Raw genomic sequence first — 144,179 nt, forward strand, 5'->3', positions numbered from 1 at the left:
GGTTCTAAACCCATCCATACCCTATCCAAAACTATAAAACATATTGGCTTTAGATGCACTTTAACGTATAGAAGGATATACTAAAAGAATAGATAATGTAAGAAATAAAAAAAAAGGATACATACAGGAATATGGTAGATGGAATGGATGTGCATTAAATACGACAGGGAGTCATATACTGTATCTTGTATAGAAACAGGTTCACTTACCTCCATCTAGGTTGTAAACACAGGACTTTTTACATTCTTCTTCTGTATCGAAGCGATTACCATTACCACTGCAGCCTCCATACCAGAACTGGGCACAGGAATTGGCTTGTTTGTCATAATACCATTTTATTATGTATGTCCTGCAAGGACCCTGATCTAATGGCAGCTTGCACCGTGCATCCTGGATGTACTCTGAAAAAAGAGGAACACAAGGGTGTGAGCAATGATGTACTAAAGCTACAGAAACAAGGACTTTTGGGTTATAGAGCCCTCTGGGATGCAGAAACTGGCGCTGATGTGATAATGAACGAAGAACGCCATGGTGACGCTCCCTCAGGGGTGGGGCCATGACACTCATTTATTCATAGTATGTTCCCAGTCTTCCAGGAGACTGAGGGCATCTTGTGGCAGAATAGAAGTATTTTGGTGAACATCTCTGATTACAGGTGTTTATTGCAGCCTGAGTTGCTTTTATATTTTTTACCCTGCCTGGAGTGCTAGTTTAATTAAAAGAATACAATTAGAACCATAGAAACATAGAAAAGTGGCAGCAGAAAAAAGACCAAGTAGTCTATCGAGCCTGACTGATTTTTTGGGGGTTTTTTTTATAGATCTGTATAGATCTATGTTTGTTCCAAGCATGTTTGAAGCCACTTACTGTTGTCTAACTCACTACCTCTGCTGGAAGTCTATCCCAAGCATCAACTATTCTTTCAGTAATATAATACTTTAATAAATGAGTTTTGAACTTTACTCCAGTTAGTTTGAAGTCAAATTCCTGTGTTCTTTCATATTGAAAATCCTGCCCTCTTGTACCTTATTCACCCCCTTGATGTATTTAAAGGTTTCAATCATGTCTCCCCTTTCCCTTCCTTCCTCCAGAATGTACATGTACATGTTCCTGAAGTCTCTCCTGATATGTTTTATTCCTGAGACCTTTCACCATTTTTATTACAATTGCCCTGGCTTTACCACATAGAAATACTAATGCCTATATTCACCTATGTGTGGTTTAAACAGTAAAAGCTAGGGTCCATGCTTACCTATTGATGGTTGTATCGGCCCATTTCTTTCAGCTGAACTTGATGGAGATAATATTATGGTGGAAGATGAGGTCTTTGATGATGAAGATGATGTTTTCTCTTTAGATGAACTTCCACCTGGTGACAAAACCACTATGGGACAGAACAAGCAAAAAAAATATATATTTTTAGTAAAGTAAATGAATTGATCTGGTGCATTTATACTTCATTGTATTGTTTCCTAAAGTGTATGTATAGCCAAAAGTTTTTAGTTTTGGTGAGGGTAGGGAAGAGTTAAAACCACTTACACTTTATTTTTTTTCTGACTGTGTCTCATTGGGGAGATTAAATATTACTTCCTGTTCTGCGCTTGCAAGGAAAGTGAGGGTAAATCAACTCTTAAACAGTTTTCACATAAACATTCGACCCCTTTGGAAGGTTTACTGTCACCTCTTCTTCTGGTGGAAACCATAACATTTTGCATGTCTCAGCACTTTCTGTCTAGGGCAGGGGTGTCAAACTCATTTTAATTGCTGGCCACCTTAGCAGTATGGTTGCCCCCAAAGCGTCGGTTGTAGCTGGAGTTCACTACATACATAGTGCAGGGTTCAGGGGTGTGCTACGTACAAAATGCAGTTCCAGGGGTGCCCTATCCACAGAGTGCAGAGTTCAGGGTTGTACTATGTACAGAGTGCAGGGTTCAGGGGTGTGCTACGTACAAAATGCAGTTCCAGGGGTGCCCTATCCACAGAGTGCAGAGTTCAGGGTTGTACTATGTACAGAGTGCAGGGTTTAGGGGTGCGTTACGTACAGAGTGCGGAGTTCAGGAGTACGCTTGTCAGGGATGGGCTCAGCCCTTCTTTCTCAGAGCTGGTCGCTCAGCTGTCGGCTAATTGCCAGCTCCTATCTCTCCACAGTTACTCAGCTGTTGATGATATCCTGCTTGTTAGCCCTGCCTACTTAAGTTGTTCAGCCCAGTGGATCTCTGCCTTCGCCTTGGTCAACATCACAGAAATCTCCTGTGATCCTGTTCAAGCTTGCTTTGCTGACATCCCTTCTGGCTCCAGATCCTGCTTGCTGTTCCACTACATTGATCCCTGACTTCTGGCTTGGCTGACTATCTGTTCCGGTTACAGAACTTTGGCTATGTTTTGACTACATTTGTTCTTTTTATTTTTATTATTAAACAAGTGTGATTTAACTGTACTTCTGTACCGGCCTGATTTCATGGTTTCTGACAACGCTATATTAAAAAAATGCAGTGTTTGGAGTGCGCTATGTACAGAGTGCAACCCGATCTCCTCTGCTATGGTCTGTCTGCAAAATGGGGTTGCCACCTGTCTGGTTTTGACCCGGACAGTTCGGGTTTTGACACATGCGCCTGGGTTTCAGTCTGCCTGAAACCCGGACACACATACCTCCAGTCCCACCTCTAGTCCAACTGATCTAATAGGGTCTCTATGGGGAGCCCCAGTATTATGGTGGGGGTGACACTGACCCCTGTATTACAAAAGGGGTGGCACTGACCCCTGTACTTTGAAGAAGAGGGGTGAGACTATGCTCTGTATTATGAGGGGGAGGGGTGACACTGACCTCTGTATTATGAAGAAGGGGGTGACACTGACCTCTGTATTATGAGGGGGAGGGGGTGACACCTAGGGTTGCCACCTGACCTGGATTCACCTGGACAGTCCAGGTTTTGAGTCACATGTCCAGGTTTTAGTCTGCCTGAAACCCACACACCTTATTCGGACCAGACTGTGGCTCCTGAAGTGACCGAGATAGACACACACATCTGATGCCATCTGTTACAGCAATTTGGGCTCACCCACTGTTCGCCGCATTACTCCTCTCCATGGTGCACCCAAAAGGTGTCCCAGGTCTGTTACAATGCTACTACAACAATAATGTTGCCATGCACCGCTAAAGTATTTGGGTTTGGCTTGAAGAAAAGGTGGCAACCCTACTGCAAAACTGTGTGTGAGGGCCATATGACAAGTGAACCGGATTTGGCCCATGGGCCTTGTGTTTGCCATATGTGGTCTAAGGGATAATGACAAGTAGAGGGGTGAATCTACCCAGAAGGGACACAGACTGCAAAAAAAAACTGACAGGGCTTCTAATTATTTCCTGCTCTATCTAAGCAGGGAGGAATTTTGTGCACTTCTTTTCCCTACAGTTTTTTTTGGGGGGTGGTTTAAGGTATTTTTTTGCTAAATGCACAGGTCTTGCTTCAGGTGTAAGGTATTCTTAAAGTAGGCCATGTGTATCCCATTTGGGAGATTTCTATTCACTTCCTGTTCCATAGCCAAACAGGCAGTGATGGTAAATCCCACCAAAGTAAGGGGATCCCTTGTTGTCACCAGGGTCACCAGATACTCTCTGCACAGGAAGATTTCTCCTCTATTCCTGTTCTGGGGGTAAACCCCAAATTTGGGATTTTTTTAACTTGGGGATAGCAGTAAGCATGACAAATAGAGAGGGTGAATCTTCCTAACAGGAGCACAGACATCAATAAAAACCTGACAAGTGTTCTAACCCCTCTCCACTCTATCTAAAACTAAAAAAAAAATGTTTTCTTTTAGTTATACTTTGAAGGAAATCCTAAAATGAAGCACATCATTTACCTCTAGTATTAGTCGGAAGTGTCTCTATTTCTTCATCATCGTCATCATAGTCCCCGTCTTCATCTTCTCCCTCATCTACACTTGGTACGATAACTACTTCTTTTCTCTGTAACAGCAATAGATAAGTGAATGACAGAATCCTGCATTTAGACTCATTTGTGAGCACAGGATAAGGATCTCCAATCAGAGATCCTACTCCTTGCTAGCTGTCATGCCTTTCATAACCATACAGGTACCTCAGGCAAGACATATATTATACAGCTTTATCCTCCGCATTCTCTCTTCATACCAATGTATTTTTCAGAATCTGGCGGTTACCAAAAAATTGTAATGAATGATTCAAATGTACTGCAAATAACAGTCTGATGGGGTAAGATCATCAGTCAGAAAATATTAGTGGTGGACATGTGAAAGTAAGCAATTATCAATTGTTGGACAATTTATGATTTCATTTGAGTGCTCAGTATAAAATAAGGTTACATTCTTGCTATATTATATATTAAAGGATGACTAAACCCACGAATGCGTTGGGTGTGTGTGTATGGCACCAAAATGCAGCATGGGAAGAAAGCAAGTCGGCAGAAGCAGTAAGATGTTTTGGGCAATGTTCTGCTGGGAAAAATTGGATCCTGCCATTCATGTGGATGTTACACTGCTAAAATGGTTCAAGAATGGTTTGAGGAACACCACAATGAATTCTAGGTATTGACTTGGCATCCAAATTCTCCACATCTCAATCTATCGAGTATTAGTGCAATGTGCTGGAAAAAAAAGTCCAATCCATGCAGACCCCACCTCGCAACTTATAGGGCTTGAAGGATCTGCTACTGACAACTTGGTGCCAGATACCACAGCGTACCTTCAGAAGTTTATTGGCATCTATGCCGCAACAGGTCATAGGCACCCTGACCGGTCTGAAGCTATGCAGCTCTATACACAACAACTGCAATGCCCATTTTTTTCTGTTTAGAGCTGTTTTACCCACTAAAGGATTTGTATTTCTATCCATCCAGTAGTGAGATTTACAAAGCCCTGTTAGGGCCTGAACACACTGGTTAATTTGCTAAAGGCAAAAAGACTGTGCAATTTGCAAAGTGCAGTTGCACTCTGCAAGTGCAGTTGCTCCAGAGCTTAGTAAATGAGCAGAAGCTCTGCTGACTTCCATCATCCAATCATATGCAAGCAAAAATTATGTGTTATATTTTTTCCTTGCAGGTGATTGGGTACTCTTTGCAAAGTGAAGCCTTACCTCATTTACTAAGCTCTGGAGTAACTGCACTTGCAGAGGGCACAGTCTATTTGCCTAGTCTATTTGCCTTTAGTAAATCAACCCCTATATGTGTTCAGCTACTCGTGGTGGCCTTGGCCAATGCAATCCCGATGCACAGAAAAGGCAACTTGCCTTCAGTCCTATGAGTTCATTTCACATTGCGTTGCATTGCAACCTGATGCAAAGAATAAAGATGATTGAAATAAAATGTTGTCATATCTTAAGAAAGCTGAATGTTACTTTTCAATTGGGTGTTGGGTGTTTCAAGCTTATTTTGAATAGCACTGACTTATGTCAGTGCCCACTGTGTCTAAATATAAAGGCACCAAGCATCTACAATATATATTCACACACACACACAGTTTATAAAATATTTGTCACTGTTCACAGTCAACATGTTACAGTTGCCATACCGGGACTTGTGTCTGTCGGAGTTTTTCTTCAGCTACCCTTCGTCTTTCTTCTTCCTGTCGAATTCTCTCTTCTTCTTTACGAATTTGTTCTTGACGGATTCTTTCTTCTTCTTTACGAATCTGTTCTTGTCGAATTCTCTCTTCTTCCAATCTGAGTCTTTCTTCCAATTTACGCTTTTCTTCTAATCTTAATGTCTCTTCTGTGTTCACTCTGTTCACTTCAGCTCCAGGATAAGTGATTGTAGAAGAGCCTTTGATCGGGAACATTGGGTTGATTTTGCTTCCTACTCGATTGAAGATGAGAGCACCATTTTCATCTTCACAGAACTGGTTCACCAGTTTAGACTCCAAAGCTGTTTAGAGATAATACAACTAATAAGACATAAAAAGTAATTATTCTTAAAACCGTAATAAAGTACAGGCAAAGCCCGAACAATGGACCCTCCCCCCTCCTAACACCTATACTAACCTGTGTAAAAAAGATGTATATACTTACCTATTTTCATTCTGGTCTGGTCATGTGATCCCCTGTGTCAGCCAGCAGCAGCTGCAGGGGAATGCAGAGATAACCTGACAACTGCTGTGAAAGCCAGGAGCAGTAATGTCACCCATAGGCTCCCATGGTGCAGCCATTGTTGGCGGTCCCCACTCTCCCCTGCAGTCTCCACTGGCTGACAGAGGGGAGCCGGATCACGTGACTGGACCAGAGTGGGCTAAAAATAGGTAAGTACAGTAAAGTTTTTACACAGGTTAGTTAGTATTAGTTAGTATAGGTGCTAGAATGGGGGGGGGGCATGTTTAACACTAGTTAGGCTTCAGCTACAATTCTATTTTTCAAGGTAAATGTTTTTTTCTAAAACAGATAGTAATAATACAACTTACATGCATTTGCTGTTTGTTCAATAAATTTCCTCCGATCTTTTTGTTTTCTTTTCTAATTTTTTTTAAGCCACTGAAAAAAACTAGGTAAAAGAAGAGCAACACGCATAGTCGAGCATTTTTCAGGCACTCCCATTAAAGTCTATTGGGGACAAAAAATGCTTGAAGTTTGCAGCTTGTAGCTAAAAAGAAACTCAAATACTTTTTGAGCTGCAAGCTTTAAGCGACACTATGCTCAGGTGTGAACAGGCACAATTGAAAACATTGAGATTTTGGATGTTGAGTGTTTGTAGAACCTCAAACTTAGAGCTGCGTAATGCTCAGGTGTAGATTAGCCTTTACAAAGCAGATATAATAATGTTTGGTAGTTCTGAAGTTGGCCTCCAGGCAAGCAGCTAAATATACAAGTGAAGTACATTTAAGGGGTTTTACCTGACAAAGAAATTGTACTGTATTTCTGTCCATCCAGTTCTAAGAATTACAAAGTTCAACCACACAGCAAAACCCTGTCTGTCAGGGCAGGTGATCTGAATTTTCTCTGCTGCAGGCAATATTTACAAATGTTTTCCCTCCCCAGCCTGTGACTGGACAGTGAAAGGAGAAGCAGACTCAAGAGCTCATCTCTCTATCACTCTGCTCCCTCTTTTTATCAGCATGTCCCTTATTAGTACAATATAAAAAGTAAACAAATATGTACAGATACACAAGCTGTTACTTCAAATAACTACATTGTGCATTTTTGTTCTTTTATTACCTGGAAGAGTGTTGAAGTCATCAATGAGATACATATGCTCAGCATCTGGTTCGGAAGCTATTAGATTTAGTTCCCTTATGAATTCTTGTTGAGTTGTATCTGTAGCATTTACAATTCCAATGGCATACATTTGAATATTAGCGGCCTGAGCTTCCCGCACAGCTATGTCTAATTTCACAGCTTCTCTCTTGTCCGTCTGACCATCTGTGAGAACAATGGCCACTTTCCTGACTCCTGACCGTGCACCAAAAAATCCTTCCTGGGTGGCCTTTCGAATTGCAGTTCCTGTATAGGTGCCCTCTCCCATATACATCATCTTTCTGATGGCTTGCTTCACATCTTGTTGAGTGGTGAATCTGTTCAGACCAAACTCTAGACGCACCTCTAAACTGTAGAGCACAAGTCCTATTCGGGTGGCATTTCGGCCTACAGTCACTCTATCCACAAGAGCAGTCACAAAGTCTTTGATGATTTCAAAGTTCTCTGGCCCAACACTCTCAGAACTGTCTATCACAAAGACAAGCTCCATAGGTATTTCCTTACATTTAACACCACAACCTACAAAAAAAAAAAAAAAAAGAACAGGCGTGTTTACTGGTAAATTTACATGATATAGGCTAGATTTATAAAGCTGCTTTCCTTTTTCTCAACTGTTATTTTCTTGCCACTGTTTCTTACATAACTAATACTTTTAATGGGTGAGTTCACAAAGAGGCTTAACGGGCTCTTTTTTTAAGTAGTGCTGTGTCACTACTGTATATCCATGGCTGTTATTATAAAACCGATGTAGAAGCAATTATCAAAGAATACAGCATATGTTCTTACTCCTCAAAATAACAAGAGCTTTAGGATCAGCATGGAATTAAACATCTACTGTTGCCTTAATGAAAGAAGAGACAAGTATTCTTATATAATTAAAAGCGTTGGAACCCCCAATGCCATTGGCCTAGAATCAAATGCCTCCTCTGCTAATTTGTTACTAAACTCTGGAACCATAGTAAAGTCTTCCACCATTAACTTTCATTTTTCTAAATTCCTAGAACATAATAATATAGACTATTATGCACCAAAGAAAAAAAAGAAGTGCCCTTCCCAAATTTTTGGTCTGATAAAACACAATCGTTGGCCGAGTAAACCTAATAAACCTTTGCAATACTGCACTGTGCATGGCAAGCTCCATAAGAAATAGGAGATATGAAGCTCCACAGATAGTTTGGGCGTAAAAATGTGATAACTAAAGACAGATAATCCAGACTACCGTAGGAGGCAAGATGTAAGCTGACCCAAGTGAAACAAAGGTTGAGATTGAAGTAAAAGAATAACGCGGTAGAAGAGAATAGGCATTTGGAGTTTAAATGAGTCTAAATGAGTCATAAATTTGCATAAAAGGCAAGTGAATTCTAGAGTTGCATCAACTTTATTATCTATAATACAAATAACTATGCTTTCCACTGTAAGTCCCCTTCCACACGGGGCAGGCTCCATTGCAGTCCACCTGCTCAGCTGGGAATCTGTTTGCTGATCCCCACTGAGCAGGAAGATGACAGGTCTGTGTTCTCTCCGTTTATGCAGAGCGGACACAGACACCGCCCGCTCTCCTCTATGGGCGGTCGGATGTAAACAAGCCATCTGTCCATTTACACTTGACTGCTATCCGATCCACCATCCTTTTTTAGCAGACAGGATTGGTGTGGATGTCGGCAAGTGTTAACAGACACATGTTCATTGATACCCGCAGCTCCATAGAGGAGACTGGAGGGTCCGATCGGGTCCACCTACAAAAACTGACCCTAAGATGTAAGAAAGAAAATTCTCCTAATTATGTTACTAATGCCTATTTTATTGTGGTGTAACATATGGTGTTAACATAACTATTTTTACTTACCACAGATTTCCTTTATCATTTTAATTATATCTTCTCTCTGTGTAATAAAAAAAACAAGCTCCTTAACATACTATATTTAGATGACCACATGCAACATACTGTATCTAAAGTACATTCCATTAACACTAACTGACATCAGTTCTTTTGGGCTCATTTAATAAGGCAGTACAAAGTGTAATGGCTCTACAAAGTGCATGAAATCCAGTCAAATTGCAGTCTACGGTGGGTTAGTCAAAAAAAGATTGTTACTGGTTGCTTTAGATTAGTGCACTTTTCATTCAATTGTACTCATTCATTGTACTTTCCACTTAAGGTCCATTTGCCAGCTTGGCCAGTCAGTTTTAATCTAAGATATACTTACCGTTAATCCAGCTTCTCCTTTAGTGCCTTGTCTGCCCTGTAAAAAGCAAATATTGTATTGTTGTTGATTTAGGTAGCTGTTGTGAGCATACAGCAATGTTAAAGATAAAGTATGAAGCCATATTTCTTAGATACACTAAGGCAGTGGTCTCCAAACTAGGTGTGACCCTTTGTTTACTTTTATTCGGTCCTTGGGACACTATTTCATCCACTAATACCAACAACGGGGCATTATCCCCCCCCCCAAGCTAGGACTAGTAAAAGGGCACAATTCCTCCCCTCTGACCTCCACGATGGGGCACAATTCCTCCCAATGATACCAACAATTGGGCCCAATGGCGCCAACAATGGGGCACACATCATCCAAATGACATCAACGATGGGGCACAAGTCATCCCTATGATACCAACAATTGGACCTGAGTCCAGCCCCCCTAAAGTCTGAAGGACAGTAAACTGTTTAGAAAATGTGGAGACCCCTAAGACTAGAGAGTGAAAAATCTGATGCAGCTGTGAATAGAAACCAATCTGCTTCCAGATTTTGTTGTCAAAGCTTAATTGAAAATGCTGAAGTTAGAAGCTGATTAGCCACCATGCACAGTTGCACCAGATTTTGCACTCTCCAGTCTTAGTAAATCAACCCCTAAACCTGTTGCCTGGAGGTACGTTGTAGACAAGCCCATCTCCATTCTGGCTCTGGTATTGATCTGCAGATTTATATCTCAAGGACATAAATTATTTTATTGTACAAAATATCAAAAATTGTACAACAGAGTCACCTTGACACATTTCAACAGAATGGCTTAATGATGAATTCAGTCTATGACAAAGCCATTCTGGTGATATGCATGACTATGACTATATTATACCATTTTTATTATTTTGTAAAAAAACAGATCCAAATCCAGATTATCTGTATTATCTGTATAATATTATTGATCTGCAGTCTACAGCAGTATTCAAATTATATTTAGTTGAGGCTAATTTAATGCAAAACACATTTCCTAGTTTGGAGAAACTTGTTTGTCTAAACAGCTGGAATGCTCCTTATAACTGTCTTTCTGTATTGAACTAGGTTTCTGAAAGAAGATGTGCCACCACCTCTTGTCCCACCTAGGCTGATTGCATCCCTTATGCACAATACTACTGGGTCTATGTGAGTGCATCACTGTGATTATTATCCTTCTCTGCTTTTCGTTTGTTCATTGCACAATGATACTGTTTGTTTATTTGCATGATTCATCTGGTTGCATGTTGTATAATCAATGAACTGTTGGGTTAAACATTAGTATTTGTGTTAGAAGATTATTTTACTTTATATATATTATTTGTAGTATTTCTCCTATTTGTCCTAATATGAATTGTTCATTGAATTATTAGCTCATGAGCGCCAACACTTGTAAACATACATTTTACACATATTGTTTTTGGTTAAGTGTATTTTTATCACGTGTGTTTTTATCACATGCAATTTCATGTAAATTTATGCATGTATATTTTTGATGGCTTTATTTATTGAATCCGTTCACGCATTTTTATACACATACCACTAATGTGTTTATCACATGCAATTTTTATGCAATTTTTATGCATTTTTATGCATGATTATGGTTTGTTGGTTATACCCATTGAACCAACTCAATTTACAGGCATACCCCACTTTTAAGTACGCAATGGAGTTTATTTACTAAAGCTAGAAAGTGCAAAATTGGGCTCACTTCTGCATAGAAATCAATGAGATTCTAACCCCAGCTTGTTCAATTAAGCTTTGGTAATAAAACCCGGAAGCTCATTGGTTTCTATGCAGAAGTGAGCCTGATTTTCCATTTTCTAGCTTTAGTAAATAAACCCTATTGTGTACTTAAAAGTGGGGTATGCCTGTATTTACTTGAGGTGAGCTGTGCACTGATTGTTATTCTAGTAGAGCGCATTAATAATTTATTTTCTTTAACTACTTAAAAGCACTGCTACTCTCGGGCACAGCGCTGGATCAAGATCGGGCTTAGGTAAGTATTTAGGATGGGCTGGAGGGGAGCTGAACATTAAAGTATTTTTACCTTAATGAAAAGAATGCATTAAGATTAAAAAAAACTTTAGCCTTTGGATTAGAACCACTTTAATGGGACAATCCCCAACATTTGTACAGGCAACTATATTTGAATGGTTTAGGTTAGATTTGGAGTGTGTATTGCCAGACTGATGCAGAGCAAACATTTTCTGATCACTCATTGCAAAATGCTGATAGATATACATGAAAAGCAAGAGAAATGGAGTTGTCCAAAGAAATAACTTCCTAAGATGTGTGCTAGGCAAATATCAAGTATGCTTCATTTTATCACTTCTCAGGCATAATAAATGTTTAACATCAAAGTTTACTACTGTTGCATGCTTCTTCTATGGTCTATGAGACAGAGTATATCTTACTGTTTCTCCTGGGGATCCAGGGTCTCCACCATCACCTTTATCTCCCTTTCTTCCTCTTTCACCAAAAGAGCCACGGTCACCCTGAAAAATAATACGTTTATCTTTCACTGTAAGCTTTTATTTAGGACGTTTAGAATTATTATATGCATCAAGCTATGCCCTGACCTTTGGTCCCAGAAGTCCTTCTCCTGGAGGTCCACGAGGTCCTGGTACACCTTGAACTCCTTGTTCTCCCTAAAAAGTTAATTAGAGTTGTTAACATTAATATATTTTATTTTTTTCTTGCAGAGAACCATTGATGTAACTATGTTTCTATGAACCCTATGCCATTCCTCCTCTTTCTTTCTCTTAATGATCACATAGATCTATAACAGTGGTCTCCAAACTGTGGCCCGAGGGCTGGATGCGGCTCTTTGCTAGCCTTTATCTGGCCCTTGGGGCAGTATTCCTCCCAGTGACACCAACAGTGGGACTTTATTCCTGCCACAGACAAAAATGATAGGGCACTATTCCTCCCACTAATATCAATGATGGGGCACTAATCCTTCCACTGATACCAATGATGGGGCACTATTCCTCCTCCTATTGACCACAGGTGCTATGTAACTGACCACCAACCCTGAAGCAATGTTTTTTCTTGCAAATGTGGGCCCGGGACATTTTCTACACCCACTGGCCACAATCCAGCCCCCCTAAAGTCTGAAGGACAGTAAACTGGCCCTTTGTTTGAGAAGTTTGGAGACTCCTGATCTATAACACAGAAGATAATAATGATCTAAGCATCAGATCAGGCCTATCAGTAACTTCACAAATCTGCATATTTTTTAAGGAAATGTAAAGCGTCGTGCACAAATTTTCTTTATTTATTCATAATAAAATTTGAGTTTTTTTTTAAGTTAGGTATATAAAATAATATTTAATATTTGCATTTTGAGCCAGCAGGGAGAACTTTAGGTTCGGTTTTCTTCTGTCTTTGCACCCCTGTTGAAAAAACTCAATAGCTCAAGCAGAATTTCAGACTCACTAGTGCCTGAAAAAGAGGAGTGACTTATCCCTTGCTGGACAGCTGCATATAATGTTTCAATAAGAAGCATCAAGCCTCAAAGCACTCAGCATTTGTTGTGCTGTTTTCTGAGCTAATTCACAGTGCTTTGGGAATCCTTTGCCATGTATGGAATATATTTAACCTAACACGGAAATCATCTCTGAGTCAGTGTCGGATATGAACACCTTTGCAACACCAATCCTACCAAAGTCACTCAATCTCAGCACACCAGCCAATGTAACTGACTTTGTTCCACAGGCAGCTGTGCATCCACAGTCCAAAAACACAGACATGTCATAGTTCACTAAATACATGCTTCACAGAGAGCTCGCCAAGACAGGTCTCACTAAGTTTGATGACAAACCTGAAAACCACAAAGGCTGGAAATTGACCTTCAAAGACACTATTACTGAACTAGATGTCACAACTACAGAAGAACTAGAACTGCTTATCAGGTGGCTAAGTCTTCAATCTGCTGAACATATCAAAAGACTCAAAGCTGTTCACATTGACAACCCAGCCATAGATCTTAACGCTGCTTAAGACAGACATGAGCATATCTTCAGCAGCCCAGAAGCCATTGAGGATGCTTTATTTAAAACATTGCAAACCTTCCCAAAGATATATGGCAGAGATATTCTAAAGTTGCAAGAGCTCAATTACCTTCTCTTGGAGCTTGAACACACCAAAGCTGATATCTGCTTATGTGGCTTCAATCACCTAGATACTGCTTGTGCGGTTAACTCAATTTTCTCCAAGTTACCTTATAGTATACAGAAAAAATGGGCATCACTTGGATGGAGGTATATGGAAGAAAATAACGTTTCCTTTCCTCCCTTTTCTTACATCTGTGAGTTAATTAGGAGAATTGCAGATATTAAGAATGATCAACGTTTTCCTGTTGGGAAGTCCAACCCTCTCAGTCCACCTGCAATCCCATGCATTTCACACAGAGACCGCACAGGTTCAGGGTCTCTGAAAAGGACTTATATTCCACCTGAACCTACACCTGTCCCTGAAAAGACTGTTCAGAACAATAAAATAGAGAACCCAAATCGCCAATGTATCGCCAATCGCCATAACTAACCACACCTGCTTAGAAAGTGTGTCGGCTTCAGAAAGAAACCCTTACAAGATCACAAAGAACTTTTAAAGAAATTCAGGGTTTGCTTCAAATGCTGTGTTTCCACAGAACACCATATTAAAAACTGTAAAGCTTCTTTTAAGTGCATAAATGTGGCAGTGATGATCACATGCAAGCTCTTCATCTGTTTCAAGACAGTCCCACATTGTCTACAAGTAATCCTCCCAAGACAAAGCCTTCATCAAACGATGCCTCATACTCCAGTTTTTTCAACATGCACAGATGTCTGTGGAGAAGGACTCTGTGACAAATCCTGTGCCAAAATATGCATAGTTTTTGTACACTCCAAGGGTCAACCTGAAAAAGCTGTAAGACTGTATACTATTCTAGATGATCATAATAACAGGTCTCCTGATAGATCAAAGCTTTTTGACCTGTTAAACATAACAGGAGATGCCTTACCATATACTCTGGGTACCTGTAATGCCATCACAGAAGTTTTAGGCAGGAGAGCCACTAGTCTTGAAATAGCTCCCATGAATGGCAGTGTAGAAATACCATTGCCCACCCTCACCGAGTGCAACCAGATTCCAACCAACAGGAGAGGAGATCCCTACTTCTGTAGCTGCCTCTTTCCACTCTCACTTGAGGGACATAGTTGATAACATACCAGAAATGCTTATTTCTCCTGTTTCTCAGCAGAGTCATCCCAAGGGTACACAAGGCACAAATCAGTAGGTCACATAATGCACTATATGCCCAATGCCTGGACCTAGGCTGGGTCATCATAGGCAATGTCTGTCTGGGTAATGTCAGTAGGTCTTTCACAATCTCTCCTTTCATGACACGTGTCCTACCAAATGGTTGCATTACTTATTTCAAACAGTGTCCACATCACTACCATGTCAAAGAAAAACTTTGTGGTAAAGGCATACAACAGTTCTCTACACAAAGCAATATTAACAAGGCCCTTCATTTCTGGGATGATAATGTCGTCGCCACAGTTTTTGGTGTAACAACTAAACATAATAAGCTGAAAGCCACCATGGAAGACAAAGAGTTCCTAAAAAACTATGAGTAAAGAGTTATATCAAGCACAATTTCAACAGCTGGGTGGCACACTACTACCATTCCATGCCTCAAGAAAGAAACTACCAAATAATGTTCAGCATGCAGAAGCACAATTCTACTTTACAACACATCCTGAGCAGAAAACCTGAGATGAAAAACACTTTGCTGACTTTATGCAGAAAAGTTTGAGAGCGATCATGCTGAGCCTGAATCTCCTCACAAGAAAGGAGAGGAATGTTGGTACATCCCATGATTTGGCATTTACCATCCTCACAAGCCAAATCAGATCAGAGTGGTCTTTGACTCAACTGCTCAATATGAAGGTGTTTTCCTCAGTGATGTACTTCTCAGCAGGCCTAATAGGAGTTTTTTCCAACTTCAGAGAAGCACCAGTTGCTGTTATGGCCGACATTCAGCAACTGTTCCACTGTTTCATCATTCGAGAAGACAACAGAAACTTCCTCAGGTTCCGATGGTATTGCAAAAGTGATGAACCCATCACAATTCACACTAGTTCTACATTTGAACTGATTAATCCTGAGTATGATAAAGAAATTAGAGCTAATATCGTTACACTAAACACTTCTGTTAGCGCAAAGACAAGGCTGAGTTCACACAATTTTAAACGTCTTTCAAAGTGGTCTTCTGTTGTACAAGCTATTGCACAACTTATCAAGGTTGCTCATCAATTTAGAACCAGTACTGATGACAATAAAGAGTGTTGCGGATGGCACGTCTTCAACGGACCTCCCACCATCTAGGAAAACTTACAAGAAGAAAAAGTAATCGCTCGATGTGTTCAACAAGAAGTGTATTTACAAGAGATTGAGAACATATTAAAGGGACTCAACCTTCCTAAGGATAGCCCATGATTGATCACGACAAGTTACTTTCAGTTGGAGATTGCATAGGGAAGTCCAGTTTGTTCAGGGAGAAACAGAATCCCCTTATTGTTCCACGTCAACATCACATCACTGCTGGTTTGACATCACCACAATCAAGTTCAGCACCATGCCAATGTCTTCTGGAGTCATTAAAGAAGGAGTATTTTTGCAACCTTCAAAGTCATGGCAGATCGTAAACTAGCAAACCCAACCTACAAGTGGGAGTAATAGTACTCTTGAAAGAAAAGGAACCGCAGCCATTGGCCTATGGGTCTCATTACAAAGAGTGTGCCAAGTAATAATGCAAAGGTAAAAGTCAAGGTAATTTAGGAAGAATCAGCACAACTCTACTTCAGGCCAATCGACTAACTAGTACTTTTTTTCCCAAAGGAAGCGAATTTGTCTTCTAAACCAATGATTTGATCCAAAGGGAGGTAAGATAAGATGTACTAATTCATGTTGCTGCTTCCCCCTCTGAAGATAGACTCATGGACTATCTTCTGTGAGATCTTACAGACACAAATAGTGACTTTCAAGTTTTATAGTATATTTATGCTTACATTATTATTCTCTTGTTTTTCCCCTTTTTCTCTTCCAGATGTTCCTAGAAAAGAGTCTTCACTTGGCTCCTAATTGTTTAATATTTGAAACCATAGATTTCGACGTGGAGTATTATGTTACACATGCATTGTTGTTTGCTTGCCTTTAAATCATTTTGTCCTTTTCTCACTCTGTAGCCAGGGCATGCTGTATATTGTTAGTCCCACCTTTTTCTTCTTCTTCATGCTTTAGTCTCCATTCATCACTGTGTGCTGTATTCAATGCATTCATGTGCTGTATTCTGCTGGAGCTAGACACACTATGATTTTTTTTGACCTATTTGATGTTCATCTGGTATGATCTTCACATATTTTTGGATTAAATCTTTCTATGATCTGCAGGTTGTCTTTTTGATCGAGCCACTGCCTGCCAAGTAGGGATGAGCTTCGTGTTCGAGTCGAACCCATGTTCGACTCGAACATCGGCTGTTCGATCGTTCGCCGAATTGCGAACGTTATGGGCCGTTCGCGCTAAATTCGTGTGGCGCGTCACGGCCCATAATTCACTGCGGCATCGCAGTGCATTGCTGGCTGATGATTGGCCAAGCATGCACTATGACCCGCATGCTTGGCCAATCACAGCGCCGTCAGTAGAGAGAGCTGTAATTGGCCAAAGCCAGGGTGGCTTTGGCCAATTATGGCTCAGGGGATTTAGTACACACCCCACACTATATAAGGCCGCCTGCACGGCGGCCCTGTGTAGTGTGTGTTCCGGTGTGCTGAGAGATAGAGAGAGAGAGAGACAGTGTCATTTGATTTGAGTTAGATAGATTAGGCAGAACAGTCAGTCAGTTAGCTGCACTTACAGTGTATTGTGTATATATATGCATCCCAGGTGTTGCATATATATATATACACTGTATTCAGTTTAGCTAGATCCGTTCCTGTTATCTTCTATCTAGACTATTTACATTTAATGCAGTGCGTCCTGCTCACAGTGTTCAGCTAGATCCGTTCCTGCTATTTACATTTAGTGCAGTGCGTCCTGCTCACAGTGTTCAGCTAGATCCGTTCCTGTTACCTTCTAGACTATTTACATTTAGTGCAGTGCGTCCTGCTCACAGTGTTCAGCTAGATCCGTTCCTGCAATTTACATTTAGTGCAGTGCGTCCTGCTCACAGTGTTCAGCTAGATCCGTTCCTGCTATTTACATTTAGTGCAGTGCGTCCTGCTCACAGTGTTCAGCTAGATCCGTTCCTGCTATTTACATTTAGTGCAGTGCGTCCTGCTCACAGTGTTCAGCTAGATCCGTTCCTGCTATTTACATTTAGTGCAGTGCGTCCTGCTCACAGTGTTCAGCTAGATCCGTTCCTGTTATCTTCTAGACTATTTACATTTAGTGCAGTGCGTCCTGCTCACAGTGTTCAGCTAGATCCGTTCCTGCAATTTACATTTAGTGCAGTGCGTCCTGCTCACAGTGTTCAGCTAGATCCGTTCCTGCTATTTACATTTAGTGCAGTGCGTCCTGCTCACAGTGTTCAGCTAGATCCGTTCCTGCTATTTACATTTAGTGCAGTGCGTCCTGCTCACAGTGTTCAGCTAGATCCGTTCCTGCTATTTACATTTAGTGCAGTGCGTCCTGCTCACAGTGTTCAGCTAGATCCGTTCCTGCTATTTACATTTAGTGCAGTGCGTCCTGCTCACAGTGTTCAGCTAGATCCGTTCCTGCTATTTACATTTAGTGCAGTGCGTCCTGCTCACAGTGTTCAGCTAGATCCGTTCCTGTTAAATTCCTACTGACCGGCAGGCTTGTCTGGTTACAGTATATAAAGCTACCTGAAGAAAATTACAGGTGTTCTATTTGATCCTATTAGTACCACGGTCAGGCAGCTAGACTATTTACATTTAGTACAGTGCGTCCTGCTCACAGTGTTCAGCTAGATCCGTTCCTGTTATCTTCCTACTGACAGGCAGGCTTGTCTGGTTACAGTATATAAAGCTACCTGAAGAAAATTACAGGTGTTCTATTTGATCCTATTAGTACCACGGTCAGGCAGCTAGACTATTTACATTTAGTACAGTGCGTCCTGCTCACAGTGTACAGCTAGATCCGTTCCTGTTATCTTCCTACTGACAGGCAGGCTTGTCTGGTTACAGTATATAAAGCTACCTGAAGAAAATTACAGGTGTTCTATTTGATCCTATTAGTACCACGGTCAGGCAGCTAGACTATTTACATTTAGTACAGTGCGTCCTGCTCACAGTGTTCAGCTAGATCCGTTCCTGTTATCTTCCTACTGACAGGCAGGCTTGTCTGGTTACAGTATATAAAGCTACTTGAAGAAAATTACAGGTGTTCTATCCCAGCTTAGTGCAGCTACAGGCCATTAGTATGTCTGGAAGGCCAAGAAGGAGAGGCAGACAGTCACAAGCCAATAAGAGAGGGCAAGCAGGCTCTGTGTCTAGTGCTGGTCGTGGAGACGGTGCATCCTCATCAGCACGTGGCCATGGGACACGCTTGGCCTTTTTTTCGGCAGCTGGCCATGTTGAGCCGCAACATGCGGAAGACTTGGTCGAGTGGATGACCAAGCCGTCCTCATCCTCCTCATCCTCTCTCACCCATGCCCAGGGTGCTTTGTCTGGCAAAGCAGCGGCCTCTTCCCTCAGCTCAATGTCATCAGTGACTCCTTCCCTAGCTCCACCATGTCCTCATGAGGATTCCCTCGAACTGTTTGACCACAGTGTTGGGTACATGCTCCAGGAGGATGCCCAGCGTTTGGAAGGCTCTGATGACGATACTGAGCTCGATGAAGGCAGTAACATGAGCGCGGACAGAGGGGGTGCCCAAGAAGGACAGCAATCTGGCAGTCATGCTCCCCCTGCTGCAGCATACTGCCAGGTTTGCTCCAGTGATGAGGAGGGAGGGGATGATGAGGTCACTGACTCAACGTGGGTGCCTGATAGGAGAGAGGAGGAGGAGGAGGAGGAGGAGGAGGAGGCGGCAGCACATCACCAACGAGGCAGGATGCCCTCCAGGGGCCAGCCTAAGGGCAGCACATTGACTGCATCACACCCCAAAGCTCCACATGTGCAGGGCGCTGCAGTCTCTGCGCGTTATTCAAAAAGTTCTTTGGTGTGGGCCTTTTTTGAGACGAGTGCATCAGATCGCACCGCTGCTATTTGCAACATATGTCTCAAGCGTATCTCGCGTGGCCAAAATATCTCCCGCTTGGGTACCACATGCTTGACCAGACATATGTTGACCTGCCATGCAGTTCGTTGGCAAGCGTATCTAAAAGACCCACACCAAAGAACAAAGAGGATCTCTCCTTGCTCCTCATCAGCTGAGATTTCCAACCCCACTAGACCTTCAGTCCTCTCTGAGACCTGCAGTGAGAGGAATGAAGGTGTAGAATTAGGTGTGTCACAGCCAAGTACTTGTGGGCAATCTGCTTTTGGTACACCGACGTCAGATTGTACCAGGCAAATTTCCCTGCCCCAGCTGCTGCACCGCCGAAAGAAGTTTGCTCCCAGCCATCCACATGCCCAGCGGTTGAATGCTAGCTTGGCAAAATTGCTAGCACTTCAACTGCTGCCTTTTCAGTTGGTAGACTCTGCCCCCTTCCGTGAGTTTGTGGAATGTGCGGTTCCTCAGTGGCAGGTACCCAAACGCCACTTTTTCTCACGGAAGGCGATTCCGGCTCTCTACCGGCATGTGGAAGGCAATGTCCATGCCTCGCTGGACAGGGCGGTCAGCGGTAAGGTGCATATTACCGCTGACTCATGGTCCAGCAGGCATGGACAGGGACGTTACCTAAGTTTCACGGCGCATTGGGTGACTCTGCTGGCAGCTGGGAAGGATGCAGGACAAGGTGCAGTAGTGTTGGAGGTTGTTCCGCCACCACGCCTCCAAAATGCTGATTGTGACACACCTCTCTCCTCCACCCCCTCCTCTTCTTCTTCCTCCATGGCCTCTTCCTCGGAACCAGCGGTGCTCCGTAGGCGTTCAAGGGGCTACGCAAGTACGCAGGCCAAAAGATGCCATGCGGTGCTTGAGCTGGTGTGCTTGGGGGACAGGAGCCACACTGGGGCAGAGGTTCTGTCAGCTCTGCAGGGGCAGGTTCAGAGGTGGTTGACGCCACGCCAACTTAAGGCAGGAATGGTGGTTTGCGACAATGGCACCAACCTCCTCTCTGCCCTCCGACAGGGACAAATGACCCATGTGCCCTGTTTGGCTCACGTCCTTAACTTGGTGGTGCAGCGGTTCTTGGGCAGGTACCCGGGCTTACAGGATGTCCTGAGGCAGGCCAGGAAAGTCTGTGTGCATTTCCGCCGGTCATATAATGCCAGTGCTCGGCTGACGGACCTCCAAAAGGAGTTTAACCTGCCCAAGAACCGCCTAATCTGTGACATGCCCACCAGGTGGAACTCAACGTTGGCCATGCTGCAGCGGCTGCACACGCAGCAGAGGGCCATCAATGAGTACCTGTGCGACTATGGCACCAGGACAGGGTCAGGGGAGCTTGGTTTTTTTTCCCCACGCCAGTGGGCCATGATCAGGGATGCATGCACTGTCCTGTCACCATTCGAGGAGGCCACGAGGATGGTGAGCAGTGACAGTGCATGCATCAGTGACACTGTCCCCCTTGTCCACCTGTTGGAGCACACGCTGCGTGGAATAATGGACAGGGCACTTGAGGCAGAACAGAGGCAGGAAGAGGAGGACTTCCTTAGCTCTCAAGGCCCCCTTTATCCAGACAGTGTTCCTGCGTGCCCGCCGATCACACAGGAAGAGGACGAGGAGGAAGAGGAGGAGGTGGAAGATTGTGTCAGTATGGAGGTGGAGCCTGGCACTCAGCATCAGCAGCAGTCTTTAAGGGATCAGTCCCAAGAAACACATGGACTTGTACGTGGCTGGGAGGAGGTGGCTGCGGACCATGTCGTTCTTAGTGACCCAGAGGACTCCGGACCGAATGCCTCAGCAAACCTACGCTGCATGGCCTCCCTGATCCTGCAAAGCCTGCGTAAGGATCCTCGTATTCGTGGTATCAAGGAGAAGGACCAATACTGGCTGGCAACCCTCCTTGATCCACGTTACAAGGGTAAGGTTGCGGACCTTATCTTGCCATCGCAGAGGGAGCAGAGGATGAAACATCTTCGGGAGGCCTTGCAGAAAGGTCTGTGCAACGCGTTCCCAGAGACTGGGAGGTTACAAACTCCTGTTTCTGGACAACGTGTTGCTGAGGCTTCGGTCAGTCAAAGAAGGAGCGGTGGAGAAGGTGGCCGTCTGACCGATGCGTTCAGACAATTTTTTGGTCCGCAGCCCCAAGGTATGATCGGTTCCAGCAACCATCGCCAGCGTCTGTTTTACATGGTGCAGGAATACCTAGGGGCAAGATCAGACTTGGACACCTTTCCCACCGAAAATCCTCTGGGTTACTGGGTCTTGAGGATGGATCACTGGCCAGAGCTTGCACAGTATGCAATTGAGCTACTGGCCTGTCCTGCATCCAGCGTTCTTTCGGAACGCACATTCAGTGCTGCTGGAGGCGTGGTAACCGATCACAGGGTGCGTCTGTCCACCGACTCGGTCGATCGGCTGACCTTCATAAAAATGAATGAGTCTTGGATCACCACCAGCTACCAAGCACCTGATGCTGATGTAACCGAATAATTTTTTTTGAAATCTCAGATCCCTTCAAAGACTGCCTATGCTGATGCTGAGTGACTATCCCTGAGTAATTATCCTCTTCCTCCTCAATCATCACGCTGATAGCTTGTAAGAACATTTTTGGTTCTGGGCGCCACCACCAGTGCCTAAGGCACAATTTTTCAGCCCCTGTTTAACAGGGGCGTGTAATTACAATTTTTGATGTAATACTTTGCAGCAGGGCTCGTTCCTGCATTCCAACTAGAGTGTCTGTGAGGGGTTGCAGTGTTGTGGCACCAGCACCAGTGCCTAGGGCCCAATTTTTCTGCCCCTGTCTAACAGGGGCGTGTAATTACAATTTTTGATGCAATACTTTGCAGCAGGGCTCGTTCCTGCGTTCCAACTAGAGTGTCTGTGAGGGGTTGCAGTGTTGTGGCACCAGCACCAGTGCCTAAGGCCCAATTTTTCTGCCCCTGTCTAACAGGGGCGTGTAATTACAATTTTTGAAGCAATAATTTGCAGCAGGGCTCGTTCCTGCGTTCCAACTAGAGTGTCTGTGAGGGGTTGCAGTGTTGTGGCACCAGCACCAGTGCCTAAGGCCTAATTTTTCAGCTCCTGTTCAACAGGGGCATGTAATTACAATTCTTGATCTAATATTTCACAGCAGGGCCCTGTGAGGGCTTACAGTGTTGTGGCCACAGCAACACCTAAGGCCCAAATTTCTGCTGAGTATATAGGGCAGGACCCTACTTTCAAACATCTAACTTACAAACGACTCCTACTTGCAAACGGAAGGAGACAACAGGAAGTGAGATGAAATCTACCCCTAGGAAGGGAAATTCTCTCCTGTAAGAGTTAATATGGGAAAACAATTTCTCCTTTCCACTGATGCTTTCCAATCCTTGTTCCACAAAAAAACCCAAATTTTCAAAAAACATTTTTCATTGGGACAAAAAAGTGAGGTGAAATCTTCTGAAGAGGAGGAAAGACAGCAAAACAAATGTCACAGGGGTGATAACCCTTCCCTATGTTTTCCAAAAAGCTTAGAAAAGATTTTTTGGCTGGAGCTAAACACGTTAAAAATGTTCAAAATTACAAACAGATTCTACTTAACAACAAACCTACAGTCCCTGTCTTGTTTGCACCGCCTGTATACTGCTGTTCAGAGTATATAGGGCCTGGTGGCCCCACACCTTTCCTTATTTTAATTTGGGTGCGGGGTTCCCCTTAATATCCATACAAGACCCAAAGGGCCTGGTAATGGACTGGGGGGTACCCATGCCGTTTGTCTCACTGATTTTCATCCATATTGCCATGACCCGACATGACATTAAACCCGCAAGCAGTTTTAAATGAGATTTTTTCCTTTAAAAATGACATTTGGTGCAGGGACTGTTCTAAACATGGGAAACACGCGTCACTTTACAGGCATACTATAGACACCCCCCAGGTACGATATTTAAAGGAATATTTCACTTTTTTTTTTTTACTTTAAGCATCATTAAAATCACTGCTCCCGAAAAAACGGCCGTTTTTAAAAGTTTTTTTTGCATTGATACATGTCCCCTGGGGTAGGACCCGGGTCCCCAAACCCTTTTTAGGACAATACCATGCAAATTAGCCTTTAAAATGAGCACTTTTGATTTCGAACGTTCGAGTCCCATAGACGTCAATGGGGTTCTAACGTTCGTGCGAACTTTCGGTCCGTTCGCGGGTTCTGGTGCGAACCGAACCGGGGGGTGTTCGGCTCATCCCTACTGCCAAGCTACTGAGACTGTAAAGCTAACTCACCACAGCTGGATCAGTTATCAGACTTTCAGTGATTAGATGGCAGAAACAGAATGCATCAGCTTTCAGCATCCTTGCTATATTAGACACAACTGCACAGGTATCAGGATTTAGACAACTGTTATCATTGGATAGGCATCTTAGTGCAGGAAGTAAAGTAAGATGCTTCTGTTGGTACACTAATGATATGTAATGAAGCACTTTTAACTCTGGGTCAGGGCTAACCCTCAGATTGATGTTTCAGAGCAGCTAATAAGCATGCAGATATATTGTTGATCACTGCTCTTGAAACATCTCACTATTCACAAACAAAAATATTTAGTAGAAAGTTCCATCTTACCTTTGGTCCCTGAATGCCTTCGCCTGGGGGACCCTGAGGGCCAGGTAAACCAGATTTTCCTATATTTCCCTTTAGAACAACAAACATTATTAGATTAGTTTTCTATTTTGGAGGAAAACAATTAAAATACCTGTTTCGCTTGTGCTAAATCAAAGTATACAATATAAGACTAAAGGCTAAAATAATTAATAGCAAGTAATATGACATCACATATTTATAGTCAAATGATATAATGAAATATGTAAACTCATACGGGTGTAGAATGTCGAATTGCTGAAATCTATATGTGCAGGTGATGCCATATTTCCTAATGCTGAATTTTAAAAGGAGACTTACTTTTGGTCCTGGTAATCCTTCACCTGGAGGACCCGGTAGACCAATAGGACCTCTGAAACCTGGATCACCCTAAGGATGGTATTAAGGCTCATTTACTTGATGTGCTCATAGGAAAATGAGAATGAGTAGTTACTCACATGCATTTTTTAAACAGTACCTTTGGTCCTGGTAATCCAACCCCTTCTTGACCTGGTTCACCAGTTAGTCCTGGAAGCCCTGGCATTCCCTAATTTAAAAGGCAATTTATAAGAGAAATAATTATGGTGAACATGTAATCAGAGCTGTAAAGGAAAAGAATAAAAGCCACTACCTTGGGATTAGACAACACTGGCTGGAGTGGGTGTGGACTTCACAATAAAGCAGCTATGGTGGTTAAGTGGTTGGCTATTAAGGCACACAAACATCATGAACCCAGTGTAAAGAGTACAATTACACCGAGAGATACCAGGGTATTGGTAAACACTTTTTTAAGTAGTGTACAGATTTTTATTTTTACAAAATACATTAAGGGGTTTTGACTTTCTTACTGCTTGGCAGATTGTGCATACCAGCGGTTCTAAACCCCAGGTATGCATACTCTTAGGTGGTATTATGACCTTTGTCAAGGGGTACTTAATGGGCTGTTTCCAATACAATGGGTTGTCAAACCACTGGCCAGGTTGCAATGTCAGTGAACTAGTGCAAGGGTTATAGGGTGATAGGTGGACACTGCTTGCCACAATACAATATATTATGGACATAATTTGAATACAGAACTTGCTCTGCCCATGAAGTGTTTAACTGTCCCAGGACTGATTAAACAAGCAGTGTGTGTGGGACTCTTACTGGGTGGAACTTAGTTACAGGGGAGCTGACTGACAGATACCGGTACATTGAACATTTTTTGTGAGTCACAGGAAAGTAATGTTGTAATTTCAGTGCTGGAAGTAAGTTTTGTAAAGATAGATGAATGCAGCAGACAGATTTAGTTTGTCAGGATTTTCTAATAACTTGTGATGGTGTGAAGGGGAGTAGAGCACAAAGAGGAGAAAATTTAGGGGATAAAAGGAAAAACAAAAAACGAAAAATGCAATTTAGCAACTTTTTTTAAAATAGCTTTGATAAGCTGGAAAGTCCTATTTCCATTTTTCTGGAAAAATATACAGTGTATTTCAGTACATCTGTAGGTCTGACATCAGATGAATAAAAGGCAATTTGAATTACATCATTGTTTTTTTTAGCTTACTAAGTCTTAATGATACTCGAGGTACAGTATAACCATTTGAGAACCACCGGTGTAAACCTTTTAAATTGCTATTCTATATATTTCTGTTCCTGATCAAAATCTCAGGAAGAAATAAACCATTTTCATTTTCAGTGAGGTTATCCCTCCTGTTCTATGGAACTTTGGTACTGTTGTCAAATACATTTTGAAGTAAATTTAATAAAACTGCTGTACACAGAATCTGGAGCAGCTGTGCATAGTAATCAATCCACTTCTAACTTCAGCTTGTTTAAGTAAGCTTTGATAAAACAATAAATAAAAAAATAAGTTGATTGGTTAATATGCACCGCACCTGATTCTTTGTGCACCAATTTTAGCAAATCATCCTCTTTGTATTCTTTTTGTCCTAATTCATCTCACTGGTGTAACACTGGCAAACAGATTCAGAGGAGTTTATTTACTAAAGGCAAATAGACTGTGCAAATGCAGTTGCTCCAGAACTTAGTAAATGGGATGGGGCTTTGCTGACTTCCATCATCCAATCACGTGCAAGCAATAATTATGGGTTTTTTTCGATCTTCCTTGCATGTGATTGGGTATTCTTTGCAAAGTGAAGCTTCCCTCATTTGCTATGCTCTGGGGGAACTGCACCTGCAAAGTACACAGTCTATTGTAACATTGACATCTAATTTTTTTTAATATCATGCATATCAAAGCTCATGTAATTTTTAATTCATGTTCCACATATATTTGTATGCAATAAAGAGAATTTGTTATATATATATTTGATATAGTTTAATTTTTTTTCAGCTGCCTATAGGCCCTTCGGAGCATTTTTTCAATTTTAGTACACAGTCTATTTGCCTTTAGTAAATTAACCCAGCTGTTTCATTCATGGTGGTTGCAGACTAGACTTGATTCTGTTGCTAATTCTTCCAAACCCAAAACTATATATTGTACTCACGGGTGGTCCTGCAAATCCATCACCCTTTGGTCCGTATGGTCCGGGTGGTCCTGGACCTCCTCTATCACCCTACAGAAGATAGGATATTCAGATTTAGGAACAGAAGCACAATTTAAAAAAATTGAATTTTCGTAATTTAACAAATCTCCATAAATACATTTCTCACATTACAATATACATACAGGTATGGAATAATTTTGAAAAAAGCTAATTCATCATTAAAAAGCAGTAGTTAAGCTCCAGTCAAGTGACTTTGGCTGAAATGATTCAATCAGTTGGCTGTAGACATGAGAAAGCATTTTCCTTATGCTGGCCATACAGTATTCAAAAAATCGGCCGAACCCATTTTCGAAAAACAAACATTCGGCAGTGAGAGCAAACGATAGTGCCATCATGTAATTATCAATAAATCGTTCCGTGGACATAAATTAATCAATTTTTTGTTTTTTTTACATATACCTAGTGCAAACAGTTCGGACGGGAAACACAATAACTTTTCAATTTATCGTTCGTTCAGCAGAAAATTTCTAAACTTGTGCTTCATTTTTTCGGCTCAAAAACGTCCCAACGATTATCAATTATGTACCCATTAACTGACCGAAAAACGAACAAACTGTCTAAATGACCGAATATCGGCAGATTTTTCGTATAGTGTATGGCCAGCATTAGCCCTCTCTCCCACAGTGTTCAGACTGCAACATTGTAACTTGGTAGCAAGTCATAATGTGAGAGGCTGCAGCAGGTGATGATCTATGTCAAGCAGAACACAGCCCAGAACAGCAGAGGCACAAAGAATTACATGATTGTGTCATCTCTGAATCAGCAGCTCAGTCCAGGAAGCTATGCTGACCCTGGATGATGGCTAAACAAAGATGGTTCTGTCCTTCTGGAATGAAAAGCAGTCATTGCTAGGTATAGTAATAAATACCTGTAAATGTTACACTTACACATTATAGTGTGCATGCACTTGACATGGAAAAACATAACTGATACTAGGTTTGCTCTAAAAATACTTGATTACATAAACAGCAAATAACACTGGCTATTTGGAGTTTTATCAGAAATCACTTGTAATTTGGTTACTAGCAGTTCAATTATGTAAGTTGATTTTCTTTAAATACTTACAAAACATAAAAAAATTAAATTTGAGAAACATCAGAAAATGAAACTTAAAGTGATTGTTACCCCCCCCCAAAAAAAATCATGCTCCTGTCCCTCTAAGGTACAAGAGGTAGCATAGTTCTTTTGCCTTTTCAATTGCCCCTTTCTATCTTCTACAGTACCTGGTTGGTCCTGTCTGGTCCTGACTTCCCTTCTGTGAGCTGACCACATTTATCATGGCTGCTGAGCCATGAAAGCATGTGCCTCCATCATAACAGCTCTCCCCTGTGCGTCTCTGCATCTCCCTACTCCCCCTCCCTCTCTCTTTCAGTTGCATAGTCAACAGTGAGAACAAAATCTCCTCCACTCCCTGCCTCTCCCCTCTCCACTCCGTGACTCCCCTCTCCTCCCCACCTCTCCCCTCTACTCCCCACCTCTCCCCTCTACTCCCCTCTCCACCCCTCCCCTTTCCTCTCCTCTTCTTCCCACCACTTCCCTCTCCTCCCCACCCCTCCCCATCCTCTCCTCCCCGCCCCTCCCCTTTCCTCCCCGCCCTTCCCCTTTCCTCTCCTCTCCTCCCTGCCCCTCCCCTCCTATTTTGCCTGTAAAAAGTTGCTGCCAATTCCTGCCAGCCCCTCTGCAATAAGAATATGTACTAGACAGTGTGTGTGTGTGTGTTTTTTTTTTAATTCCACAGCTAAATGCCTTTGTTCACATCACCTATGTGCAGTCAAGTGACCTCACGGCTGATGTCAGAATGGAAACTCAGCCCCTCCCACTGTAGTCCATACATCGTGGAGGGAGAGCAGCAGGTGGCACATTGGCGAAATAGGTATTTAGCTGCTGAAAAAAAACCCCAAAACTGTATAGTATATCTTATTGCAGAGGGGAATTAACCTCCCTGGCGGTATGATTATTTCAGATTTTAGGTGCTGAAAGGGGTACCATTATTTTGCACAGAAATTTGGCGTTTTATATTGTAGGCCTGTAATTCTTAGGAATAATTCTGTCCAAACCATAGTCTAGTAGATATCCCGTGTATTGATAAATTTTGAAAAACGAAATAAAAAATTATAATATAATAAATAACTATAAATAATTATAACAAATAATAATATAATAATAATAAAAAATATTCAATAATGTAATCAAATCAAAAACACTGAAATTTGCTCAGTTGCAGAATTGTCACTTTCGTTACTTTTAGTGTTTGGTGATGGATTTTCCCACAAATCACTATCACTCAATTCTGCGAGTGATTCTAATTTATTATCGCTGTTTTCTAGCTGCTCTAAAGCCACTTTTGATGTAAAGGGACAGTTTTGGTTGCTATGGACAATCTCCAGTTTCCAAGCAGAAAGAACAGTATTTATAATATAAAACTGCATGCAGGACACTGGACAGACCACTAGGGACAAAGGGGATGTGTAATTATTTGATACAGTACTGTAATCTGTAAGATTACAGTATACTGTATCTATACTGTGTGTTTCACTTTTTGAATTTGCCGCCGAACTCCGTCCCCGTGCATCGCAACGCTCGCAGGGAACGGAGCTCGGCACTGTGAATCGAGCGAGACACAGTGGCTCGCAGATCACAGCAGGGAGACATCGCAGGAACCAGGGGACAAGGTAAGTAAACTCTTCCTGGATCCTGCGATGCGATCCCGAGTCTGGCTCGGGGATACCGCTTTTGGTATTGAAAATCCACCCCGAGCCAGACTCGGGAATACCGCTAGGGGGGTTAATATCGGCCTCAACAACCCCTTTAAAGCAGAACTTCACCCAAAAAGGGAATTTCCTCCTCCTCCCCACCTCATCCCCCTTTTTTTGGGGGGGGGGGTGGAGGTGGTTTTGACATGTCTCACTTTCATTCTGATCACCTAAGCGATCTGAGCAGACGTTCCCCACAACCCCCACGCCCCCCCCCCCCCCCCAGTCTTCTGGAACACATTACAGGTCCCAGGAGCCTGAGGGCCATTCAAAAAGTGGCCTCAGGGACCGAAGTCTGGTGGAAAAAACTGGCTCTGGTGGGCACAACACTGGATTCTGGGACAGGTGAGTGTCTGTTTATTAAAAGTCAGCAGCTACAGTTTATGTAGCTGCTGACTTTTAATTTTCAGATATATGACTGGAGCTTCTCTTTAAAATATAAGTGACACTAAACCCACATACTAAAAAAAAATCAATAAATGCTGTATTACATGCTTTTCATACTCACTCATTTACTATGAGGTTCATTTTCTGTAATCTGCAAAAAAACCTGGTTGATCCTACTGTTCTCTATCTCCACCTTCTGTCCAAGTCTCTAATTCAGCCAAGAATTTTGCAGAGTAGTGTTGGCAGCTCTGCACATGCTCAGTTTTCAGAGAGTTTCTATGCTGAGCATTTCCTCCCTATCACATCTGAGTGGCCCATGTGACTAAAGAGTCACACGTGTGGGCATATACGCAGTGGTAAATAACAGCCCACTCCCTCCCCCCTCCTCCATGCCCACTAACCAGCTAAACACAATGGGGGCGGGGTATTACATGTAGATTGATGGAGGCTTCACCTCCCTATTATTCTAATACACAGGCTGGAGGGGCGTGATTCCACCCACACCACGTTATTGCCAAAAAAATAATAAAGATTTGATTTCAAATATATATTTTATGACAATTTAAAACCAGCAGCAGAGGACTATATTGATTAGGAAAAAAGTACTTAGATGTTTTTTTTTAATTAAAATAATCACAGTGCCATCATCCATATACAGAAGTGGAAGGGACAATGTAAATTAAACAGTGTGTGTTTCGTTTCACTGTAAGTTAGTATTTGTCTATTCATGCATTGTGGCCTGTTTTAAACCATCATTTCTACTAAAGGTCTAACAAAACTATATCATACTGTATAGATCCATAGATTCAGGGAGCCTTCAAATGTCATTGAATCTATGGTCCTATATCTTATATTAGAACTGAGAAGTAGTATCTTGAATTGCTAATCTGGGGACAATTCATAAATAAGGTACAAAACTACTCAAGAAGTAAAATCAAACATGGTGTACACCTCAATAAATGTAAAAGTACATATAACTAACTGGATCAACATTACATAATAGTGCACAGTATGTAAAAACGTAATCCTGGGGTATATTAGGATTGTTACTTATTGGGATGTTTGGAATATTTATTGTCACTTTACCTTTGGACCAGCAATGCCAATTCCTGGTTCTCCAATCAATCCTTGTGGACCAGGTAGTCCAATGTCTCCCTTGAATATTGAAAAAAGATTTAGTGAGTCACAGTTTGCCATTACAAAGGTTGTCTAATACTGATTTTACCTTTTGTAGGCACTAGAAGCAAATATTTACAGATTCTCCTGAAATATCTACATGCTATTCAGTGATTGTTTTTTTTACAATTTATTAGCCCAATTGGGAGCTACAGATGAATCTTTGTGTATTAATATGTCTGAAAGATTGTAAAAACCACACAATAAATAGTATGTGGATAAGTAAGCTGAGGTTCATGTGGATATTTACAAATGTTATGAGTGCTACCAATCCTGATTATAAAATATTTGCAATATGCAGAATTTAAAGTAATGCATTTTTTATAATTACAGGTACTTATATAGCACTATATATGTACAATATATATTGTACATTCACATCAGTCCCTGCCCTCAACTAATCTCAATTAATTAAGAGCAATTACTACCTTCGGGCCCACAATCGCTCGACCAGGAGGACCTGGCAATCCAAGACGTCCTACAGCTCCAGGTTCACCCTAAAAATATGACACAAAGATAAACATTTTTTTTATATGATATTAGAAATATTCAGTTCATTGATTTCTAAAATGGAGTGTTGGGTCATATTATTTGGGGATACAAAACACTGATTTCAGATACAAGTTTTGGCATACCAATCTTGCCTGTACCTACAAAATAAGTGCTATTAATATGGGTCACTTTGTTTTCAGTGAGATGAATATCAGTGGAAACAACAATGAATACTCACTTTTGGTCCAGATGGTCCTGCAGGTCCTGGTGGTCCTGTTAATCCGCGAATTCCACGCTGCCCTTGGTCACCCTAACAGAACAATGATTGTTAGCAAAAACAAAATAACTTTTCAAAATTACTTTAATTAAGTATCCCACTACTCTATGTAACAATATCTAATAAGTATTGAATATAAATCTGATAATATAAAAATAGCCTACAGTAGTATGGATATTAGCCAAATACAGTTAAGTATTTACAGGCATACCCCACTTTTAAGTACACAATGGAGTTTATTTACTAAAGCTGGAAAGTGCAACATCAGGCTCCCTTCTGCATAGAAATCAATGAGCTTTTAACCCCAGATTGTTCAATTAAGCTTTGGTAATAAGACCTGGAAGCTCATTGGTTTTTTGCAGAAGTGAGCCTGATTTTGCACTTTTCAGCTTTAGTAAATAAACCTTATTGCGTACTTAAAAGTGGGGTATGCCTGTATAACACTGCTTATCATAAATATTATGGTGACTCCATCCAGATTTTTAATTTTTTATCTTTAAAATTTACTGCAAAGAAAAAGGATGCTTAATATTAAACTTTCACTTGGATGCTGACTCAGATCTTCGCTGGGCATCCAACAATTTTGGGTGTGTCAGATACCTGCCTTCCCTGCTGTGCTCTGCAGTTCTATCTGCCAGCCCCTATTTCACTACTATGTCCAGTGCACAGCGGGGAACCAGGCATCCAGCAAATTTAGTAATATGCTGGATGCTGTAAATTTTGAGCTGCTAGAGCTCTCAGGCTGCATTCACACCTGATCGTTTTCAGCTCATAAACGCTCGTAAAACGCCCGAAAAAACGCCTGAAAAAATGCCCAACAAGCAAAATCCCATTCATTTCAATGGCACCTGTTCACATCTGAGCGTTTTGTCACCTGAAGCAAAACACCTGAAAAATGCTTTAGACCACTTTCATACTGAGCTGCGGGAATGAAGCCGTGTGAGTTCAGCTGAACTCGCACAATTTCACTCCCGCATGTCAGTCCCCATTTTGGCCGCAATTTCAGAGGCATCTGTGCAGGTTTCTGCACAGATGTCAATGTAAATCGCAGCCCGAAATCACAAAAAGTATTACAGGAACTACTTTTTGAAATTGGTGCGGCGCTACATGTCAAATCGTATGTCAAATCGTACCAATGTGAACCAGGGCTTAAGCTCAAAAAAGAACATGAGCTTCTTTGGGGCAGATTACAGGTGTTTTTCTGCTTTTTACATTGGTGACCTGTACAAAATTGCTGCAAAATCACAGTAAAAACACCAGACTTTGAAACGCTCAGGTGTGAATGCAGCCTTAAAGTCAGTGAAGGTCTGGACCAGCACATTGCAGAGAGGTAAGTATTAAGAATTTTCTTTTGCAGGAAAGTTTATTTATTTCTGGATAGTTATATAGTCAAATCTAAAAGAAGATATGCATGCATACTTAAAAACGCTATACACAAAAAGGAGATAAGTTTGGACTTTGAAAGTGCTGAAAACCTCCCTTTGAAATAACTAGTCGTACACCATATAATAATAAAACATTATTTTAATAGATTGGTTAAAAATGTGTCTCATAAGACATAAGACACTACACTAAAAAAATAATGTACCAGCATCATACTACTATCCCCTCTAATAACTGATCAGATATAGCATAGATAACAGGAAATACATCAGTCGAGGGAAATTGAGGCCAAGGAGACAACCACAACCCAATGAGTTTCGCCTTGTCGGCTTCTTCAGGGGGTTTTAATGGAGGGCCGATGGGTAAGAGATGCTGTAAGCCAAATAAACATACATAATATACATTCATAAATAAATCCAAATATACACGTTAATTTATTAGTGATACTGGTACATGTATGACTTAAACACTTACATTCAATATATACTGATTCTGGGGGACCCAATAAGAGCATAAACACACTTCCACCAAAGCACATAAACGTGAATCAGGTGTCTATCCAACATCAAACGGGTTCATGTTGGATACACACCTGATTCATATTTAAGTGCTTTGGTTGAAGTGTGTTTTTGCCCTTATTAGGTCCCCCCCAATCAGTATATATTGAATGCAAGTGTTTAATTCATACATATACCAATATCACTAATAAATGAATGTGTACATTTGGATTTATTTATGAATGTATATTATGTATGTTTATTTGTCTTACAGCATCTCTACTTACCCATCTGCCCTCCATTAAAACCCCTGAAGAAGCCAACAAAGCTAAACTCATTGGGTTGTGGTTGTCTCCTTGGCCTCAATTTCCCTCGACTGATGTATTTCCTGATATCTATGCTATATCTGATCAGTTATTAGAGGGGATATTACCTATTGGAGACAAAGTAGAATGTATGGGGTCTAGTAGTATGATGCTGGTACATTATGTTTTTAGTGTAGTATCTTATGTCTTATGACACATATTTTTAACCAATCTATTAAAATAATGTTTTTTTATTATGTGGTGTATGACTAGTTATTCCAAAGGGATGTTTTTAGCACTTTCAAAGTCCCAACTTTTCTCCTTTTTGTGTATACTTCTACCCCGGGATGCGGTGCTGATCTTCAACTGAATACATTTCTATTCAGAAAATTATATTTAAAATAGCTGTAAAAAATAAAACTTTGTAGACTTCAATTTTATTGATAATCTATACTTTGTTCAGCAGCCATAAATGCTATATGTTTTGGTTTTAGGTTTCAGGAAAAGGGCATTTATTAAAAAAAAATTTAAAAAGTTTCAGTAAGTGGTACAGGATGTGCTTTTAATTGCTTGGCACTCACCTTTTCACCTTGTATGCCAACACCAGGAGATCCATCAGGACCCCTGAGACCTGGAAGACCTGGTTCACCCTACATTACAAAGAAAAATAATAGCTAGGTTTATATTTTATTTCTTTAGAATCCACGTATATCTTAAACAATAGAAAACAGATTAGATATAGATTTATAATCTACCCCCATTAGCGATATTTAAAATGCAAGATATGAATTGATGTAATTCTTTTATGAACAATTCGTCTCCACCAAACTTACTAATACGAACATCATGAATGTCATCATAATCATTGATATCATCATCACAGTCAGAAAAAATATTTATCCCAATTGTCATTTTTAAAATCATTATATCATCACTTTTCATTGTCTTTAATCATCACCAGCAGAATCAACATCATTTTATTTATATCATTATCACCATCATTTATCTCTTCATTGACATCTTCCCTTTAAATTTTAAAATCCTTGATTATCCCCTGTTGCTGTTTTCTCTTTCATTCTTTCTCATCAACTCTTTGTCACCTTGTTCATCATCTTCTTTTTCATGTTTTTCCTCATCATAATCATCATTATCAAAGACTTTTTGTTCATCATCCTTCCTCCTCATCATCGCTGCCATGTCAATTTGTTAAGGTGCCCCCTGGCAAGTAATGCAGGCTCATTCGAAGCGGCAGATAGTCTTCATCAGAGCTCCAGATGGTGGAGACTCTAGTGGTTCCAGTTTATTTTGTTGCAAAGTGACACAAGATCATGGCCCTTAGGATCACCCTGCCAGGGGGGTGGCTGGAACGCAGAGGCTATGGTGCAGAGGCTGTTCCCAAGGCTGCAGTTAAGAGACAAGTCAGATCACCCTGGGCTGGGTGGGAAAGCAACTGCTAACTAGAAGGCATATAGGCATATATTATAGCTTTTTTAGAGCATAGGTAACTGGCAATAAGGCCCAGCACTGACCAAGTGAAAGCCTGCAGCCTAAATACCCTTCTGTTCAGAAGTCCAGTGTTATTACTGGGAACTCTGGAAGTCCTGGCAGGTATTCTGTGAGTACCATTGGGATTGTGGCAGGGATTTTGTGGGTACCATTTGAATTCCTGTCAGGGATTCTATAAGTACCACTGAAAGTCCTGGCAGGGATTCTGAAGGTACCATCATACAATCTATTTCATGGATGACTGTCATAATTTTCATCTTTTTAATCATCATCATCATTCTTCATCCATGTCTCTTCTTTAAATAAATGTTAAGCATTCATGGTCATTATAATCTTCAGTGTCATCTTTCATTGCAATCATTATCTTTATCTTCTCTTTTGACATCATGCTTTACTGTCATCATCATCTCTGTCACCATTATAATTAAAAAATGATCATTTACTGTACAGTGGGTATAGAAAAGAATCACCCTGAATGCAGACTGAAATGAAGGTAGACACAGTTTTTTGTTTTATCCAGCTGCATTTACTGAGTGCAACTTATAACATCCAAGTGAAAGATATAACACCATGTCAGGAAAAAAAATTCAATTTAGAATCACTGGGGTTGATTTACTAAAGACAAATTGACTGTGCACTTTGCAAAGTGCAGTTGCACTCTGCAAGAGCAGTTGCTCCAGAGCTTAGTAAATGAAGTAAACTTTCACGTTGCAAAGAATACCCAATCACATGCAAGGAAAATTAAAAAAACAGCATTTTTGCTTGCACGTGATTGGATGATGGAAGTCAGCTGAGCTTCTGCTCATTTACTAAGCTCTGGAGCAACTGCTCTTGCAGAGTGCAACTGCACTTTGCAAAGTGCACAGTCAATTTGACTTTAGTAAATCAACCCTACTGAGTTGGAAAAAGAATCATCCCCCTGTGTCAGTATTTTGTTGAACCACCTTTTGCTTATTAACAGCCTTTAGTCTGTTGGGATATGTCTCTACTAACTTTGCACATCTAGACTTTGCAATATTTGCCCACTCTTCTTTACAGAACTGCTCAACCTCATTTAAAACTGATGGGGACCGACCATTAGTGGATTGCAGTCTTCAAGTCATTCCACAGGTTTTTAATGGGGTTTAAGTCTGGGCTTTCACTAGGTCATACTAAGACATTCACCTTTTTCTCCTTCAACCACTGTGTGGTCATTTTTGCTGTGTGCTTTGGGTCATTGTCATGTTGGAAGGTAAACCTTCTTCCCATTGACAACTTTCTGGCAGAGTGCAGCAGATTTTCCTCAAGACTTTGATGATATTTTGCCCCATCCATTTTCCTTCGATCCTGACAAGTGCTCCAGTCCTTGCTGCAGAGAAACCTCCATGCTTTACTGTAGGAATGGTGTTATTTGGATGGTGAGCTGTATTATATTTCCACCAGACATATAATTTGGTGTTGAGGACAAATAATTACATTTTAGTTTCATCTGACCATAATACCTTTTTCCATGTGGCCTCAGAATCTTCAAGGTGCATTTTGGTAAAGCTCAGTCATGACTACATGTGGCCTTTCTTGAGGAGTGGCTTTTTTTCTTGCAACCCCCCCCATACAAGTCACATTTGTGGAGAATGTGTGATATTGTTGTCACATGCACACAATGACCACTCTTTGTCATGAATTCCTGCAACTGCCTCAGAGTTGCTGTAGGCCTTTTGGTAGCCTCTCTGATCAGTTTCCTCCTGGCTCTTTCATCCAGAGCGACGTCCTGATGCAGGGAGGGTCTGTGTTGTACCAAATACCTTCTACTTCCTAATAATAGACTTCACTGTGCTCCTAGGCATCGATAATGCCATATCTTTAATCATTGACAACTCTATCAATAAACATCAATATTCCCACCAACCCCATAACTATCAATAGTCTCAATTCACAAAGCTATTTTCCTTTTGTTTTTGCTGTTACTTCCTCATGCCTTATTTACTTCATAACTCTCAGACCTCAATCACACGAACATGCATACCAAGCTTTATTAAGTCAGAAATTTTACCACTACCTGTGTTCCTGTGTTATTAAATCACTGTTTATTTTTTTGTCAGCTCTTATGAAATTACACAATATAAAATTACATTCACAAAAAGACTACCACATAGGTTATGCCAATTAAAATAACACCAGCTTCAGGGTGGTGATAACTGGGAATTTTAATAGCTGTCTATGAAGGAGAGAAGGAAACCACCTGAGGTGGTGATTAAATTATCTTAAATAATAAAATAATAATAAATAAAATAAAGATAATAATAAGATAAAATAAAGCATTAGAAGAAAATAGGGATTATTTTTTTTATTCTTTATTTAAGGGTATGCAACAGGGCACAGTAGTATGGCATGACAGCACAGTCCTGACAAAGAATGTTAGCAGTGACCAGATGGAAGTGGACATAACATTAGTTGTCATTAATCAAACTATATACGTTATGTCAATTTTGTGATAAATTGTGTCTAACAAGTCAGGGTCATATTCAATACTAAGTAAGGCATAACCAAGTGTAGGTAAATAGTTGTAGGAACATGGCTCCCATGTACATACTGAGAGCATCAGATCACCTATGGGCACTCATCAGTTGTAAAGTAACGGCAAGCGATGACCCTCTTAAAAAAAAATAAATAAATAAACAGCGTACCCGTGTGATTGGTGCATACCGAAAGGCATTTTCGGGTGTTTTTTTTTTTTTAAAAGAAGTAAGGTGGACACATTAAGCGTCTAAAGAGGGAGGAAGAAAGAAGAGAAGGAAAAATGAGTAAAGGAGGCAGGGAAGAAGAAAAAAGAAAAATAGATAAATAAATAAAAGGGGGGAGGTAAGGGAACTTCTGTGAGGTTGACAGCAAAAGGAACAGAGCTTCCAGAACTGAATACCTTCAGAGAGTTAAGAAAATGCTAAATATTCATCAGAAAAATGAAACATGTCCCAATACAGCCAGCGCGTATTGTGTTCCTCTGTCTTATCCCTGAGGATCGCATTGAGGTGTTCTATCTGTTGAATATCGTTCAACCTGGCAAACCACTGTGTTATAAGGGGTGGGGTTTGTTGTTTCCACATACTGGGAATACATGCCCTAGCTGCATTCAAAAGATGCTTCAGCAAGGATTTACGGTATCTCTTACTTGACATAGGAGTCAAATTAAGAAGCACTACAGCAGGGTTGTCAAAGAGAGAGTACTGTGCGGTTCTGGGTGCCACATCTCCAACATAATGGGCTGTGTCCAGGGAAAAGGGACACCAATACAGCAGGGGTCCGGTACCAGTGCATCAAGATTTTGTAAGAGGTCTTCTGATATTTGCTACAGAGGGAAGATTTGGGAGCAAAAAATAATATTCAGTTCTTTTGATCTTCTGAAAATGTGAAGTTTAGGTCTCTTTTCCATATGAGCAAATATGGTGGGTCTTGGTGAGAAATGACTGCGAGTAAAATACAGTATGAAATGGAGAGAGATTTCCGAATAGGCCCTTCTCCCAAACAAAGGTCTTCAAATGAAGTAGGTTGCCTTCAAAACCTGGAATGATTGGAAAGGGATCGAAGGAAGTAGGTTAGTTGTAACATTTTCCACTTGCCCAGAGCTGAACAGTTGAAAGAACCAAACAGTTACGATGGGCGGATCCAACCAAATGGGCCAAGGAAGGATGAAGCTCTGATTAGGTTCAGATCATGTTGGAGTTGAAAGGCTCTATCAGTCAGGCCCAGAGCGAAGTCTGGGTGACCAATGATGGGAGTCACTGGCGAGGGGAAGCTGGAAGTTGCTGCCAGTTTGTAATATCTAGAAAGTTCTATCAAGGAAGATTCAATCAATGGGGAGGCGCTACTCAACGTGGTGGACTCCTGTCCAAGGAAGTCATCGATTCTTGTTCCAAAGACACCCAAAGTTTGTAAGAGGCGTGTCTACACCAATCGACCACTCTGGTCATATGGACCGCCATACAGAATAAAGGCTGGGTTTGGGAGTCTGACACCACCCCTGAGCTTAGATCTTTGCAAGAGTGCCCGCTTGAGACGGGAAGGTTTACCTTGCCAAACATATTGGATGACGGCTGCTCGGATCTTTCGAAAAAACTCTTCTGGCAGTTTGATCGGCAAAGCTTACAGGAGATATTAGAGACGTAGCATGACGTTCATTTTTATAACATTACATCTGCCAAACCAAGAGACTGCCAAGGATTTCCATTTTTATAAATCTGCAGAGAGGGTAGCCAATAAAGGTTGTAAATTATATTGGAAAATAAATTGAAGATTGGAAGGGATTCTAGTGCTCAGGTACTGGATGGCTTGTGGGGCCCATTGAAAAGGGAAATTACCACTGAAGTGAGAAATGGATTGAGGTGGGAGGTTAACTTTGAGAGCCTCTGATTTTTGTAGATTAACTTAAAAGTCTGATAATTCTCCATACGTACGGATTTCAGATAAGAGAACTGGTAAGGATACAAGTGGATTTGATAAATAGAACAACAAGTCATCCGCATAAGCAGCGACTTTGTGATGGTACATACTAGTTTCAAGACGACTACTGTCTGGGTTATTCCGAATGTGCTGCAACAGAGGTTCCAATGAGAGAATGAATAGGAGTGGAGAGAAGGGACAGCCCTGTCTTGTTCCATTACCAATCTTAAAGGATTTGGAGGCTACTCCGTTCACTTTGACTGTGGCTTTGGGCATCGAGTACAGGGCAGAAATCCAAGATAGGACCGAGATCGGCATCCCAATGTGTCGTAAGGTGGCCTGGAGAAAGGTCCAGTTCTCCCTGTCAAATGCTTTTTCAGAGTCAGTTGAAAGTAGAATGAATGGTGTGTTAAGATGCTTGGCTCTCTCTATAACATTAATAGTTCTAATCGTGTTGTCTAATGTGTCTCTGTTGCGGCTAAAACCGACCTGATCAATGGGGATGATATGCTGGAGAACAGAACCTCTCTCTGCCAAAATTTTTGTGAACAATTTTAGGTCGCAATTAAAAAGGAGATGGGCCTATAGTTGGCACAGAGGAGTGGAATTTTGTCTGGCTTTGGGATGACCGAGATGCTTGCCCTTAGGAGGTCTGGAGGCATGGCGTGGCCCTCTAAGATGGCGTTAAAAGCCTTGGAAAAATGGGGTGCCAATTGTACAGAGAAGACTTTGTAGTATGGGGTTGTGAAACCATCTCGCCCCGGCGCTTTTCCTGCTGTCGATCCAGCTATTGTGTCCGAGAATTCCTCTGCAGAGGTAGGTGCCGATAGCAGCTCAACCTCCTCATCAGTGAGTGAGGGCAGTTTCACAGCCTGGATGTATGCATCAATTGCCGCAGACTTCTACAGGATACAAGCCGTGGCGGGAGATGAATGTAAGTTATAAAGAGAAGAGTAAAAATCATGTAATGTCTCAGCCATCTCTGGAGATAAATGAATTTTGGTACCCGAAGAAGTAGATATAGCTGCAATGTAGGATGAATTGCGTCGGGTTCGTATAGTGTTCGCCAGAGACCTGCTACACTTTTCTCCAAATTTGTAGAATGTTCTACGTGCCTTCAAAAGCCTATTTTTGGCCTGGAATAACGAGAGGTCTCTGATTTGTTCCCAAAGCCAATTGAGCTCTGCTTCTGCAAGATGATCAGGACGAGATTTATGGTGTTTTTCAAGGTCATGTAATTGGATAATAAACTGGTTAATGTTTTCACCTTGTCTTGTTTAACTCTGTGACCATGTTTAATGAGAACTCCTTGTATATAGCACTTTTGCGTGCCGACCAAAGGAGAAGAGGGCTAGATACTGAGTCTTGGTCTCGAAGAAGAGTTGCAATTCTCTCAGGACATCTGTTTTAATGTCAGGGTCCTGTAGAAGGGTTTCATTAAGACGCCAGGTGGTGTAGCTGGGCATGCGGTGTTGTAAAGCTAATTCCAATGAGATCGGGGCATGATCTGACAGTGCAATATTGCCAATGTGGGCACTGGAAACTATTGGAATCGTGGCATGGGAGACAAGGAAAAAGTCTATCCTTGAATATGATCCATGGGGTTTGGAGAAAAAGGTGCAATCCTTTTCTTGCGGGTGGAGAATACGCCAAATATCAACCAATTGATAGGAATGTAGAAGTTCTTTAAGTCTAGTTCTGGATTTTTGAGATAGGACCGAAGAACCCATTGATGAATCCTTATGTGGGTCGAGAGTAATATTGAAATCTCCACCTAATATGAGAGTACCCTCAGTAAGGAAGTCCAAAGAGGAAAGACACAACTCAAGCACTGCGAGTTGGTTTATGTTTGGTAGAAAAACATTTAAGAAAATAGGGATTTTAACAGTTCAAAGTTCATTTCACCTAAAGAAATAAAGATTACACTTCTTGCTGGCATTTATGTTTTAGGAGAAAAAAAAATCACAAGATAAAATAAGTAGTGATGCTATAATAACTTATACATATTAGTGAATTTAGCCTATTATCAATACTAACATCATTATCCTGATTTTCTCTATCCTCAAAACAATAAACGCCACAAGTATTGGCATGTTTAAGCTTACTGTGATCAAATGTAACTCTGTACACATTCATTCATGTCATGCCTGTCACCCAAAGAAGATGCTGTATTTCTTTTGGGTGACGGGCGTCCCACGATTGTGTTTGTGCATTTTTACCGTGATTGTTGCCTGACGAATCATGGGAAAATCACGCCACACTTGGGGTGCTATTAAAACCAATGGGCAATGCACCGGGAACGCACAGGCATCCCGCGATTTGCTGCTATTGCGAATCGTGGGCGGAATTATGCTGACTCCGCAAGTAATTCGCAAAGCGGAGTTGTGAACGGAGCCTTAACAATTTACAAGCCCCACAGTACCCGATTGCTTATTCACAAAACTGCTTTAACACAGTAGATGCAAACACTGCAGAATTGGCCTCTTTGCTTCCTCTTTCTCCCGTCAATTGGAGGCCCTTTGGGTAAGACATTGGTCAATCCTTCACTCATCCCAGCTTTAGATATTTTTAATATAGATAGTCTATATTGTCCATTTATAGTGTTGTTTTTTATTCTGAAATAGGTGCTAGTAATTTATTTATTTAATTGTATGTTGTTTATTCTGTAGTATTGTGACCATTTTAAACGTACCTCTATTTACCCATCACGTTTAAAATGGTCACAATACTACAGAAAAAACAACATAAAATTAAATAAATACATTACTAGCACCTATTTCAGAATAAAAAGCAACACTATAAATGGACAAATAAGGCTTTATGATCCTTGTGACTTCAGTTTGTATTTACCAACTAAAACTGAAACCTTACCATGAAAAAAGATACATATAAATAAAATTTATCGCTAAAGAAATTGGTTGGGTTCCCAATCACATGACCTAAAGTGCAACTTCACTCCTGTTTCTAAAAGTAAAAAATCTAGCAGCTATAAATACTGCAGCTGCTGACTTATAACAAGTGGGTACTTACCAGCCTGTGGAGTCCATAGTTGTCTTCTCCAGAGCCAATTCTTTGCGGGGTTTCAGGTCCTCGGTGTCACCATGACTTCCTGATACTCATAGCCTGCTCCCTTCTGTGAATGTGGAGGTCGTGCAGTGCTATACACTCATGCACACTGGATGTTATAAAAACACCAGTAGCATTAGCTGTAGAAAGCTGTAGCTGTAGAAGTTTTGCAGCATTTTTGCAGTAGCGTTTTTCAATGTTTTTTAGCTGTAGCGTTTTTAGCAAAACTATACTCCCACAAAAGCTTATGGCTTAAAAACGCTGATAAATGTGTTTTTCAGCATTTTTTAACTTCTGTCAGAATTAGAACGTTTTTATAGCTCTAAAAACTCCTCTTAATAACCACTAGTTCTGGGGTTTTTTTCCAGCCAGAAAACACCCTGCCGAAAAACACTGATATCAGCCTATGTGTGCATGGACACATAGGATAACATGCTGGGAAATTTACTGGCTGCAGAGAAAACCGCCTGAAGCCAAAAACAGGAGCTGTAAAAACGTGTGCATGGTGCATGAGGTCCTGCAGTCTCCTGGGACAAGTGGCATCTTCCAGGAGGCTGTGGGTGGGAGAAGGGAGGGCTAAACTGACATCATACTCATCTAGGTGAGGATAGAGGAAGTAGCAGATACCCTTCGAAAAAGTACACACTCTTAAATTAAAAAAAACCCACAGCAAATCTGTTGAAGAAGGGGGAGGAGAAGGATGAGTAGCAGTTTTACTTTTGAGTAAAGGTCTGCTTTAACTAAGCTGAAGCCTGCAATGTTTGAGTATACTGTATTACAGAAGTTTTGCGAAGGACAAACAAGGTATTGTGTGTTTTATTTTATATTGTATATTAGCAGGTATGCAAGTGGAGGTAAATTGTTATAAATTACAAGCTTTATTAATTCATTGGGGTTGATTTACTAAAACCGGAGAGTGCAAAATCTGGTGCAGTGCTGCATATAAACCAATCAGCTTCCAGGTTTTCTTGTCAAAGCTTAATTGAATAAGCTGAAGGTAGAAGCTGATTGGCTACCATGCACAGCTGCACCGGATTTTGCACTCTCCAGTTTTAGTAAACCAACCTCACTGTCTTATGCTGCAGGGGACCACACAGACTGACACTCTAGGAGTTTTGATTTCCTAGACTTTAAGGGAACAGTTCTGATAAGAGTAACATTTAGCCGTGTAGGTGGCAAAAGAGAAGAATTCAGTCTCTTCTTTATATGTATGACCTTATTTAAAAAAAAAAACATGGTGTATGTGACAGGGTTGCTTTAATAAGTTTCAAAATGAATGGCACAATTGAAATAAAGAGGGCATTGGTGACAATATAACTATAACAAGGTGCAGTATATTTATTACCTTTTGTCCTGGTGCACCGTCTTCACCTGGTAAACCAGGCAAACCAGCCAATCCTGAAGATCCTGGCTCACCCTGAAATTCACAGAATAATTTTAGGGTGTTTAGAGTAAATCTTTTGCATGGCATACAGTATGTTTTTATCTTTTCCCAAATTGTGCATACAACATTATTGCAGTTAATAATATTTCTGAATTAAGTTGCAAAAAATTTTTAATTTTTTAAGAGCCTGTAAATTAACTAATTATTGCATCTAAAGCTGTTCACAGACATAAGATTAAAGATCTCAACTACCTATAGGTTGACTTCTCTCAGGGCAGTGTCGCATGGATAGGTCTTGAGCTTTTTTGGTCCCTAAAGCTCACCATACATGTTATTATCTGAACATACAATCTCTGTACAACTAGGTTTAGATCTACCAAACCTATGTAATATGAGGGCCCATCTAATCTATCCAATTAATCTGTATCCAGTCATGGCTGATAGATCTAGAGTAGAATGTGCAATCAGATTGTAATGTGTGGTGAGCTTGTTCACATGTGAGGTTTGGGGGGTAGTAAAACTCAGTGGTTGAGCCATGGTTTTACAGCCCACTAAAACACTATCCCCTTTTGCTGCAGAGGCAGTGGCCAGTAGTGTACACATGTTATGGGTGCAATGCTCCTCTTTGTGGCCGTGGTCGGAATTATCCTCCCTGTCACTTTTAGTGTCTAAGGGATTAAAGCAAACAGTGAGGAGGTGAGACAATGCCTTCTGACTGCCTGTCAAATGCTCTCTGAAGAGCAATCTGAAAACGGATCACTCTTTAGAGACCAATGCACATGTGAATGAACACTTAGACTGTCTGTATCTGTTGAATAACTATGAATGACCATCTATTCTTAGTGTTCATATTGTGGAACCCTCTGATGCAACAGGTGCAGCAGGACAGTTGGATTGCACTTGAGCAATCAACAACCTTGCTATGTGATTGGACACCTACAATCAAAAATGTACCTTATAAGAAAAGTGGGTTGATTTACTAAAGGCAAATAGACTGTGCACTTTTGCAAGTGCAGTTGAACTCTGCAAGTGCAGCTATTTGCCTTTAGTAAATCAACCCCAAAGGCCTAAGCAAAGTAATAGGATTGCTTGGTAGAAGATTTTACAAACCTGACCTGCTGCTTCAGCCCCCAAAATGTGTAAAATTCAAAACTTTCTTGGGGCTATGCATCTCCTGATCCCCCCAGCCCTTAGGCATGGCAACTGTCCACCCACACAATCTGTAAAGGAGGAAGGAGTGCCACATGCTTCTTCTATACTAAGACAGGTCATAAAAGGTGCACAGTTCTAACACGATACCCCCATCAACACAGACAGTGCTAACAGGGTAATTCCTCCTGCCAAGCAATTGTGGGAAGCCATCTGCGCGGGGAGAAAATAGTGATTATAGCAGCCGCTAGCGATAATCGGAAGTGAATCCGGCAGGCTGGTTGTACCCAAGATGATCGACCAAGTCGGTACATGCAGCCTGCCCACACAGGGTTTGAACCGTCTATGGCCGGCCTAAGAAGGATCAAGTTTTTACCAAGGCCCAGAAATAATATGTGAGTATAGGGAAGGTTCATATACATTTCTTGTGGGCCTGCCCTCTAGCAAACCTGTTACTTTGCCTAATCACTCCTCTTTTGTCTTCCTTCTAAAGCATTGATGCAGTTTTTTTTTTTTTTTTACTTGTCTCATCAGTTGACAAACATAATAATAAACTTTATGGTAAACAAACCTCAAGTTGTTATTTCACCTTTGCGTAGGTATATATAATCAGACTAGTATAGACTTTAAATTTAAAGTACCTTTGCCCCAGTTTCTCCAACGCCTCTCTCTCCAGGTACTCCAGATTCTCCTGGTAAACCTTGATCTCCCTAAAAAAAAATAAAGAGCGACTTGTGGGACAAATATTCAGAGCTTCTCCCACCAGGGTGAACTTACAGTGCATATATAGAGCTTTTCCAATTATTGTATATGTGTCCTAGCCCCTCCAACCTTGACCAAAGTAGTATTTCTGGCCTCATCCCAAGAGTGCCAAAATATATACTGTTGGGATTATTTACTAAAGCTGGAGAGGGCAAAATCAGACTCACTTCTGCATAGAAACCAATCAGCTTCCAAGTTTTATTACCAAAGCTTAACTCAACAAGCTGAGGTTAGAAGCTGATTGGTTTCTATGCAGAAGTAAGCCATATTTTGCACTCCCCACTATGTTCGAGCTCTCCTCACCAGGGCCTAAGTACATGTGTTTGAGATTTTCCACCCCCTCCACCAGGGTCACAATACATACTGTATGTCTAAGATCCTCCCACCATTGCCAGATACATGTTTCCCAACACGACTAAAGATCTTCCAAATACAACTAAAGAACATATGTTTGAATCCCCTACAGTGCCATAATGCAAATGTCTGAGCTTTTCCCACAAGGGCCAAAGAACATATGCCTGAGATCGTGCCACCATATTTAAATTCCAAATGTTTGAGATTCTCCATCGAGGGCTAAAGTACACATTTTTGAGATCCTCCCACCTGGGTAAAAGTACACATAACCTGTTTATTTATGAGCCCTGAATACATCAGTCAGACAGTGTTTTTACTGTTTCTCTTACCTTGGGTCCCATGGGTACATATGTCTGAAATCTTCCAAGTATGACAAAAGAACATACGTTTGAACCCCTCCCACCCATGTCAAAGTAACGAGTCTGAGCTCCCCCACCCAGTCAAAGTATATGTGTCTGAGATGGCCCTACAGTGCCATAATGCAAATGTCTGAGCTTCTCCCACAAGGGCCAAAGAACATATGCCTGAGATCCTACCATCATATTTAAATTCCAATTGTTTCTCTTACCTTGGGTCCCATAAGTCCTTCTCCTGGTGCACCTCTCAGTCCTGGTGGCCCCACAGGACCCTGAACACCCTGAAAGACAACATGGGCATATTTACTTGAGTAGGCTTTCTGCATCTTATTTTAGGTATGTAATAGAGTTATAACTTATCCTTGGTGTATGTCAGATGCTGTCAAAGATTAGGGAAAAAAATTCTGCATCCAGAACTTGCATGCCCTGCTTTGACCATGGATCTTTAAAGCTGTAATGGAGCAGCCGTTACTGGGCAGAACTAAAATTTAGTTCATTGAGACTAGAGTTCCTGAAGCTAGATACTATACATATACCTATAATATACCTATAGCTAGGTACTTATCAGTACAGTTTCTATACATTTGTTTTTTTAACTCCAGGAAGAAACAATTTTATGTACTCTAAACTTTTAAATGTATATTTGATTGTAACTAGTTTACAAAAAATTAAGAAAAAAATCTTTAAAAAAAAGAAATATTTAAAAATATCTTTTAATATAGTTTTTTTTCTTAGTTTTTTTTTTTTTTTTTTTTTTTTAAAAAAGCTTTTTTTTAAGCATCCTAAGGGATCTCTGCGTATATTTCTGGCGTTGGGTTTCCCCTTCTGCTTCCTTGGAGGGTTTGGGTGAAATGCACTGACTATCCTTGGTTGTAATATGCATCTACAAGCCGTATTATCTTTGAATGTAATTTACAGGTTTTATACAATACAGTGTAAGTAGTCTGCTTAGACCCTGTACCAATGTGTTAGAATGTTTATGGTTGGTATATCTTATCTTTTCTTTGCCAATAATATTAGGGTCCATTTGATTTCCCCTGAAGAAGAGTAATGCCCTGTACACACGATCAGACATTGATCGGACATTCCGACGACAAAATCCATGGATTTTTTCCGACGGATGTTGGCTCAAACTTGTCTTGCATACACACGGTCGCCAAAGTTGTTGGAAAATCGAATCGTTCTGAACACGGTTACGTAAAACGCGTATGACGGGATTATAAACGGGGCAGTAGCCAATAGCTTTCATCTCTTAATTTATTCTGAGCATGCGTGGCACTTTGTGCGTCGGATTTGTGTACACATGATCGGAATTTAACCAATCGGATTTTGTTGGCGGAAAATGTTATAGCCTGCTCTCAAATTTTGTGTGCCGGAAATTCTGACGGAAAAAGTCTGATGGAGCCTACACACGATCGTACTTTCCGGCAACACAATCCAATCGCACTTTTTCCGTCGGAAAATCCGACCGTGTGTACAGGGCATAAGTCTCAAAATGCATCAGATTTGGGCAGAGGTTTTTTTATTTATTTTTTTGTCATACATTTATCATGTAATTCTTCCTATATTAAGGAAATGGGAAACAAATCAATATACTGTGTATAGTATATATGGTATCATCAAAGCTTGTGGCTGTTATTGTGGATTTTTGGCTGGAAAAAATATGTTTTGTATTTAATTTTAAATGAGAATTTTTTATGATTTTTTAAAATCCCCACCACCCACTTCTTGAATTTTATGCTTTAATTCATCTATTGATGGGCATAGAGACAGTCTCCAAACACACCCTATTTCATATTGTCGTTATTAGTCTGCTGCTGCTCCTTCAATGTACAAGTGGTGGGCTGGGGATGTGTTCTTTACAAAGTTGTGCTTCTGCAGTAGTATAGGTCTAGACTTCGGCTGTCTACTGACAGAACAGAAATTATGATTTTCTATATTTGAAGAATAAAAAATATATATTACCTTTTCTCCTTGTATTCCAACTCCAGGTAAACCAATTGGACCTGGGAAACCAGGAGGTCCAAAATCTCCCTAGGAGGAAAATGAATAATTTACAGATTGTTCAAAATGTGATTTTATATATTGTAGAAGGAAAGACATCCTGAAATTGATTGTGTGAAGGTAACTAGTTAAAAATCGGTTACTGTGAAAAAAAAAATGTATATAATTTGAATGGAGGTCCTCTTTATTTTGAATTTTCTAGAGAACACCTCACCATAATTCAGTTCTTATAAATGTGTTACCACCTCTTATTAAGAGCTTACAGCATTGACCTAATATTAGCAGTTGTAATAGTGGGTCATTTTACATATAATCAGCTGAAAGCTGTAGGGTCCATTAGCCTGGAGGTACAGCGCGATAATAAATGTCTAGTTTATTCCATTTATAACACTGACCTTATCACCCTTAATACCAGCACCTGTCATCCCACGAGGTCCTCTTTGTCCTTCAAACCCACGGTCACCCTACAAGAGAAATAGTACATCATGTTTAATATAGAATAGTCCTTTTAACCCTCTTGTATTGTATTGTAACTGTACTGTCTCCCTTCATATTGTGAAGTGCTGTACAAACTGTTGGCGCTATATAAATCCTGTATAATAATAATAATGGCAGCAACTAATGTCCAAGGATCCCATCAGGGATGCTTTGACCGAAATACCTGGAAAACCTTTTTTTTGCTCTTATGGGGTATTGTAGAAAAATAGTAAGATACTTTACTTCAGGTGTAGTTAGATAAATTACATCTGGAGAAGGTGCAAGAAAATATATGGATGGTGTACACATTCTGTAAGTAAGGAGTAAGCAAGTCAGGGAGTCCTACTGGGCTCAGAGCCACCCAATGTTTTTCCTAGTTTCACATGCTAGCGTAAAAATCGCTTTACAACATTGTGGTCACAGGATAGCTGTTGTAAAATTGCCATGTCATAAAACTTCTACCAGAGTTCTCAACAGACTCAATTCTGATTGTAACTGGCCATTTTAAGGCCATTTAGGAGAAATACCCATTTGTGGATGGCTGTACTTGACCTGACCCTGACCTTTTCATACAACCCACATCTCCAAATCTGTCCAAATGTCCTGAAATATGTCTACATCCAATGTACATGTTTGATCTGTTTTCAAATGGTCATTTATTTAGATTCATTAACATGTTGACTGCTAAACTATAAAACACAATCTTATGGAAATACTGTTATAGTTAGAAAAACAACATTGGATGTCAAATAAAGTATAATCAAACACTTTAGCACGCCCCCCCCCCCCCCCCCCCCCCACACACACACACACACACACACACACACACACTTGGCAGTTCTCAATTTTGCATCAAAACCATGCCAGATATCTAAGTGTCAGTCATGAGAGCCGATGACCCTAATATTATGAGATTATTTGCTTTACTAGGCCAGGCAAACTTTCTTAAATTAGAACTTGTTTTCTTCACACTTTGGATAGAGTAAGGGAGGATTATAACCCCTGTAAGTTTATTTTTGCCATCTGTGTCCCATTGGGGAGATTTCCCTTTACTTCTTGTCCCATAGCCAAAACAGAATGTGAGTGGAAATCCCTGCACATTAAGAGAATCCCGTGAGTCCCCAATTCAGCTACAGATTTTGCAGCTGTGGTGGCAACTCTGCACATGCTCAGTTTTCAGTGAGTTTCTACGCTGAGCTTTTACTCCCTATCACATCTGAGCAGCCCATGTGACTATAGAGTCACACATGTGGGTGTTTACAAAGTGGTAAATAACAGCTCACCCCCTTCCTCCTCCTCCATGGCCACTAACCAGCTAAGCACAATGGGGGGGATATTACATGTAGATTACCATGTTATTGCCAAAAAAAATTATAAAGATTTGATTTCAAATATATATTTGGATGACAATTTAAAACAGTTTATTGATATTAATTATTTATTTTTACTCTGCTTCTGTATTTTTTGTTATTTTGAACATGTGACCAGCAGCAGAGGTCTAGAAGCTCCCCCTGCTTATCTTTCCCTGCCGACAGGCTGGGAAAGATCTGGGTCATGTGACAGCTGCATATCCATTAGGAAAAAGGTACTTGTTTTTTTTTTATTAAAATAATTACAGTGCCATTATCCATATACAGAAGCAAGAGGGACAATGTAAATTAAACAGTGTGTGTTTAGTATCACTTTTTAAGTAGTTTTTTCATATTCAATTCAGTTTATTTTGCTGTTGCTCTTCATCTATTTTGTAGAATCTTTTTCTCATAATATTTTCTTGCCATTTTTTTCTTTTCTTTTATTTAAATGGTATTTAAAAAATCATTAAGCTGATGTTTCCAAATGATCTAAACAATACATTAGAAGAATCTTTGTCTCTTTGAAGAGTGCTGCCATATTTTAAACTCTGTTACATTCTTATCTGCATGGTAGTGAGTGTCATCTCTTAAAGGTCTGACTTTTTTTACAGCAGAGATGGTGAACATTGCATGTTTACACCCATTTAAAAGTCAACAGCTACAAAAAGTGTGGCTGCTGACTTTTAATAATCAGACACCTACCTGTCCCATGGTCCAGTGATGCAGGCACATGAAGCCCCGCTCCACTCCCCCTCCTCTCTGCAGCACCGGCATTCTAACTGTGAATGCCCGGCTGTGGCTTTACAGACGGGCGCGCACTGCGCATGCACGAGCCATGCTGCACGCTGTGAATGGCCAGGCAAGCTTCTGGGACCTGTGACGTGTCCCAAAAGATTGCAGGGAGGGAGCACTTAAATTGTTGTCTCATGAGCTGGAAAGGCAGGCTGAGAATGCTATTGTCACAGGAGTGTGTGCCGAATATGCATATCTCCACGCAGGTTCTTGCGAAAGTTGCACTCGGTGCTTTGAAAGGACTAGTTCTACTCTGGAGATGTTAGGATGATCAAATAATACGGGTGTATCTGGTAAAAAACTGAGCTGTGAGGTAGCAGAAATGACTTTAGGTGGGTATAGTCCCCAATGAAATTGAAATGTAAAAATAACAGAATAGGATTCATTCTTTTTTGATAGGATATTTATAGGAAAACATCAATAATGCTTTACATGAGAAATATTCACGTCTTTAGAAGAACAGCTTTAGCACAGACTTAAAGTGTTACTAAACTTACATCAGTAAAACCAGTCTGTTTATGCCGTAAAGCATGCTTGTTATACTCAATGTGGAACTGAAGGGGTTAATCCTGTGCATCCCGTGTAAAAAAGCTGTTTGATCCTGTCTTCTCTGATCCTCTCCTTCTTTTACTGTCCCCAATCCACCTGCTGATAGCACATAGCCCTAGGAGGCACTCTGCACATGCTCAGTGAGGTGTGTATTGCTAGAGATGTTTTTTTTTTTGGGAGAGTGCATGTGACTAACACAGGGCCCATCAGCACTGTCCACACAGAGGGTCAGGGGTCATGCAGCCTCATAGGACAGAGAGTAGAATACAAATTCCTCCTACAAGTTTTAACCAGTACTCGACCGGACACTAATAGTAGTCACAAGATTGCTATATACTGCTGATGAGAAAAGTTATTTAGCAGTTTATATTTTTTCTAAAATATTTGCATGTCCATGTTCTGTGTACTGTGGGAGACCAGATATTGTGAATGCAGGGACCTGGGTTTAGTAACACTTTAATGCACAGATCAGTCAACAAGCACTCAGCAGTGACAAAATATGTACTTCGTCATCACTTAATGCCTGCTAACCAGCTGTGTGTTAAGTTTGTGCTATACCTGTTATCTGAAGAAATTACCATTTGTCATGAAACACATTATTGGTGTTTTACAATAAATATCCTATTAAAAAAGACAACACTCTATCAGATCTGTTATTTCTATATTCCTAAACCAAAACCAAAGCAAGGTGTTGAACATTAGCCAAAAAACCAAAACTTCCAGTTTTTTATTGATGTTACTTCGGTCCGCAGCTTCCGGGGTCTGGAACGCACGCCAAATATGGTGAGAGCAGAGCGGAGATGTTCTATGGTATGCAAACCCAGGCTGTTTATATTGGTGCCCTGTGTATGGCGCATTGAAATGTGAGTGCATTTTATATGGCTTTTATGGAACACATTGAATTTTAATAAATACTAAACTATATTAGCTCTTGGTGATATATTTTTTTACCTCTGAGGGGGAGGAAGATCCCAGAGACCATCCAGGACATTCTGAAGGGCAGTAAACCTATGCCAATGGAGATGTTCTTGAGGGTATAGGCCCCCAGAGTGTTTTGACCTTCCAGTAAAAAGGAGTCGAGGACATCTGGTGAGTTTGCACTCTCACATATGTGGTGACTGGTGGCATCTTCTTATCTGTATTCACTGTGATTTTATTAATTAAGAACGTTTTTTCTTGGTGCAGTGGGAACACAATGGCCTTATCCTAATATGGACTAATGTATTTGTGCATAAATGTTTTTTTTGTTTTGTTTTTTTGGCTAATGTACATGTACTTTTTATTTTGCTTTTGGCTAGAGACACCCTTATGGAGCAGCTAGACTTTTGATTTTGTTTCCCCGTAGCTATTACCTTTTGTACCACCACCAACTCCTCCCTTTAGATTGTAAGCTCCATGAGCAGGGCGCTCCTATTTCTTCTGTATTGAACTGTATTGTAATCATACTGTCCCTCTTTACATTGTAAAGTGCTGCGTCAACTGTTGTTGCTATATAAATCCTGAATAGTAATAATAAAGGATTGCATAGAGTGCGTTAATTGGGCTAATTAACTTCTTTGTATTTTTGTGTTTGGTTTGACTACACAGACTAATTTGTATCACTGGAGTACACAGTACAATTTATTTTTATTTGCAAGCGCCTTCTTCCTATTCTGTCACAATTTCTACATTCCTGTTTCCTTGGTGACTACACCCACTTACAGGCACCTCTGCTTGCTCACTGGCTTTTTTAATGTACTTACACTTACTTGCCCCTAGGTTGCAGCCTTGCACCTATTCTTATCATGTATAAAAATGTAATTAGTTCATCTTGTTCATTGATCATCGTAAACTATTCAGTAGGAATTCAATTACGGAAGAATGTTCTTGACCTTTTAGTGAAATAAGACAAGCTGGGCAGCACCACTCCAAGTCTCAATTGCACAACCTCTCAGCTCAGCTTCCAAATAAGGTTTCAGTCCCAGAAAAGAGCACATCCCTCTTCACGCTAATACTGAAGTACAAAACTCAAGGCCGCACTCTGATGACATCAACCATTCAGTTTATTTAAAACCACTGGTGTCGGCACAGTCCCTGCCCATTGCCAAACCCTACTGATGTGTTTCACCCAGACTGGGCTTTTCTGACTATTTTACTAAAAGTACACAAATCAAAACCACACTTTGGTGACGTCAACCATTCAGTGTATGGTAAAGCACTGGCTTCTGCTCAGTCCCTGCCTTTAACTATGACCCTCTAATTCATTTCACCCAGGTTGGGCTTAATCGATGAAATGCATCAAAGGAGCATGGCGAAGGGAAGGGACTGTGCAGAAGCAAGTGATTTAGAATAAACTGAGTGGTTGACGTCATCAGAAGGCAGCCTTGAGTTATGTACTTCTAGTGTAAAGTCAGAAGAGCTTAATCAGGGTGAAACATGCCAGAGGGGAGTGGACAAGAGTGAAGACTGTGCGGAAAGTGATGGTTAACAATGTGAATAGTAGACGTCATTAGAATGCAGCCTTGAGTTTTGTACTTCTAGTGAATTAGTCAGAAAAGTCCTCTTAAAAGTCCATTCAAAAGTAATATTAGGTGGGCCCCCACCACGTTGTAAAATTGTTATTGTGCGGCCTCTTGGGAAACCTGAGGGTTTCAAATCCTGTGGGAATGCACTTGTGCACTGTGTTAGCAGGTTTCCCTAAAGGCTGCATCACGAGCCTCTGACATTTTCCCCAAATGCCCATATCTAACAAAACTGATCATATCTGTGGATGGCCAAATCTGCTGTGAATGATGATGCCCACAAAGTCCTGGACAAGCCAATCTGCCAACCATTGGGTATCTGAAGATAATTCCATCTCAAGATACTTGGTAAATTGGCAATTACTTTTTAAAATGTGTAAGAAATAGATAGATAAGGAGCTTACCTTTGGTCCTGGCAGACCCTCTCCTATAGCTCCTCTTTCTCCGGGAAGCCCCTGAGATCCTTGAGGGCCCTATTAGAATGAAATCATTACAACATATCAAAATGTTATAAATACAATCCACTGAACTGACACATAACACAAACACGCTTTCTTTGTAGTCTGTCTAGTTGTAACTTGCTTGAAAATAATGTACTGTAGCCTTATAACTTCAAAGATTGCATCTCATATAGTTGGAAGCGCACATTGTATTCTGTCTTGATGAGATTATGGGCAGAATTAAATCTAGTACAACAGACACATATGCCTTTTTAACCAAAGAGAACATTCTTGATTTCATGTGATTTTCTTACATAAGATCTTTCAATATCAGCTAAAATTCATAGTAAGTATTTTTTTCCCCAATTTTAAGGTAAAATAACAGCAGACGGATTTGGTTAATATTTGTCAGACTGAAGATAAACCACTGTAAACTTGTCCCAACATGATCTGGGTTCAGGTAATTGTATGTCTGTCAGAAGTGTTATAGCTTAAAAGCAGGCCTGATTGCAGGTATTAAGAGAAAATGTGTTTTCCGATAATTTATAATGTTGTACTGTAGGTCTATACAATACTGGTTGTGTAAACTTTAAGATTCCTAAGAACTAAATTGACTAAGACTAAATAGTTTTGGAAGTACATAGAAATACTACTTGAAAAATAAATAAAATCAATTTGCTATTATTGCTTGTATTTACCTGTTTCAGTATTTTTATTGACAGGATATAACAATGAATAAGGAATTTTGCACTGTACAATACAACAAGCTTCCAAGCATAGTATTGCTGTTTCATCCATAATGGCAAATCCAGTATGGGAGTGAGGCCACAAGTGTAATGGGTCCAGCAAGGTACTGGAGCAAAGAAATATACATTTTGGGTGTTGTTAACCCGTTAACTAAACCAGTCAACAATGGGCATCTGTAATAATATCCACAGCCACCCTTGAATTGGAGTAATTATGCTGCCTTCCTTTCATGGATTCAGAGGCATATGCAGGGTATGACACATATGGCATGTAGCCTGGGTGACACTCAGTAGCAGGGATGGTCAGCACCTCCCAAGCAGCAAGATTTTTTTGGGGAGGGAGCAGAAGTTGGAGGGAGGTCCTGTCAGGAAAAACGTATGGAGCCCAATGATTGGCCTGGGGATGTCCTGGGGTTCACTGACTGAAGAGACAGGGGAGAGCGATGCTGTGATGCTCACAGCAACTCAGCTTGAGTATTGCTAAGGCAGCCCCAGAGCCTGGAGCAAGATCCTCCATGAATCAAGAACAACATACTCTAATGCTGCGTACACACGATCGGGATTTTGGTCGGAAAAAGATATGATGGCTGGGATTCCGCTCAAGCTTGACTTGCATACACACGGTCACACAAATGTTCGCTGAACTTTCGACCGTCAAGAACGCGGTGACGTACAACACTACGACGAGCCGAGAAAATGAAGTTCAAAGCTTCCGAGCATGCGTCGAATTGTTTCCGAGTATGCGTAGGAATTTTGCACGTCGGACATGCTACAAACGATTGCATTTTCGGATAGGAACTTTTTCTGACCGAAAAATTGAGAACATGCTCTCAATCTTTTGCTGGCTGGAATTCGGCCAGCAAAAGTTCGATGGAGCATACACACGGTCGCATTTTCCGAACCAAAAGCTCTCATCTGTGTTTTGCTGCCCGACTTTCCGATAGTGTGTACGTGGCAAAAGAGGCGCTGGAAACTTTTAGGCTTGCAAGTGTAGTCAGGTAAAGTAAAACTTCCAAAAAGCTCAATAGCTCTGGAGAGGCAGCTCCTACACAGCAAGGATTTCCTCCATGGGCACACAACAGTAGCTTAAACAATAGAAATACAGAAAGGAGCAGACCAAAACTGGATAAAAGTGTCCAATGCAACTTTAATTGTTTATAAAAAAGCAATATCAAAACAGTCAAAGCATTTCATGGGCAAAACAACTCCTTCTTCACCAGGGTTCAACACAGTACACACAATAAAACTTGGATAGACTCAGTACTGCAGCTCCATTGCTGCTCAGCAGCTGCTGTCAAGTTGTTTCTCCATGTGGAGAATTCAATGCTGGTTCAGTACTGAAGTTATTGTTCCCTCTGATTCCATCCAAGTTGTATCCTGTTTTGAGCCCTAATGAAGGAGTGTTGCCCTCAAACTGTATGATGCTTTTTATATGACCTTTTTATCCACAATTAAAATGATCTTGGACCCTATTGGTTTCTCTGTCATAAACCTCTCTCTTTGTCTGTTAGCATTTATGTACACTAAGACGTGCACGTGCAGTGCAGTGTACAATAACAACACCTCTTTTTGCCATGATGCTCATGTGCTGGAGTGACATAATTATGGCCCAACCAACCAAGCGGCCAAAGATTCAGAACCTGGAAGGAAGACTGAGTGAAAAAGGCAGGAGCGCTGACAGCACAACAGGTAAGTGCCACCTATTGGTGGGTACTGAATCCCATGAAAGGAAAAAAAATCAGAACAATGAATTAAAAGGCATACACACAATAGAATACATACACACTATCAGGGGCATTTCTAGGGTTCTAACAGACCATGGACACCTCTGGGCACACAGATTAAAATGTTGAAGGGCTGGCTTGATACCATCATAACTACGTTGGAACAAATCTTTCAATTATGCCTTGGATGGGGGAGCAACATACTCATGATATTGTAAAATTAAGCAGGATACAAATAGATTGGGAAACTATTGGCAGGGATTTTTGTTGCCTAGTTATTGTTTTGTCTTCATCCATGTAGCTGTAAATGTGATTTTGTGAGAGCCATCTTGAGACATCTTTGCCTAGGTAGTATGCTGTAAGTCTTTGAAAGATTTTGTCAAACATTGGGGGGGTTTTACGAAAGGCAAATCCACTTTGCACTACAAGTGCAAACTACAAGTGCAAAGTGCACTTGAAATTGCACTGTAAGTGCACTTGGAAGTGCAGTCGCTGTAAATCTGAGGGGTAGATCTGAAATGAGGGGAAGCTCTGCTGATTTTATTATCCAGTCATGTGCAAGCTAAAATGCTGTTTTTTATTGCCCTTGCATGTCCCTCTCGGATTTACAGTGACTGCACTTCCAAGTGCACTTTCAGTGCAATTTCAAGTGTACTTTGCGCTTGTAGTATACGCTTGTAGTGCAAAGTGGATTTGCCTTTAGTAAATAACCCCCATTGTATCTCATATTTTCCTAACTTTTAGCTTTCATAAAAGAACTGATTAGGCATGTTGAATATTTAGAAAAATGCAATTTCTAAACCTAATGCAGATACTTTAACAAACAAACATTAAAATACCCACCGGTGGTCCAGGCTCTCCAATTCCCGGAGGACCACTTGGACCTGGTCTTCCTTGTACTCCAATGTCTCCCTAAATACATAAAGACAGCAAATAATAACAAAAATGTTATAACACATAGCCATATCCAAATGTAATCACTGTTGCAATTTTAAAGATATAACATCGAACATAATTTTCTCCCCATGTATGTAGCCTATAATATATGATATGAAATAATTCTTGTTATTTTAGAAAAGTAAGGTCGACATGCATTGCTGTAGTGTTGTGATACAGGCTGTAAATTGAATTAAGAAATATGTATAATTGTCCTTAAGTGAAACACTGGGTAACTTTTGGTGAAGGGGTTTGAATTCAAGTGCCTTTTTTAAGGTTTTAGATAAACAATTATATGTTACATCTACGATAACAGAAAGTAAAGTGTAAAAGGTTACTCAGTCGGGGAAATGCAAGACATTGTTTTTTTTTTATTATTATTATCATCCGGGATCAAGAAAACTAGATACCTGTTCGGTATTCCATTCTCCATAAATTGATCTTCAGTATCTTTCTTTTTTCTTTTTTTGTGCTTTTTGGACAATTTGGACAATAAGGTTGCTTGTGCACTAAGAAAAACTACAGGAAAGAAAAAGGACCAAAGCCCAGTGCACAGGAATGGCATAACTAAGCCTAGTGTCTGATTATTGGTTTTATTGGTATACCATCATAATAATCCATGACTTTAATATATAACAAAACAATTGATGTGAAGAAGAAGCCATGTAATGTCTATGTATGTAATACCCCCACTCATTGGTACTCAGGGGATCTAGTATATTGTCCAAATTAGATTGCTTCCCTGCAATAAAGTGAACTCCAGTGGTAACCATATAATGCATTAATAATGCATAGAAATTCACACTATACACACATCTATTAAATGTAGAGTGTTTCTACATGTCCAACAATAGTCTTGTGTCTAGGAGGATCAGAAGACAAATGGTTCAGTTATTTGTTACCTTCGAGCCTGGCAGTCCTATCCCTGTTTCTCCTTGAAATCCAGGCGGCCCAGGGAGACCTCTATCACCCTATGCAAAAATATAAACAGTCAATATATATACAGTATGTACTAATTACAATGTTCTTTATAATAGTAGTAGGTGACATGGTGTTGACATTTTTACTTTTGCTTTACTATCTTTGTTTGTTTTTTGCTTTTGCTATCTGTGTCTCAGTTGAGGAGATTTCTACTCAAAGCCTGCCCTGGACACAAGAAGGGAACTCTCCTAATTACGGCATACTACTGGTGACACCTATGAAAGGTCGGCTTTCCTTTTAATTTAGGAAGATTTCTTCTCACTTTTTCCCTGTCTTCAATCAGGCGATTCGGGGGGTAACTGCTTATTGGGTATACAGGCAGTAATAACAATCTTACCGAAGCTCTAAAACTTGCACTCACGAAGTTTGGCTGGCTCAACAGGGCCCGTCCCCATTTCAATCAGTATGTGGCTATTCCCACTCAACAGAAGCCAATCGTTTGATTGTCTTCTGTCAAAAGGACATGTTGGAAAATTTGCCTTGATTAGGGTGCTGCTGTCAGAATATATTGTCCTGGCAGGTTTAGAATTCCTCCATTCACCTCTTTTGTGTGGCTAGAGGAATCTGTTAGATTTTTCCATTCCGCCCTCTGGCTGAAAGGAAAAAAAATGCCTGTGTATGGTCAGCTTAACTCTAACCCTTTCCTATCCTGCCAGTAACACACTTCCTGTCCTAGCATGGCAATGCTCACTTGCCGTTATCACCTTAGGATTACAGACCACCCTCTCCTTATTTCCATAACATAGAGGGAGGTGGGTAGGGGTTCACAGTGTTGTCTGGCAAGAGCTGATAACATTGTTTGATATGGTAGTTGCACAGTAAGCTACAAGAACAATGGATTTCTGAAAGGATCAACAGGTATCTTTCTATATGTTTTGTCCTAACACAATAACACACTCCCAGTCCTAGGTGACGTTGCTGCTCCTCCATGGATACAGTATAACACAGTAATTGAGCATTGTCACCCTAGAACAGGAAGAGTGTTACTGGCAGGATCAAGTGAAAATAAAGGAATAAAATCCCCCAAAAAACAAACGCAGCCTCCACAAGGGCTGGAAAGCTGAAAAATATTATTATTTAGTTCTTTGGTTTAGATATATTTTAACTTCCAAGCCCAGTAACGATATACAGAATAGAAGCTTTCACAAAGCGTTTCAACTGTCTAATGAAATTACTTTCCTGAAAGTAAGTTTGGTTTTCAGGGGACTTATTTAAAGCCAATAAAAGGATCCTGCTCTGTTAAAATAATAAATAGTAAGAGAGACTGAATGTTGGCCCCCAAGTCCCTTTAGCAGAGACCACATAACTTGTAGCTGGAAGGAACATCCTGTTGGGTTAATATTAGGTAAATATTTCATGGCCTCTTTTGCAATTTGTTAGTTCATTGTAGCAGGACTGTCAATGATAGTTGAGGATTTTAATTTACGTATAGTTCTACTATAAGCACTGCAATATTTTCTCTGCCATCAAAGAACTAGGCAATTTTATGTGACTCAAATGCATGAATTTGTCTCACAAGTGTTTTTTTTCATAAAACTGTCATTGCTTTAAGCCCAGTATATATGTTCACACTTATAATGTTTCCTTACCTTTTGTCCTTGCAGTCCTTCAAAACCTTGATCTCCTGGGGGTCCTTGAATACCCTAGATGGCATTAAAATGAACAAAAGTGTTAGTTCTAAGTTATATGAGTGATCCATACCACTTACTGTACTTCCTCAGCTAAAACATGTATTCTATATACAGTGTACATATAGTTTGTGAGGGAAGCTGGTTTAAATGGTGGTGGTAGTGGCAGTGGCAAACCAAGGAGGAGACAACTAACAAAGAACAAGCTAAATTGAAGTCAATTCCTTACTAACAGGGTGCCCTCCAATGGTTTCCACAAACAATCAGAAAGCACTTGTATGTAGACAGGTGAAGTTAGTCACGTGACCTGACAAAGGAGTTGATCCCTGAAACATGTAGTCTGTCCTGACCAAGCTCTGGCAACTCTTCTATTTTAACCCCATTGCCCTGCTGCTGCATGTATTGACCACAGACCATTTGTCTCTCCCTCGTTGGTTGCCCACACAGTATTGTCTACATAGCGGAGCACTTCCGCCCACTCCTGGCATTTTTCCCAGCCAGTGGCAACGAGCCCTGACCGCAGCTGTCAACTCCGGGTGCAGTGGCGTATCTAAGGTATGACAGCCATGGCAAGTACCATGGGCGCCATGGGAGGGGGGGCGGCAAAAAAGCCGCCCCACGCATGAAAAAAATCCCACCCGTCCTCCCGCAAGCGCCTCTCAGCTCTGGCGGCCGCCTCCTGCACTAATATAGCCCCCGGAGTCGCGGCTGGCCTGCTGGAGCGCAGCGCTGACACTGCACTTGGTAATAGTTACTTGGCCTGGGGAGGGGAGCAACAGGCGCCCCCATGACGGCTGATGACTGGCCAGACCAGGTCCACGTAACTGGCAGAGGCAGAGTCTAATGCTCCGCCTACCTTCCTCTGCACGGCATCATCTTCTCCTCAGAGCGGGGGGGGGGGAGGGGGTCTGTGACGTGAGGAGGAGAAGAGACTCAGGCGAGAGAAGGAATGGATGACAGGGAACCCCCAGACAGCTGCATGGATTCGCAGCCTAGCAGGTACTTTTATAATATAATAATTGTGCTCTAAATACTTAACTGTGAAGTTTGGTAATGAAGCAGTCATGCTTTACTCTACACAAACTGTTTCATCTAATTTGCATTTGATGTATTCACATGCTATTTAAAATAAATGAAACTTGTAGCCATAGATTTCAGAGGAATACTGTAAAATAGTATTTATTGCTCATATAGATACTTACACATACATGGAGGATGAGTTGCACTATAGTTGTTCTCTAGCAACTGCACTTGTTTATGTGGCATAAAATAGAATACCTGCAGTAGCAGATTGGCATAATGGTGTGTGGCAGTAAAAGGCAAACCTTGCTGCTCAGCATGGTATAAAAAAAATGTTATTCTCTCAGCAGCTCACTGCACTCCACTGCACTGTCAACTGCAAGCACTGCGTGCGTTCTTGCACAAACAAGTACTGAGTACTACTTAAAAGTAGTACTTGCTGTTGCACAAATCACTTTAGTGCACTTTATGTATGATATTTATGGCTATGCATATTTATTTAATCCATATTGAGCACTATATTTGATTGGCTGCTTGCTTCTGCTTGGCCTGGCACACATGCACAATCGCACATGCTGATGATTTAAAAGTTTTAAGTCATCATCATGTGCGATTGTGCGTGTGTGCCAAGCAGAAGCAGCCAATTAAATATAGTGCTTAATATGGATTAAATAAATAGGTGCAACAAGCTCATTTAACAGTCCACATTCAGTGAAAGTTCATGTACTGCAAACTTTGCAGTACATGAACTTTCACTGAATGTGCACTGTCTAATGAGCAGGGGCGAACTGACCCATTGGGCACTCGGGCATTGCCCGAGGGCCTGGAGCCATTAGGGGGCCCCATAAGAGGCTCTGCAAGACTGCAACACATACAGTCTAGCACAGGCAGCAGGGCCCTTCTTCCCTCCTATTCACTCCACATGCTTGTACATGACATCACCTGGGATGGACAAGAAGAGAGGAGGGGCCGGCAGGGAGCAGCACGCCGTGAGAGGTCTTATTATTACAGGCATTTGGGTTTTTTTTGTTTGTTAAGGTTGTCTGAAAGATGGGTTTCAAATGTTTTGACAGGGGCGCAGTTTCAGTCCTTGCCATAGGCGTCATTTTCACCAGATACGCCATCCATCGGTCCCGCATCTATGGGGCTTAGCACCCACTTCCAGTGTTAGAGGCAGCTGTTCATTCCACCAGCCTCAGCAGAGTCAACTACGGAACCCATGAGTCACAGTACCCCACTGGCACACTTCCATCTCCCTGCATGGGCTTGTGATCCATTTATCTCATGTCATCAGTCTGTTCAGTTTTACAATAAAGTAATTGCTGCTTTGAACTTTTAATCTGTCTCTACCTACTTATTGAAACAGTGCTCCCTCTGCTGAATTTTCTGAAGTTAGCTTGCCTGCCACTCGATGGCTCTGTTACCATTATGGTATAGTAAGGGGAAAGTTGTAATCAGGTGTTAGCTCCCCTTTTAGAGAAATCCCTCCTATTGTGATATAATGGGTGGAGTTAGCATTCCTGTAAATTCCAGTGTGGGCAAGGCCCCGTAGAGTTGCAATGTATTTTATGCACTGTTTTGATTATGGTATTAAACATGTAAAATGCTGATAAAGTCTAATTATTTTCCAAATAGCATTCTTCTATCCCATATGGGATGTGGCACCCCCTTATTGTGTCATTACATGAGCCTCTACTTCTTCCACACTGTAGAGACCATCCCCGATTATTCTCTGTTAAAAGCGTGTTTTTGTATTGCATGTTACTATTGGGGAGGGCTCCTGACTTTTTTTTGCTAGCAAATTACTCTGAACCACAAAACATTATATATATATATATATATATATATATATATATATATATATATATAAATATATATATATAGTTTTAGCATACACCCTAGGGAATAAAATGGCAGTCATTGCAAACTTTTATGTCACACAGTATTTGCGCAGCACGCTTTTTTTTTTAAGAGAAACTGTTTCATGAATAATAATAATTAAAAAAAAAACAATAATGTTAGCCTGATTTTTTTGTAGATGATGTTATGCCAAGTAAATAGATACCTAACCTGCCACGCTTTAAAAGTGCACACACTTATGGAATGGCGCCAAACTTCAGTACTTAAAAATCTCCTTAGACAACGCTTTACATTTTTTTACAGGTTACCAGTTTAGAGTTACAGAGGAGGTCTAGTGCTAGAATTATTGTTCTCGCTCTAACGTTCGCAGCATATGTAACCTGTGTGTATCTGGCTCTGATACTAGCCAGTACCTCACCAGCCACTGACCTCACCACACGTCCCTATTACATACATAGCTTTTAGATAATTTAAAAAACCCATCGAATTGGTTTCTGGCAAATCAGCTTACTAAATTCTTATAAAACCGCCATATGGTGGGGAAGTCAATTTTAGAAAAATTACCATATTTCAATGTGACCAGTTATTCCAGTATAATTCTACAAAACATCAGAAAAACATGGTTGTGCTGCATTTTGGGTTTAGATCACCTAAAATGAGTTCTTACCTGCACACCTCTTAATCCTCTGGGACCAGTAGGACCTTCAGGACCCTAAAAGATAAAATAAAAAATGTTACTATGAATTAATTCAGAATGGTACACACTGAGATAATTCTTCCTGGACTTTCACCTTTTCTGAAGAGGAAATTAACCCCAGGTTCACACTGAGCTGCGGGAATGAAGCCGTGCGAGTTCAGCTGAACTCGTACGATTTCACTCCCGCATGTCACTTCCATTGCCGGCAATTGACATGTCAAATCGCATGTCAAATCGTAGCAATGTGAACCAGGGCTAAAAGAAGTAAAATTATAAGGCAACACATAGCAATGAAAAATTGCTGTAACCCACAAGAACCAGAAATCACATGTCGACGGACTCCAATAAATCTGATTGGTTGATTAAGGTTAATACTTAAAATATCGCTGTTGTCAATTGCACGGTCCATAGAGTAAAAATAAAAAAGTCCAAATGTAACCCAATTTAGTCTTCTGAAAACACCGGGGCATTCTCTGACTAGTCCATTTGAAGGCAGGGGTTGGCTCCCCTTTAATTTTAGCTCCTCCTTAGAGGCTGAGTTGTGATGTCATGGGTTTCCATTTTAAAAGGTTGGAGGAGTGAGGGCAGGAGAGACAACCTGGAGCCGCAGAGGAGAGTACATCTGGGAGATAGTTTGTGTGCTTGCTCCTTTGGGGAAGGGCTGGGAATGACTACAGCACTTAGGCCCGTGAACAGGAACTAGAAAAATTGACTTTTGGTATGTCAATGAGTACTGCAATGCTCCCCCTCCTTTCTAACATTGCTCAGTGATGTGACTGTTTAAAATTATCTTTGTTGCCATTATCTGTAAAAAGGTTTATTGCCATTGGAATGGCACATTTTTTTATACTCATACAAGAAAGGAAGTTACCTTTGCAACCATGCAGCCTCTGTGTGGTGATCTACTGGAGTAATGTGTTAAGTACAGCTATTGCCTGGGGAGAAGAATTATGTGCACTGACTGGTGCAAGCCTGGTTGGCCCACAAATGGTTGGTGATGGAGTAAAAGCAGTCCCCCACCTGACAGTGAGAAAAAACTCTCATATATGATGCATCAGCTGGCCCGGGCCCCCATGTCACATGGGTATGGGGTGGTCGGTTGGATCTCTGGAGCTTCTATCTGGATCATGGAAACATAGGCCTATGTAAGAGTACTGCGGGCATTAAGGAGTTAAAGTGTACAGTGACCAGGGGATGTGGTGAAAAGGTTTAGGACCTGCATCTGTGCATGTGTACAATGTGTAGGTTTGGGCGGAGTGCAAGCATGATGCCCTGAATACCCTCTATCTACAGTAGGTGGGGCCCAGCTGCATTTGATGGCCACATAGAAAGAAGCTGGATATCTTGCCTGAATAGAGATACTCCTGAATAGAGAAGGCTGCAGAACTGTACCAAATCAGTGAGGTATACAGGACACAATAGAGACGTGGGGGTCAGAAGATGAACTGTTGAGCGATATAGAGTCTTATAGAGCCTACAGGGTTGGAGTGGAGGCAAGATAGGAGACACAGGCCACCAAACATGACAGTTAGGATGGGATTTTTTTACAGACTTACAGGGTCTGTTTAAATTGGGTCTGTAACTCTGTTCAGCTTGGGGCAAGGTGAAGAAATGCATGTTGTGCGAAAGAGAGGTATAAGGCACTGCATGTAGTAGATAAATAAGACACTGGAGGTTATTTATGAAAGGCAACTCCACTTTGCACTACAAGTGCAAAGTGCACTTGAAATTGCACTGAAAGTGCACTTGGAAGTGCAGTGGCTGTAGATCTAAGGGGGACATGCAAGGAAAATAAAATACAACATTTTAGCTTGCACATGATTGGATGATAAAATCAGCAGAGCTTCCCCTCATTTCATATCTACCTCTCAGATTTACAGAGACTGCACTTCCAAGTGCACTTTCAGTGCAATTTCAAGTGCATTTTGCACTTGTAGTTTGCACTTGTAGTGCAAAGTGGATTTGCCATTTGTAAATAATCCCCACTGTGTTTAATTTAAAGATATGTCTCAATGCTTGTAGTCAAGCATTGTAAGGCACTGCATGCATGAGATATCAGGGTAGATTTACTAAAAACTAATGAGAATGAGAGAATTTTCCTTTAGCTTAGTGAATGAATAAATTTACTTTTCAAAGAATACCTAATCATGTGCAAGAAAAATTGTACAAAATTAAAGTTATTCTTCAGTACGAAAAAACAGACAGAGGCGGAAATATTACACCCAAACTGTGGGTATTATTTTGGGATTAGCAAAGTGTCTCAATGACCTAAAAAAAAAAAAAAAAAAGATTGGTCGACGGACTCCCACTTTAAGCAAGTTTTAATAAACAAAATTTTTTTTAAAACGAGATTACGCTATGGAGAATTACCTTCTTTCTTCCTCCTAATAATCTGTTGTCCAACGCGGGAGAGAGACTGACGGGAGGACACGTTTGAGTCAGCAGAGTGGAGAGTGGATCTTCCCAAATATATCACACTGCGCAATTGCTGGTTTATAATTTGACCAGCCACAGCCTCTTTTGAGTCACTTTAGGACGTTTTTGATGAAGGTGCACATCGGATATTTGAACATATGAATTGTTGGATCACACTTTCTATTTTTTTTTAATCTGTATTTTTTTGGGGATTAAAATCTGGATTTTGGATTTTTTTGCACGCATGCACTTGGGGAATACAAAATAATTTTTTTGATTGAATAATTGACTGGACACTTTTCACTTATTTATGAAATATATGTTCTTTTAGATTGAGAATATATTCATACATGCACTTTTTCAGGATGTTTTTTATATGTATTTTTGATATGTAGATGTCACTACAAACAGTCTTTTTGTGATAATTAGATGTCACTACGCATCAACAGTTTTTTGTGCAAAGAAACCTGTGAATTGATTGAATTATATATGTACAGTGGGGACGGAAAGTATTCAGACCCCCTTAAATTTTTCACTCTTTGTTCTATTGCTTGGTTCTATTTGCTAAAATCATTTAAGTTCATTTTTTTTCACATTAATGTACACACAGCACCCCATATTGACAGAAAAACACAGAATTGTTGACATTTTTGCAGATTTATTAAAAAAGAAAAACTGAAATATCACATGGTCCTAAGTTTTTAGACCCTTTGCTGTGACACTCATAACTCAGGTGCTGTCCATTTCTTCGGATCATCCTTGAGATGGTTCTACACCTTCATTTGAGTCCAGCTGTGTTTGTTTATACTGATTGGACTTGATTAGGAAAGCCACACACCTGTCTCTATAAGACCTTACAGCTCTCAGTGCACGTCAGAGCAAATGAGAATCATGAGGTCAAAGGAACTGCCTGAAAAGCTCAGAGACAGAATTGTGGCAAGGCACAGATCTGGCCAAGTTTACACAAAAATGTCTGCTGCACGTAAGGTTCCTAAGAGCACAGTGGCCTCCATAATCCTTAAATGGAAGTCGTTTGGGACGACCAGAACCCTTCCTAGAGCTGGCCATCTGGCCAAACTGAGCTATCGGGGGAGAAGAGCCTTGGTGAGAGAGGTAAAGAAGAACCCAAAGATCACTTTGGCTGAGTTCCAGAGATGCAGTCGGGAGATGGGAGAAAGTTGTAGAAAGTCAACCATCACTGCAGCCCTCCACCAGTCAGGGCTTTATGGCAGAGTGACCCGACGGAAGCCTCTCCTCAATGCAAGACACATGAAAGCCCGCATGGAGTTTGCTAAAAAATGCCTGAAGGACTCCAAGATGGTGAGAAATAAGATTCTCTGGTCTGATGAGACTGAGATAAAACTTTTTGGCCTTAATTCTAAACGGTATGTGTGGAAAAAAAACAGGCACTGCACATCACCTGTCCAATACAGTTCCAACAGTGAAGCATGGTGGTGGCAGCATCATGCTGTGGGGGTGTTTTTCAGCTGCAGGGACAGGACGACTGGTTGCAAGCGAGGGAAAGATGAATGTGGTCAAGTACAGGGATATCCTGGACGAAAACCTCCAGAGTGTTCAGGACCTCAGACTGGGCCGAAGGTTTACCTTCCAACAAGACAATGACCCTAAGCACACAGCTAAAATAACAATGGAGTGGTTTTACAACAACTCCGTGACTGTTCTTGAATGGCCCAGTCAGAGCCCTCACTTAAACACAATTGAGCATCTCTGGAGAGACCTAACAATGGCTGTCCACCAACGTTTACCATCCAACCTGACAGAATTGGAGAGGATCTGCAAGAAGGAATGTCTGAAGATCCCCAAATCCAGGTGTGAAAAACTTGTTGCATCTTTCCCAAAAATTCTCATGGCTGTATTAGATTAAAAGGGTGCTTCTACTAAATACTGAGCAAAGGGTCTGAATACTTAGGACCATGTGATATTTCAGTTTTTCTTTTTTAATAAATCTGCAAAAATGTCAACAATTCTGTGTTTTTCTGTCAATATGGGGTGCTGTGTGTACATTAATGAGGAAAAAAATGAACTTAAATGATTTTAGCAAATGGCTGCAATATAACAAAGAGTGAAATATTTAAGGAGGTCTGAATACTTTCCGTCCTCACTGTATATTGGATTTGCACTTGCACTTTATTTTCTATATAGAACACATGTACAGTATATTGTAGGTTAATTAGATATATGAAGTAGTGGTATAGTATTGGTAGGGAGGTGTTGGTATATGTAATAATTATAAGGAGTCTATCATCATTCAATTTCAGAGATTCTTATGTGATTTTGGAATTTCTATAGATTTCTATAGACTTTTACTTTTGTCTACTACCTGTAAGTGCAGCACAAACAGCTGCTGATTTTAACACTTCGGAACTTTCTGACAAAAGCAAAGCAAAAAAATTTTAATTACAGTTAACTACTGTAGGATCACTGCCAACTTCATTTTACAGCAGTTGGAACAACTGTCATAATGATGTTTACTTACGTACCCGATCACCCTTGATGCCAGGAATTCCACACTCGCCTCTCTCACCCTAAGAGGAAAAAGAAGTAATATGCCAAATGAAACCTTTATTCTCAAAAGAGAGCATGTTTTTACTACTCCAGTGCATTTTAGTTAGTCCTTCCAGTGATTATTTCAGCTTTAATGAACAATTACAAATAGCACAATGTGCATTCAGAATGAACTCCAGATGGATTATTTTAGTGGAGGACACTGAACATTAAGGCCTCATGCATACAGCACATTTTGCAAACTCTCCTAGAAGCTTTTCCTCCTGGCAGCATTGTTTTGGCAGAAAAAGTGCATGGCGCATGTAAAAGTGTCCTACGCTTTTACAAGCGTTTAGGCAAGTTTAGAGGCCTCAAGCGCTTGGGCGTTAATTAATTTCATTGGCCATTCATTTAATTCTGGCCATTGAAATGAATTAATGCTCACGTACTGAACGTGCCTAGTGTTATCATGCATTTACATGTGTTTACAAGCGTCAAACATTTTTACAGCTCAAACTCCGCTGCTCCTGGACGCACACTGGCAGTGGGGTTTTTTCTGCCTTTAAAAGCCCCTGCCACTAAATGCTGCTAAAAGCCCATGTGTACATGGACACATAGGCTCACATGGAGGGAAGTTTAATGGCAGACACCCCTAGAAGCCAGACGCTCCTAGGGACAGCTGCACAAATGTCCAATGTGCATGAGGACTTAATATTTATACTTGAGCATTTCCTCAACAGCATTTACTTTGAACCCACGCCATGTACATTTTCCCCCTGCATTTACTATATGTAATAAATAAATGAAATACATTACCGGCTCTCCTTTATACCCAGGTTTGCCCTGAAAAGGAAAAAACAAAAAGGTCAGAAACATACCGGTAATTCTAATGAGTAAAGTAGTCATATTGTTTTCATTGCAATTGTTAGAAGTGTTGTATTCTTCTTTATACTTTCAGAAGGCTAGTTGCTAGAAATTTGGGAATTTTTGGATTGAAGGATACTATCAAATCCCAGAATGCACACATGACTAGGCAGTCCCAGGTTAGGTGCCAAAACACACATCGGGTCACTGATACTTGAGCAAAGAAAAATATAGTCCTTGTGGTGTAATTGATATAGTGTAATAAATGCTATGAAAAAATAAATAAAAAATCATGGTAACACCCTCAAGGTTTTTTCCATGGCTAATTCCCAGTACTTTAATTTATGCTCAGAATATAGATTATCCATTAATGGCATAACCTGGGGGGGGGGGGCAAGATTCAAGTAGTGCCAGTATGGGGTGGAGACAAAGCCTTTTATGTTTTCGGTACATCAATGGTGAGTGGTTCAGATAATATCTGTACTCCGCCAAGTGCTGAAACATGTAACAGTTTGGTAAATGTTAAGGTTTTGTAGTAATGAAAATGAGTGCAATGCCTCTCTCATGATTAGGTGGTCAACTGAAACATTCTGCATCTGTTTTTGGAACTCTGTTCTGGTCCACCTGGGAATTGTGGGTGTTCTTGTCTACCTTTGTGTGTTCCAACTTTTCCTGCTGCATTCTCCATTAAATAAATATAAAATCAATTCAACCATGTCTGATCTATGTTGGAGATGTTGTAAATCAAGAGGCACATTATTACACTTATGGTGGTCTTGCGAGAATATAAAATAATTTTGGCTGGATATATTTAAATTAAGTCATTTGATCACTGTCAAGAACTGACAGCAGACCCCAGCGATTCTCTCTCTGATTCCAGGATCAACTGAATCAATTAAAAAGGGATTATTCAGATTTGTCCTAATGGCAGGAAGAGCTTTAATTCCAAGACATTGGAAATCAACAATAACACCAACAATACAGGAATGGGTACTAGAGATGAATTACATAATGAGGATGGAAGAGCTAGTAGCTAAAGCAAACAATAATGACCGAAAGTTTAGGAAAGTCTGGGCCCCGTGGAGTTTGCGGAATCCCCTCACCTGCTATCTTGTGATTGTCGTGACTCTCTCCGCTGGATGCTATAATTATTATTTTGGGGTGCCTTTGTGTTATACAATATATATATATATATATATATATATATATATATATATATATATATATATATATATATATATTTGTATATTTGTTCTGTTTTGTCCTGTGTTGTTTTGTTTTGTCTTGTCTTGTTTTGTTCTGTTTATTATTATTATTATGATTATATAAAAATTGGCATTGATTACGAATACTCTATCATGTCTCCATTTGTGCTTTTATTTATTTTTTATTTTTTCTATTTCTCAGTTGGTTGCAACATAAATGGAGAATGTTGAAATATATTTACTTGGTTGGCCTATGTTTATTTAGGTCACAGTCAAAAAGCGTTGCTCTCTCTCTTTTTTCTGTACAATGCCATCCTTTTAAATAAATATATATTAAACCAAAAAAAAAAAGAAAAAAAAAAGAAGAAAAAATAAATCAACAAATGAATATAAGGTTAACGTAATGCTCACTGCGGGTGTGCAAAACCACAGATCAGATAGTTTAGAATATTTTTTTAAATAGTAAAGCCTCACACGGTACAATTGTTGGCTAACTGAGCATCTGATTTTTGTCAAAAGGCCGTGTGCCAGGATCTTGTCTTGCATACTAACATTACACAATTGTCGTGCCACAAACATGAACATAGTGACGTACTACAAGGAATTTCAGCTCTTGAGCACCACCCTTTGGGCCCCTGCTGCTAATTTCGTGTTTGGTGAGCATTGATTCCGAGCTTGAGTGTTTGTACTTTCGACTTTTGTGTGACGGATTTATTTGTCCGCCGAAAATTTACTAGCCTGCCATCCAACATTTGTTGGACAAAAGTTGGACAAAATTTGTCAAAAGGAGCATACTAACAGTAAGATTTTAGGACAACAGTCTGTCAACAGACAATCCCCTGCCAACAATCGTACCGTGTGTACGAGGCTTTAGTGTCTGTTTTTGTTTAGTGGATCCTTTAGAAGCATTATGTAATTTACTGTAATTTACTGTATGGTAATTTATAACCCATCCATATTATGTTAAATTTGTACAGTTACCTCTAGTCCATCTCGTCCAGGAATGCCATTAAGTCCAGATTCTCCCTGTAACAACACCATATTGTCATTTTAGAGATAATTACAAAAATAGTCTGCCTTAAAATCCCTATTATCATTAATCAACTAAGTAATGTACAAACATTACAGAAATCAGAGATTTTTAATCTGAGGCTCAGTTTTAGATTCCATCACATGCTGCACACTGCTGATCCATATCTTTTGTGTTACTGCAATGGTAATGTATGAGCAAACAAACAAATATAGAAAAAAAATGAATACTTTATAATAATAATAATAATAATATATGAATGAATAATTATCATTCACTGTAAGGTACAAAATTGTTATGACAAAGGATGTATAATGCAAAAAAATATATATTTTTTTGTTTTAATAAATGGTATTGTTCCATAAAGTATGTTAGGGCAAAAGGAAATACATTTATTTGAGACTTTGGAGGTACCAAGACTAAAACAGAAAAAAACTTTCATATTATTTATGCTTTTATTTACCAAAATGTAAACTGTAAACATTTTGTATCATCTCATTATGGTCATCTAGACTAAGTGCTGTCTGTTTGTTTTGCCTAATAAGTAATCGTTATATACAGTATTTTTTTGATCCCCTAGATTGGCCTATGTTATTTGAATGTTTTTTTTTTGTAAACCTCAGATCATTTTGGTGTTCCCTGGCTCCCCCCCCCCTTTGGGGGAGCTTTTGCTAGTGTGATTGCCTGTGTTCCGACCTGTCGGGCCTTGAGGTGGGTGCATAATGGTAGATCAACATCATTGCATTTTGGTGACCTCTCCATCTTGTTTTTAAGCATAGTGGCATACAAATTGATGTAACTTATCAAATTGGGTCAGTTAAGCAGTATGTTTATCTATGTACTCTTAATATGTATTGTTATATTTTTGTGTATTTATGTCTGTATTTACCTTCCAGACAAACGTTTTGTAATTTCGTATCAATGGCACTATGAAGAAGATTAAATGGAAAGCGTTAGCTGCCCTGTGTTGTATACATTTTTGCACCTCATTCACATATATATGATGTTTTGTATGCCTGTCAATTTTATCTTTTTTTGTATTAATAAAATTATATTTTTTATATAAACACGCTAGATGTCTACTTAGTGCCCACATAGTCCCACCCCTAGATGGTTACCTTTGTATTGCTATTGGGGATGATGGCACTCTATCCACTGTGAACCAGAGCTATCCTCCATTATGTTGTAGACAGAGGATATCCTCAGGTTTCTCCCACTGCGGTTCCTTGTTGACCCTATAGGGAAAGTGGGTTGCCTTCTGGTTGAGGTTTTCGGCACCTTCTGGTTTTCCAGTATAACATATACAGCACGCAAGTCCATGTAGATGGGATTACTGCTTTGTTTATTATTGGTAAATGTGATGTAACTGTTACACATCCACTTGAAGACCAGGCCTATTCTGACATTTTTTGTTTACAAGCAAAAGTCTGTATATTTTTGCTAAAAAGTTACTTAGAAACCCTAAACATTAGATACATACATATATATATATATATATATATATATATATATGTTTTTTTTTTAACAAAGGACCTACAGAATGAAATGGTGGTCATTACAATTTTTTATGTCATGCAGTGGTAGTCAAAAGGGGAAAAAATTTGTTTCAATAATCATGACGTTGCGGTCTGTAATGTTAATTATACCTATTCAAATTTATGTCAAAAACAGTTTTATTGAGAAAATTCTCTATTATATATTATTTTATGGTATTCTTGCTATAATTTTGGCACCTCAAAAGTCCCAAATACATGCAATTCCTTTTGTCGGGGATTAGGGATATGGTGCCAGCTGATCACCCAATCCTTTCTATATATAGGGCAACATAAAAAAAAAATATGCAGAACATCTTTGCTACACATGCAGATGTCCCATTGTTTTATCCCCTTGTAAGACCCTGCAAATGCAGAAAAATACCTGTTGATCTTCCAGAAATGAATGCACACAGCATTTTTGTAGACTTAATGGCGTCAGCCTTGCCCATTTGTCTTTTGCTAAACCACCCAAAGCCAACCCTATTCTATTTCCCCCAACATTATTGTACAGTCCCCAGATAACAACTAGGAGGGCTAGTTAAACTCACTGAGATAGCACAGGAAGTGTGCGCAAGGCACAAGGCAGCTCTAAATTTGTGCCACAATCAACAGGTATTTTCTCTCTCATAGATATAACAAAACATTTTGCTGCATTACAGTATCACTGAAAGAGAAGTTCATTACAAGTTCCTTTTCACAGGGGGCTGACTGAGGTTACAATCCGCTTTCTCAGCAGGGGATCTCTCCGCTGATCTTACGGATGGCTCAGCAGGGGATCTCTCCGCTGAGCAGGTTCGTGTCCGCTCCACTTATGCAGAGCAGGCACAGACACAGCCTGCTCTCCTCTATGGGCAGCCAGATGTACATGGACCCCTGTCTGTTTACACTCGACTGCCATCCGAACAAATCCATTGGACTGAAGAGGAACGGATCCCCCACTTGTCTTCTTTTGGCAGATCGGATTGGATGTCAGCAGGTGTCAATGAACACATTGACACCTGCTGACATCTGTTTACACCCGCCGCTCCTTAGAGAAGAATGGAGGTTTCCTATTGGGGTCCACAAACTGACAGGCGGGAACATTTGTGTGAATGGGGCCTCAGGGTTTACACACACTTTACCCTATTAAAGTGATCCTGACCCTGTCTGAAATGCATCTATGGTAACAACAATTGCCTTAAAGAGGTTGTTCAGTCTGTAGAAAAAAAATAAAACGTCTGCAGCTACAAATGCTGTATTTGCTGAGTTTTTAATATAAGGACATTTATCTGTCCAGGGATCCAGCGCCGTCCCCACCTGAGCTGGGTCTTTGGGACCTTGGCACCAGCATGTCTAGTGTGGGAAGCTGGCTGTGACTCCTTACGGCATCACAGCCGGCTTCCAATTGCGCATGCTCCAGTCTCGCTGCATCTTGTGAATGGTCCTTCAGAGGGGAGGGGGGACAACTTCTGGTGGATTCGCCCAAGTAATTCCAGTGGAAGTGGGAGCGGGTACCTGCTAAAACTAGGTACCCACCCCCACCCCGCCACCCGAAAAAATTAACCTCCAAAATTGTTAGAGGGGGGAATTCTTGAAAGCGAAACTTCACTTTTAGGGTGAAGTTCCGCTTTAAGAAGTTCAGTCATTTAATAGTGGATTGAGGGCCAGGCTTAATCTCAGCAGGAGCCAGGGTCTGGGTATAGCTGGGCCTAAGATTAAAGGGCACTATGCAGAGACGCAGGGATTCGTCTGAAAACCAACACATGTACATGCAGAAACCACAGAATACCTTTACTTCAGTATTGTTGTTAACTTAAAATATTTTAAGCCAAGTCAAATTTACTGCAAATATCATGCAAATTATGTATTTAAAGACAAACATTTTTTTCAAAATAATTTAAAGGTCCAACTCCAACTAGATTCCCCTAGGTTTGGTTCCATCTACCAACCCCTATGCCCCTACAGAACAGTAGTATTAGGGCTGGCAAATGAGACCACAGTGAACAGACATCCAACAATCTCTGTTAGATCTATAGCCCCTAAACAGGATGAGGGTCTGAGAAATTGGTGATGGGATGGCTAAGTATAAAATTACTTTTGCAGGTTTTTTTTTATCAACCTTTACATTGGCTCACCATCACCTTGAGTGCTGGTTCACACTGTAAACTGCATCCCTGTTCAAATTACATGCAATTTTTCAGCAGTACGAGTTGAGCCATTATTCTGTTTGGCTCAAATCTCACCGAATCCGCACCAAAATCCTGCAGGACCCTTTTTTTGGCCGCACCAGAATCTGATGGCATGGGTGTTCACACCCATGCCATCTGATTCTGCAAATCACAGTGCGTATGGCGAACCGATTATGGGGTGGTGTTAACTTGACATACACTCCCTCAGTGGTTCGCATGAAAGATTTGGATGCGGTACGGAAACCCGCACAGAATTTGCAGCGTACAAGTGTAAACCAGCACTAAGTCTGCTGTAAACACATACATAAACTTGAAAACACGTGGTCTTTATCCAGAACTCCATGGGGGAGATTTACTAAAACTGGAGAGGGCAAAATCTGGTGCAGCTCTGCATAGAAACCAATCAGCTTCTAAGTTTTTTGTCAAAGTTTAATTGAATAAGCTGAAGTTAGAAGCTGATTGGCTACCATGCTCAGCTGCACCAGACTGCACCCGTTTTACTAAATCTCCCCTATTGTTTAATAAAAAAGCATCATCCAGCATTACCTGTTGTTTTTTAAATTCTAGACAGAAATAAAGTATCGTACCTTACCACCTTTTAGACCAGGAGCACCATCATCACCTGGTCGTCCCTTTTTACCCTATAAAAAAGAAAAATAGGTTTTACTATTTTACTTTCACAATTTTGCCATGTTTATTTACTATTTATTTTATTCCTACTTTTACTATATGTATTGCTTTGGATAACTTCTCAGCCTAGCAAATATTAAAGTTAAAGATTGTTTTTTAATGATATTATGTGTACTCACAGCAGATCCAGGAAGTCCTCTTTCCCCTTTTTCACAAGTGCAGATAGGTGACTGGCGGCACTGGAAGAACATATAAAATATAAACCTTCACAATTGTATGTTAAATTACTAATGATGCTAAGAAATAGGGGAAGTGACAAATGATGAAATTGGGTCAAATTGGGTCAAGGTCAGAATAAGTCACAATGCTAATAAATCTTAAACCTGGGTTAATGGGTTAATCCTATTTTGCATCTTATAAACTTTATTTTTTTAAATTCACTAATAAAGCTCCCTTCACTTCTGAATAAGCCAATATAGATTCTTAATAAAAGTGGACCTAAGTAATTAAAAATAATATTGCTAATTTTACTATTTCTCATAATTGTGCAAAGATTTACCAAAACATTCATTTAAATAAAAATACACACCCATTGTATGATTTGTGAACAAACACAATATAATTATACAATTAAAACTGTGTTTGATTAATAAACATGTGTATTGCAGAATCACTTGCAAAACAGTACCAATCTAACCTGGCAATACATTACAGGCGGCCCCCAGGTTACAAGCATCTGACTTACAAACAAGTCCTATTTATAAACGGAGGGAGACAACAGGAGAAAGAGTTCGAGCAAATCTACCCCTAGGAGGGGAAATTCATTCCAGTAAGAATTATCATGGGAACAAGGTGTCTCATCTGAAGCTTTATACCCAATCTTTGTTTCCACAACAACCCAATGTTTTCAAAATCCAATTGACAGAAAGTGAGGTGAAATCTTCTGAACAGGGATACTGACAGCAAAACAAATTTTACAGGGGTGTTAACCCTTCCCTATGCTATCCAAAAAAATAAAAATTATCCTGTTCCAACTTGCATCCAAGTTCAACTTAAGAACAAACCTACAGAACCAAGATCAGTCACAGTCTGGTCTTGTTTGTAACCCGGGGACTGCCTGTATTTAGATTTTCAAACAAACATGGCTGAATGGACAGAATGAGTTGACGAATGCTATTCGGAAGTACTTCAAAATGTTCTTTGCTTTGAACATTGTTTTTTGAAATGAAAGGAATTTTCTGAACGAAAACCACATATACTCTTAGAAATTAATTTTGTTTGAGAAAAGTTTTCCATGCTGCTCTTTCAAATTTTCCTGTTACTGTGGTAACAGTAAAAACATCAACTTGATCCTGCTAACAATTATAAAATCTAAAAAAAATTCTGATACAAAAAAAATCTGAACTAAATTCTACTAATGTTTTACTAGCTTAAAAGGGAACTTAAATTTAGTTAAACAACCCAGTTTAAACTGAAATGCTGACCCATTAACAAAAGCACCAAAACTATATGGTAGCACCGTAATAAATAGAAAAAGTAAAAGAAATATCAAAACGTTTGCAATTATTCTTCCAAGTGACAATGTATCTTTAAAACACTTACCCCTTCTTCAGCAAGCTCTTTCTGTAAAACAAAAACAAAAAAAAACGAGTGAAAATAACTGCCCAGCAAATTGTTTTAAAAGGTAATGTGAATTAATTAAGCAGCACAAACCACTTTGATAACATTCTCTTATGGCATTGAAAACAGCCATCGACAATACATAAGAAAAATAAGAGGTTGCGCTAATACTAATAAAGCATAATGAATAATTTACAATGAAGAAAAATTCATATGGTGATCATAAATAAATCAATGTGCAAAACTTAGTGATAAAAAAGAAAAGTCCATAAAATGAAACATCAATTAAGTATTATGAAAAGTCCATAAGATAAAACATCAGTAAAGTGTTATGAAACGTCCAAATCACCAACAATAGGTAAAAAAATCCAAGTGATAAAAAATGGAGATCTGTGACAACAGGGAAAGGTCCACCACCAGATATGGAAGAGGTTGCTCCTTACCAGTAGGCCATGACCCCCCACTACAGAGGATCACAGCAAACAGAGATCTTTAAAGCCAAAATGGGAATTATCAGCAGTGTCCACCAGATGTCATCTCGTCAGCAGCCACTCCAACGACCCGGGGCATAGATACTTTTTGTTATGCAGAGCTGACTGCGCAGATCAACCTGTGTGGACTCTTTCAAGTACTGGGGATGTCCTCAGACTCTGCTGTCTTGCTGTTTGGCATGGAGCGGCTCACAGTCAGTTCAGAGCAACATTCAGTGTGTAGTCACAGCACACCATTCTCAGAGAATGGTGTGCTGTGACTACACACTGAATGTTGCTCTGAACTGACTGTGAGCCGCTCCATGCCAAACAGCAAGACAGCAGAGTCTGAGGACATCCCCAGTACTTGAAAGAGTCCACACAGGTTGTAGCGCAGTCAGCTCTGCATAACAAAAAGTATCTATGCCCCGGGTCGTTGGAGTGGCTGCTGACGAGATGACCTCTGGTGGACACTGCTGATAATTCCCATTTTGGCTTTAAAGATCTCTGTTTGCTGTGATCCTCTGTAGTGGGGGGTCATGGCCTTCTGGTAAGGAGCAACCTCTTCCATATCTGGTGGTGGACCTTTCCCTGTTGTCACAGATCTCCATTTTTTATCACTTGGATTTTTTTTACCTATTGTTGGTGATTTGGACGTTTCATAACACTTTACTGATGTTTTATCTTATGGACTTTTCATAATACTTAATTGATGTTTCATTTTATGGACTTTTCTTTTTTATCACTAAGTTTTGCACATTGATTTATTTATGATCACCATATGAATTTTTCTTCATTGTAAATTATTCATTATGCTTTATTAGTATTAGCGCAACCTCTTATTTTTCTTATGCTTGTTTACAATTGATGTTTTTGTGAGGATTGCTGCTTTTCACAGCATTTAATTTACATTGGGTTTTTAGCGCAGTTTCTTTCACCATTTTTCTACATCGACAATACATACAGCTGCTTATGAGACACACTGGGGTTGATTTACCAAAACTGGAGAGTGCAAAATCAGTGCAACTCTGCATAGAAACCAATCAGATTCCAGTGTTTTTTTTTTTGCTTAGTTGAATCTGCTCTTAAGGAATACCTAATGCATAATACATAACTCCACCCCTGACATATCCCCACTTACCCTATGGGAGGCGCATAAACCAGTTGTTTGTGGGATTTGTTTTAGACAAGCTCCACTGTTTAATAGAGAGTGCAAAACACTGTGTAGTAAATTAGAAGCAGATTTTATGCTAGTTATATGGCTTTTCAAAATAACCCCTCTCCAAAATAAAGCTTAAATTGGACAAGGCCAAACTGGAGTTTGATTTATTTCTTACAGAAACAGCTGAAATAATTAAAAGATCCCACCATAACTATTACATTAAGGCTTATAAACCTGACACCCTTTTGGCCCGTACATTTAAATCTTACCAAAAACCCTCTAAACCAATACACCTGAAAATTTGCAGAGATATATATTCTAATGACCCTGTGAAAATACTACAAAAGTTTATATCAAACTTAGCGACATTATATTCACCCGAAAAGGAGCTGGATACCTCTAAGGCAGATGATGTTTTCTCCCATATCTCTCTCCCCTCATTATCACAAATACAAGCAGACTTGCTAGAAGATCAGATTTTGGCTAATAAAGTGCTCAATGCTATAAAAACATTAAAACTTAATAAGAGACCTGGACCTGGTGGGTTCTCTTCTCTATATTTCCTTTCTTTCACAGAAATTTTATCTCCTGTTTTAGCCAACTGAAGATATGGTAAAACCTTTGGGAGGTGAGTTGTTAGGCCACTTGTAGTTCCTGGAATGTCTTTAAGACATCCTGAGAACACAATTGACAGAAAAACTGCAATCCTCTGTGGTACCAAGCATCAAAGCCTATTAAGTTACCCAATACTGTATAAGAGGCATTATCCCACAGTGGAATATGTAAGAAATATCCCTAATTTTTCACAATTTTCTTCATTTCCACCCAAACTTTTAACATGAGAAAGAGGGTCCGGTAAGGGGGGGGGGGGGGTAAGAAAAGAACCTGCTTCCAACAGAGCTATTAGATGTTATCTATCCATAAGATATAAGAGAGCCTGAATTAGATCCTTTCTCCTAATGGTCCCCCAACCAACAAACTGCTGTAGCTAGGCTACAAGAAGATAAAGTTTGGAACCGCAGGCCCCCCTATCCGTAGACAATTGACAGTTACAGGTTATTCATAAGTCACTATATACATTATAAAAGAGAAACTCCCAATTCCAGAATCAGTACCTTTATAGATCATATCCAAGTGTCCAAACTGTTGAAAGCAACATGAGGATTTGAAGCACATCTTTGTCTGGTTGATATCAAGTACAATCCTGAGAGGACCAAGTAGTTTGCCACCATCAAAAACAGGCTCAATATACCCTTATAAATTCTGTCTATTTTGCCCAGAAAGTCATCGGCGTCCCTCTTGTATCTTGTCCTAATTGGTAATGTTGAATTTTCCCATGTGTAAAACACTGGTATGACATTATATTCTACTAGTAAGGAATTTCTTAGTGTATTTTAATGTGAGAGGATATCAGTGAAAATTTTTCCCATAGGTCCTATCAAAGCTGCCATCTACTTGCAACCCTGCAGAATGATGGCCTATCTATTAGGGACTATGATGGAAAGCCACACTTTTGCAGTACACTGAAGCTGGTGGACGAATGAAGAGGACAGCAGAACCACCAGAGTTGACGTAGGCCATAGGGTATGAAAGCCGTTGCTGGCTGATCTCAGGTAAGTTGGGTGAGGTATAGGATAAAGAGGATGAGGGAGAAAGTTGAACCCAAGTTATTTAAAATGTTATCTGATGTTATGAGATAAGGTATCATTTTAAGAGTAATGATGGCCATACATGTATAGATTTTCATTAAAAAATTTTTGTTTTAAGAACGTTTGTTCGATTTTCCGATCGTTAGTGGGGTCAAATCAAAGTTTATTTTCAACCAAAGTGATGGGAAAATTCGGAGGAGCGGAAACAAATTTTCGGACAGTGTATGTGGATTTCGTACAGAAATTATATTTTAATATTGAATTTTAAAAGCAAGTGGAATTTTTGAACAACATTCATGGAATGTACAAAGAATTATTGTACAAATATTCATGTCCGAAAATCTATACGTGGTATGGCCAGCATACGTGGTATGGCCCAAGCTGGGTACACATGAAAATTGGCTGAAAACAGTTGGTCCTGTGTGTACAGCTTCTGTTACCAGAAAAACCAGCATCCAATCAGCGCTTGCAGCCAACAGCTGCTAGCATTGATCACTGTGTTCTGGCAGGTTTTGGCAGTCCCCCTCCTGTCAGAACACAACAGCTCAGTGGGGAGATTGCAGCACTAACATCAGATGTGTTTGTACAGCGAGCTATAATTTTTGTTTTTCGATCAGCCCGCTAGGTTAAATGGAAAAAAAATTAAGGTGATTAAGGGGATATTTGAGGACATCTTTATTGTGTGAAACAAAAACAAAGAAAAATTCCCAGCTCAAATTACCAGCCAGCCTGCAGCAAACCGAATTGTCCTCTCTGACAGTTCACATTAAGAACAAAAGGGTTTCAGTTTGCACACGTTTGCAAATGTAAGCTGCAGAGGCCACGACAAGGCACCCCAGTATTATCTGCAGCTCACTCCTCCTTACAGGCACAGGGGATCACTGGCCACCCAGCAAATAGCACAATCACAACAAAGGTGTCCAGTGTGCCCCCTGACCAAATAACCAATGGTACAGACCAACAGCAACTGGCCCAACCTATAACTGGCCTTAACAGCAAGGAGCACATAGGAGGGCAACTTTATTGTGTGGACTTGGTGGTGTTGCTGAGACTGGGAGGAATTAACCCTTTACACTTTTGTTGGCCATTTATTGCATATGGCAATGGGGATCCGGTAAGAGTTTTGAGCATTCACTGGGGAGAGCACTTTGGTGGTGTTTTTTTGGTGTTTTTTTCAGGCGTTGATGACAAGTGAAGAACCAAACACTGCAGCACTTTATACTTGATACTTATGGAGACTATTTAAGGTCTGGTTTATGCCCAAACAATCACTGCTCCCTTGATTGCAGAAGGAGACAAAAACTAAATTTACCTAGCATCCTACACTAGGAAGGTGATATGCATCTCTCAGATTTTTCTATTTACAAGAGAAGTTTGGGAAATAAAAATTAACAAACATACATACTCACTTACATGGCTGCAGCATCTGTCAAATGCTGCAGCTATCCCCCACTGGCTCTAAACCTGAGAACTGAGCAATCAGGTGACATCTGCTCGCTCAAGTCCTAGGTCCTCTCTATTAATCACCAATCTGTGCTCTGACCCTCCAGTGCTTACTGAAGTGCTGGACCGGATAGGGGTGGGAGCCACTGGCCCAGGCTGTCAGCAGCATGCCGAGAGGCTGAGTCAGGTGCCAGTAAGGCATGTGGGTGGATCCCAACATTGTCGGGATCCCTCCAGAGTCTGGAGCAGCTCTGCGGTGTAAGTGCACTCTTGTGACCCTCAGGAGAAGCATGGCCACAAAAGCTTTGGCCATAGTTTTCTTTTAAATTGACACTATCATTCAAATAAGAAAAATAAATGTTTATGTTTATACGTGTTTATATAGTATTACAGCTGCTATCTCATACATGAATGCCAAATTAAATAATTCATCATTTTTAATCACATGGCTCTTAAAGTGGACCTTAAATGCAAATGCAATGTTAACTTTCTTACAGCACTCGTCTCCTAAATACCAATAGCTTAAAAATCTAAAATTTTGCAATTGGTTGGAGGGCATTTGAATACTTTCCTGAGAAGCAGCGCTGAGACACAATGACATCACCTGCACTCACCAAGCTTTTGAAGCCAAGCCAAAGTAACTAGTAACTAGTATACATTTTTTGTAGAACTTTATTTTTTTATATAGGTTTTGTGGGGCACTGTAAATGCAGTGAATCTTATGTCTTTGATAAAAAGTTCACTTTAACAATTTGCAGCTACCGTATTTAGTCTTTGTGTGTCTGTCTGCCTGAGGTGTGACAATCCAATAACTTGGATGTGTAGTCTCTTTACAAAATATATGTGACCTTGTTGTAGTGTCTCGGCACTGTGGGCATAGCCTGAACATCTACAGAGAAGAGAAAAGTAGAAGAAAATTGCAAATCTTTAAATTGTATATATTTTTTATATGGGGCGAAATGCAATTGTTTGAAGAAGAGCTCATTATTTGTTTTCAAAGCTATGTGTCTACCTGAGATAGCAACTTGGGATTTTGGTATTCTAACAAAACCAGATTAGTGTAAACTAACAAGTTGGCCACAAACAGTATGGTTTTTACTCCCCTTCTGCTGCTTACTAAGTGGGTGGATTCAATATGTACAATTTACAGTGAAAACCAGTGATTTCACTCTTTCTACACTTCCTCAACCTAAATAAATATACAGAAACCAATGCTGTGCCAAATACATCAGTGATCACATTCATAGGTTAATGTGAGGTGCCTCTTGAACCAACTACCTAGTTACCAGGAGACTGCCCCCACCTCTAGATATCCAGTAATTTCCAAAAACTATTACTACACATTCATACAGCTGCAAAATGTGTATTTGCACCTAAATGGAAATAGATCCAGGCACCGGCAAAGCTTAACACTCATTGAACATTTAACTGCACAGCTATGCAATAAACCTAATAAACTGGAGCCGATCTGGAGTTCATGAGTCTGTTAAGGAACACAACATAGGCTGCCTATCCCTACATATAAACCTTATAGGCATGTCTTCTTTGAACCCACTTAGTACCACACTGGAAAACCAGTCTGCCGGAGATAATCCCCCACACACAGACCTTACTATTTTTTTCTCCTATGAAAATCTTTTGCGTTACCCACAAAGGATTATACTATCACTAGAATATGAGCGTAGCTGTTAGACAGATAGGCTGCTTATGCTGTATACATAGCAAGATGACTTTAATTTATCTAAGTCACATATATTAAATGCAAGGCCAATGGGCTGAGTCCAGCCCACCAGGCCTTGTCATGTGGCCCCTTACCCAGTTTTGCAGCCATAATGTGGCAGAACTCCACTCCACTCACACTCCCCCCTGTTACTTGTAAACACAGAAGCCTTCTGTGTTTACAAAGGGCAGCTTTGCTCTCAGCGCCTATAAGATCCCTGCATGCACTCATGATGGGGCATGGCAGGGACAGATCTCCATAATCTGGGAGAGAGAGAATGATCTTCCTGCAAGACGAGGCAGATCTGCCTACACAGGGAGGTATTGGAGCTGAGCCAGTTGGAGGAGAGACATGCAAGGAAGCTTTAGGGGGGGTACCCCTAAACACTGCACTCTATACGCAGCACACTCTTAAACTCTGCATTCTGTTCATAACGCACTCCTGAACCCAGCACATTTGAACCCTGCACTCGGTATGTAACGCACCCCTAAACCCTGTTATTTGTATGTAGAGCGCCCATGAACTCTGCACTCTGTACATTGGGGAACACCTAGAACTGCACTCTGTACGTAGTGTAATCCTGAACTCTGTACGTAACACACTTTTGAACCCAGCACTCTGTACCTAGTGCACCCCAGGTACCACCGACCCTTTGAGGGCAACCATACTGCTGATGTGGCCTGTGATGAATTTGAGTTTGGCACCCCTGATCTAATAAAGTAATAGTAGAGGACTATTATTAGGGAACATTGAGTTTATGACTGTAGGATAAAGTCTATTAAATCATTATCATACAGGTTAATTTAAGGTGTGTGTGTTGGGGAAGGGGGGGGGGGCAACACTTTTAATGGGGGCATAGTACACCTTTTGGAAAATGTTATAATTTCACCCCATTGGAATAAAAAAGGAGAAAATAGGGGCAAAAGGGGGCATTGGGACTTTGTATGAAACACAACACTCAGGTAGGATGAATCATTCAATATGGTGAACATGATATTTATTGGAGACAACATTGGGCATAGTACAATAAATGATATGCATATTAAATCAATAAGTATGATACAGAGTAGATAAAACACGATTAATAAATCATATCATAGTAAAATTAAGTAGCATAATAAACATTGTAGCACATGATTAAAAATGATATCAAAAGTATACCCAAAATAAGCACAGACATATTGTATATATTTTAAATTGAATTAATTAATGACTCAACCGAATAAAACCCATGTTATACACATGGTTACTGTGACATGACATCAAATATGAAAGCCCGATGCGTTTCGTGGATTTGTATCCACTCATCAGGAGCAGCTAACTGGGAATGCCTATAATGAATTATAAATAGGTAATTAATGGTAATTTGTTAACACAGATGAAGAAACTTCATCCCCTGGTGCCTCTTATCATCAATATTTTTATCATCTACGTTCTTTTACAATTCTACCATTTACCCACAGGTAAGATTGCTAGGACCATAATAGCTGTTCACTCTCTTCCTGTGTTAACTAATTACCATTAATTACCTATTTATAATTCATTAAAAGGCATTCCCAGTTAGCTTCTCCTGATGAGTGGATACAAATCCACGAAACGCGTTGAGCTTTCATATATGATGTCATGTCACAGTAACCATGTGTATACCATGGGTTTTATTCGGTTGAGTCATTCATTAATTCAATTCAAAATATATACAATATGTCTGTGCTTATTTTGGGTATACTTTTGATATAATTTTTAATCGTGTGCTACATTGTTTATTATGCTACTTAATTTTACTATGATATGATTTATTAATCGTGTTTTATCTACTCTGTATCATACTTATTGATTTAATATGCATATCATTTATTGTACTATGCCCAATGTTGTCTCCAATAAATATCATGTTCACCATATTGAATGATTCATCCGACCTGTTGTGTTTCATACAAAGTCCCAATGCAGCCTTTTGCCCCTATTTTACCCTTTTTTATTCCATTTAATCAGGGATGGAGACCTGTGTACTGGATGGACATGCCTCATACAAAGTCCCAACAACTCTCTCTTTCTAATTCAATTTCAGTGAAACAAATGTGCAAAACACTGCGCTAACCACTTAAGAAAAAAGAGGGAGCAGCTACATACAGTGTGACGAACAACCTATGCAAAAGAGAATAAAAAAATGTAGCGCATACTGAACAAACTAGGAAATTCTGTTAATGATAACAGAATACAATTGAGTCCTTATAAATGAGTCCTTAAAACCTAATAAAGTGTATTCAAGGTGAAAACAAAAGAAACCATGTATAAACACAAATAGCAGAGTGATGAAGTGTCCAACTGTGAATGAATACAGGCACGACCACTCAGGGATGGTGGGTATCCAAGGGCTGGCAAAGGTGAAGCATATAAAAAACGTGATCACAATAAAATCAAGGGCAACGTAAAGAAGGTGTAACGGTCCAACGCGTTTCGACCTAATGGTCTTCCACGTTTTTTATATGCTTGTTTTTTTTAGAAATAAAATTACCTTTTTTTTATCTGCACTATGTGGAAGCATTTCTTTTTTCTCCACATATTGTTTTGATGGGAGATAATGTCCAGCCTTTGCCGCACGTGGTACACTTACCTCCAGGATTTCCATCCTGAGTTCCAGTGGTGACGATCTACCTTGATGATCCCTGGGGGTCCTGTGGAATCTACTTTGAAAGTCTTCAACTGTCTGGATATTCCTTCACCCGCCCTGCTGGGCAGATTGCCTTTAAGACTCCATGTCGCTGACAGGGGAGTCCACCGGATCCGGTAAGGGTATGCAATTATTATTCATCCATTGATGCTGTCTTTTGTGACGTTGTTCTTACCCATGGACCTGCTTCACCTTTGCCAGCCCTTGGATACCCACCATCCCTGAGTGGTCGTGCCTGTATTCATTCACAGTTGGACACTTCATCACTCTGCTATTTGTGTTTATACCTGGTTTCTTTTGTTTTCACCTTGAATACACTTTATTAGGTTTTAAGGACTCATTTATATGGACTCAATTGTATTCTGTTATCATTAACAGAATTTCCTAGTTTGTTCAGTATGCGCTACATTTTTTTATTCTCTAATTCAATTTCACCCCATTGGAGAAATAAAAAAATGTGCACATAAATATTTTGCATTAGAGCCTGCAAAGCATTGCACAATCAGTACAATGCACAGGCTCCTGCAGACTACTTCTTCAACCCAGAGTTTTGGTTATGGGGATGGTAGAAGTAAATGATGGACTACAAGTATGGTGACATCACTGCATTTGTGCTCTATTGAGATCTACAAGTCCATCTGCTAAGGTAGCTGGAGTCACATCCAGGCATGATAAGTTCAAATGAGATCAAGGCACTCCAGAAAGAAGAAACCCATGACTCAGGTAAAGGGGGGGGGGGGGGAGAAGGGGCAAATATAAAATGTCATCAAATATGGGTGTAACATGAAGCATTTTCAGAAAGGTGGAGTATTGTTTAAAAATTTGGGCTTTGTGTAAGCAGATTTTGTCCCCAGGGTTAACAGGAGACATTTTAAAAACAGGCTAGGTTATATGCAAACTTATGTGGTGCTATAAAAACAGACCTACAGTATACTAAAACCACACGTCAAGTTATATTAACTGCCAGGCTGGGAAGGATGAATAAAGAGTAATAGAAGGCCTGAAGTTCTTACCTTCCCTACAGTGCTGGTCAAGTGTGTGAAGGACCAGGCAGGCAACTGGTTTTGTGATCTCTGCTGTACTCTAATCTTGCCTTTCAGCAGAAATCACACGCCTATTTTCATGGACCAGCACTTAAACAGACCATGCCAACAACTTAAAAAAAACTTTCAGGTAAATGCAAAGAATAATCAATATTTGCCCGGAGATGAGAATTAAAGTAAGAGGAAAACAAACAAGAGATAAATAGCTTGGGTTTTATTCCAATGGAACAATGTTCTAATTAAGATGTTTCTGTAGTTATTTAGACTTTAATAGTGTACACTGTGTGGTCCATAACCTGATTATGCCTCATGGCCTATAATAATTCTAAAGAACAACATCAGGCTGCTTTTAAGTGTACCTATACAGTTGGGCTCTCCCCACACTGCATGGGTTATAAAAGCTAATTTGCATAGCGAGGGGGGGGGATGAATACAAATACGTAGCAGCCATAACTCTCCTCCACTGTTGGATGCTCCTTTTTCGGACTGTTGGTCCTGCATTGTACATGATAAGGGATACAACCAGTCGAGCAGCAAAATGAAGCAGCTTCGAGAGACTGGTCACACAAAGAGGAAGAAGCCTGCGGGAGCAAGGAATAAGGTAGGTATTTGTGCTTACCCAAGACTTCATCTCATGCAATATGTGTGTGTGTGTGTGTGTGTGTGTGTGTGTGTGTGTGTGTGTGTGTGTGTGTGGGCAATGAATGGGTACATTTAAAACAGCCTGGAGTTTTAATTTTTTACAGTTGCTGCTGGTCAATCAGAGATTGGCATCAGTGGCGTTGTTGGTATTTGGTATGCTTACATTGTTTCCAACTGTTTTTCATTTAAGGGACTGTCTTTCTGCCCTTCTTTCCATCTCAGTTGTCCCCCTTTGCTAAGTCAGTTTAAAGGTATTGCTGAAAAAACTGTCTGGATTTATTTAATCAATCATTTTTTACATATTAAATACTCATGAAATAACTAGGGGTGGGTGTGTCCTGTATCTTCATACTTTGTAGTAAAAGGTGTCCCTCTTTATCATCTCAGAATGTTGGGAGGCTTGTGCGTATCAGCTGGTCATCCGCTGACATAATGAGAAATAATACACAAAATGTTTCATAATAAAATAGAGCAATATGTACATACCACTTCTTTGAGAATTTTATCCACCATGTCGGCTTCTTGTAAGTGAGACACAAATCTGGTGGACGGCACACTGGCCAACAAGCGAAGCTTGGCAGCATTGGCAGTTTCCCTGGCTACTGATGTCATACCGACTGTGAAGAGCTTAATGTCGTGTTGTTTGGCATTAGTTGTAGCAGCAAAAATATCAGGATTTCTTGGGTGGTCCACTCCATCAGTCAGAAGAATGGCCACCTTTACACTCTTGTGTGTTCCTTCATTCATATATAGTTGAGTTAAGTTTGTAATAGCGTAAGAAGTAAATGTACCATGGCCAATATATGAAATGGGAGCAATGCGATCTTTGAAATTATCTGGCCCTCTCCAGTCTCTGAACGTCTGCTCTATGAGCACGGTGCTACTGTACTGCAGTAAAGCCATTCTCCAGCTAAACGCTCGCCTGGATTCCAATTGTATTCCTTTCAGCTTTTCCACCATTTGTAATACAAACTTCTTTTCCTGATTGTGGTTGTATTCCTTAGCACTCTCTGAGCTGTCCAGAAGGAATGCCATTTCCAAAATGCAGTCTTCATCTGGAAAAAAAAAAAATGGATTATATGATGTATTTAGACATGGATGGCAATAGGGGAGGGCAGGAGTGGGACGGGGAGGCAATAAAAACCCAACAATAAGAATCAGTAAGTTTAAAATTAGAAATTCTAAACCAATAAAGCAACACATAGCTGATCATATTTAAAGTCTTATGTCGCGTACACACAGTCGGATTTTCTGATAGGAAATGTTGGATGTGAGCTTGTTGTTGGAAAGTCCGACCGTGTGTATGCTCCATCGAACATTTGATGACGGACTTTCCGCCAACATATGTTTGATAGCAGGTTCTCAAATTTTCCACCAACAAAACTTTATTGTCAGAATTTCCGATCGTGTGTACACAAGTCAGACGCACAAAAGTTCACGCATGCTCGGAATCAAGCAGAAGGAGCCGCACTGGCTATTGTACTTCCTTTTTCTCGGCTCGTTGTACGTCCTGTACGTCACCACGTTACCACATTCCCACGTTCGTAATTGTTGGCCAACATTCGTGTGACTGTATGTATGCAAGACAAGTTTGAGCCAACATCCTTCTAACAAAAATCCACGGTTTTGTTGACGGAAAGTCCGATCGTGTGTACGGGGCATTACGGGAGTCACTAAATTCATTTACTGTTGTCTAATTAATGCATCAGCGCTGCAACAAATTTTCACCCACTTGCAACTCAATGTGAAGCTAGCAGTTTGCTGAATGCAAATATGTAAGCGCTCAATACACTTCTGCACTCAGTGCTGGGAAGGAAGGGGAGGGGATGGCTTAGAAATTAACATTAAGCTAGACTATGTTTAAAAAACCTATGTTTAGAAGTCCAATTTATATATGTAGCAATAACTCATGGTGGAGCTGCTGATTTAAATCGAGCTGTTACCGTCACCTTTTTACCTGTAGTTTCACCAATACCAGACTTAGAGTCCACGTTGAGATTTTTATCTGACAATGTAGGCACCGGTCACTTTAGTACTTTTTCAATGCTTTAATGGGAGATAACTGGAAGAAATAGCAGGAAAGAGGTAGAAGAAGAGTTGCAGGGAAGTTCAAATACCTTTTCTGTCTTGGATCTTTGAGTACTTGAATATCTTAAGGACGAGTATTCCCTCGTGGTAGGTTAACTTAAGATGCATCCTCCAATTGAGTCACCAGGCCCCTCTCCAGACCAGCGCTCCGCATGATCCTTCCAAGACGGGTCCTCCCCTGGATTCTTCTCAATTATCCGGCTTCTTCCCGCAGGACAGACAGCACAGGACCATCTCTGCAGTAGTTGTAGTAAGCCCCAGACAGACTTCTGGGCCCACCCACACGCCGCAGCAACGCAGTACTCCGGCCCGGAGGACCACGAGGTAGGACTCCTAGCACATACCTGTCGGCCAGGAGGGCCAGCAGGTGGAAAGAAAGAGACCAAGAAATATGGCGTCTGTCCCTTAAATACCCCTTCCCAGAATGCACCGCAGGGGACAACCTCTGCCGAGTTACTTCTGAGAAAGAAGAGCACTCAATACACCACAGTCTATTGCTTTCCAGCTCCGGTCTGTAGTGACACCGACATCTACAGGCGACGGAGTGGAACTGCACGCAACATAACCAAGGCTGGAACAGAAGCTAATTTAGCCATAGATTAAATCTGAACTATGTACAGAACAGATGACCCACTAAATTTACATATAAGTGGTAGTTTAAAAATCTACCAGCGCTACATACTCCCCCCACTACAATAGACGTTGTCCTCAATGTCTGCCAAAATATGACTCTCAAGCCTGAGAGTAGGTATTTGAACGTAAAAAAAACTTGGATAGAAGGAAGAGAAAACAGTAAGAAAAATGTTATAGTCTCAAACATTAATACAACAACATATTCACATTTAGTCATGTCACAAACCCCACTATCTACCTAGCTGAAAGGCCTAACAGCTTGATAGGAGATCTAGTTGTTCCTGAAAGAAACAAAGTTAAACACACACAAAATAAACGTACATTATCAGCACTGAACAATTTAGGAGCAAAGCCTCATTCCCCAGAGAATGACACTTTCTTCCCCACATATTTTCCTTCTAATAAAAATGAACTAAGGTAACTTGAAATGTCCATCCCTATCTCTGGGCAAATTATATCATTTCAGTAAAAGAAAATCCAGCTAGCAAAAAGTCTTTGGATATAGAAGCACTAAGGTGAATAAAGTCTCTTGACCACGGAGTTCTCTAAACCCTGACACTATCTGGCTATATACCTCAAAGTTCTCTTTTCTTTTAGCAGAACAGAAGACAACAGTCTCTTTGCGTAATCCCCAATAAAACCGGGGATCTGGTAATGTCAGTTTCTTCCCTTGTTTATCCATGGTGGTGATAAAATAAACAATGTCATCTTTTCCGGGTCTTCAAATGACCACCTTGTCAGCGTAGATGTGCCGACCATAGTTCCAATGCAGCAAACATCCATTGAAACATTCATCCATAGCAGCAGAATACCCAGCTCTCCGGAAAGGTTTTGGTACAGACAAATAGTCCCAGACAGCTTCAGGTACCACTGTTCCCGGTTGGCCTCAATTTCCTGCATAATTTCCTGGGTAACGTAAGAAAATTCCAGACCATATTCTGTGGCAACTCGTTTGGTGAGCACTCTCGGTAAATGGGCAAGTCTAGGTAAAGCTCTATTTTTCCCCAAACCAGGAGGCACACAAGAATTTGGTGATTTGCGCACCATAGATCTGATGGGCATCAGCTCAAACTCAAGCAAACTGGCAACTTTAGACAATGTCTCTTTGGTAGTACTGTGCGGCTCCACACAAGGTGATGTCTTCCCAGAATCCATGGCTATCCATTCTGAGAAAGTAAGGGCAGAAGCAACATCTTCACCCTGGGCCCACAACAGTTCCTGTGACATTGTCTCGAACAAATCATCATCACCGGAGAGATTTGACATAGAATCTATCTCCGAGTCTCTCAACTCTTCCGCTGGCAAATATTTACAAAGAGTCCCAGATATGTTTCCCTTTGATCTCTCACCCGTTCCTGATGTAAACTTCTCCGGATCCATATATTTCTTCAGCTTCGGTTCAGGTAGTCTCTGGGGCAGGCCTCGACCATGGCCGCAGGAAGCCTTCACATATCCCACCTTCCTTGGGACAGGTGCAGCGGAGATAGGTGTAGTGGAAGTAGAAACAAAAGTGATGTCCCCTGATGAAGCGGTAACAGTGACATCTCCCTCGGGAACATTCCTGTTAGCAGATGAGACCACGGCCTGCTTCTCTCCAGCAGTGATGGCAGTAGTTTCCACTGTGGCGGTCCCTGTAGCCCAGTCCACAAGATAAGCACGGGGCGACATTGTAGGTTGCTCCACTATGAACAAGTATTCTCCGCACTGCAAACATCGGACAAATGGACAGAGATGTATGGCCAGTCCTTCACACTTGTGGCAAAGCATGCCCAGCCCTTCAATATCTCCAACAGTGTATAGTTCGAACCGCCCCTGCGGCTTCAAGCGAATGCCGGTATCCGTCAGCAGGGTTCCAGTTAGCATAGCACCCACAGCGATACTTGTAGGGAACATCTTGGACCCCATAGTTGATGGTATCAATGGAAAAGAAGACATGGCTGCACTCTGATTCTCTCAGTACGATCACGTGGCCTCTCTTCTCCTTTGGCGCCAGACACACACGTGTCTCGCGCAGTAACAAACAGGTGTAGCTCCTCCCACTTGTTCCTCTGATCACGTAGCTCCCGGGCTTTTACTTCTCCCCCCGCAGCCTACACAGTCAGAAATGTAATCCTGCAATTTAACCCCTTCTTTTCCTGGAGAAAGTGACAAAGTCCAGAAACCTCTTTTAACATAGACTCCCGGTGAAATACTGCTCAGGGCTGCTTAGGGCAATGGCAAACAATCCCGGACGAGCCCCCACATGTAGCAATAACTCACGGTGGAGCTGCTGATTTAAATCGGGCTGTTACCATCACCTTTTTACCTGTAGTTTCACCAACACCAGACTTAGAGTCCACGTTGAGCTTATTATCTGACAATGTAGGCACCAGTCACTTTAGTACTTTTCCAATGCTTTAATGGGAGATAACTGGAAGAAATAGCAGGAAAGAGGTAGAAGAAGAGTTGCAGGGAAGTTCAAATACCTTTTCTGTCTTGGATCTTTGAGTACTTGAATATCTTAAGGACGAGTATTTCCTCAGTCCAAGATTTAATCTTTTGCCCACCTGGATAGGCCTCTCTCACTGACCTAGCAGCCGGAGCGTAGCATGAACAAGAAATAAGTCTCTGCCACAGACTTGAGAAGAATAAAGTAACTGCACGATCCTCTGCCACAGGACATAGTAGTTTTAGATGAACAGCAACACAGTACCAGAACCTTTAAGCCGACCCGGCAGTATTATGTGGTAGGTTAACTTAAGATGCCTCCTCCAATTGAGTCACCAGGCCCCTCTCCAGACCAGCGCTCCGCATGATCCTTCCAAGATGGGTCCTCCCCTGGATTCTTCTCAATTGTCCGGCTTCTTCCCGCAGGACAGACAGCACAGGACCATCTCTGCAGTAGTTGTAGTAAGCCCCAGACAGACTTCTGGGCCCACCCACACGCTGCAGCAACGCAGTCCTCCGGCCCGGAGGACCACGAGGTAGGACTCCTAGCACATACCTGTTGGCCAGGAGGGCCAGCAGGTGGAATAAAAGAGACCAAGAAATATGGCGTCTGTCCCTTAAATACCCCTTCCCAGAATGCACTGCAGGGGACAACCTCTGCGAAGTTACTTCTGAGAAAGAAGAGCACTCAATACACCACAGTCTATTGCTTTCCAGCTCCGGTCTGTAGTGACACCGACATCTACAGGCGACGGAGTGGAACTGCACGCAACACAACCAAGGCTGGAACAGAAGCTAATTTAGCCATAGATTAAATCTGAACTATGTACAGAACAGATGACCCACTATATTTACGTATAAGCGGTAGATTAAAAATCTACCAGCGCTACATATAGATTCATGAAGCTTATCTCTGCCCAAAGCCATTTAAATCCCAGCTCTAGCCAAAACAGTTTTCTTTATGACAGCATGGGAATAACATAGAAGCCCGTCAGGAATTTTTCAGCCTGCATACTTATGTTGGAGATTTTCCTTTACTTTCTGCAAGGACCAGAAGTGATGGAAATATCTCAAGTATGGACAGAATGTCACAAAACAAGTTTCTTTCACTAAAATGGAGACGGTTTAAACAGTGGTTGTCAACTAACATGGTAACAATGGCATGCAATGCCAAGCTGCTGCTAACAAAGCAAACAGAATATTGGCATGCATTAAAAAGGGGATCAACTCCAGAGATAAAACGATAATTCTCCCACTCTATAAGACTCTGGTCCGGCCGCACCTAGAGTATGCTGTCCAGTTCTGGGCACCAGTCCTCAGGAAGGATGTACTGGAAGTTGAGCGAGTACAAAGAAGGGCAACAAAGCTAATAAAGGGTCTGGAGGATTTTAGTCATGAGGAAAGGTTGCGAGCACTGAACTTATTCTCTCTGGAGAAGAGACGCTTGAGAGGGGATATGATTTCAATATACAAATACCGTACTGGTGACCCCACAATAGAAATAAAACTTTTTCGCAGAAGACAGTTTAACAAGACTCGTGGCCACTCATTAAAATTAGAAGAAAAGAGGTTTAATCTTAAACTACGTAAAGGGTTTTTTACTGTAAGAGCGGCAAGGATGTGGAATTCCCTTCCACAGGCGGTGGTCTCAGCGGGGAGCATCGATCGCTTCAAGAAACTATTAGAAAAGCACCTGAATGACTGCAATATACAGGGATATACAATGTAATACTGACACATAATCACACATAGGTTGGACTTGATGGACTTGTGTCTTTTTTCAACCTCACCTACTATGTAACTATGTATGGGAGGCCCTCAATTGTGGCCCCTAACACAACAAAAAGGACACACTTAATAATCACTATATGTAATACTAGAGAGTAGGGATGAGCTTTGACTCGAACATCGGGTGTTTGTCCATTCGTCGAACAGTGAATGTTATGGGGTGTTTGCGGCAAATTAGAGTGTCTCATAATGCACTGCAAGACCACAGTGCATTGCTGTATGATGATTGGCCAAAGCATACACCTGACCTGCATGCTTTGGTCAATCACAGCACACTCCTCAGCGAGAGTCATAATTGGCCAAAGGCAGGGTGCCTTTAGCCAATCATGGCTCAGGGGGAATAAGTCCATGCCCCACACTATATAGCGCCCGTATAGTGTGTTATAGTGGATAGAGATAGAAAGATTGAGCTAGATTAGGCAGGCAGGTTAGTTAGTTAGTGGCAGTGTATTTGATATATATATACAGTCAGACTAGTATATATATATATATATATATATATATATATATACTCATATACTCTGCATTCAGCGTAGCCTATATATACAGTATAAACTCTATATTCAGTCAGTACAGGCAGTGTATTTGATATATATATACACAGTCAGACTAATATATATATATATATATATATATATATATATATATATATATATATATATATATATATATATATATATATATATATATATATATATATATACACTCTGCATTCAGCGTAGCCTATATATACAGTGCATTTAGTGGTGTACAGTTTCTAATACAGTGCCGGCAGTGTGCACAGTATATAACACAGTGTGCACAGTTTCTAATATACTTCAGGCAGTGTACACATTATATAATACAGTGTAGTGCGGTGTTAATAAAAATAAAAAAAACATCATGTCCAGAAGGCCTCCAAGGAGGGGCAGACGCTCACAGGCCACTAAAAGAGGGCAAGTAGCCTCTGAAATAATATTTAACAGCAGTGACCGTTCCTGCACACAACAAGAGTAACTGTGAGGGGTTACCGTGTTCTGCCACCACCAACACCTAAGGTCCAATTTTTCAGCAGAGTATAGTGCACTCAGTGTAGTATATATAATACAGTGCATGGTATATCGTGCAGTGTACAATATATAATATAGTGTATTGAAGTGGTTAAGGGGAGCTCTATGACAGAATTAAGAAAAAAATGGCATGGGTTCCCCCCGTCCATACCAGGCCCTTTGGGTCTGGTATGGATTTTGGGGGGGACCCCCATGCCATTTTAAAAAAAAAAATTTGTTGTGGAGTTTACCTCGATATCCATACCAGACTCGAGGGGGGGGCACGCTGTTTTTTTAAATGATTTTTTATGTATATTGCCGGGATCTGGCAATACATTACAGCCGTGAGCAATTTTGAGCCCAAGTTCACACTGAGCTGCGGGAAAAAAAGCCGTGCAAGTTCAGCTGAACTCGCACAACTTCACTCCCGCATGTCAGTCCCGATTTTGGCGGTGATTTCAGTGACATCTGTGCAGGTTTCTGCACAATGTCACATCGCATGTCAAAATGCTCCAGTATGAACCAGGGCTAAATGACATTTTTTCCTTTAGAAATGTCATTTTGCTGTGGTACTTTTCTAAACATGGGAAAAATGTGCTACTTTACAGGCAGACTAAGGGGACCCCCCCCCCAGGCACAATATTTAAAGGAATATTTCATTTTTATTGTTTCACTTTAAGCATTCTTAAAATCACTGCTCCTGAAAAAATGTCAGTTTAAAAACTTTTTTGCATTGATACATGTTCCCCGGGGCAGTACTCAGGTCCCCAAATACTTTTTATGGCAATAACTTGCATATAAGCCTTTAAAATGAGCACTTTTGATTTTTTTACTTTCGTGTCCCATAGACTTTAATGGTGTTCGCATGTTCCCACAAATTTTTTGTCTGTTCTCAAGTTCTGGTGCAAACTGAACCGGGGGGGTCTTTGGCTCATCTCTACTAGAGAGGACTGTCAGAGACGGAATACATTCCGTAGACAATAATGGCCAGAAACTGTAGACATGCTACAGTTTTAGTTGGAAACTAAAGGCATGCTGCAGAAAACATTGAGAAACTGGAGACATGGAGATATGTTACATGAAGCTATTACTCCTTTACAAATGAATGCTCCCACTACATACTGCTGGGTTCCAAGGGCTAAACAACAGATACCAAAGGACCACAGGTTGGGCACCAGGGGGTTAGAACTTCTGTAGGTTTAATATTATTGTCTTTGACTTCCTGTCCCAAAGAAGAAGGTTCCTCTAAATTCTTGTCTTGCTGTTATGTTGCCAGAGGGACAAGAAATGTGGTGACATCTCAATGAGGTGACATTTACTAAATAATCATGACATCTTTCTAAAACTGTAAAAATGGGTAGAGTTGTGCTTGAAAATTCAGATACAAGCTGAAACCTCAATAGTACCTCAATAGTAGATCTGTAAAATTGTAAAATTGATTTATAATTAAATTGTTGCTTGCTCATTAATATGACATTCACCCAAGAACCTTATACAAGTCTTAGTGGCCTGTATTGTTTATAAACAATTAAAAGTTAAACAATTAAACAAAATTATTTAAATTAAATGGATTAACTAAATTAAAAGTTTCACCTTGGTCACTGAGGCTTGGAGCTTTCTCTGATGTACTTGATGTTAAAGCTCGGGACTTATATCTTCCAAAGGAATTCTGTGCCATGTATGTCTGCACATCAAATAGGAACAAGAACCACAATATCCGGGGAAACATGGTGGACCTAGATGAAAAAAAAAAAAAAAAAAAAAACACATCTGTAGAGTATGTTTATACAACACAAAATAGTCTTCTGCACTAGTGCCCTACACTTAACCAACACATCTCTACAGCAATTTAGTAGTCAAACTAATTTTAGACAGCTTAACTTTAGTTATTGTATTGTTTGTTCATTTTTCCTAAAATAAAAAATTACTATGCAGAGGCACTATAGGTGGCTTGCTACAATTTCAAATGCCTTGGGTCACTCATTTTACACATTATTTGGAAAAGCAAGCATTTTTATTGGCTGTTTTAAAAGCTGTTTTCTGCACATTCTGGCCACAAGATGGCAGCAGAGAGCACAAAATTAATTACCCAAATTGTCCAAAATATTAAATAATTATAACATATCTGAATTACATGCAACTGAATGACTTTTAGGTTGCCTAAAGACTGTATTTCATGACCATGTTCTATAATCATGCCGATTTGCATACACTTCAAACAGATATATTTTGCACAACAAGCTGTAGCTGCAAAATAAAAGATCATTCAGAGTTGTGGCTCTGTGTAATGTATCTATCAATGCAATATACGAAGTAAAAACAGCCACAGATGCAATACACAGAGTTGCAGCTCTGCATGATCCTTTTACTATTATGACTAGCAGCACTGATTGTTCGTTCATAATAGTAATAGATTACTCAAAGCTGAGGTGCTTTGTGTATACCATCGACTGCTTTTACACATACGCAGCTCAGCCAATGGATTACACAGTGTTGTATGAGCTTTTACTTTTATGAATGAGCGATCAGTAATGTCAGGCTTGGTGGCGTGTATAACACAGCCTGTCACTGCTAATTGCTCATTGATAAAACTTACATATCACAAATTTCTCCAGTGGTATGTAATCCATTGGCCAGTGTGTAGAGATCCACTGCCCTCTACTGTCAGTGGCTAGTAGCACACTGTCATGTATAATTATGTATGTCACTTCCTAAATCTGGGGTTGTTGGAAAAACATCCTGGAAGGAGAAAGAGTAGATAGAGAGAAGGTTCTCAGCCACATGGCCTGTCCATGCTACTGGTAACAGATCCTAAGAAATGATTATGCATGTATTTCTATCTTCTAATAGTTTAACGACAGCTGCCCATAGCTTCTTGAGTGTATTGATGAATCCTTGTGACAAACAAAATATCTCTGTCCTTTTACTATCCCACATGCACAGTGCCAGATAAGACTGCATTCCAGGCTGGCTGAGTAATGGCTGGAGGGTCTCCTCATCAGAGTAGATCTTTCTTTAGGTCTTCGACACACTAACTTACTGACTTATCAGCATTTATGTTGCTCCACTTCCATAAACGAAATCTCTCTAAAACTAAGCTGATAATATTTCCCCCTGTGCGTGCCTCCCTCCATTACTTTTCCATCAAAATCAATAATGCAACCATCTGGCCTGTCCTTTCAGCCCCAAATCCAATCGTTGTCAAACACTTGCAGACTTCACCTGGGCTGGACTGGCCTACTGGAATACTGGGAGATTTCCCAGTAGGCCGCCTGCCCTGGGGCCACTTTGAGCTGTGGCTGCATCGGCCAGGGCCGATCCTGCGTGGGTGCACTGTGCCTGGGCGCCGAAGCTCAAGTGCAGTCCTCTCCTCCCTCCTCCTCTCTTTGCGTGTGGCAGCTGTCATGGAGCTGGGGTCTGAATTGTTCGGCAGCGCTGTAACAAAGTCCCGCCTTCTATACCGGCTTCTGTGATTGACAGGACACTGATCCAATGCTCAGGAACCATGAATAAGACTGAGACAGAAATGCAGTACAAATCGCACCATTTAATATAATGGTAAAAATGGTACAGATAGTAACCATGGTCAAAACATAAATCAGGGATCAGTAACCAAAGCAGACAGTCAGACAAGGCAGTAATCAGGAAACCAGAGATCAGCGTAGTCAGAGCCAGATCAGGAACCAGAAGGAACGTCAGCCAGGCAAAGTCTTTCACAGGAACACAGCAGAGAGTCTCCAGATATGTTGACTAAGGTGGAGGCATGAAAGGACTGAATAAGGCAGTTTAAATAGCCAGAAGGGGCTGGGTGTAGGTGGGACTAACGAGCAGGAAATAATCTCCAGGCAAGCCACTGTGGAACGATGAGTGCTGACAATTATCTGACAGCTGAGCAGCCTGAGCACAGAGAAGGGAGCTGCTGAGAGCCCAGCCCTGACAGCCGGGAAATCGAATCAGTGTGACCTGTGTTATAGGAGGCTGCATTTGGTGGGCACTGATAAGCTGCATTTGGTGGGCACTGATGAGGCTGCTTTTTTTGGGCATTGGTAGGCTGCATTTGGTGGACACTGATGAGGCTGCATTTGGTGGGCACTGATGAGGCTGCATTTGCTGGGCACTGGTAGGCTGCATTTGACAGGCACTGGTGGGCTGCATTTGATGCTCACTGATAAGGCTGCATGTGGTAGGCACTAGTAGGCTTCATTTGGTGGGCACTGATGAGGCTGCATTTGATGAGCACTGATATGCTGCATTTGGTGGGCACTGATGAGGCTGAATTTGGTGGGCACTGATGAGCCTGCATTTGGCGGGCACTGATAAGCTGAATTTGGTGGGCACTGAAGAGGCTGCATTTGGTGGACACTGATGAAGCTGCATTTGATGGGCATTGATGAGGCTGCATTTGATGGGCATTGGAGAGGTTGCATTTGATGGGCACTAGTAGGCTGTATTTGATGGGCACTAATGAGGCTGCATTTGATGGGCACTGGTAGGCTGCATTTGATGGGCACTGATGAGGTTGCATTTGATGGGCACTGATGAGGCTGCATTTGATGGGCACTGGTAGGCTGCATTTCATGGGCATTGATGAGGCTGCATTTGATGGGCACTGGTAGGCTGCATTTGATGGGCACTAATGAGGCTGCATTTGATGGGCACTTATGAGGCTGCATTTGATGGGCACTGGCTGGCTGCATTTGATGAGCACTGATGAGGCTCCATTTGATGGGCACTGGTAGGCTGCGTTTGGTGGGCACTGATGAAGCTGCATTTGGTGGGCACTGATAAGCTTCATTTGGTGGGCACTGATAAAGCTGCATTTGATGGGCACTGATGAGGCTGCATTTGATGGGCACTGGTTTGTTGAATTTGATGGTCACTGGTAGGCTGCATTTGATGGGCACTGGTAGGCTGCATTTGATGGGCACTGGTGAGGCTGCATTGATCTTTTGCACCTGAGTGGAGGTCAGTGACAGCGCCGCCAGGCCAGTCTGGGGAGGGGGGGTCAGTGATGTAAGGGGGGAGTGAATACAAAAATGTAAGGGGGCACTAATATAAAGGTTTCCCCCTTATATCAGTAACCCCCCCCTTACCTTAGTGTATTCTTACTGCGGAAAGTGGTCTGTGGACTCCAGAGTACCCCCTCCCCCCATATGTCAAGTTCCTGGGGTTCCCCTTGATGATTACTCCACTTTTATCACTTTTAACCAGAATTTGCTCATATATATATATATATATATATAGCCCTATGTGCTTTCATATCTGTCTTATCTATATATATAATACACTCTTCAAATGTTCTTATGTTTTCCCTTTTATGAACAAGAAAATGACGTTATGCTGCTAGGCTGATACAATAGTGCTAAGGGGCTGGCATGAAACTTTTTCCAGGGCTGGTTTTTATTCCCATTCCGGCCCTGGACTTCACCTCTGTGACATCTCTAAAATTCACCCCTTTTTAACTAATGAAAACACCAAGCTACTCATTCACGCCCTTGTTATCTCTCGCCTTGATTATGGCAACTCCCTCCTCATAGGCCTACCTCTCCATAGGCTACCTCTTCAGTAGGGATGAGCTTCGTGTTCGAGTCGAACCCATGTTCGACTCGAACATCGGCTGTTCGATCGTTCGCCGAATTGCGAACGTTATGGGCCGTTCGCGCTAAATTCGTGTGGCGCGTCACGGCCCATAATTCACTGCGGCATCGCAGTGCATTGCTGGCTGATGATTGGCCAAGCATGCACTATGACCCGCATGCTTGGCCAATCACAGCGCTGTCAGTAGAGAGAGCTGTAATTGGCCAAAGCCAGGGTGGCTTTGGCCAATTACGGCTCAGGGCATTTAGTACACACCCCACACTATATAAGGCCGCCTGCACGGCGGCCCTGTGTAGTGTGTGTTCCGGTGTGCTGAGAGATAGAGAGAGAGAGAGACAGTGTCATTTGATTTGAGTTAGATAGATTAGGCAGAACAGTCAGTCAGTTAGCTGCACTTACAGTGTATTGTGTATATATATGCATCCCAGGTGTTGCATATATATATATACACTGTATTCAGTTTAGCTAGATCCGTTCCTGTTATCTTCTATCTAGACTATTTACATTTAATGCAGTGCGTCCTGCTCACAGTGTTCAGCTAGATCCGTTCCTGTTATCTTCTAGACTATTTACATTTAGTGCAGTGCGTCCTGCTCACAGTGTTCAGCTAGATCCGTTCCTGCTATTTACATTTAGTGCAGTGCGTCCTGCTCACAGTGTTCAGCTAGATCCGTTCCTGTTAAATTCCTACTGACCGGCAGGCTTGTCTGGTTACAGTATATAAAGCTACCTGAAGAAAATTACAGGTGTTCTATTTGATCCTATTAGTACCACGGTCAGGCAGCTAGACTATTTACATTTAGTACAGTGCGTCCTGCTCACAGTGTTCAGCTAGATCCGTTCCTGTTATCTTCCTACTGACAGGCAGGCTTGTCTGGTTACAGTATATAAAGCTACCTGAAGAAAATTACAGGTGTTCTATTTGATCCTATTAGTACCACGGTCAGGCAGCTAGACTATTTACATTTAGTACAGTGCGTCCTGCTCACAGTGTACAGCTAGATCCGTTCCTGTTATCTTCCTACTGACAGGCAGGCTTGTCTGGTTACAGTATATAAAGCTACCTGAAGAAAATTACAGGTGTTCTATTTGATCCTATTAGTACCACGGTCAGGCAGCTAGACTATTTACATTTAGTACAGTGCGTCCTGCTCACAGTGTTCAGCTAGATCCGTTCCTGTTATCTTCCTACTGACAGGCAGGCTTGTCTGGTTACAGTATATAAAGCTACTTGAAGAAAATTACAGGTGTTCTATCCCAGCTTAGTGCAGCTACAGGCCATTAGTATGTCTGGAAGGCCAAGAAGGAGAGGCAGACAGTCACAAGCCAATAAGAGAGGGCAAGCAGGCTCTGTGTCTAGTGCTGGTCGTGGAGACGGTGCATCCTCATCAGCACGTGGCCATGGGACACGCTTGGCCTTTTTTTCGGCAGCTGGCCATGTTGAGCCGCAACATGCGGAAGACTTGGTCGAGTGGATGACCAAGCCGTCCTCATCCTCCTCATCCTCTCTCACCCATGCCCAGGGTGCTTTGTCTGGCAAAGCAGCGGCCTCTTCCCTCAGCTCAATGTCATCAGTGACTCCTTCCCTAGCTCCACCATGTCCTCATGAGGATTCCCTCGAACTGTTTGACCACAGTGTTGGGTACATGCTCCAGGAGGATGCCCAGCGTTTGGAAGGCTCTGATGACGATACTGAGCTCGATGAAGGCAGTAACATGAGCGCGGACAGAGGGGGTGCCCAAGAAGGACAGCAATCTGGCAGTCATGCTCCCCCTGCTGCAGCATACTGCCAGGTTTGCTCCAGTGATGAGGAGGGAGGGGATGATGAGGTCACTGACTCAACGTGGGTGCCTGATAGGAGAGAGGAGGAGGAGGAGGAGGAGGAGGAGGAGGAGGAGGCGGCAGCACATCACCAACGAGGCAGGATGCCCTCCAGGGGCCAGCCTAAGGGCAGCACATTGACTGCATCACACCCCAAAGCTCCACATGTGCAGGGCGCTGCAGTCTCTGCGCGTTATTCAAAAAGTTCTTTGGTGTGGGCCTTTTTTGAGACGAGTGCATCAGATCGCACCGCTGCTATTTGCAACATATGTCTCAAGCGTATCTCGCGTGGCCAAAATATCTCCCGCTTGGGTACCACATGCTTGACCAGACATATGTTGACCTGCCATGCAGTTCGTTGGCAAGCGTATCTAAAAGACCCACACCAAAGAACAAAGAGGATCTCTCCTTGCTCCTCATCAGCTGAGATTTCCAACCCCACTAGACCTTCAGTCCTCTCTGAGACCTGCAGTGAGAGGAATGAAGGTGTAGAATTAGGTGTGTCACAGCCAAGTACTTGTGGGCAATCTGCTTTTGGTACACCGACGTCAGATTGTACCAGGCAAATTTCCCTGCCCCAGCTGCTGCACCGCCGAAAGAAGTTTGCTCCCAGCCATCCACATGCCCAGCGGTTGAATGCTAGCTTGGCAAAATTGCTAGCACTTCAACTGCTGCCTTTTCAGTTGGTAGACTCTGCCCCCTTCCGTGAGTTTGTGGAATGTGCGGTTCCTCAGTGGCAGGTACCCAAACGCCACTTTTTCTCACGGAAGGCGATTCCGGCTCTCTACCGGCATGTGGAAGGCAATGTCCATGCCTCGCTGGACAGGGCGGTCAGCGGTAAGGTGCATATTACCGCTGACTCATGGTCCAGCAGGCATGGACAGGGACGTTACCTAAGTTTCACGGCGCATTGGGTGACTCTGCTGGCAGCTGGGAAGGATGCAGGACAAGGTGCAGTAGTGTTGGAGGTTGTTCTGCCACCACGCCTCCAAAATGCTGATTGTGACACACCTCTCTCCTCCACCCCCTCCTCTTCTTCTTCCTCCATGGCCTCTTCCTCGGAACCAGCGGTGCTCCGTAGGCGTTCAAGGGGCTACGCAAGTACGCAGGCCAAAAGATGCCATGCGGTGCTTGAGCTGGTGTGCTTGGGGGACAGGAGCCACACTGGGGCAGAGGTTCTGTCAGCTCTGCAGGGGCAGGTTCAGAGGTGGTTGACGCCACGCCAACTTAAGGCAGGAATGGTGGTTTGCGACAATGGCACCAACCTCCTCTCTGCCCTCCGACAGGGACAAATGACCCATGTGCCCTGTTTGGCTCACGTCCTTAACTTGGTGGTGCAGCGGTTCTTGGGCAGGTACCCGGGCTTACAGGATGTCCTGAGGCAGGCCAGGAAAGTCTGTGTGCATTTCCGCCGGTCATATAATGCCAGTGCTCGGCTGACGGACCTCCAAAAGGAGTTTAACCTGCCCAAGAACCGCCTAATCTGTGACATGCCCACCAGGTGGAACTCAACGTTGGCCATGCTGCAGCGGCTGCACACGCAGCAGAGGGCCATCAATGAGTACCTGTGCGACTATGGCACCAGGACAGGGTCAGGGGAGCTTGGTTTTTTTTCCCCACGCCAGTGGGCCATGATCAGGGATGCATGCACTGTCCTGTCACCATTCGAGGAGGCCACGAGGATGGTGAGCAGTGACAGTGCATGCATCAGTGACACTGTCCCCCTTGTCCACCTGTTGGAGCACACGCTGCGTGGAATAATGGACAGGGCACTTGAGGCAGAACAGAGGCAGGAAGAGGAGGACTTCCTTAGCTCTCAAGGCCCCCTTTATCCAGACAGTGTTCCTGCGTGCCCGCCGATCACACAGGAAGAGGACGAGGAGGAAGAGGAGGAGGAGGAAGATTGTGTCAGTATGGAGGTGGAGCCTGGCACTCAGCATCAGCAGCAGTCTTTAAGGGATCAGTCCCAAGAAACACATGGACTTGTACGTGGCTGGGAGGAGGTGGCTGCGGACCATGTCGTTCTTAGTGACCCAGAGGACTCCGGACCGAATGCCTCAGCAAACCTACGCTGCATGGCCTCCCTGATCCTGCAAAGCCTGCGTAAGGATCCTCGTATTCGTGGTATCAAGGAGAAGGACCAATACTGGCTGGCAACCCTCCTTGATCCACGTTACAAGGGTAAGGTTGCGGACCTTATCTTGCCATCGCAGAGGGAGCAGAGGATGAAACATCTTCGGGAGGCCTTGCAGAAAGGTCTGTGCAACGCGTTCCCAGAGACTGGGAGGTTACAAACTCCTGTTTCTGGACAACGTGTTGCTGAGGCTTCGGTCAGTCAAAGAAGGAGCGGTGGAGAAGGTGGCCGTCTGACCGATGCGTTCAGACAATTTTTTGGTCCGCAGCCCCAAGGTATGATCGGTTCCAGCAACCATCGCCAGCGTCTGTTTTACATGGTGCAGGAATACCTAGGGGCAAGATCAGACTTGGACACCTTTCCCACCGAAAATCCTCTGGGTTACTGGGTCTTGAGGATGGATCACTGGCCAGAGCTTGCACAGTATGCAATTGAGCTACTGGCCTGTCCTGCATCCAGCGTTCTTTCGGAACGCACATTCAGTGCTGCTGGAGGCGTGGTAACCGATCACAGGGTGCGTCTGTCCACCGACTCGGTCGATCGGCTGACCTTCATAAAAATGAATGAGTCTTGGATCACCACCAGCTACCAAGCACCTGATGCTGATGTAACCGAATAATTTTTTTTGAAATCTCAGATCCCTTCAAAGACTGCCTATGCTGATGCTGAGTGACTATCCCTGAGTAATTATCCTCTTCCTCCTCAATCATCACGCTGATAGCTTGTAAGAACATTTTTGGTTCTGGGCGCCACCACCAGTGCCTAAGGCACAATTTTTCAGCCCCTGTTTAACAGGGGCGTGTAATTACAATTTTTGATGTAATACTTTGCAGCAGGGCTCGTTCCTGCATTCCAACTAGAGTGTCTGTGAGGGGTTGCAGTGTTGTGGCACCAGCACCAGTGCCTAGGGCCCAATTTTTCTGCCCCTGTCTAACAGGGGCGTGTAATTACAATTTTTGATGCAATACTTTGCAGCAGGGCTCGTTCCTGCGTTCCAACTAGAGTGTCTGTGAGGGGTTGCAGTGTTGTGGCACCAGCACCAGTGCCTAAGGCCCAATTTTTCTGCCCCTGTCTAACAGGGGCGTGTAATTACAATTTTTGATGCAATACTTTGCAGCAGGGCTCGTTCCTGCGTTCCAACTAGAGTGTCTGTAAGGGGTTGCAGTGTTGTGGCACCAGCACCAGTGCCTAAGGCCCAATTTTTCTGCCCCTGTCTAACAGGGGCGTGTAATTACAATTTTTGAAGCAATAATTTGCAGCAGGGCTCGTTCCTGCGTTCCAACTAGAGTGTCTGTGAGGGGTTGCAGTGTTGTGGCACCAGCACCAGTGCCTAAGGCCTAATTTTTCAGCTCCTGTTCAACAGGGGCATGTAATTACAATTCTTGATCTAATATTTCACAGCAGGGCCCTGTGAGGGCTTACAGTGTTGTGGCCACAGCAACACCTAAGGCCCAAATTTCTGCTGAGTATATAGGGCAGGACCCTACTTTCAAACATCTAACTTACAAACGACTCCTACTTGCAAACGGAAGGAGACAACAGGAAGTGAGATGAAATCTACCCCTAGGAAGGGAAATTCTCTCCTGTAAGAGTTAATATGGGAAAACAAGTTCTCCTTTCCACTGATGCTTTCCAATCCTTGTTCCACAAAAAAACCCAAATTTTCAAAAAACATTTTTCATTGGGACAAAAAAGTGAGGTGAAATCTTCTGAAGAGGAGGAAAGACAGCAAAACAAATGTCACAGGGGTGATAACCCTTCCCTATGTTTTCCAAAAAGCTTAGAAAAGATTTTTTGGCTGGAGCTAAACACGTTAAAAATGTTCAAAATTACAAACAGATTCTACTTAACAACAAACCTACAGTCCCTGTCTTGTTTGCACCGCCTGTATACTGCTGTTCAGAGTATATAGGGCCTGGTGGCCCCACACCTTTCCTTATTTTAATTTGGGTGCGGGGTTCCCCTTAATATCCATACAAGACCCAAAGGGACTGGTAATGGACTGGGGGGTACCCATGCCGTTTGTCTCACTGATTTTCATCCATATTGCCATGACCCGACATGACATTAAACCCGCAAGCAGTTTTAAATGAGATTTTTTCCTTTAAAAATGACATTTGGTGCAGGGACTGTTCTAAACATGGGAAACACGCGTCACTTTACAGGCATACTATAGACACCCCCCAGGTACGATATTTAAAGGAATATTTCACTTTTTTTTTTTTACTTTAAGCATCATTAAAATCACTGCTCCCGAAAAAACGGCCGTTTTTAAAAGTTTTTTTTGCATTGATACATGTCCCCTGGGGTAGGACCCGGGTCCCCAAACCCTTTTTAGGACAATACCATGCAAATTAGCCTTTAAAATGAGCACTTTTGATTTCGAACGTTCGAGTCCCATAGACGTCAATGGGGTTCTAACGTTCGTGCGAACTTTCGGTCCGTTCGCGGGTTCTGGTGCGAACCGAACCGGGGGGTGTTCGGCTCATCCCTACTCTTCAGTCTATCATGAATGCTGCTGCCAGACTCATCTACTTTACCAACTGCTCAGTTAATTTAAAATACTAACAACAACATACAAAGCCATTCACAACTCTGCCCTGAGCTACAATCTTGTCTCCAAATATCACACAAACCTTTCTCTCCACTCCTCTCAAGACCTGCTTTCAAGCTCTTTTGTCTCCCCCTCTCTTGCTCTTCCCCAGGACTTTTCAAGAGCCTTTCCCATCCTCTGGAACTCTCTATCTCAATCTGCCTGGCTATCTCCTACTCTGGGTGCATTTAGGCGATCCCTGAAAACTCATCTCTTCAGGGAAGCCTATCACGCCTCCAACTAATTTTTTATCACTTCCATCAGCTCTTTCCCCACAGTTATAAGCTTGTTTACCATTTGCCTCACCCTATTAGACTGTAAGCTCTTATGAGCAGGGCCCTATTAAAGCCTAGTACACATGGACCGAATTTTGGGGGGCATCAGGCAGTTCAATCGGAACTGGCCGACATTTGACTGCAGCCGGTCGGACAGGGGCATGACTGAAAAAGGTCTGCCAGGTCTGTCGGCTCTTGATCAGCGCTTCCAGCCATTCACTGACCAAAGTGTTCTCTTGCAGGTCCATCCCCACTGTCAGAACACTATAGCACAGCAGGTGAGATCGCTGTACTAATGTGGGATAGTTAGTACAGCGGCTCCTCTGGAGATGGCAGGTTGTTTTCGTTCAGCCCTGCTGGGTTGAATGAAAAAAAAAAACTATTAGTGTGTACCAGGTTTTACCCTCTTGTATTTTATTGTATTGTAACTGTACTGTCTCCCTTTTTGTATTGTAAAGCGATGCGTAGACTGTTGGCGCTGTATAAATCCTGTATAATAATAATGGACATATGTTACAGTTGGTATGATGTGTCCCTTGTCTGGATTCTTCTGCTCTTGGTAGAAATCCTACCATCTCCCCCCCCGCCCGCTCCCATCGCCGTAGTCTTTCAGCGAGTCAGGGATTAATACAACTAGTGGGCTGTCCTGCCCAAGTCACAATTCATAGAAGCTGAACTACAGCTTCAACGAACGGCACAGGATCAATAAATAGGGGAGCATAGTTATCAGTTTTTCACTCGTCCCCTATTGAATATTGCTGTGACCTACAACAACCCCCCCCACCCCCGAAATCTTCCAGTGAGGCAGGTGTTAATGCTAATTTTATACTCACATAAAAAGCATGGGAGTGCAAAAAGTAATGAAAAGCTGGAAGTCACTGTGGGGGAGGTTGTGAAGTGGGTTAGGGGATTCTGCAGCATACTTGGTGGCTCTGTAGGGGTTCAGGTTTCTGGTGAGCTGGGGACACTGTGGGATGTTGGGGGGCACTGTTGGAAAGGTTGAGGGTGCTATGGAGGCCTGGAGGCTGTGCAGCAGGCTGGGTGGCACAGTGAGAGGTAGGGGGGCACTATGGGAGCTGGGAGGCACTGTGGGAGGTTAAGGGGTCTACAGCTGGCTGGAGGCCCAGAGGACGGGCCGACAGTGTTAGAGAACCACTAATGTAGAAAATACAGAGGAATGGAAAGGGATTATGTCATGTCTAAGGACACTTTACAGGGAACTCCAGCAAGATTAAAATTTATTAGGACACCTATATCCTAGGCTTTTTCCACCTAATTGGAAATATTGTTTTATTGCTGTTTCTGTCTCTATCTGGGGAGAATTTCCCCCACTTTCCTTTCTATTCTGTCTGATGACCACCAAATAGGCAAGAAGGGAAAGAAAACCTCCCAAAGGGGCACACAGACAGCAATAAATAATTGACAGGTTGTAACATTTTACCACTTTATCCAAAACCAAAAAAAAAAAAAAAAAAATTAGGATTTGTAATTCAGCAACAGTACTTTAAAGGTTACAATTTACAAAGCAGCAGTTCAGCACTAAGAAAACCTCTGACTGCTGATGGGGACGGGGGTTACTGCTGCATGGAACTGCATTGTGTGAACTGACTAGCTTGCTGTTCAGAATCCACAACAGTAAGTCTGATACAGTTTTAGCTTTCTGCCACAGTCTCAAAAACGTAATAAGCATACTGTAATTTTTCTTCCAAACAGTAAAGAGAAAAAAAGCAAAACACTGATCTGTCAATAAGCAGCAGTTTGTTGGTTATGACTTGTCTTCATTGGGTTCAGGGGATATTAATGCCCACGTGAAACATACCAGATAGTAACTTGCCACATTCACAGATTCTTTTAACCCCAGCAGAGTTCTATTGGTTATAATTTCTGAATATCTGTGAATTGTTCTCTATTATTTCCCAGTGCATTCTGGGATACAGGAACCTCCATGGCCTCTCCCTCGGTGCCCAGCTAACACTTTATAAATGTTTCACTAACACGCCATAAATGCTATAGGTTCTTTTAAGGTGTGGTTACAGAGCATTACAACTTAAATTAATGGCGGTGGCTTCCAAGCGTCAATGCCTCATGAAAGTGACATGCTGCTTAATTTTTAACTCAACACAGTGCTACCACTCCTGTGTGATCACCACTGTGTGGTTCCATTGTAATCTTCATGGTAGGCATTGAAGGATGGTTATGAGGCCTTAAAAATGCTGAATAAATGCAGCATAAACACAGGTTATTGATGCACCTGTAGACGAGCCCTAAATCAGCTATTGAATACATCCTGGGCACATCAAACCAAAAGGTGTACAAAGCCTTATGCAGCATACACACGAGCGGATTTCTCATCGGAAAAAGATATGACGCTTTTCCGACGGGATTCCGCTCAAGTTTGCCTTGCATACACAGGGTCACGCAAAAGTTTGCTGAAATTACGACTGTCAAGAACGCGGTGACATACAACACTACGACAAGCCGAGAAAATGAAGTTCAATGCTTCCGAGCATGCATCGAATTGTTTCCGAGCATGCATAGGGATTTTGCACGTCGGAATTGCCACAGACAATAGGAACTTTTCCCGACCGAAAAATTGAGAACATGCTCTCAATCTTTTGCTGGCTGGAATTCGGCCAATGGAGCATACACACGGTCGCATTTTCTGACGAAAAACTCTCATTAGTCTTTTGCGGGCCAAAATTCTGATCGTGTGTACGCGGCATTACAGTTCATTTTCTGTAAAAAGGAGTTACAGCCCGAGTAGAAAAGCCTGTCACCTGCCAGCATGTTTTAGAGAAGGACTCTAGTTAAACCTCTTCAATCAGCAGGGAGCATGAACTTTTGTGATTGCATATCCTATAGGCCTAACTTAACAGGAGGCCTGTCAGCAGTGGCGGCTGGTGGGCTCTCCTTTTGGGGCGGTGCACACAAACAACACACCTCTAACATCCCATATAGGGAAATAAAGTGTGTCCAGTGAAGCACATAGCAGATGCAGGACAGCAGGCTAGGATAACGGAAAATAGTCAAGTAACACAGTGACCTGTAGCTTCTAATAAGTCTGTCCAGTGAACAGGGTTAGGCAGGAAGATGATGCAGTACATCAGGGGGTGAGGGGTTCTCCTCCTATACAGATCTGCATGTTTTGTTCCACCCTCCGAAGTTCGTCAGGCTCACCTGATTGGTAGCTTGCACTACATTCACCCACAGTGGTTCTAAGGTGTAGTGCTCTCCATTCAGGTTACTGGGCGGATGCTGGAGTCACCACCGCTCAACATACTCATCTTTTGCAGGTGTAGTCACCAAGGGTTTTCCATCACTGTGTTAGCGGCACAGCCGCACAGTGTCAGCTCCTCAGGGAGATCCCGGTGATCTGATTTATTTGTTTAGGGGGTAGAGGAATTGGTGGGTGGGTGCACATGGGGAACTGTATGGTGGGGGGGAGGTGGGATTAGCTGGGACTGGTATTTTTGCTATTTTGCATATGTGCTGTTTAATAAATTGGCGGAAGTAGCCATTTGAGTGTGTATACATTTTTTGTTTCTCTTTGGTTGGTTATATGCAGTGAGTATACACCCTGCCCATATATAGGGCGGCACCATCCATCTAATTACTATTCCAGGTTCCCAGGTTTTTTCTTTTTATTTATTAGGCTTCTCTACTTTCTAAAGACAATAAACCCTAATGCCGTGTACACACGGTCGGACTTTTTGTCTACAAAAGTCCGACGGACGCCGACGGACTAAAGCTGGCTGACAATCCGATCGTGTGTGGGCTTCCCCGGACTTTCAGTGGACTTTCAGCGGACTTTTCCAGCTTCAAATTTGACGGACTTTAGATTTGAAACATGCTTCAAATCTTTACATCGTAACTACGCCGGACCCAGAAATCCGCTCGTCTGTGGGCTAGTCCGACGGGCAAAAACCCACGCTAGGGCAGCTATTGGCTCCTGGCTATCAACTTCCTTATTTTAGTCCGGTGTACGTCATCACGTACGAATCCCTCGGACTTTTGTGTGATCGTATGTAGGCAAGTCAGTTCGTAAGAAAGTCTGCCGCAAGTCTGCCAAAAGTCCGCCAAAAGTCCGACAAAAGTCCGTCGAAAGTCTGTCGGACAGGCTGTCGGACTTTTGTAGCCTAAAAGTCTGACCGTGTGTACGCAGCATAAGACTTAAATACCTTTTGTTTTGATATACATTGCATGTGTAGGACAGTACAGTGGCTCAATGGTTAGCACTTGTGCCTGGCAGTGGTAGGATCATTGGTACAAATCCTAAAACCCATCCCATAACGCCGTCTGCATGGAGTTTGCATGTTCTACCTGTGCTTGTGTGGGTTTCATCCCACACTCCAAAGACCTCCTTATAGGTTAATTGGCCTCTGTATGCATTAGCGTGAGTTAGGGACCTTCCATTGTAAGCTCTTTTAGTGCAGATGTGAAAGCGCTGCTTAACTGTGTGAGCATTTTTTAAATACCTGTACCTAATATATAAATATTTATCATATTTAAACTGTATTTTTTTATTGGCCTTTACATTAACAGTAACTAAATATAGGTATTACTTAAAATATAAAACCATATATTTACCACTTTTTATTTTAAGTATTGATTTTTTTTATAGATACAGTATTACTTGAAATAGTGTAAATTCCATTCTGTCATTAGGTTTCATCATGTCATATAGGGAATTCCCTCAGTGGCAAAATATTTCAGCATTTCTTTACAGTCTTTAGGCTGGGAAATTTGCCACATAGGCACTTAGTGATACAATGATACAGGTTTTCGGTACGCTGCTTGCAATAAAATGGATTCCATTTAATCTTCAGGTATCAGCCCACGGGCAATCCTTCAGTTTACATGTTTAAATAGTCTTGGGGCAACTTGAGGTTTTACCAGGAATGCTAACATGCTGGGGGACGAGTACATTGAAAAGATGAATTCATTGTCGTGTTTAAACCTGTATTATCTACAATCTTATAGAAATATCACATTTTATGATATCAAGATTATATAGTGTCAGATTTTTTTATGTCTTGTAAGGAAAGATGATGGATGTTTATAAAATTCCTATTACCTGTGATAATAAAATATAAGGTCATGCATGAAAATACAGGACCAGTCAGTTGCCAGCCAATTGCGGTCGATTTGGGGTGCCTCAGGGGGTTTCGGGGAGTAGTGCTGCTGTTCTGGCGTCCGTGGTGCAAGTGAGTGTTGTTACTATATAGGTTACTACTAATGTTATTATAATTTGATATCTGTTTTATTCAGAATATGTTCTTATTCAAATACACATTTCAAGCTCCTGAAGAAGCAAATCTGTGGTCGCAAAACATGTTTAGCGGAACTGTAATGTACATATGAGGACAAGTGACATCCCCAAGTTGAAGTATTATATATGTGGATACATTGAACGTATAATCTGTACAAATTATTGGTATTATATCCTTTAGGGGAATCACAGGGAGTCCTATATCATTTTAAATGTCTTGGTTTTTTTTCTATTATTTTTTTTCATTTTTGTGGAAAAATCTTTTTTAATGTAAATCAATAAATTGTTATTTTTAAAGTCCATTATTAGCTGTTCTAGCACTTTCTAAACCTATATTATCTACAATCTTATAGAAATATCACATTTTATGATATCGAGATTATATAGTGTCAGATTATTTTATGCCTTGTGATGAAATATGATGGATTTTTTATAAAATTCCTATTAACTGTGATAGTAAAATACAAGAACTGAAGGAACTGAAGGACTGCCCCTTAAAGTGAGCTATGTTAATTTAAAATAAAACACAATCATAATAATAATTATAATACCACAAAATAATATATTACATATATATGTATATATATAATCTATTACAACAAAAAATATTTTTAAGGCTTCATGCATACAGCTGTACAGGGGCTGTAGAGCTTGCAGTAATGATACTCCCTGGACCCTCTGATGCCATGTATAGCAGCCCATTGAGATGTGTTAGAAGAGGCAACTTGTGCACCAGGGTTTGCTTAATGCACCTGTATGCACACAGACATATTTCTGAATGCACACTATCTACATTTGGAGTATTAGTCAGTGCCCACGTGGGTGCTTTATCAACCCCCCTGCGTACAACCACCTCTTCTAATGCATCTCAATGAGCTGCTGTACACGAAGCAGCAGACCCTGGGAATGTCATTACTCAGCTCTGTGAAGATGTTTTCCTACAGCTACAGTAATTACATTTTTGTCAACTTTGTATTGTGTATGTTTAATCTGCCTTTCAATTTGCTGGCTCCTTGTGCTGCTTCTCCCTTCCCCAGTCTAGGCTCTGTTGTATATAGGGTACAAGGCTGATACTAGATGAATTTAAGGCTCTTACACTGCTTATATTGAAAAAAACACAACATTTGATGATGAGTTCATGTTTACAGAGCTGCATTGCCTTGTTTCGTTTATATCTTCCTGAAGCTCAGCTTTAAATATTACTTCATATCAGGGGCAGCCCATCCATTAAGGGCGCACGGGTGCCGCCCCCTCTGTCCACGCCACCCCCTATATGGTTAATGGATAGATTCATGCATAGCACAGCATGAATCTATCCACGGCCGCCGCGGCCACCCCCTATTCATGCGCCTGGCCCCTTTTAGGACGCCAGGTGCATGAATTTCAGCCGAATATAACTTTCACTTTTTTGGAAAAAAAATGATCCTTATACTGGTGAGAAAGCTTTGTGAATTTAACCTTAGGCATGTGCACATTTCCTTGCAGCCTATGAAAAATGGAAATATAATAAGTTAGCATTTCTGAAGATATATTCAATTTCTGGCAGCCATGGCCACCACAAGTTTTTGCATGCATTTTTGCTGCAAAATAAGCTACCACCACCAGAAGGTGCTGTCTGCAAATAGAAGACCTTCACTAAGATGAGCTACCACCACTAGAGGGCATTGTTTGGGGAAGGCCTACCTTCTGTATTTGAGCTGAAGATGCAACCTCTCTGTACTCAAAGCCAGGAGGCTGCAGGCAGTATTGCTGCAAACAGAGTTATTTTCAAAAAATATAATACATCATGTTGCCATTATTCCTTTGATTTGAAGTTATACTTAGGTTTGCAATGAGCTGCAGGGTGATAGTTTGGCAGTTATGACTTGTTTTATGGAGAACATTTTATTTTATGATCCTGATATTTTAATATCAAACAGCTCTACAGGTAAAGTCTGTGACTGTAACTCTTCCGAGTCTCTGGAAGGCGAAGCCTTTATGTTACTACATGGAAGGGGCAGAACAGGGAATAAAATGTTACGTTTTCAAAGAAGTCCCATGTTATCTGACCATCTAGCTATAGCAGTGGTCTCCAAACTATGGCCCATGGGCCTGATACGAACCTTTGATTGCCTTTATCTGGGCCTTGGGACACCATTATTCTACTACTGATATGGGGCACTATTCCTTCTACTGACATCACCGATGGAGCTCTATTCTTTATACAGACATCAATAATGGGGCACTATTCCTTCCACTGACACCAACAATGGGGCACTAGCCCTCTCACTGACACCAATGATAGGGCACTATTCCATCCACTAATACCAATGATGGTGCACTATTCTTCCTCTCACTGACTACAGGGGCTATGTTATTTTCTTATTCCCAATGAAAGCAGGTTTGAGGCATTATATAATCCCACTGACACAAGCGGGTTTTCTACCCAGAATGGCCACAGTTTGCATGCCTCTGGCAATCTGGCCCTTGTTTTGAGAGAATGGAGACCCCTGATCTATAGCTTCAGTTAAGGCTTGATCCAATTGAACAGATGGTACAAGATGCAATCAGATGATTGGGTAGGCTTCTTTTTTAATTCTGGTTGTTACACATCAGTTGACCCCATTTTGATTATGTACATTTTTTAATTTTTTTCTGTTGTTAATCACAAAACGTTTCATTCATAGCAAAACTTCTCTGCAATCTACTATTTCATAACATTAACAGATACTTGCATGTATCAAAAACCTGTCATTAACTGCTCGCCTATAATGAAAGACTATCATGGAGGGCTTACATATATCAAAATAATGTCAGACTGGTTAGAGACTGTCTTTATGGATTGCACGACTAAGGAATAGGTCACAAGCTCATCAGTTGCTTCCTTTTGTCTCTGGGTAAGCTATTGGATTTATTAAAGGAGAAAAGCTTGTTCACTTTGCAAGAGCATTTTTATTTGGCTTAGTGAATGAGGTGAAGCTTTGCTGACTTACATCATTCAATCATGTGCAAGCATAAATGTCGTTTCTTACATTTTCCTTGTGCTTGATTTGGTATTCTTTGCAAAGTGAATTTTCACCAAATTCACTAAGCTTAATAAACATTCCCCTAAAAAGTTAAAAGTCCTTTAGTGAATGCGGTAAAAAAAACACTTTTTCAAAGAATGCCTGATTACATGCAAGAAAAACAAGTATTTTCCTGCACATGATTGAATAATGGAAGTCAGAGGAGCCTCACTTTTTTCACTAAGTTCTGGGAAAAATACCCTTGCAAAGTGAAAAGCCTATTTGCCTTTAGTAAATCAACCACTATGACTATTTCATATACTCAAAGTGAATATGAGTTTACTTTATACATGATTGCATAACTGAAATGAATAGAAGATTCTCAACTTCTGCACACCTGTGCGAAGTCTATGACTGAGAAAGTACTGAAGCAAAAGGGTCAGCAGCACAGCCTAGAAATTAGCATTTTCAGAGGGAAGTAAGCAATGGTACCCCCAAGGTTTATTATAAAAATGCTTGTGTCTGCAGGAAGCCAATCCCACCAGTATATGCCTATTGATTCCAATACTGGGAATTGGACTTTTTTTTAATTTAAGGCAAATAGCCAGTCCACTTTGCAGGGAAAGTTATACTGTTCAGGGGAGTTTAGTGAATGCAGTGAAGTTGCACTTTGCAAAGAATGCCCAGTCATGTGCAAGGAAAATGAAAAAAAAAAACAGTTTTGCTTGCACATGATTGGATGATAGAAATCAGCAGACTCACTAAGCTCTAGGAATAATAATTATTTTGCCAAGTGCAGCTGCACTTACAAAGTGAACAGTCTATTTGTCTTTAGTAAATCAAGCATGTACAGGTGTTCTAAGGCAGGTGATTGGTTTAATAATCAATATTAACAACCATCTGTCCCTATTTTTGAGCTGCTATATTGGAGAGGTACAGACCTGACAGCACAGGAGTTTCTAGTATGTTTCCAGTTTTTTAACTTTCTTATAGAGCAGCATTTTACAGCTTATTTTGTTAGACGGTGATCTATTTCGTAGACTACCTTTTAACAGGTTGAGGTTGATTATTATATGGGGTCTACTTTGCAATAGAAGTTACATTTTCCAGGGAATTTTCCCAGATAGTGAATGAGGTGAAGCCCTTTCCACTTCCATCTTCCAATTATATGCAAGCAAAAAATGTGCATGATTGGGTATTTTTTGCAAAGTGAAATTGTGCCACATTCACTGAGCTCTGGGGAAAAATCTCTTGCAAGGTGCAACTTCCCTTGCACAGTGAACAGCCTTTTTGCCTTTAGTAATGCACAAATAATAACCCATAACCCATACAATAGTCAAAAGTACTTAAGTGGAATCCCCCTTTAATGCAATACAGAATTCTAAGCTACAGTACTTTATGATTGCACTAAATACTTTGTAAGCAACCATCCCCGCACAAACCAAGTCAAAGCTGATCTGAAAACATGTATCAAAACTTCAAGCATAGTGCCTGTATACCTCTAGTATATTGAATTGGAAGAATCATTTATTGCCATCCTAAACATTTGGAAATGTGATAAAGAAAACATATGTTACAGCAAATCTTTTAAGACACATGTACATGAAATATAATGCTTGCTATATTAAAATGTGTGAAAGGCATTACCTGGTTACTTGGAGCTGTAATGAATGGAATGTAATGCAGACTTTGGGCTGTAGCAGAGCCAGACTGCAGATGTTAATAGCCAGAGGGTCCCTTCTCCATGTTATTGCAAGCTATTTCTTCTTAGATCTGCGCTGAAGTGTTCTACAAGTGTACTCTTATAACTGGAGGTGGGCTCACACTTAGAGCTGTCAGTCAGGGGGTTTGAAATAGCCTTAATGGGGGGTGTATTCAAATATACAGGCGGGTAGGGTCTTCCCATTTTAAGGAATGGGAATCCAATAAAAACTGATCCTCAAGGTATTTCAAAAGTCTTTATTCATGAATATTGGTTGCATCATCTCTAGAGGAACAATTTACATACAAAAATACATTTCCACTGAAGTGCAGTAATAGGAGATTATTTTAGTATGGTCATTCTTGGCCAGAAGATGTTCCATTTGAGAAGTTTACAAAGGCAAATTTTGTAGCAGGGACATGTCTGAGTTGGAGATATGCAAACAAAATATGAATTGGGTATGCTGAATTAAGTTATAAGCTCCTGAAGCAGGGACGTGTGGTGAGGTGAGTGGCGGATGAGGCACTGGCTAGTGTCAGAGCCAGATACACACAGGTTACATATGCCGCGATTGTTAGAGCGAGAGCAATAATTCTAGACCTCCTCTGTAACTCTAAACAGTTAACCTGTAAAAAATTTTACACCATCGCCTATGGAGATTTTTAGGTACTGAAGTTGGGCGCCGTTCCACAAGTGTGTGCAATTTTAAAGCGTGACATGTTAGGGATCTATTTACTTGGCGTAATATCATCTTTCACATTATACAAAAAATTTGGGCTAAGTTTACTTTTTTTTTTTAATCAAAAATATTTCTTTCCAAAAAAAACGTGTTTGAAAAATTGCTGTCCAAATAGTGTGACATAAAAAGTTACAACGACCACCACTTTATTTTCTAGGGTGTCTGCGAAAAAAAAAAAAAAATATATATATATATATATATATATATATATATATATATAAAGTTTGGGGTTCTGAGTAATTTTCTAGCAAAAAATTATGATTTTTGCATGTAGGAGAGAAGTGAGAAGTGTCAGAATTGGCCTGGGTGGCAAGGGGTTAATTACCATGTGTAAGTAATATACAAATAATTATTTAATATTGTTTTTAAGGTAATTTACTATATTTTCAAAAACTGTATTTAAGCAGGTGGCTTAACGGACAAATTACTGAAGTTTGAAGTTATAACTTCCAACCAGTAATTTCACAGTAAATAGTTAAAAAAATAATTAATAAATAAAATAATTATGTTATAACATATAGCATATAAATATATGATTTAGCTTGATTATAACAGTACCTTTTCAACAGCAGCAGATTTTCATTTTCCCTCTTAACAGTGTGAGAAAAACATAGGATTGTGGGTAAATCTTATACCCATAAACACTTGTTTTTTCCTTGCAGTTAAGGTGGCTGGGGTGGAAGGGAGCAATTGTCTTTTAGACAAATGCCCACTTCCATGACACTGCAGTGAGAGGCGTGCCTCCACTGCAGCATTTTTATTGGACAGCTTAGGACAATGACACTTTATCATTGGTCCAAGACTCTAAGCTGTCCATTGAGCTCAGTGCCTCTCACAAGAAGTGAAGAGAGGCACTGTGAGCTCATCCTCTCAGTCTGCTGCAGAGTGTGCCAGCTTGTATTTAAACTGGCCGCTCTGTATGTAGCTTCTGACAGGCTGCGCAACCATAGGTCATAAGAGCCCCAAATTTTGACCCGTGCTGAGGTAGACAGCTCTGCCTCACCTGCCTCCCCTGACTGCACGTCCCTGTCCTGAAGAGTATTAAAGTGTCCCTCCCTAAAGAGTTGGTGCGCATACCTAAGAATGTAGGATGCCCATCACAACACATTTGGAATGCTATAAAATTCTGGAGGACTAGGATTATCCCATAGAGGATTTTTTGGAGACAAGGAAAGAGGTGAATCAGCAATCTGTTAAAAATCAGTACATGGTAAAAATTTTCAAGGGCAACTTCAATGTAGAAGAGCCAGTTAGAAGGAAGGGTCCCTTCCTTTACAAGAGATTGATCTGTGCTTGGTATGAGTGCATGAGAGCTGTCTCAGTGGTCATCACAGGGTTAACTAGGCAGTAAAATAATATATTTGTAAATTTGGGAGAGCCAGGCCTCCACTCTGAATGCCTGAGAAATTTGGACAATTCTTTATAGATTTAAACCATAAGGTGCCTAGAGGATGTCTCATGCTTTATGCCTGGGGGATACCTTATGGATTTAAAGCAAAAGTCTTTAAAGTGGTTGTAAAGGCTGAGGGTTTTTTACCTTTTATGCATTGTATGCATAAAGGTAAAAAATCTTCTGTGTGCTGCTCCCCTCACAGCACCCCCCCCCCCCCATAATATTCACCATGCACAGAGCCTCTGCTGTCCCGGGTCTCTCTCTCTCTTCATTGGCTGAGAAACAGCCAGTGAGACAATGAGAAGAGAGTGGGGGGGGGACGCGACTCTACCGGGGGTACTGGTCAAGAGGGAGGAGTGGTGGCATGGGACCCGAGAAGAAGAGGATCAGGGCTGCTCTGTGCAAAACCATTACATAGACATAGGATGAATTGTTATCAATAAATGTATGTAAAAAGGATTGAATTACAATGTCAAAATATCGAAAGGTAAGATACAGTCTATAGTCATTGTTGATTTGTAGTCTAAGGGGAATAGAGTATCTCACAAAAGTGAGTACACCCTCACATTATTGTAAATATTTTATTATCTTTTCATGTTACAACACTGAAGAAATGACACTTTGCTACAATGTAAAGTAGTGAGTGTACAGCTTGTTTAATAGTGTAGATTTGCTGTCCCCTCAAAATAGCTCAACACACAGCCATTTATGTTTAAACCGCTGGCCACAAAATTGAGTACACCCCTAAGAGAAAATGTCCAAATTGGGCCCAAAGTGTCAATATTTTGTGTGGCCACCATTATTTTCCAGCATTGCCTTAACCCTCTTGGGAATGGAGTTCACCAGAGCTTCACAGGTTGCCACTGGAGTCCTCTTCCACTATTCCATGACAACATCACGGAGCTGGTGGATGTTAGAGACCTTGCGTTCTTCCACCTTCCATTTGAGGATGCCCCACAGATGCTCAATAGGGTTTAGGTCTGGAAACATGCTTGGGCAGTCCATCACCTTTACCCTCAGCTTCTTTCGCAAGGCAGTGGTCATCTTGGGGGTGTGTTTGGGGTCGTTATCATGTTGGAATACTGCCCTGCAGTCCAGTCTCTGAAGGGAGGGGATCATGCTCTGCTTCAGTATGTCACAGTACATGTTGGCATTCATGGTTCCCTCAATGAACTGTAGCTCCACAGTGCCGGAAGCACTCATGCAGTCCCAGACCATGACACTCCCACCACCATGCTTGCCTGTAGGCAAGACACACTTATCTTTGTACTCCTCACCTGGTTGCCACCACACACACTTGACACCATCTGAACCAAATAAGTTTATCTTGGTCTCATCAGACCACAGAACATGGTTCCAGTAATCCATGTGCTTAGTCTGCTTGTCTTCAGCAAACTATTTGCAGGTTTTCTTGTGCATCATCTTTAGAAGAGGCTTCCTTCTGGGACGACAGCCATGCAGACCAATGTGATGCAGTGTGCAGCATATGGTCTGAGCACTGACAGGCTGATCCCCCACCCCTTTAACTTCTGCATCAATGCCGGGAGCACTCATACGTCTATTTTCCAAAGACAACCTCTGGATTTGACGCTGAGCATGTGCACTCAACTTCTTTGGTCGACCATGACGAGGCCTGTTCTGAGGGAACCTGTCCTGCTAAACCGCTGTATGGTCTTGACTACCGTGCTGCAGCTCAGTTTCAGGGTCTTGTAAATCTTCTTATAGCCTAGGCCATCTTTATGTAGAGCAACAATTCTTTTTTTCAGATCCTCAGAGAATTTTTTGTTATAAGGTGCCATGTTGAACTTCCAGTGACCAGTATGAAAGAGTGAGAGTGATAACACCAAATTTAACACACCTGCTCCCCATTCACACCTGAGACCTTGTAACACTAACAAGTCACATGACACTGGGGAAGGAAAATGGCTAATTGGGCCCAATTTGGACATTTTCACTTAAGGGTGTACTCACTTTTGTTGCCAGCGGTTGTGTGTTGAGTTATTTTGAGGGGACAGCTAATTTACATTGTTTTACAAGCTGTACACTCACTACTTTACATTGTAGCAAAGTGTAATTTCTTCAGTGTTGTCTCATGAAAAGATATAATAAAATATTTACAAAAATGTGAAGGGTGTACGGAATTGCAGAGTCAGATATATAGCAGCATTTCATCTGCACACAGCAACACTCTCTCTTCTAGGCTATGTATACTAAATCTTTGGATATTGGGATCCTTCCTAAGCAGTTCCACCAGTCTTTCTATTGCAATGTTGAACAATAGGGGTGATAGAGGATACCGCTGATTTGTCCCTCAAAGTATTTAAAAGGTTCAGCGATCAGATTATTGACCCCCAGACAGTTAACTGTAGGGCGTTTTTGGCAAAGTTTTGTATAGTCTCCTTCTCCTACAAAAAAAACCCCACATCCACATCAAAAAAGCATAATATTTTGAAAACACACTACAAAAGTAGTTTAAAGTGTAAGCATAATTGTGCTGAGAAAAATAGAACCTCTTCGAGTGAACTATATAGATTTATTGCAAGAATTGTATTTAACTTTATTGAAGATCTATACTTTGGACTAACTTTTAGATTATTCCAAAAGAAAGCAAGAAAGGAGGAAATAACTATTAAGGTACTAATTGTAATACATGAAACTAAATAAAGTTAAAATCAACTTTATTATTTAGAAAAGTTATTGTTAAAATCCATAACACAAACATTCCAGTAAAAAATACAATCCTCCCAGCTCAACAGGCACCTTCTGACAATACTAGATGCCAGGTCTTAAAGTAGATCTATAGGCACAACTTTTTTTAAACATTTTGAATAGAGTAAGGGAGGGTTATAACCCCTGTCAGATTTTTTTTCGCCATCTGTGTTCCATTGCGGAGATTTCCCTTCACTCCCTGTCCCATAGCTAAAACAGAAAGTGAGAGGAAATTCCTGCAAATTAAGGGGAATTCCTTGGTGACCCCCAGGTCACTAGAACTACTGTCCCCATTGGAAGATTTCCCCCCTATTACTTTTCTGGGGATGACACAAAATTTGGGATTTTCTTTTACTTTCACTTTCAATGATAATGGTAAACAGGCCTAATAGAGAGAGTAAATTTCCCTAACAAGGGTATAGACAGCAATAACAACTTAACAGGTGTCATAATCCCTCTCCACTCTATCCAAAACTAAAAAAAATGTTGCCTTTAGTTATACTTTAACCTCTCTGGCGGTATGATTATGTCAGATTTTGGAGCTCAAAGCGGTACATTGTTTTGCATGGAAATTTGGAGTTTTATATTGTAAGTTTGTAATTCTTAGTAATGACTAACTTAAATCTGTCCAAACAAATTTTTGCCATCAGTTAAGCCACTAAAAGCCACATAAGGCCACTGGGCATGATGGCTATACCAGCGGCTACTATAAAGCCATTGCTTCTATTTTAACTTCTAGATTTATGGCCACCTATAACTTGATCTTAGATGACCATATTGTGCCAACATATTCTGTGAGAGTGCATATTTCTGTGATCTTGAAAGATGGAAAAGAGCCTGTTCAATGTGTGAACTATCGTCCGATTTTACTGTTAAACGTGGAGTTGAAGATATTAAAAAAATACTGTCGACTAGGGTCCTACTTTTCCTTCAGGCTGTCATTCACCCTGATCAAGTGCCCACCAAAGAGGTGAAAACAACACAAGAGTCCTTGATGTGATTTAATTAGCCCATATTCTGTCTGCTCTCAACTGATGCTGAGAAGGCTTTTGACAGGGTGGATTAGCAGTTCCTGAAGGAGGCATTAGCACACATTAGAGTATCTATACATTTTTTTTAAATGGATGGACACTATTTACTCAACCCCCATGGCAGCGGTTTGTGTCCATGAGGCACTTTCTTCCTACTTCCCTCTGGTAAATGGAACAACGGCAGCGATGCCCTCTGCCGCCTCTGATTCTCATTCTGATTTTGGAGCCTTTTCTGAGGCATGTACATCAAAACTCAGACATCCAGGGCTTTCCTGCAGCAACCATGAGCCAGGTGGCTGCACCCTTTATAGACAACGTGCTATTCTTTGTTACAACTCCAGAAACCTCTCTCCCCAATCTTTTTAGCAAATCTCATAAATATAGCATGTTGTCTAACTTTAAAATCAACCTACATAATTTGGAAATACTAAATGTGACCTTGCGTTGCTCTCACACAGCTATCTTATGCTGGACCCTTTGAAATATTATCAAGCTATCCATCTCTCTAGGGCAATTGCCTGTTGTAAAGATCTTGACTGTAAACAATAGATTGAGGTAGAACCATCTTGCACTGATATCCTCCTGTGCTGCCTGCCCTGCATTGAACCAGACTTTGCCACAGCCCTTAAGGGTCACCCCTCAGTGGGGCTACCCTCTGGGTTCTTCAACAGTGAAAGTGGCCATTAAGACCTGCTCTTGAAACCACTGGGGTTCCAGTGTTTGGTATTCCTGTGTTTCCCTCTGGCCTCTCTGACAGAAGGTTTCAGCAGCTAATGCAAAAGGGAACATTCAGACTTAAAGACTTTATTACAGACACAGGTCTGAGAACTGCTTTTGAAAATTCAAAAGATGTTCGTCCCTCCACTGGATACGTGAATACTTCAACAACTAGCCCACTACTTGAGTCCTTTGTACCCCCTCTCTTACTCAAATGGGAGAGGGACCTTGGCACTTCATTCTCTTCCACACAGATAGAACATATCTTATATTTTGCTCATTACTCATCCATTGCAAGCAAATATCAGGAACTGGGGTACAAATTTTTATTGCACTGGTATAGGGTTTGGACACTACTGCGTAAAATATTTTGTACTCTGGTGAACTCTTGTTGGCATTTAAAAGAAGCAGAAGGCATGCACCTTTATATATTATGGGCATGCAGACAACTCAAAGGCTTTATGTCTCAGGTAAGGGAGACAACTAAACATTTCTTTACTATCTATTTACTAAGCTCTGGAGCAACTGATCTTGCAGATTACAACTGCCCTTTGCAAAGTGCACAGTCTATTTACCTTTAGTAAATCAACTCCTATACACCTGCTATAGGGAAAACCACATTGTCTTGGCAACTGGTGATTGAATCCCCCATCCCCCTTTTTTTTCTTCTCTTCCCACTGCTCTTTTTTTTTATCTCTCTTCATTTGCTTCAATTCCTCTGATTTTTATTATTTATTTTTTTTGTTACATTGTTAATTGTAACTAAAGTCCAGACTGGAAGATAAACAATATATGCTCTGAGTCATTTTCTTTGTCCCGGGGGATGAGACAGGGGTGTCCCTTGTCTCCCCTGTTATTCACTCTGCCAATGGAGCCCTTGGCTATAACTATTAGGTCATCTGCTGGGGTACAGGGATTTCAGAGGATTTCAGGAGTGGAGAAAATAGCATTATTTGCTGATGATGTTTTGCTATTTTTGGGGGATACGCAAGGGTCCCTGGCAGTTGCAATGAATATAATTATAGATTTTAGGCGGATATGGGGCCTAAATATAAAATGGGATAAATTGATGGTGCTTCCAGTTGACCCGCTGAAAATGGCCTTGCCACCAGAGCTTCCACAGGTGGAAATAGTTAGTAGGCTCAAATATTTAGGAATATACATATCATTAAATCCCAAAGAGTATATAATAAACAACATTGTCCCACTTTTGGTTAGACTTAGGTGTAAGGGGAAGGTGTGGAGACAACCACCCCTGTCAGTGGCAGGAAGATACAACTTAATTAAGATGACATGGATGCCTCAGCTGTTATATGCTCTACACAATTCTCCAATTTGGATAAATAGACAATGGTTTCAGAAGATTGATATTATATTTAGAGCCCTTTCACACTGGGGCGGTTTGCAGGCGCTATTGCGCTAATAATAGCGCCTGCAAACCGACCCGAAAGTGCCGCTACTTTCATTCCAGTGTGAAAGCCCCGAGGGCTTTCACACTGGAGCGATGCACTGGCAGGACGGTAAAAAAAGTCCTGCCAGCAGCATCTTCGGAGCGGTGAAGGAGCGGTGTGTATACCGCTCCTTTACCGCTCCTGCCCATTGAAATCAATGGGACGGCGCGGCTATACCGCCGGCAAAGCGCCTCTGTAGAGGCGCTTTGCGGTGGTATTTAACCCTTTCTCGGCCGCTAGCGGGGGGTAAAACCGCCCCACTAGCGGCCGCATACCGACGGTAAAACGCTGCTAATAATAGCGGCGTTTTACCGCCGACGCCGCCCCAGCCCCAGTGTGAAAGGGCTCTTAGAGAACTGATTTGGAAAAAAAAAACAGTCAAGGATACGGCTACACACTTTACAGTTGCCAAAGGATAGGGGGGGGAGTGGCAGTTCCGCATCTATGGTGTTATTTTTTTGGCATCACAGTTGCAGCATTTGAAAGGATGTAACAACTTGTCTGAATATAATCCAACCAGGGATTTGTTGTTATTGGGCACGTGTCATGACAGTTTGATAGAGGCTTTGGAGGCTGATTTGTTCTCAATTCAATATCCTACTTTGTTAAAGTTATAAAAATTATGGAAAGTGTTTAAAGAAATATTAGAATACCAGGGATTTACAGATCTCTCACCATTATGGAATAATAGGCATTTGCAGGAATTGTCCAACGTGGAGAAGAGCAGGGATTGGGAGAGATGTGGACTTACCCGCCTCTCCCAATTATACAGGTTGGGTGTATTTAAGTCATTTTTGGAGTTAAGGGAGGATTATGGTATATCAAATAAGTCCTTTTTTAAATATTTACAAGTTAGACATGCTCTGAGGATTCAATTTAAAGAGAAACCACCAGAATGGTGTGAGGCAAATTTTCTTTGGAAGATAATTGATGCTGATGTATCCAGAGGTTTAATCTCATTTATATATGACGGTATTTGTGACAGAGTGATAAAGGGAAATGAGGAGCTCCCTTGTAGGAGGGGCTGGGAGGAAGATCTGGGAGATGTATCCAATGAACAATGGAAGTATATCTTGGAGATGGGCCCCTTAAGCACTCTGTCACCATCACAATCAGTGTCTTACCTGATGTTACTACATAGAGCATATAAAACACCTCAGAAATGATTTCTTTATGGGTGGAGGATAGTTGCTAGATGTCCAAGATGCTGGGACCCTAAGGGTGATCTAATTCACATGATGTGGATTTGCCCCAAATTGAATAGATACTGGAGTGAAGTTGTGGATAAAATAAATAAGACATTCAAAATAGGAGTATAGGCAGAAAGCAAATAGCCATAATTAGATGTCTTTTTCTTGCGCAGAAATTGATAGCAAGAAGATGGATGGCGGCGAGCCCATCAACCTGGGTAGAATGGGAGGGGGAGGTTAAAAAAACAATAAAAATGGAAAGACTCGTCTATAATAAAAGGGGAATTGCTAAAATGTTTCAGAAAATATGGAAAAGTTGGATGAGAGGAGAAATGTTATAGAATTAAGAGTAAAGGGGTCCCCTCGCCTATGGATACCAAGATTCGGTTTTTGTGTTCTTTTTTTTTTTCCTTCCTCTCTTTATTGCTGTTTGAAATGTGACAAATGGATATATTATAACAATTTTGATATAAAAGTAAAGGGTGAACTGAAGTGTATTATGTATACTTAGGGGGGTGCATGTTAAATGTTGGTGGGGTGGGTGTAAAGAGTAAATGTGAGATATATAAATGTATAATTGTGTTTTGTCTTTTTATATGAATAAAAATTACTTTAATCAAAAAAAAAAGTCCAGACTGGATGAGAGTTAGGTCATCGCCTACCCTATTTACATGTATACCAATTATGGATGGAGTATAAATCCAACATTGACTGTTGTATTTGTGTTTTCTTATACCAATATAGCTGTAACTGCCTTTACCATATTACAAATGTAATGACATGGCTGCCCACATGTCTGCATGAAAATCGTATAAATAAAGACAAAAAAAATGTGACACTACAATGAAAGGTAAATATTAGAGAACCACTTACTACGGAGTGGATTACCTCTTTAACTCTGCTACACTTTGTGGTATTGAGTTATATGTGTATATTTTGGAGAAACAGATACAAAACATGGACAAGAAAAAATATTTTCTTTTTTAGCTGATAATATTTCAGAAGTCCTTGTTCTAGCACCTCAGGAGAGGAAAAGTCTTGTAATGTGCTGCTTCCTTAAAATAAATTCCTTTTTTTTTAGCACATTTTCTTGTGTAGTTTGAGAATACATGTCAGACCCACATTAATCAAAATCACAGTTCCCCTGTAAGCCATTGACAATACAATGGTTCAAACGTGCAGTTCATGCAAGACAGCCCAGGAATTTACAGGAACTGGAGGCTTTTTGCCAAGAGGAATGGGCAGCTTTACCATCTGAGAAGATAAAGAGCCTCATCCACAAATACCACAAAAGACTTCAAGCTGTCATTGATGTTAAAGGGGACAATACACGGTATTAAGAACTGGGGTATGTAAACTTTTGATCAGGGTCATTTGGGTAATTTCTGTTCTCATTACGATTTAAAAAAGAATAAACACAGTTGATTAATAATAAATGGCTTCAGTCAAACACCAACCATGAGTGAAAGAAAAGTTTTTGTGTCCAAAAAATCGTAAATTCTGCCAGGGTATGTGTAGCGGTTGGTTACCACTAGTTACTAACATCCACCAAATCACCCTGCTGCCAGACCCCCATCTATCACCTCTGAGACAATGAGCAGTCATTTGCGTAGTTTTGTTGTGTTTATTGCGGGATACAACTTGGTTGGGATAAAGCAGGGGTCGGGAACCTATGGCTCACGAGCCAGATGTGGCTCTTTTGATGGCTGCATCTAGCTCGCAGACAAATCTGTAATAAAAAAATTATTAACGTTAAAAATATAAAACATTCTCATGTATTTCAATCCATTCATTTCCTACCGCTCATGTTCATGGTTGCGGGTAGGGATAGGCTTTATGTTTGAGTCGAACACGAGTTCGACTCGAACATTGGCTGTTCGCCCGTTCACTGAACAGCGAACAATTTGGGGTGTCCGCGCAAATTCAAAAGCCGCGGAACACCCTTTAAAAGTCTAAGTCACCATGTTGATGGGGAGAAGGGCCTCATCCCCACAACCCTTGCCCAGTGGTTGTGGGGGTCTGCGGGCAGGGGGCTTATCAGAATCTGGAAACCCCCTTTAACAAGGGGACCCCCAGATCCCGCCCCTCCGTGTGAATTGGTACAAATGTACCCCTACCATTTCACAAAAAAAGTGTCAAAAAGGTTAAAAAACACAAGAGACGTTTTTTGACAAGTCCTTTATTAATTTCTTCTTCTTCCATCTTCTTTTTTCTGGTCTTCCTTTGGTGTTCTTCTTCCTCCGGCTTCTTCTCCACTCCGTCCGCACGATCCGCCTCAGTGGGAGTCTTCCACTATGTGACGCTTCGGTTCTTCTGACACTTCTTATATAACGGAGGGCGGGGCCACCCGGTGACCCCGCCCTCCTCTGATGCATGGGGACTTCCCTGCGGTTTTCTCCATGTTGTCAGAGGGTGGCGGGTCACCCGGTTACGTGACCACACGGGGAAAGCCACAGGGAAGTCCCCGTGAAGTCCCCGTGCGTCAGAGGAGGGCGGGGTCACCGGGTGGCCCCGCCCTCCGTTATATAAGAAGTGTCAGAAGAACTGAAGTGTCACACGGTGGTAGACTCCCACTGAGGTGGATCGTGCGGATGAAGCGCAGAAGAAGCCAGAGGAAGATGCGGAACGAGAAGAGCGGAGGAAGAAGAAGATGAGTAAGATGGATAAGAAGAAGATGGAGGAAGAAGATAAACACCGAAAGAAGACCAGAAGAAAGAAGATGGAAGAAGAAGAAATTAATAAAGGACTTGTCAAAAACCATCTCTTGTGTTTTTTAACCATTTTGACACTTTTTTTGTGAAATGGTAGGAATTACCAATTCACACGGGGGGTCGGGATCTGGGGGTTCCCTTGTTAAAGGGGGCTTCCAGATTCCGATAAGCCCCCCCGCCCGCAGTCCCCCACAACCACCCGGCAAGGGTTGTGGGAATGAGGCCCTTCTCCCCATCAACATGGGGACAAGGTGCTTTGGGGGGCTACCCCAAAGCACCCTCCCAATGTTGAAGACATGTGGCCTGATACAGTTCAGGAGGGGGGGGCTCTCTCGTCCCCCCCTCTTTTTCTGCGACCTGCCAGGTTGCGTGCTTGGATAAGGGTCTGGTATGGATTTTTGGGGGGAGCCCACGCCACTTAAAAAAAAAAAAATTTTGGCGTGGGGTTCCCCTTAATATGCAAACCAGACCGAAGGGTCTGGTATGGAATTGAGGAGGGACCCCCATGCATTTTTTAAAAAAATTTTTGGTAATGGGGAAATTCCATGCCGTTTTTATCAATTAAGTTTTATGTGTATTGCCGGACCGACAACTCATTATAGCCAGCGCTACCGATAGTAGTTTTACATGACTTTTTTCCTTTCGAAATGTCATTTTGCTGTCAGACTGTTCTAAACATGGGAAACATGCGCTTCTTTGCAGACATACTACCGTTAGCAACAGCATAACAACGTTATTAAAAAGAATTCAGAGGTCATGTCATGTTCGACAACTTTGCCGTATTTCTTTGTTCTGTGATTTATCCCTTAATAAAGAACACCTGATTGTTAAAAAAAAAGAATTCAGAGACTTATTGTACTTTAAAAGTGTTGGTCTTACATAAAATGCACACATTTACTTGTATTTAGTTTTAAACATATTGTATGGCTCTCATGGAATTACATTTTAAAATATGTGGCGTTCCTGGCTCTATCATTCAAAAAGGTTCCCGACCCCTGGGGTAAAGGAATATATGGGATGCCCATAGCACTTATTGAATTGTCATAACATTTGTGGAACATTGATTAGCAGCTTTAGCCCTGAAAATGATGCACCTCTAACATTCACAGTCTATTTCCTCTGCATATCTCCACTGCAGACTATTGCTCCTCTTCCTCTGCACTCACTCCTGCAGATTATCACTCTTTGCACAAATCCTCTACTGCAAAACTGTTAGATTCCTGTTGCTTCACTTCCAGTAAGACAAGAAGGGATCACTCTGAATAACCCCAGCTTGCTGGCTGTACTTTGTTACTGTAGTAAAGTCTCTGAATTGTGTCGCTTGAGCAAATCAATAAGCCAGAGGCATACAATACCTCTCCCCGGTGGCTCAGTGAATTTGGTAGCTACACAGTCTCTTGGATGATATTACCAGAGTGCTTTACCAGGCCAGAGATACTCGGTACCTCTCCCCGACGGCCTAGCACATGGTAATAAGTGGATTACTGTTCCCAGCCAGTCCATAACTGCAAACGCTGCATTCCCCGGCCACAGTATTCTGCACTACTCTCAACAATTCTCCTTCCGGTTCTTTCACACTGAACTTCTCCAAAGGGCAAGCTCTGTGTTCCCCAGTCACAGAACTTTGTTCTATTCTCAACAGTCCTCCTTTGATTTATTCCTCACTGACCTTCTCCAAAGTGCAAGTCCTGTGTTCCTCGGTCACAGCAGCTTGACACAAACTCCATGGTACAAGGTCTTTATTCAGGAATCCATCCTAGCGGCTACTCCGGCCCTCCTCCGCGCTTGGCGCACCTCCCACATGGGGACGCCCTGTGGCAGCTACCTAAAACTCCATTCTCCTTTTTCCTGCTCCTTCAGAACTCTCTTAGCAGCATGTGACCCTAGCTTATATGGGAGGCCTGCCCCCTGGCAATACCAAATGGGAATTGGCCAGAGCTAGTCACATGAGCTGCCTGCCACTCAAACTTCAGATCCAACCCCTGTTCCAGAACAATCTTCCTGAAAGCAGGGGAGGCGCCTCTGAGTCAGAGCACAGGTAGTCACACCCACCACTACACTAAACACTCCCAATCTCAAATCAAAACAACCCCACACAATGGAAGGAAGAAAGGAAAATATCACTACAGTAGAGGAGCTCCACACCCAAACTCTGGCCCTCACACTTCCTGTCTCGAAGCGGCTCTCGGTAAGGCAGTCTAATGGGGGTCTTTCAGAGCAGGGGACACGGATGGGGAGTCCCTGATCTAATCGAGGAGGGACCGATATAAGGAAAGGAGAATCTGAGCTAATGGGGGGAGTCTGTGGGGAGGATGGGGTTCTGATTGCTGTTGACAACTTAGAGACCCCCCATTATATCAGCATCCCCCTACTTAGAGACCTCTATTAGATAAGTGAAACTCTCTTTATATAAGCACCCCCTTTAGAGACCCACATTATGATATAAGGATGTCCTTATATAACCCCCCTCCTTAGAGACACCCATTATTTCACAGTCCCCTTACACTCAACACCCCCCTTAGAGACTGGTCTCTAAAGAGAATCGGATATAGGGGACTCTGAGCTAAAAAAAAAGCTAAAAATTTTTTTTTAAACATGCAGTGCAACTTCCCCCTATAATTATATTAATTCAAATGTTAAAAAAATGTGAATGATTGTGGAAACCCCCAAGGATAATCCAAATATTAATACACTCCAATCTTATTTATACATACAATATATACTGTTCGATCTCCACACACATATAATACTGTATAAATAGTGGTGTAAATCCATTCCACAATGTGTTGTGCTAATATCCAATGTATCTAAATCAAAGGGAGTTTATAAATTGGATATTAGCACAACACATTTTGGAATGGATTTACACCGCTATTCATACAGTATAATATGTGTGTGGCGATCGAACAGTATATATTGTATGTTTAAATAATATTGGAGTGTATTAATACTTGGATTATCCTTGGGGGTTTCCACCATCATTCACAATTATTGAGGTTGTGCTGCATTTTTAAAATTTCTTATTTTTCGGTCTCTAAGGGGAGCACTGATATAAGGGGATTCTGATCTAATGGGTTCCTCTATGGGGGGGCCCTGTATTATGGAAGGCATAGTACTGACCCCTATATTAAGTGGGTGACACTGACCCTGTGTTCTGGGGGAGGGGTAACACTGATGCTATTACAAAGGAGGGGTGATACTGACCCCTGTATTATGACGACTAGGATTGCCACCTGTCCGGGGTCCACCTGAATAGCTCAGGTTTTGAATCGTGTCTGGATTTCAGTCTGCCCAAAACCCAGACACATTATTCAGACCGGACTGTGGCTTCCCAAGTAACCGAGATAGTCAGATCACACCAACTGTTTCCCGCGGAGTGCAAAGCGTGCCGCATTATTGCTCTCCTCCAGGTCTTTTAAAATCCTATAGCACAAAAAAATTTGCCATGCGCCGCTAAAGTGTTCGTGTTTGGCTTAAAGAAAATGTGGCAACCCTACGCTCCGCCGTCATTTTACTATATGGTGGGCAGCAAGTAGTTTTTTTTAGCGTGTTTTTTTTCCTTTGAAAAAGCAGAAGAGGTTGTGACTTCACATATATCCAGAACCAACTCTTCTTGTTTTGGATAGCTTAGGAATTGATTAAAACCCATGTAAATTTTTGTATGTACTGTATGTCCTATTACTTCTGAAAACGTGGTCAGTTTTTATACGATGGGTGCTCAGCCTGTGGCCCTTCTGCTGTTGCGGAACTACAACTCCCATCATGCCTCTGCCTTTGGGAGTCATACTTGTAACTGTCAGCAGCTTGCAATGCCTCATGGGACTGGTGTATTCGCACTCAGCCTAAAAAACAGGTTGACAATAATGTGAAAATAAATAATGAAGTCCAGGAAAATGGTCAAAAACTAGGAAACGGTGAGTCTCCAAAGACTAGACAGTTGAAAAAATGAAATATCTAAATGACAGGAGTCATACACAGATGTAGGTTAATATATCAATAAGGGGACCACTTCTCCAATATGTCAAATCCTAAACTCCAATTCCATCTGTAATGTATATCCAGTAGAAAATAAGCTCACAGAACTCTCACCTCAAGATGAGCTGCTTATCTTTGAGCTTGCTGGAACTTGGACCAAGTGGAACTGGACTAAGTGATTACAACTACATTGGAGGATGGAGAAATAGAAGATCAAAGGCTGCCGATATGGTGTTGATGCTGGTTATATACAGATTTGAGGTGAGAGTTCTGTGAGCTTACTTTCTACTGGATATACATTACAGATGGGATTGGAGTTTAGGATTTGACATATTGGAGAAGTGGTCCCCTTATTGATATATTAACCTACATCTGTGTATGGACTCCTGTCATTTATATATTTTGTTTTTTCAACCGTCTAGTCTTTGGAGACTCATCGTTTTCCTCGTTTTTGACCATTTTCCTGGACTTCATTATTTATTTTCACGTTATTGTCAACCTGTTTTTTAGGCTGAGTGCTAATACACCATTGTGCAAGATCACTGTTTATTATTTATGTTTGTTTTGTGTATTGTGAAAACGAATAGGTTTTGCAGCAGGTCTATTTACATTAGCACTTTTTATTTGTAGTTTATACACTTTGAATACACATATGGTTTTTGTGTTTATTTCTGTGTATACTTCACTTGTATTATCACTTGTTTATTTGTGTGTTCATTTTCTTGCCTTTCTGTGACATTTTTTTGTAGTAGCGCAAAGGCCTTTTTTCACTTATCTCATGGGACTTGTGGTTCCGCAACCGCTGGAAGGCCACAGGCTGAGCACTCACGGTTCAACTTTATACCATTACTTTAGCTATAATGCTTTTCAATACTTTGCAACACATGGGGGTAAATGTACCAAAGGAGTAGAGCCTGTTCACGTTTTACGAGTTTTCACTTTGCAAAAGGAATTTTCACTTAGCTTAGTGATTGAGGTGAAGATTTCTTGCATATGTTTGAGTAACCTTTACGAAGTGAATTATCACTTAGCTGCACCGCACTATTCCTTTAGTAAATCAATCCAAACCCACATCCAGCATTCTTATTTCTTCACTTGATGTGATCAAGTTACACAGAACTGCCTTGTGTCTCCAGTTTATTGCTTCTCTTTTATATATACATGCTCTTTAATGGAAGTCTCTTATAATTAAATGATTTATTGGACAACAAGCATTACCTATTGCTGAAGTGGAAACTTTTATCATCAGCCAAGGTAAATACAGTGATTTGGTTTGCTTGGGGCATGGAATAATATTGGAGGCTTCATTTTACTGCCTTCATCTTTTGAATCTCACAAGTTGAAATTGGCAGATAAAAAAGCACACATTAACCCCTTCCCTCCGCTGCCTCCCGGTCCTTGAAGAGGTTCTAAATGCTGGTAGGCAGAAGCAGGCATTCAGATCATGTGACCACGATGATTGGCAGTCACCGTGGTCACATGATCGGAAAGCTTCAGATCGCAATTATGCATTGAGAGCTTTCCAGCAGGGAGCAAGGAAGAGGTTAATGCAGCTTTGTATTCATAAATACATTCTTAAATTGATTTCTTAAATGAAAGCTGGGCAGATGCCTGCATTTGATTTGATAATAGCCTCTTGCTCTCCCTGTACAGCAGAGCTCAGACTGGAGGGGGAGAAGCAGGATTTTGAACATGTTAATTGGGCTGAGTTCACACTGGCATGAAGAGCAGGCGTTTGAGAGGCATTAAAAAGGCCCCTCAAATGCCTTGCACAAGATACAACAGACAGCATATAGTGCTGTTCACACTAAGTGTTAGCGTCGCTTCAAAATTAAAGCCTCATATCAAGTCAGGAGGCGTTTGATGCCTTTTAACGCCTCCCATTCAAGTCTACGGTAACGCTTTGCAAATGCTCTAGCAGGTAGTTGCGGAGCGTTTGCGGGGTGTTAAGATTCGTTCATTTATGGTAATGCTTGTAAAACGCTTCAAAACTGCCCATAGGGTGTATGGGGAGCATTTTTAACTCCTTGTTAATGCTTGTAAAACGCCTGTCTGACGCCCATACTTACGCCGCGCAAACGATATAGGAGCGTTTGTTGAGCGTTAGAAATTTAGGCAAGTGTGAACAAGCCCTTGCTCTGCAGTGCAATGGGTATGCTGATAGGAGTAGAGAGCAGAGTTTCTTATCACTGTGCTGCGTCTCCTGCCACTGTTCAGTTAAAGGGTGGGGGAGGGAAAAGAGTTGTAAATGTTGTTTAACCGCTTGCCGACAGGCTCACACTGATATACATCAGCAGAAGGGCACGTACAGGCAGATTAACGTACCTGTATGCAACCTCTGTGAGTGTGATCACGGGTCCCGCAGACTCGATGTCCGCGGGGATACCTGCGATCGTCTCACGGAGAGGAAGAACAGGGAAATGCTGATGTAAACAAGCATTTCGCCATTCTGCCTAGTGACAGGACACTGATCACAGCTCCCTGTAATCAGGAGCGGTGATCAGTGTCGTGTCACACATAGCCACGCCCCCCCTCAATTAGAATCACTCCCTAGGACACACTTAACCCCTGCAGTGCCCCCTCCTGGTTAACCCCTTCACTGCCAGTCACATTTACACAATAATCAGTGCATTTTTAATTGCACTGATCGCTGTGTAGATGTGAATGGTCCCAAAATAGCACCAAAAGTGTCTGATCTGTCTGCCATAACGTCACAGTCACGATAAAAATCGCAGATCGCCACCATTACTATTAAAAAAAAAAAATTACAAATAAAAATGCCATAAAACTATCCCCTATTTTGTAGACGCTATTTTTGCACAAACCAATCAATAAACGCTTATTGCGATTTTTTTTACCAAAAATATGTAGAAGAATACATATTGGCCTAAACTGAGGGAAAAAAATGTTTTTTTATATATTTTTTGGGGATATTTATTATAGTAAAAAGTAAAAAATAATGTTTTTTTTTTTTTAAATTGTCGCTATTTTTTTGTTTATATCGCAAAAAAAAAAAAACGCAGAGCTGATCAAATATCACCAAAAGAAAGCTCTATTTGTAGAGAAAAAAGGACGTCAATTCTGTTTGGGAGCCACGTCGCACAACCGTGCAATTGTCAGTTAAAGCGACGCCATGCCGAATCGCAAAAAGTGCTCTGCTCTTTGGCCAGCCAAATGGTCCGGGGTTTAATTGGTTAAATGTAGCAGAAAAAAAAAAATCATGCCCCTTCAGTGACAGACAGGGCTGTGTTGTGTGGCAGAGCACAGTAAATGTCAGGACTGGATAAACAGAGGTACAAATCCTTTGTCAGCTGTTAATGGTATTTGATTTGTGTATATAGCTGTTGGCCTGGAGTTCAACTTGTGGTGACACTATAGTCTAAAATAAATAGTCTAGCACCCTGGGGTTTAGTCAGGGAGTTCCTCACAAATTTACTTGCCAAGAGTAGTCATCTTGGTCGATTGATATAAATCTATTGATTTCTCCCTAAGTTTGGCCTTGTTGCACTTTTCTCCTCTACCACTAGGTGGCTGGGAACTTGTTGGTATTAGATATGAGGAGGGTAACCCACGGTCAGGTTATGGGTATATGGGGTATCTCAGCCAATGGGCAGGTCTTGAATCCCTTGGCCTGCTGGGAGAACCTGTATATTCAGGAGAGGTCAGGTCATCTGTGTTCTGTGCCACCCGGATTGCCATCTGGGTGGAAGTGTGTCATCTGCCCTGGGCTGCTAGGCCAGAGATTGGGCCTATCCCGAGGGCATCTGGCTGCCAGGCTGTGTGAGGGCCTATCCAGAAGTATGAGGGTAGCGCAGGGTTGGGACTGCAGCTTGCAGTCCAACCAAAAGTGATGGTTCTGATGGCCGGAAAACCTATCAGGGTCAGAGGTAAAAGGGAAGCTGTCGCCACTAAGGGACCAACCACCTTTACCAGGGACCACAGTGAGTAACTGAAGCAAGTACTGGAGCAGTATTATCACCAAACGGGCACGGTGGAGAATCGGGAAACTTCAGGCAGTGATCAAGTCAGGGACCCAACCAGCGGAGGCGACTCTTGCAGAGCAGCCTTGTGTGTCAAGTCAGGGACCGAGCCGGTCAGCAGGGGTGAAGCTTGAAGGTATCCGAAGTGCCAAGCTAGGGACCCAGCAGGGAAACATGGGTGACACTTGAGTTGGATACCACCACGAATGCCTTGAGGAGTTCACAGGATTCAGAGTTAGTGAATCAGAGAGTCCAGTGAGAGACCAGGAGCTCAAGGGGCTGAAGAACTACAAATAGAAGCTGTAGTAAAGCTGAGAGAACTGTTATGTTTGAAATAGGAACTGTTAATTACTGTAGCCATAGGGGACAGCAAACCTGCATGTGAAGAAGTAGCACCTTGCTGGGGCCTTTCCCTGTACGGCTGTCCTCCTATTGAAGCTTCAGAGTCTCCCTATTGAAATTGCAACTTCTTAAGCGTGACCTGGCCCCAACCATCTTACCCTTGCAAAATATAAAAGGACTCTTAAAATAAATAAAACCTATTTTGCATCCAAGAAGTGTCTGGCACCCAATGACTTTTACCACCTTTGCACCCACTATGCCTCACAACCCACTACATATTGAAGGATGTCAGCGGTCTGTGGCCTCAAAGGTTCTCATTAGACTGGAAGAGGTTAGAGATTCTGCTACATTAGTTTGATGTGGTCATGGGAACTGCCATTTTTTTAAAATTTCTACAGCCAATAGTTCCTACAGTTTAAAATGGAACGGAACTCCCTAAAATACTCACCTCTACCTTCCAGTGGTGTACCGGATACATCCCTAGCTGGCCACTGTCATCCTTTTCCCAGGCTACTCCAGGGTGCTGAGTTCTCAGTCTCTTGATTGGCCGATGGAGGATGATCCTATCCCATGCTTGTGCACAGTTTTTCTGGCACAGCTGGAGTGTAATGGGAATGCATTCTGAGCTGTGCTGCACATTTCAGTGTACATTCAGTAGAAGATAGTGCCTTGGTAGGTAAGTGTGTGTTATTGCAGAAGAGACATAGCATATCTCTTCTCCAAAAAAAAAGCTCCTGCTCGCATTTTTTCATAAGTTAGGTTTAGTTCCACTTTACGTTAAAAATTGTTCTGTGTGGTTAACAATCTTGGTTAAAAAACCTGTGGTTCTGTTGTCATTATCAACACAGGATATGCCGTTCTTTTCCTACTAGCGCTCAGTGCTCCTAATATGCCCCTGTTAAGTCTTTCTTGTGGTCTCCTTCATGTTGTTAAAAGATAAAATGCACAAGATTCAATTAATGCAACAGCATGTTGAAAATCCCAGAAAATTGATTTTTCATATTGTCTGCTAGTACATACTGTATGCTTTATCCTGTAAAGCTCAGCACAACTTAATAATTATTACACTCTAATACCGCGTACACACAATCGCACATTCCGACAACAAAATCCATGTTTTTTTTCCGACGGATGTTGGCTCAAACTTGTCTTGCATACACACGGTCACACAAATGTTTTCGGAAATTCTGATCGGAAAGAACGCGGTGACGTGCAACACGTACGACGTGACTAGAAAAAGTTCAATAGCCAGTGCGCTTTGGGCTCCTTCTGCTAATCTCATGTTAGTAGAACTTTGGTGAGAGACAATTCGCGCTTTTCAGCCTTGTGCTTTTCAGATCATTACAGCTCTTCAGTTTGTGTTTGTGGGTTCGTATCTGGTTTTCAGTGCATGTAGTCAGTTCGCATCTGGTTTTCAGTGTGTATTTTATAGTATGTATTTGATTTCCAGTGCATTTTTGTCCACTTGTTTCTGATTTTCAGCTCGCTCTTCTCAGGTCTTTCTGATTTTCAGTGCGTTCTGTTACGGTAGTTCGTTCTGACCAGCCGACCATTTTCTAGCCATGTTGCGAGTATGTACTCGTCATAGAGTTCATGCTATGCAGGGGCTTGGTGTTGGGGTTCTTACTTTGACCCAAGCCCAGTCCATGAACAGGGCGGGGAGGAGTTCATGGACGAAGAATTGGTTGCTCCAGCGTGACCAATTCTCTCATATGCCTTTGTGGAGATCAGTGAGAATAATCCTGATGATTTCAGGATTATCTCCGGGTGACGGACCCCGTTTTTCACCGTTTATTGGCTTTGGTGTCCCCTTATATTACGAAGCAGGACACCTGCAAGCGGCAAGCCATCACTCCTGAACAGAGGCTAGTCGCCACGTTGCGGTACTTTGCGACGGGGAGAAGTCTGCAAGACATCAAGTTCTCTACAGGCATCTCCCCCCAGGCTCTGGGGATCATTATTCCAGAGACCTGTTCTGCCATCATTCAGGTCCTGCAGAAGGACTATATTAAGGTAAGATTTCTCCTTTAACATCACATTCTATGTATTTAATGTTTGCTAATGTATTGGATTTCTTTCATCATTCCCTAATTACCATGACTGGAATATGCTGTGAATGCCCCCTTTGTTCTCATGCATGCTGGAAGTTTTTACCCTTCCTTTTTTGTCCTTCATGCATACTTGCCTTCACTAACCACCCCAGCATACTATCCTGGGCCCATACACACCTATCCTAGTCACTTAACAATGTATTTTGTCAGCTCCATAGTAGTGCTTTACCCCAAACACCCCCTAAAATATGTACAATTGTTATTTTTGTCCTTAAATTCAGGCAGAGTGCAAGAGGCTTTTTTTTTGGATTCCCAAAATCATTGTGAACCCTCCCTCCCCCCAACCGCTAAGTCAACCGGTACCAATCCTCTATCTGCTGATTTTGCCAAACCCATACACACTATACCTACCTTTTTTGTGGTCATATTTCTGTATGAATTCACCAAAGCATGTAGTGAAAGGGCCTGCCTGAATACTTTCAAATGGTACTATCTAAAATTTTGTTCTCCTATTATCTTGATAGGTAATTGCAGAATGTAGAAAAGTGCTTCAATTTGTACAGTGTGTATTTATATTTTGTATTATGACACTTCTTACCTGTCCAGTGGGCTACCAATAGTGTAAGTAAGGAGGGGCTGGCCAAAGTTAAACACATTATTTATGCATTCAGCTCTCAATGAAGTGGAGAAGGTTACCTGTCCAAAACATCTCCCCCCCTAAAATTTTTACAATGGGCCATCAGAGAGGCTGAGGAATCTCATAAGTGTACTTTATATATTTGTCTTTAAATACTCCTTCAAGTAAATGTTAATACTGATGTTGGCGAAGAATGTTTGTGTCTAATCAGCTTGCAATGTTTATGTGTAAAATTACTAATTTTTATTTTCTTGTTTGACTCCACAGTTTCCTTCAATGCCACAGGAATGGCAGACTGTGGCATCCCAATTTGCTCAGCGGTGGGACTTTCCCAACTGCGGGGTGGCAATTGATGGGAAACACATCCACATAGTCCCACCCCCCAACTCGGGGTCATACTATTACAACTATAAGGGGTTTAATAGTATTGTGATGTTGGCGGTGGTGTCGGCCACATATGAGTTTCTCTCTGTGGACGTGGGGAAGAATGGCTGGATGTCAGATGGTGGAGTCATCGCCCAGACCAAGTTCTACCGATGTCTCCAGAGTGGTGGCTTGGGATTGCCACCTACTGAAGATAACGTGGAAGGACTCCCGTTTGTCTTTGTCGCTGATGAAGCGTTTGGGCTGGGTGATCGGCCGTTCCCGATGAGGACCCTCACCCAGGACCAGACGGTTTATTAACTACCGGCTGACCAGAGCCAGAAGAGTGGTGGCGAACGCTTTCGGGATAATGGCCAGCCGGTTCCGCCTATTCCTTACGGCAATCAACATGGCGGAATATAAACTTAACCATCTAATCCTTGCATGCTGCATTCTCCACAACTATTTAAGAAGAAATTCAATGAACTATGTGACCTCAGTTGGGCCTGAGGTCGGACTTCAAGAAGAAATCCTGACGTCGCTTGAAGCTGGCCGTCCTGGCTTGCCCCCCCAAAGCGCCCGCAAGGTCCGTATCAAATATATGGAGTACTTTGCGGGTAGGGGGGCCATTCATATGCCAGAAAATGTTTAATAAACATTTTTGAATAATTTTTTTTAGTTAAACTGAAATAAGATTTCCTTTGATTTACTGCTTGTGTTTCTTTTAGCTGTCTCCTAGGTTATCCAATGGACTTTTCTTTTTGGCCATTTTCTTCAATAGTGCAAACGTAATTTATTTGATACATGAGGTGACAATCTCATCTTCAGTGAACTATTATGTTGTGGGTCTGCTACACACACACCTTGTTTTTGTTGTTAATGTATGTAATGCATTACTGATAAAAATATTCATAATTTTCAGCACCATGAATTAATTTTTGTGAGTCACGAAAATGGCCTGATTGTGGCAAATTAAAAAGCACTGTGTGAGTTATTTACTAAAT

At 41.4% G+C, this 144,179-nt stretch overlaps 1 protein-coding gene across 1 annotated transcript; it reads right to left on the reverse strand.

Moving 5' to 3' along the window:
• Window positions 1–201: 201 nt before the first annotated feature.
• COL28A1 (collagen type XXVIII alpha 1 chain) lies at window positions 202–99,239 on the reverse strand. The gene is made up of 35 exons (XM_073634008.1): window positions 99,104–99,239; window positions 90,033–90,601; window positions 78,729–78,749; window positions 77,306–77,365; window positions 77,084–77,137; window positions 72,745–72,789; window positions 70,511–70,537; window positions 69,691–69,735; window positions 64,745–64,789; window positions 61,159–61,212; window positions 59,491–59,559; window positions 58,496–58,564; window positions 55,147–55,215; window positions 49,467–49,535; window positions 49,033–49,101; window positions 47,280–47,348; window positions 46,237–46,305; window positions 44,408–44,479; window positions 34,659–34,727; window positions 31,854–31,925; window positions 31,552–31,620; window positions 31,034–31,102; window positions 26,748–26,816; window positions 24,737–24,805; window positions 24,580–24,648; window positions 24,244–24,312; window positions 12,008–12,076; window positions 11,843–11,923; window positions 9,421–9,456; window positions 9,060–9,096; window positions 7,175–7,732; window positions 5,542–5,894; window positions 3,859–3,964; window positions 1,253–1,384; window positions 202–401 (listed from the first exon to the last, which is right to left on the reverse strand). Exons 1-35 carry the CDS (start codon window positions 99,237–99,239, stop codon window positions 202–204), a joined length of 3,738 nt encoding a protein of 1,245 aa, XP_073490109.1.
• Between the last annotated feature and the right edge of the window lie 44,940 nt (window positions 99,240–144,179).

The sequence above is a fragment of the Aquarana catesbeiana genome, linkage group LG06 (assembly GCF_042186555.1).
Source record: "Aquarana catesbeiana isolate 2022-GZ linkage group LG06, ASM4218655v1, whole genome shotgun sequence".
Classification (NCBI taxonomy): Eukaryota; Metazoa; Chordata; class Amphibia; order Anura; family Ranidae; genus Aquarana; species Aquarana catesbeiana.

Coding starts and splice junctions, on each gene's coding strand:
- COL28A1 (XM_073634008.1), bottom strand. CDS start 99,239: ATGTTTCCCCGGATATTGTGGTTCTTGTTCCTATTTGATGTGCAGACA. Junction 77,366..78,728: donor AAGAGCTTGCTGAAGAAGGG/GTAAGTGTTTTA, acceptor ATGTTCTTCCAG/TGCCGCCAGTCACCTATCTG. Junction 7,733..9,059: donor AATGATAAAGGAAATCTGTG/GTAAGTAAAAAT, acceptor TTTTTTTTGTAG/GTTGTGGTGTTAAATGTAAG.